The sequence below is a fragment of the Liolophura sinensis genome, chromosome 2 (assembly GCF_032854445.1).
Source record: "Liolophura sinensis isolate JHLJ2023 chromosome 2, CUHK_Ljap_v2, whole genome shotgun sequence".
NCBI classification, from domain to species: Eukaryota; Metazoa; Mollusca; class Polyplacophora; order Chitonida; family Chitonidae; genus Liolophura; species Liolophura sinensis.
The window spans coordinates 18,525,360-18,669,538 of record NC_088296.1 but is presented as its reverse complement, the minus strand read 5'-3'; the positions used below and the strand labels follow the sequence as shown (position 1 = coordinate 18,669,538).

At 39.7% G+C, this 144,179-nt stretch overlaps 4 protein-coding genes across 5 annotated transcripts; 2 read left to right on the top strand and 2 right to left on the bottom strand.

Annotated features, from left to right (window-relative positions):
* The first annotated feature begins 53,117 nt into the window (after positions 1-53,117).
* On the top strand, positions 53,118-53,750 carry LOC135462558 (zinc finger MYM-type protein 1-like). The gene has a single exon (XM_064739784.1). The coding sequence runs from the start codon at positions 53,118-53,120 to the stop codon at positions 53,748-53,750; it is 633 nt and encodes a 210-aa protein (XP_064595854.1).
* A 4,795-nt stretch (positions 53,751-58,545) lies between these two features.
* On the bottom strand, positions 58,546-77,188 carry LOC135462855 (uncharacterized). Of its 2 annotated transcripts, none has more exons than XM_064740141.1 (7): positions 77,105-77,188; positions 68,009-68,086; positions 66,081-66,449; positions 64,665-64,844; positions 63,432-63,563; positions 62,199-62,282; positions 58,546-60,796 (listed from the first exon to the last, which is right to left on the bottom strand). In XM_064740141.1, exons 2-7 carry the CDS (start codon positions 68,049-68,051, stop codon positions 60,681-60,683), a joined length of 924 nt encoding a protein of 307 aa, XP_064596211.1. In that variant the 5' UTR covers positions 68,052-68,086; positions 77,105-77,188; the 3' UTR covers positions 58,546-60,680. The 2 variants fall into 2 exon arrangements, with proteins under 2 accessions (XP_064596211.1, XP_064596212.1); XM_064740142.1 differs by lacking the exon at positions 77,105-77,188 and adding an exon at positions 69,044-69,054.
* Positions 77,189-82,590: 5,402 nt separating this feature from the next.
* LOC135462557 (serine/threonine-protein kinase Nek9-like) lies at positions 82,591-122,035 on the top strand. Its single transcript, XM_064739783.1, has 33 exons — positions 82,591-82,833; positions 83,471-84,034; positions 84,482-84,582; positions 84,878-85,054; positions 85,510-85,592; positions 86,878-86,981; positions 88,828-88,943; positions 93,707-93,810; positions 94,663-94,782; positions 98,155-98,296; positions 100,037-100,165; positions 101,140-101,265; positions 101,647-101,735; positions 104,135-104,213; positions 104,658-104,812; positions 107,267-107,407; positions 107,861-107,983; positions 108,587-108,779; positions 110,696-110,914; positions 111,649-111,901; positions 112,887-113,051; positions 113,494-113,614; positions 113,800-113,828; positions 114,172-114,265; positions 115,171-115,288; positions 116,773-116,944; positions 117,471-117,547; positions 117,916-118,034; positions 118,268-118,438; positions 119,117-119,201; positions 120,185-120,304; positions 120,528-120,632; positions 121,102-122,035. The coding sequence occupies exons 2-33, from the start codon at positions 83,695-83,697 to the stop codon at positions 121,225-121,227; spliced, it is 4,296 nt and encodes a 1,431-aa protein (XP_064595853.1). The 5' UTR covers positions 82,591-82,833; positions 83,471-83,694; the 3' UTR covers positions 121,228-122,035.
* A 14,951-nt stretch (positions 122,036-136,986) lies between these two features.
* Positions 136,987-143,927, bottom strand: LOC135463079 (uncharacterized). Its single transcript, XM_064740397.1, has 4 exons — positions 143,783-143,927; positions 140,253-141,262; positions 139,343-139,607; positions 136,987-138,266 (listed from the first exon to the last, which is right to left on the bottom strand). The coding sequence occupies exons 1-4, from the start codon at positions 143,895-143,897 to the stop codon at positions 137,773-137,775; spliced, it is 1,884 nt and encodes a 627-aa protein (XP_064596467.1). The 5' UTR covers positions 143,898-143,927; the 3' UTR covers positions 136,987-137,772.
* Positions 143,928-144,179: the final 252 nt, after the last annotated feature.

Sequence of the window (144,179 nt, the reverse complement as noted above, 5' to 3'; positions counted from 1 at the left end):
AGCACATCTTTTAGCTGAGAGACAAACTCGCACCAATAATGTTTTATAATATGTATTACATGTTCATTTAGAACATTGTTATGCAAAGAAAATATATACCAAGAAATGATCCCAAATACCCACGATATAAAATTATTTCAAAAATGGCTTTCTTTCACGAAAGAAATATAAAAGACCATATTTACAACCAATGCTTCAAATTCTTTCATATGAAATTGTAATTTTTATATTTTCTCCACCTTGAAGAATAATTTTCCAAAAATCAACTAACCTCTGCAGTACAGCAGCGATCCATTATTACCCTCCACGATTTCCTTATGTTGGCCTTCGTTTTCATTCTCGCACACACAGGTTAGGATGGGAAAACCTTTACCATCAGTGGTATTACCACATCTCGTCAAGTAACCACATGTGAAGTTTTCGCACAAGTTTCCTTTAAAGTAACAAGAAAATGAGTCCGATGTTCTATCACAATCTTCGACGCATACACTCCACGATTTACAGCAACAACGCTGTCCTCCCACACCTACCCGACCATTTCAACGCAGCTGAAAGACATCAGGATTATGAATTGCTTTCTAGACAGCATTCAGTTTTACTGGTATCTGATTTCAAACTATGTTTTTACTGACATTTCATTATATATTCTACCCGATTTCATCTCACCATAATGCTGGCCACCGTCGTATAAGTGAAATAATCTTATAAGTAAATAAATAAATTTGTTATACATGTAATCCTCCTCAGCCTCCAACAAAGTGAAGTATAAACTACTTTGTGAACCAAATTGTTGCTCTCGCGAACCTTTGATTCAACATTACGTCTACCATCACAGGTAAAGTGCAAAACAGAACCAAAATCAAGGCCTTTGAAACATTGTAGACACTGTTTTGCTGCATTCTGCAAGTTTGAAGATGAAAATAAATAATGGGATAAATAGGATATGCAAATCGTGATTCATTACACCAGATTTATTAAACTTGTGATGTTATTTTCTTTTGTTCCTCGAACAAATGAAAATCACACCACTCGTATAATAAAATTGATATAATCAGACACTTATTTTATAACCTCTATGTATCAAACGCATATTTTTCCTACACATGTGCCCGACATCAACCGTCTTCGTCACTTACGCTGGGATGAAGCTAGACTGATTCCCAAGAAGAAAGTACAGATGGCAAACAGCACAGCACGGTACGTCATCATATCCTGTAAATATACATGGTGTTGAACATTCAGACAAAGCACAAAGAGAACAAAGACAAAAAACAGCCCTGTACGGAATTTCACCATATCCTATATGCTACCGTACTCATTCCTACAGAGGACAACAACAGAAAACAGCACAGTACGGTTGTCATCATATCCTGTAAATTTGTATGGCGCTGTACATTCAGACAAAGCACAAAGAGAACAAAGAGAGAAAACAGCACTGTGTGGAATTTCAACAAACCCTATATGCTACCGTATTCATTCCTACAGAGGACAACAACAGAAAACAGCACAGCACGGTACGCCATCATATCCTGTAAATATGTATGGCGCTGTACATTCAGACAAAGCACAAAGAGAACAAGGACAGAAAACAGCACTCTACGGAATTTCACCAAATCCTGTATGTGATCGTATTCATTCCTACAGAGGACAACGACAGAAAGCAGCACAGTACGGTCGTCATCATATCCTGTAAATATACATGGTGTTGAACATTCAGACAAAGCATGCACTATACAGGGTAACTTAGTCTCACGAAGAAACTCATACATAAAACAGCACACAGTATGTCACTCTGCGCTGTAGGCTATATGTTCTCACTGAATGCAGCAACCATAGCAAATAAAACAAACAGCACACCATGTGTCGCTCTACGCTGTAGGCTATGCCTTGTCACTGACTGCCGCACACACAGCATGTAAAAACAGGACACCCGTATCTCATGCGCTGCACGTACTCTTGCAATTTTTCGGTTGATCTTACAGATCTTTTCGAACGTTGATAATCCAAATATTCGTTAGCTGAAGATAGATGACACGATCCGGTTGATTTGAGTTCCGATGCGATCTTAGGAAGACATGTAAGCGAACACGTACAACTCCTTATAGTTCAGTTTGTATCACAGTTCAAAGTCTAAACACACAGACCGTGAAGACGGAATATGCTTCTTGTTAAGGGGAAGTCTGTGTTAAGCCCTCAAACATATTTCTGTAATATTACATTATTTATGACCTAAATATTATACAATCTGTACACGCGCCTATCTATACAGGCCAGCGTCTGTACTGTAACATTTTTAACGTGAATGTTTGCTTAAAAACTTTACAAAAAGCTTCTTTGAATGCATTATACGGACTGTATTCACTTCAATAAAATATTGGCTACGTACTGGAGTTTTAGTGTCCGCCTCAACGCCTCCGATATGTAGTGACAATTTTTCCAAAAGACAACATGAATATTTATAACTTCCTGATTTAAAAGGCCTATTAATAACACTAAATTGTTCTGTTTATTCTTGTAAAAGAAGAAGCCGATAAGTAAATATGCCGTATATTAAATTTATGTTTCACATGATATTCTATTGATGAGCACGTTTTTTAGAAAAGGTGGCAGTTTAACCTGAAAATCAAATATATATTACAACTGCAGTTTCTAATATATATATATATATATATATATATATATATATATATATATATATATATATATATATATATATATATATATATATATATATATATTGAGAATTCATATTCCATGAAAATAACATGAAGTTTAAAACTGCAGTTGTAATATAACAAAATGCAGAAAGTTGAGAAGGCGTTTTATTAAATATTTTTTCTGATGTAAATTCTCTTCACCTTTCTCTTTTTCTTAATATCAGATGAAAAACCATTGAGCACTGTCTTTAAAGTTAATTTTAATGTCTATTCCCTGAATGCATCTATAGGCCTAACACTAAGTTGACACATTTGCATTCAGCACGTTGTCACTCGCACGTGCAAGTATATATAGCTGTACAAAGTTAAGAAATGATGATACAGGTATGGCAGAAATAAACCATTTCAAATGTTTACAATATTTCCACACACACATTTTTACTCGATTGGCAGGCTCAGTGCGTACGTCATATTGGTGTAAGGCAATGGTATTTCCAGTGAACTACATGTAAAACACCTGCGCTTTACAGGACATCTAAAACGCTCCGGTATACATAGCTACGACGACGTGACAGACATCCGGGCACCCCACACATCGGCCGCCATATTGGATGGGTACTCTTCGCAAGGCTTCATTTTCATGCTGTAGTGACTGCTAACTTTTTGTGGTGTTTATGATGAAAAATGTGAGCTGGTTGTCAAACGCACTTGATAAAAGCCTTTGGAGCCGCTAGGTCAACGTGTTGGCCAGTGTAACCTATAGTGAACTTTCTGATAAATTCAACAAGTGTATATTCACTGGATCAGCTGAAATGCTACAAGAGTGCCGAGGCTTACAATTAGTTCATCTGTGGTTGGGTGCGAGATGTTGCCGTATACTTTTGTTAACACACTGCCAAGGTTTGTGCAATTTACTTCATTTAGGTATAAATTTTAAGGATGACATTTAAAACTGTCCACAAGCCTCGAATGTGATTATTTTTGATAGTATTTTTTTTCTATTATAGTATAACTTCAATAACTATTATAAAATATATTTTGTTTAGCTATCATTAATTTAAATATAACTGAAAGGATTTAAATGTAAGAATGAATTTTGTCAACTGACAGTGAATTTCATGTAATTATAACCTCCTGTGTTAAGGATCACACTAAACAGGAACTTGTTGACTGCAAACTTCGGTGATATTATGAAGATGTGTGACACTATTAAACTTAAGATTATGCCGAATGAAACAGATGCTGTAGAGACTGCAACAAAAGTCCAATCTTCCTGCAGAATGTGTTACAGATTCAGAAGTGGGCGCTTTACAGCTCTATGGCAGTGATGCCAGAACTAATAGGGAAATTTTTCTCTCGTCTCTCGTCTATGCCACTTGGTGAGCGCAGCAGTGTGTCAGTGAATAACCTGGCCACTGCTGAAGTGGAATACCAAGTGTACTGTTATTGTCAAGAACCAGATGACACAGAGAACAATAAAGACATGGTAGGATGTGACCATGAGAATTGTGATTATCAATGGTTTCATCTCCACTGCTTAAAGCTGAAGAAGTGTTTACTTCCTAAAGGGAGGTGGTACTGCCCTGAGTGCTGTAAAGGCATGAACACTAAAAGAAGAAAAATCACTAACTAATCTGTTCGCTGATAATCTTGGATCCATAGTATTGTTTAGCTCCAATCTTTATCATCCACTGTAAATTTTAACACTTGAATTACATGCATATGAATGTATTTTTATAGAAGATTGTTTGTCAAGGAACGTTATTTAAACACTTTAAAAAAGAAGTGAAACTACAACCCATCTTTGGACTGTTGTTGCTCTGGTTTGTCCTCCGGATTTGTCTGTCCGAATGTACCGTTGAGTTTATATCAAGATAATGCAGTTTTTCCTGGATTCTATATAGCATGAATCGTCATCATGCCCCTCAAATATTCAATAAAAAAGGGAATTCCTGCCAGTCTTACTGAAGAGAACTAGCTGTCTTTGTCAAGTACTGGTTCTTAACAACAATCAAACTGATATCAACCTCTTTTATATAAATCAGTATTGGGAATAACCTAATACCAACCTCATTTGTAGAGGGATCAGGGTTCTGGCGAGTTCACAAAGGATAAGGGAGATAAAGTGGGGTCTGTCGCGAACAATGCGGCTAAAGTACGTGATTTTACGGTAGATGCCTACGGCGCGGTTGAGCCCACAGACCTCATTATGTAAGATGTGTATTCAAACTAGTAATTACAGTAAAACCAAACCTTTAGTTTGCGAGAGCCCTCACTTTGTCTCGCCTATACCTTTGCGAAATCGCTAGATATATAAAAAGACGATTTAAGCGTAATTTTCTAAAGCTTTCATTATTTGTTAATTAATGTATTTATCTGATTGGTGTTTACTGCCCTGCTCAAGAATGTTTTATTTAGTATATCATGGCGGTGTGGACTATGGATGGAAGAAATTGCAGTGCCAGGAGTAAAGCACCGACCTTCGAGAGATACGTGAACAGCTTCTTAAAACCGTGGAACGAAACAGTGAATTCGAGCACCCGACTTTATTAGCCAATGACCTGATAGTCACACCAAAATCTTTAACTAAAGGTGACGGAAGAAATTGCAGTGCCCGAAATAAACCGCCCTTTCAGAATGTAGCTGAGAAACTTGTTAACACAGTGGAAGGCTCAAGCTCATTGATGAATAAACTGATTGTCGCAGGAAACCAAAGTTTTGTTCATATATAAACCAGCGAATATCCCAAAAGTTCACTAGAAGATAAAGTGCACTGCAGGAACGAATACTTTGAGCCTTTCAAATAGAGTAAATGAAACAAAAACACTGAATCTGGTCAACCGGATATATATTTAAGCAATTTTCGGGGATATAGTTCATGCGAAATCTCTCTTCTTAACGTCGGGACCGGTAGATCCAGGATCAATCCTTGATCGAGTCACACCTAAGACTTTAAAAGAGGAAGTTGTAACTTCCATGTTTGGGGTTCAGCATGAAGGGGATACTGCAACGACTAGTTGACACGTATCCGTATAATGGCTCGAGCGGGGCGGCTTACTTGCCTTCGGTAAGCCGTCTCAGTGAAGCAGCACTAAATAAAAGAGGGGTGGAAATCCGTCATGCAACAAGGAGGCACATTACACGTAAATGCACCCTAAGGATTCCTTCGTCGTCATATGACTTAAAAATTGTTGAGTACGACGTTAAACCCCAAGCACTCACTCACTCACTCTTCTCAACGTGAATTTCGTTCGAAATGTCAGGAGCGACACGTGAACACGAGTCAATCCGATAATCTGCAAATCTTCCCCTAAATCGTGATTTCGCCTTACATGGAGAATACACCTTACGTTGTGACACTCGCCAAAGTGTCATCAGCAGAGAAAGTGGTGAATCTACAGACACATTATCAACATACATATGTAAAATAACAATAACTGATTACAAAATCATAACAAGGGTTGGAATCTGTAAAGCATGGTCTGTTGTAGTGTCTGGCCTAGAGTTCAAGGTTCAAACCAGAATAAATTAGATTATTGTTTAGTTTTTGAAGCCTTTGCTCCATGTAAGTGAATGCTAAAGCTGCTGGTCACTGTTTCTGTTTAGTGAGGATTCTTAGCTTTCACACAGATGGTTTCCTTTACACCTTTCTCAAAGAATCGATTCTCCTTTTCTATAATAGAGACATCTTGCTTCTTTATTTGATGTCCAATCTGACAAGTGGAGTAGTTGGTGGTGAAAACTTCAAGTCGTGTCCGTCAGCGACTGATCTGGTCAAATACGTGCCGGCAGGTGAGTTCAGTCTTGAATTCTCTAGGCTGCCAAGCTTTAGTGTCACACACACCGTCTGGATGATTCGTGTATATAGTCTTAAGCAATCATTCTAAAAATGTATAATTTGCTGCTAGTGAAACATTTACACGCACACAGAGAACAAAACCCTAAAATTGAGTTCGTATTCCAGCGGTTACGTCATCGTCATATGACTGAAAAATTGTTAAGTATGACGTTAAACCCCAAGCACTCAATCACTCACTCCACCGGTTACGTGTGACCATTTATGCCAATTATCACACCGTCGTCGCTGCTCGTGGTTTTACTGTCTATGACGTAAGTCATTTATTACATTATGTACACGTTAAGCATAAGGAAATAAAAAGATATATTAAAGTTATTCACATCATGTTGTCCGTTCTCTCAATATGTCTTAGGCTTTATGCTTAGATTCTAGTTATATCGATCTTCTTAGTTAGATCTTGTCAACCTCTCAGACCTAAAACCGGCGACTCCACAGTGAATCTTTTCCCTATTCCCTATCCTCCTATTCCCTATTCCTATTTCCCCAGTGTTTTAATGGCTGCCTTTTGTTTCTGGGGTTCTTGGTATTAATATACAATCCTCCCGACACATCATTCGCGTAAAAGCTTCCCTCTAGCGAATTCTCGGCCATACCGTTAGCAATATCTTCATTGGCCGTTAATTGTTCGTCACAATTTTGTTCCGGATTTGGTATCTTTACATTTCGCACATTTTCATAGCTCTCGTTACCGAGTGAACTGCTGTCCTGAATCATAGCCTTCATTGATACGTACAAAGCCTTAGACATATCTTCCGTATTCCTACGTAAGTCATGTGACCGACCCCGGCTGTTGACATTCTCATACTGTTCCCCAGACAAGTTCTCAATATTAATGTAGCCGGAGGAACCTCTGCCAACGGGAGGGACGATATCCACCGTACCGGAAATGATGGCTACGTCGTATTCCACTGGTGGCAAAACATTATTGTCGCTACTTCTATGGCGTGGGTCTGAAATCTCATTGCTTTGCTCTTCTAAGTCCGGTGAACTTCTGTTGGTCTTCTTTCCAGGTCGTCTCTTTTTCCTACAATATAGTTTTTCAGGTGGTAAAGTTGTCAAAATTTAAATAAAATCACAGCAACAGCCTTATATGGCTTATGTATTCTTGTCAAACTCTCGGTGTAGTTTAGTCAACAAACCAATCAGATCTTCTTTTGTGCTTTATGACGTCATTTTTCGTGTGCGCTTGACATTGTGTGAAATGAATAAAGGTAGTGTAGTGTTTGAAAATTCAGACATGTCTTATTTAAAAAGTAAAATTTCATACTATTGTTTTTCTTTTTTTACTAAATCCAATTTTTGCACCATTATTATTTTCACCGAGACAATTCAATGTCCCTGCTGAATGCATATAAGATGTCCTAGTTTTTTTTTAGGGTAGGAATTCCATTGCTCCATAACATCGTATTTTCTTGTCTTACTGACCGATTGAACATTGTTTAGACCATCCTAAATCAATACTAGTTTGGGTTCTGGATTTCCTAGAATTATAATGTCGTATACAGTAGCTGAAAAAATATTTTTGACCACGCAGTAAAACACAAATCAAATAAATCAGTAAATGTGTCTGTATTAGTTAGGCGTTACAAGTTGAACTGGTAACTTGTAACTTCAAACTACAACTTGAACTTATAACTTGTAACTTCAGACTACAATCAGTTACTTATTCTAGTGTTAAGTTACAAATTACAACTTCTAACTTTGAAATAAAGGGTCACTATGTTTCAAAATTGGTTGATTACTGATCCCTGTAGTCCACCTATACGTGAAATACTCTTGAGTGAGCCGGCAAACATCATCTAAAAAAATGAATCAAAGGAAATCAAGGATTTTTTATGAACAATTATCCCAAGGAAATAGCCCAAACTGAGGTAAACCGGATTTCACCGGTAAAGTGTTACCATTTGCCAACTATCACTGTTGAAGCGGCTCTAGTTTTAATCCTGTAATGCCGAAGAGCGTTATTTTCACTTACCAAACAACGATACTTATGACTATGACGATCACAATCAGCAGTACAGTGCTCGCTACGCCGGCTGCCACACGAAGTACTTGGGAGTCAGTAGGTCCGGGTACTGCATGTACAAAAGAGCAATACACATGTACATGTAAGTTTGCTTACTTTGTACACTACAGTAAAAAAAACATCCACTTATAAAGCTTTAATGACCCAGGAGCCTCTCACCAATGCTGTTGCTTTGAGTGCTTACGTGGGAAGGTTTGTCAGAAACCTGCGGATGGTTTTGAGATCTGCCCAGTTTCCCCACGCCGTAAATGCTGGCCGCCGTCGTGTAGGTGAAATAATCTTATGGTGTAAAACACCAATCAAATAAAACAAAACTAAATATAAGGCTCCGTTAAAAATAAAAATAATGAGAAAGAAAGCATAAGTCAAACATTTGCACTGACTTTGCTTTGACCGATGCATTGGATTGTATTAAGGCCATTTGTACTGGATAAATTCCAATTCCAAAATAGACAGGACCATGCCTGAGGGCCCAGCAAAAGTTCTACGTGCAAACCTTGTTCAAATGTAAAGCTGAGTCTTCGAATTCCATAATTCGATCGAAACCTGAGTATCAGTAATATATTGCCTGTCCTATTTTCATCTCACTTGCTGAATTTTGACGAGTCGATAGGACATGTCTCATCTTCTATGGGCTTCGTACTATGATGAAAATCATGTCAAGTATTCTTGACTACAGAATATACACCTTGCTAAAACAGCAACGACGCATGAACCCGGATTTTACCAGAAATGCCATAGCGACTAACAGCCGATGATATAATTAGGTATTAGGGGTATTGAATCATAGGCAGCTATACTCGGTCAGAATTATGGTGGACGATACCTGTACCAGTTACAGTGACTGGGCACTTTGGGTTTAACTTCGTATTTCGCAATTTTTCAGTCATAGGACGAGTGCACTAGTTAGAAAGACCTCACAGCCAGTAAGAGCAATGAAATCTATTAACTGATGCAAACTCGTCCCCACAGTTACAGGTTTAGTTCCACACCATGATCTGTGCCAAGTAGTTCAAAACTTATTCCACCAAACCACCTTACTCTGTGGTGTAAATCTTTGCGAATGGAAACAAAACACCATACTCTGTGGTGTAAATCTTTGCAAATGGAAACAAAACACCATACTCTGTGCTGTAAATTTTTGCGAATGGAAACAAAATCACCATACTCTGTGCTGTAAATCTCATCAATGAAAACGGCAGCACAGTACAGCTACTTTTTAAAAATCTCATGCTTGGAATCACGAAAGCCATTCCTTAGCTTACAAAGCCCATCTCTCGGAAGAACACTGTCATACATTCATGTTGTAAAGATTGTCAGTGATAATCATGGAGCAAAAATACCTGGCTTACCGGCAACACAACCTTGTCCGTGGTCCTCTCCTGACGTAAACCCTTCCTCACAATCACAGGTGTAGTTCCCGACTGTGTTTGTACACACCCCGTTCTGGCCACATATGCCGGGATTGCTCATGCATTCGTCAACATCTGCAATACACAACAACATATAGGAATTATTTCCATTAGAGTCTTGTCTGTACGTGTGATTTATTTCATTTGATTCGTTGTTTAACACAGTTTTTAAAAAAATCACTGGACGTTACCTTTTTTTTCACGTCAGGGATATTTTTTTTTTGTTTTTCTCCTGCTGGTAGACCCAGTCACGGTATATTGACTCAGGGCAAATTATCCCTTTGGTCAAGTTCCAGAGTCGTTTTTGACTTCGTTCAAATAAAAAAAATTTTATTGAAGCGCTTATTTTGGGGTGAATTGAGAACACCTAGCAAGTATTAAGGAAAGGTAAATATATCACAATTTAAAATTTTTACTTAAGTCAAAAATGGTGTTGAGGACTCGGAATCTCTACCAAAAGTTAAACAACAAAATAGGAGGTAACAATTTTTTCCTCTCTCGGTGACTTCAGTGATGTTAACTGACAGTTGAAACAAAGGAATATACGTATCTGTTTCCATAACTAATTGTTTACAGAAAATACACAAAATGTGTACCACAGGAACACATCAACTGTAACAGGGTAAATCTTCATTTTGTACTAAAAAAAACAATAGTAAAAAATCCTCACTAACTTATGTGTTGTCAGATCTGCCATTGGTTAGAACTTTTAGTAAACAAAAACATGTGACTCTTATCGCTCCTTATTTGTAGGAAAAATGATAACACAGTCCAGGAATTAGCACAGCATTTCATCTTATTTCTTGCAAAGCCTTTAAGCCTTAAGGGTTTAAATATAAATGATTTTTTTATTTATTTATTTGATTGGTGTTTTACGCCGTACTCAAGAATATTTCACTTATACGACGGCGGCCAGCATTATGGTGGGTGGAAACCCACGATCATCCGCAGGTTGCTGGCAGACCTTCCCACTTACGGCCGGAGAGGAAGCCAGCATGAGCTGGACTTGAACTCACAGCGACCGCATTGGTGAAAGGCTCCTGGGTCATTACGCTGCGCTAGCGCGCTAACCGACTGAGCCACAGAGGCCCCAAAATATAAATGAGGCTATGTGAATGGTGGCCATAGATAGCCTGGATGCCAGTTTTACTATAGTTGCCATATATTTCTAATGAGCCAAAATGTTTACATACCTACACACTGCCCAATATTTGACCTTTTGAAGCCTTGTTCACAGAGGCATCTGAAGACATCGGTTTTCTCAGGTATAGCTTTGCAGGTTGTGTTCTCCGTACAAGTCGAATTTTCATAAGAGCAGTGTTCTGTAGGAAAAAGCACAACTTGTCAAATTAAGTCTTGTTTTGCTGAGTTGTTAACGACAGCCACGTCAAGAGAATTGCCACGTACTCAAAGCTGCCTAGCATCACCTTTGTGCCCTAGTGGTTAGCGCGCTAGTGCAACACAGTGACACAGGATCCTCTCACCATGTGGTCGGTATGAGTTCACATCAAACTCATGCCGGCCTTATCTCCGGCCGTACATGGGAAGGTCCTGCAGCAACCTGCGAATGGTCATGAGTTTTCCCACACCATAATGCTGACCGTCATTGTACATGTATAAGTGAAATATTCTTGATACCCGAATAAAACATCAAATAAATAAATAAAAAATCTAAGGGGTCTCGATGGCTCAGATGCTCAAAGCGCTGACTTGTTGCGACTTGACTGCAGCTTTATGTCAAGAAGTTTGTGTATGATCTGCCGAAGATCAATGGTTTTATCCGAGTTTTTTGCACAAGTGAAACACTCTTGAGCACGGCGTTAAACATCAGTTAATCAATCAGTCAACCCAATTTGCTCCACTGATACTGTACACAATACAGCCTTGTTAATAAGAAATTTCTTTGAAATTTATTCAATTAATTAAGTATTCCAATCCAAACTGGCTCATGTATACAGTAAGGAAACAGGACTGTTTGGCCCGGTGTCAGGACAATGTGACTTGGTGGGTGTTATGTCTGGTGTCTTTGGCATGACACATTAGGGGTGGCAGTATTTCGCCGGTATTAATTCGCCATGTCACAAGAAGACACAGCATATGTGCACGCGCCTATAAATTGATAAGTGCAACGTAAAACCCATACACACATACATACATACATACATACATACATACATACATACATACATATATACATACATACATACATACATACATACATACATACATACATACATACATACATACATACATACATACATACATACATACATACATACATACATACATACATACATACATACATACATACTAACCTCTACAGTACAACAACGATTCGTACGACACCAGTTCCCAGGTCTGGTCTCTAGTTTCGTTCCTACACACACACATTGAGACTGTTTCATTGTTGTCATCAGTAACACTGTTGCATCTCGTTAAATATCCACATGTAAACTGGAGACAACGATTTCCTGTAACCAAAAGAAGAAACAAATCCCTAGAGTACCTCTGAGAAAACTTTCAATTTGACAGGCAATATATTTCTTCATTATGAAGTCTGCTGCCTCCAATGGCACTCAGCACTGAGTGGCTAGAGCAAGTTAAGAAGACAGATTGGCCCATTGTCAGTATAATGTGGCTGAGCAGAGTGTCCTCCCCGGTGGCTTAGACTTCGATGAAAATTCAGTAGCGGCTTAGACACGATATACGTACACACTCCTACACACTCCTATTGACTCGTCAGCGTCATGTGACTGACAAGTTGTTAAGTACAATGTAAAGCCCTATTGATGCATATATTTACATACATACAGAATGAAGTCGAGTTGTCACCACGAAAGTTCTGTGACATTTATCTGGTGACGTCTCGACTGTGAGTCCAAAGCAAGATATACTCCCTTCTTCGACATTTCGCTGTGCTACCCGACGCAGAAAGTAAATACTATAAAAGTTTATGAACAAAATTAATGCCACATGTACACCATGTATAGAACAGGAGACAACGAACAGTGCGAGATCGCCCTGACATTCGGCTTTACAAAATTTTGTTCCGACAAAGATGGCCCTCTCTCCCCACCCCTACCCCGAAAAAAATCAAAACGTCCGTCTTTCAAAAACACGCAGTTATCTCCCCTTGTCAAATAAGTCGAGATAGCAAAGTTTGTAGGGTGTCCGCTTCGGGGGCGGTAGATTTAGGGTCAATCCTGGGTCGAGTCACACCTAACACCTTAAAAGAGGAAGTTGTAACTTCTTCTCCTGGCGTTCAGCATGAAAGGGATAGTGCAACGACTGGTTGACCCGTATAAGTATAATGGCTCGGGCAGTGCGGCTTACTTGCCATCGGTAAGCCGTCTCAGTGAAGCAGGACTACATAAAAGAGCGGTGGACATCCGTTCTGCAATAAGGAGACACATTACATGCACTCTAAGGATTCCTTCATCGTTATATGACTGAAAATTTGTTAAGTACGACGTTAAACCCCAAGCACTCACTCACCTACTCAAATAAGTCGAGGTCTCCTTGAGCAAAACCAATGGATCTCAGGCCTACGTAGCGTTGGAAATAACCGATTAACGCAGTGCTTGCCGTAAATTAGCAGACAAATATGTAAATAACATGATTGTGTGGTAGCATATTTAAAGCCGTAGACAGTGCAAAAAAAGCCGTGAAAAATTGCCCCCGCAATTGCATCAGCTTTTAAAATGTAGCGCGTCTACAAATGAACAAAACTTTGCCATACCTAACGTCAGGACATCCTCGGACTAACAACTAGGATTTCACTCTGTTGTTTTTTTTTTGTTTTTTTTTTGGACTTACGTTGGGACAAGGCGACTCCCAGGAGAAAGACAACACCTACGGAAAACAGCAGAAAGTCTCTCATGGCGGACTCATGTACGTTTTTACTCCAAGGAGTTCTTACCAAGCCTGGCAAGCTCTAGTTTTACTTCCAAGAACGATATCTTAGATGGAAAGTAGCACACTATATATGTCGATCTTCTTGATAGGCTATATCACAGATGCTTGGAGCAAATTCCGAAAAAAAGCGCACCAACTAGGAATTTATGCCTGTATTCTTGGAAAATAATACACTGTCATCTTCATCTTCATCTTTGGAGCAAGTCCCAGGAAAAAGACTGATAAACCTTCTTATAAGGGAATCCTCCAACTTCTGTATTTCCATCCGACGTAAACCGACTTACATTTATACAGTGGGACTGTATATGATCAAACGAAAATTGTAAAGTTGTTCCAAAATCCCTAATGTACCAGCGCTAATTGCAGCGTATAGGCTGTAATCTGCAATCAGGGCAGACTGAAATGTTCGTAATGGTCCTGGAAATCGATGGATCAGGTTTCAACTTCTTACGGACGAGTCAAGCTAACAAAATGTCAGGGTACATGGAAGGCAGATAAGTTTTTCTTTCTGGCTTTGTTAACGTTTAGCACAAGTGGTTGAAATGTAACAACTACCGTCATCGGTAACAAACTGCACTGTAAGCATAGAGCCAATAGACACGAAGATCCTTCTGATTTTAGCTTCGATGCGATCTCATCATGGTAAATTAAGAAGGAATACCCACAACTGGGCAATCCTATATGATGACTGTAACGTTCAGATGTAATAAAACAATGAAAATCGGTATTTCAGGATGCAACCAGCAGATCATCAAGGCGATTGACTTTGTGGTGTGCTCTCAGCTTTTCTGTGATTGTTTTACCTAGAGCACCTGGCAGGATAAACCGGTAATGGAATCATAGCATCAACACATTCCGGCAAACCTGGAAATGGCTTGTTATACCCACTGCAAGATACAGAATTGTTTATCTTACTACATATAGTATATGTGCTGAAAAACCGTCCACACAGTCTTACTCTATAACCTAATATAGACCTCTCTAGAACGTCACAGTTTAAACTATCATTCACATTTATGTACAACGTTCCCACGTTTTACATAACTTTACATAACATTACGCAAGGCTAAAGAGCAACACTTGGGCGTCCTCTAGAGTGTGAAAACTGCACTGTAAAAGTTTAATAAAAGGTTTCATTCAATTTAATTCAAAGTCTTTGCGTATTCCTGAAGGTAACATTGGCTGCACACCCATGTGTATTGTGGGTCAGTTTTAAAGATTATATTATACTTTAGAAATCACAAAGGTAATTTTTATACTCTTCCTGGTTCAGGGGAGAAAAGTATATTCAGTGTTTGTGCCCTCCTTCACAAACCGTCGTGTATCCATCACTTTTTCTTAGTTAGAAACAAAGCTCTTCTTACCTTTTAATACCGGATAATGATGCAATTCAAAAGCTGAGAACAGTTCACTCACAAAGATTTGCGAAGGCGAGGTCTGACAGATGAATAAACCCGCCACAAACAAGAAAGCGTTCTTTACATTTACAGGCACGTTACACACAAAAAAAAATTGACAGTTGTATAATTTTTATAACCAGTTCAATGCTCTTTGAAATGATCTATGTCAGGAATATGTTCTAAGAGCACTAATGGGTATCAAATGTCTGAGGAATGTAGTTTAATTGCCAGAAAATGCTGTATTGCCAGAAAGCCATTTTGGCGTTCTTATGTATGTAGAGTTTGTGTATGTAGAGTTTGTGTATGTAGAGCTTATGTATGTAGAGCTTGTGTATGTAGAGCTTGTGTATGTAGAGCTTGTGTATGTGGAGCTTGAGTATGTAGAGCTTGTGTATGTAGAGTTTGTGTATGTAGAGATTGTGTATGTGGAGCTTTGCACGTTGATCCTGTGTATGTAGAGTTTGTGTATGTAGAGCTTGTGTATGTAGAGCTTGTGTATGTAGATTTTGTGTATGTTGATTTTGTGTATGTAGAACTTGTGTATGTTGAGCTTGTGTGTGTAGATCTTGTATATGTAGATCTTGTGTATGTAGAGTTAGTGTATGTGGAGCCTGTGTGTGTAGATCTTGTATATGTAGATCTTGTGTATGTAGAGTTAGTGTAGGTAGAGTTTGTGTATGTAGATGTTGTATATGTAGAGCTTGTGTATGTAGAGCTTGCGTATGTACAGTTTGTGTGTGTAGAGTTTGTGTATGTAGAGGTTGTGTATGTAGAGCATGTGTATGTAGAACGTGTGTATGTAGAGTTTGTTTATGTTGAGTTTGTGTATGTAGATCTTGTGTATGTAGATCTTGTGTATATAGAGCTTGTGTATTTATAGCTTTTGTATGATCGTTAGGAATGTTCTGAGATCTGGATCCAGTTTCATGAGACATTTTTGATCGTACATTTGTCGTGCGATATTTTGCTAACTCGGAGGTAGTAAATCAGGTCGTTGCCGTTAAAAATGTGCAAATACGACCGCAAACAGGTCCACGTACTACGCGATAAACATAAAGCATTATTCAATAAACTGCTACTGAAAATGCACCAGGGAAGTATTCACGCACGTAACAGCCTTTCGCTAAAGCTTATGTTGTTATTGTTGCTGTTTGCTCGTGAGTGCGGTATACGCTTTTTCCCATTTGCCATTTAACAATCCCAGTCCAAAATCAGGCCGTTGCTGCTTGGTACAAGATACGTCCACCGGCGAGATTTAAAACGAGCTTTGAGAAAACCGACATAGCAAAGAGTTAATCTCTCGTAAATTTCGTTCCGTCTTAAAGTAAAGGCACTTTTGAGAAACAGAGCCCAGATGTATATACGGCTTGAGGACAACCAAGCCATATCTAAGGAGAATATATGTGACGTCATCAATGCCTAATTTGCAAACCCAACTTACCGATACTCGAAACTGTCCTTCCTTCGGTTCTCAGAAACTTATTGCACTCGAGCCAAGTATGACGTCAGTTAGATTCATAGTTGCGTAGAGAATTAAACTAGAGGCAGACAGACGGACAAACAGACAGTCAGAGTGTTTACTTCACAGCTAAATGCCTACATGTGTAGCCCTACAGGGCTTGTTCTAATAAGGCTAGGTGAATTAGGCAACAAAATACATCGTGTAATCGAACTTCTCCGATAGACGACCTAGTGTTGTCATTGAAAAAAAATTGGCCATGTACATAGACGCAGACACGCTCCCGCGCACACACACGCACTCACGCGGACACGCACACACACACACACCGGGGTTAGAATCCTAAAAATATACGTTGTCTGGGGTAGATTCACTCACTCTGTTTCGCCACCAGACATTCCACCAAACCACACGTATATCGACCCACGTACACACGCGGGGACGACACAGGACCATGCCTCGTACCGGCCGCCAGCCACCTCGCCAACAGCTGCAGCGGCGGCGGGGGCGGGGGCGGAAGCGGGGTCATAGCCCAGTGACCGAGACCCTGTTGATGCCACTCTCCGTGCAATGACCTAAACCAGCGCTTTCGCGGTTCAATTTCGATCATGTACAGCGGAAATACACCGTGCAGTTACGATAGAACGTCCGTCGGTGTGAGCGTACCCGTGCACGGAAATTTGAGGCACACTGATCCCTTTCTCCATGTGGTTGAGCCGATGGGTACTCCGAGCTGGTGCGACGGCCAGTCCAGCCATTTTTCAGCCGAACAAACTTCTCCTCGTCAAGTCACCGTCAAATGTACTGACCCATCTGTAGGCATGAGTGAGGCAGGGCAGGCTGATGGAAGTGAATAAAGTGATCTTGTGAAAGTCAACTTGGCATCTGCTTGTGAGAGTAAATGGAGCCTCTCATGTGAGAGTAAATATGGCGTCTGTTTCTGAAAGTAAATATTACGTCTGCTGTAAGAGAGTAAATGTGATACATGCCCGTGGGCGTAAACGTGGCAGACCGCCGCTTGTGTCTGGGGTTTCTAGTCTATGTGGCAGTGACAGTTACGGAGCATCAAGTCAGAGACAGTAGTTACTTAATGCGTTAGCTTTCGAGAGTAAATTGAGGATTTTGAGGACGGAACTGGCCTCTTTATATCTCAGTAAATTTATATTGTGCAGGATTAATTCAGATAGATACAGAGATATCCGTCAGCTTCTTGAACGAGAATTGTGCATCCTTATCTTGAGGATGACTTTATGGTCGCCACCACAAACTTACATGTACGTGCCAAAAGAGTGCCATGACTCTCTTCGATGTTCTGATACAAAATGTAGCATGCTAGAGTAGAAAGATTAGAAAGGGATATAACCCGCTAGACGTAAAGAATGAAGTAAACGTGAAGAAGAACAATCTTCCTAGAATTCTTTTGTCCGAAGGATTGCACGTAATTGCACGCACTAGATTAAAACCAAATGCATGTATTCAAGTTTTTGCACACAAGTATAAACAGACAGTATTTGCATATTTTTTGAGGAAGCTACGCATTGCTTACTTCTAACTCGGTCATTCTGATAGACTCAGATGCACAGGCAAATAACAACAAAGTAAGCCTCTTTATGTAAGAATTTCAACGGCATTTATAAGCACTCCATGTAAAACACGAGTACATGTGCACTAAATATGTTAATTGAGTTCTTAATTGTTGACATCTACACTGTGTGCAATGTATATTAACAGTAACACAACATGTTGTATGGTTCTGCCTTATAATATGGTACCTTAAAATACAGTATCATGTAGCTACTGACATCATGTTTTCTATCCGGCATCTCGACGGCAGCCTTGATGGTGTATTCTCAGTTTGGGATTGACCACATTTGGTTTGTAGATGTGGAGAATCAGCGTTTGACAATTAGCAGCTGTGGAAAATTAGTGTTTGACAATTTGTGGCTGTGGAGAATTAGTGTTTGACAATTTGTAGATGTGGAGAATTAGTGCTTGACAATTTGTAGCTGTGGAGAATTAGTGTTTGACAATTTGTAGCCGTGGAGAATTAGTGTTTGACAATTTGCAGCTGTGGAGAATTAGTGTTTGACAATTTGTGGCTGTGGAGAATTAGTGTTTGACAATTTGTAGCTATGGAGAATTAGTGTTTGACAATTTGTAGCTATGGAGAATTAGTGTTTGACAATTTGCAGCTGTGGAGAATTAGTGTTTGACAATTTGCAGCTGTGGAGAATTAGTGTTTGACAATTTGTAGCTGTGGAGAATTAGTGTTTGACAGTTAGCATCTGTGGAGAATTAGTGTTTGACATTTTCTACCTGCGTAGTGATATCCTTAAATTGTCTGTTGCAGTATAGTCTTTTGGAGATTGAAAGCTGGGTATTCATATCAAGTGGGTTGCCACATGTACGTAGTTCATCTTCTTTTGTTCAAGATAGCAATGTCCAACATCACGTTCCTTGATATAATGAGCCATATTTACTCTTCAAAGCCTGAACCTGCCTCAGTAAATATGATTATAAATTAAAACGTTCCACTTTGCAAAGGTCAGCATGCAGGCCCCTTAGTTATTGACACTGGCACGGGTTCAAACAACTATGCGGGCTATGTGGAATAAAGTAGACGAAGTGCTTGCGAAAAAATAACTCCCTGCACGTTTGTTGAAAACGGCCTGTTGTGTAGACTGGACTTTCTGTTTCTGTTTTCTGTGAATTTTATGGCAGTAAGTATGAATTTTAATAATTAGCTTAAATATACATGTTACTTCTTCATTTTGGGCTGTCAGTGCCTCTGTGGGACCTGATTATAAGCGTCAGGGACCTCCGTGGATCAGTTGGTTCGCGCGCTAGCGCAGCGTAATGACCCAGGAGTCTCTCACCAATGCGGTCGCTTTGAGTTCAAGTCCAGCTCATGCTGGCTTCCTCTCCGGCCCGTACGTGGGCAGGTCTGTCAGCAACCTCCGGATGGTCGTGGGTTTCCCCCGGGCTTTGCCCGGTTTCCACCCACCGTAATGCTGGCCGCCGTCGTATAAGTGAAATATTCTTGAGTACGACGTAAAGCACCAATCAAATAAATAAATAAACAAACATTAGCGTCAGAATGGAGCCCCTTGTAGGAGTCACGGTGGTGTCAATTTCATGACCGTGAGAGTAATGTTTGACTATGATAATATTGGTTGTTTAACTGACTATACTGTGTGTTTACCAGAGTGATGGTGAAGTCCTCTAGCGAAAGTGACTAAGGCGTCTGCATACGATAGTGACGGTGAACTAGGCTTGCGCAAGGTGAGCAAGGTGTCTGTCTATGAGAGTTGTGGTGAAGTGCGCTAGCAAGAGGGGCTAAGGTGTCTGCTTCTGAGGGTGACGCTGAAGTGCGCTAGCGAGGGTGAGCAAGGTGTCTGCTTATGAGGGTGACGGTGAAGTGCGTAACGTGTCTGCTTACTTGAGCGCTGGTGAAGTGCGCTAACGAGAGTGAGCAAGGTGTCTGCTTATGAGGGTGACGGTGAAATGCGTAACGTGTCTGTTTATATCATTGCTGGTGAAGTGCGCTAACGAGAGTGAGCAAGGTGTCTGCTTATGAGAGTGACGGCGAAGTGAGAGTGACCATGGGTGATAATGATGTGTTGTTTTGCTAGGCATACTAAATAATGTGTACAGCTAGATGTAAAGCAAAGGGCATATCAGTTTATGCCCCAGAGATTTGAAATGTATTAATTGTGTGTAAAAGCGGCCACAATACTGCGTTCTTGTCAGAACACTTTCTTTTGTTAGAGACACTGAAGTGATGATTTGCATCATCATCACTCGTGACTCACAATCGAATTTCCCTTACAAACCGAATGAAATCATATCATTTACAGCGGAATCGTGTAGGATAGACACAAATCAAATGGCGTTGAACCCCTTTTGATTGGCGTGTCCACCTCGAAGGCTTGAGAAATAGGATCAATGCTGGACCGGGCCATACCACAGACTTTAAAACTGATACTAGTTCTTGACTTGCTTCGTGCCCAGTACTGAAAGGTTAGAGCAAGGAACTAGGACTAGCTGGTCCAATGTCAGTATTATGCGACTGGGTGGCGTGTCATTTCTGGTGTCTTAGGCGTCATGCTTTGTTGACAGCAGCGCTTTGATGGTATAGAGTCGATCTACCACAAAATAGTATATTAGACTCCTCGTCCTCAAAGCCAGTAATAGCTAGTAAAAAAAATGGTTATCTATGGGGTTGAACGACAACCAAGTAAATACAATTTCATAAGCTGGTTTGCCACATAGTTACTTTACTGCCTTTGGGTCTCTTCATGGAGAAAACTTTCGCTTCATACACCTGTGTAAAAATTGAGCAGAACTAGTGTTACGGTATTGAAAGCAGCAACAGAAAACAGACTCAGTGACTCAATATTACAATGTTAACAATGCTTTATATATAGAATGAGACGTACAGTTTAACAGACAGTTAAACCACAACAACAACAACAACATACACATCAGTATTACCGGTCTTTACAAGTTTCCAGTTCACCTTTGCATCCCAAGGAATGTATTCCAGGAAATCCAACGTAAAGACCATGGGATAAACACAAAATTCACACAAGTCACAAATTGTCCTAGACAGGTACTTCGCCAGGTTAGCGAACACGAACACAGTACACAGGTTACACAGAACTGGAACAGTCAAGCCTTTGAATGACGTCACACCCGCAGAGCACAACACAGGGTAAATACAGGCATGGAGGTATAATCCACTTTTAGAACAGTCAGCTCCCGCAGACTCTCACAAACGAGCCGTTCAGAGACGTAGAGTAATGTCACCTTGTGGCAGAACGAACGTCCTTTGCAAAACTGAAAACTTCAGTTTAGAGTCCTTGACGACCTTGTCGGTCAGGTGAGGTCAGCGTGTTAAACAAATTACACAGTCCACACTGTATAATCATAATAAAGATCCGAACACCAATAAACGTGACTTCCGCAGAAATTCACATAAACCAGACATCAGTACTACTGTGGTACACAAACGGTGCCGGCATAAAAATCTGTCCTCCCAAATGAAACTGGCATCACCAGCTCATATAAACATAATGGACTCTATACGAGAGCGTCGCACACTCTCCTGGCTCCCAGTGGATGCAGCAAAAATACCTCCCCTCTGCACAGAAAACACGGCTTATATACGCTCCAGGTGGATTCAACTATTTTTAGACACAGAATTAACAGCCAATGTACAGCCAGTTAAATAAACAGAGCATTGAACAAGGTGCTTTCGGCCAGGTCCGCGATGTACATATATAACAGGGCCTGTTATGCTTTCACAAAGGTCCGCAGACTAACAGTACATGAAAACGTTAAATAGTCATACATAACACTAGCAAGACTACTTTAGACAAAATGTAACATAGCAAGAACCTGGTAACATTCTGGAAGGGAGGCATTGCTATTGCTTTTAATTTCCTTTTTAAAATGGCCGTTGTTGTTGTCATCGCCTTTTGTCTGATCGTCACCGGTTCTGCCTGTACTATCTTTGTGTAGCAGAACACACGACTGACACAAAGTATGTAGGGCAAGTGAATATCTTGTTCTTGTTAGAGCATCTGGTTGGTTTCCTCTGTTAGTATTTGGCCCCCAAATATACCAGGGTTTGAGAATGATGAATCCTCCATCTCGTTTTACATTCTCGTATTTATGTAGGCCTACATGTATTTTGCACCTACTGAAATGCTTTCGTGAAGATTAAGTTGAGCTACAAATATATCGTACTTTCACCACTAATATGAGAACAATAACTTAATTGGTGGTTTACTCTACAGTTAAGATTATTTCTCCAATTTGGGCAGTAAGATGCTGGAGAAACCTCGCCTGATACATCACAAATCCTGGTAAAAACTGGGAGATGTAATTCATTTTTTAGAACACGTGACATTCTTGTTCAAACGTTAGTCGTCAAACCATCAGACGGCTCTTCGAGTGATGGCTCACAGTAAATAAATCAATCTGGACTAAGATGTCAGGGCCTTACTCTTTAACACAGGCGTTCTTGGAAATGTTTTGAAATCAACCGAAATATCGAAAGTTAAGAAAGCCTGCTCTCTCTTATGATATTGGCAATGTAGTCCTATGTTTACACACCTCATGTAGTTTTCGGTCCACCTGAATCCTTGCCACTTATTAATTACACACATATCATTCCGATTCCGATTATCTTCGAATTCCAAAAGCTGTAGTTTTGCTTCATTGTTTCTGCCCTGAAGTTTCTGAACCCCATGTTACCACCTTTACCGACCTTACACGTGCATACCTGAAAATAGTTTCAACACCATGAACGTCCCTTGGAGTTTATGACAAAGAAAACACTAAAATAAAGAACATATCAGATGTGTCCATCACATCCTCAACAGATGTGGAGAGCATATTAGCCTTTGATGGTCAAGGCTTGCGAGGAATTTGATCCCTTGTGGACATAGAGTCATACTGTGTATGGCGTCCGGCCTTAGGCCCAGTAGAATTACCCATTTAACAAATCGAAAAACCCGATTTGTACAGTGCTTCAACGTTTTCAAACACTGGATGAGATCTCTTCCAGACATGGAGATATCTGCAGGGAAAAACTATCACCATTCACAGGTTGCTCGAAGATCTTCCCAATTAAAAGCGGAGATTTAGCCAGCTTGGACTATAACTTAAATCACATTAGCGAAAGGGCCCTGAGTCATTGTACTTCCTTAAGTGGCTAGCTAATGGGGCAAGAAGGCAACAAACACAAATAAAAAACCCATATCGTAAGACATCGTCCAGAACACGTTGCGGTTAACGCCCGAAGACCTGTCATCCGAACAACGTAAACAGTTCAAGGGTGGCATCCCTGATCATACTGCGGGTAGTATCCGGACCACCTGGCTTGTATATCCCGGAGCAATTGCCCGGTATTGTCGGAAAAGTTCGTGAGAATTAAAAGGACCAGTCGGCGGGTATCGTCCTGAACAACATGAGAGTATTGCCCGAAACAACCACAGAATAACACGCTAAACAGCTGGAGAACATTACCGTAAACTGCTGGAGGATATTACCCTGAACAACTGGAGGATATTACCCTGAACAACTGGAGGATATTACCCTGAACAAATGGAGGATATTACCCTGAACAGCTGGAGGATATTAACCTGAACAGCTGGAGGACATTATTCTGAGCAACTGGAGGACATTATTCTGAACAGCTGGAAGACATTACCCTGTAGAGCTGGAGGACATCACCCTATACATCTGGAGGACATTATTCTGAACAGCTGGAAGACATTACCCTGTACTGCTGGAGGGCATTACCCTGAACAAGTGGTGGACAATACCCTGAACAACTGGAGGACATTATTCTGAACAGTTCGAGAACACTACCCTCTACAGCTAAAGGACATTACCCTGTACTGCTGGAGGACACCACCCTGTATAGTTAGAGGACATAATTCTGAACAGGTGGAACACATTTTCCTAAACAACCGGAGGATATTACCCCAACTGGAGGACATCTCCAGTGTGCACTGCCCAGAACAGCAGTGTGTATTGCCCTGAACAGCTGTGTGCATTACCAAGAAGAGCGTGTTTATTGCCCCGAAAAGCAGTGTTTATTTATTTATTTCATTGGTGTTTTACGCCGTACTCATAAAGTATTTCACATATACGACAGTGGTCAGCATTATGGTTGGAGGAAACCAACGACCAACCGCAGGTTGATGGCAGATCTCCCCACTTACGACCGGAGAGGACGAACAGCAGTGTGTATTGCCCCGAACAGCAGTGTGTATTGCCCCGAACAGCAGTGTGTATTGCACCGAACAGCAGTGTATATTGCCCTGAACATCAGTGTGTATTGTCCTGAACAGCAGTGTGTATTGCCCTGAATATCAGTGTGTATTGCCCCGAACAGCAGTGTGTATTGCCCTGAACAGCAGTGTGTCTTGCCCCGAAAAGCAGTGTGAATTGCCCTGAACAGCAGCGTGTATTGCCCGAACAGTAGTGTGAATTGCCCCGAACGGCAGTGTGTATTGCCCTGAACAACATTCTGTATCATTGATGTGTACTGTTTTCCACGCCAGTATAGTATAACCGTAATCCCTCCTCTGCCGGCACATATGTAACATTATGTCACACCAAAGTTTCTATATATTGCTTACTGCACATCTAGTGTTGAAGAATAAAACCAAGAAATCTGAAACACAGCATTACTCCAGGCTAAAAGAAAACGTCTATTTAAATGAGAAGTTGGCTATTTGAAGAAATCATATTGTCATTACAGGCACATTTTCTTTACGTACGCTGGTCACACATATGTTATGTATATGATTTTGTGTATTTAGCTTAACTTGTATTTAGGTGTGCAGTCATTCCGCAACTTACAGCAAACCGGGAAAGTACAATTACAGGCGGTTTCTTATTCGTACAAAAGTTAGGAATGATGCAATCGTTGATTGTTTTTTTTTTTTTTACAGTTGTGTGAATTTCAGCACCCTCCCCAACGAACAACGCCAAAGAAGCAACTATAGAACACGTAGTTATACTCATGTGTACCACAGCATGCTGAGTTCAGACCTTTCAGGTGAAGAATGCCATTGCAGTAAATTTTGATGTTACAATTATCCTCATGTGTACCGCAGCATGCCGAGTTCAGAACCCCTCAGGTGAAGAACGCCATTGCAGCAGATTTTAATCGATGGGTTGTAATAGGTTGAACAGTTGAACAGTTGAAGCTGTGGAAGAAAAGAATAGAAAACAAAATATGTAAATTTGCTATGTAAATGTAATGTGTGTAGACAGCACATAAAAACAAATGCCGTGTTTTTCCTCCTATTTGCCATAAATGTCAAAGAAAGAAATATTTTTCCGGTACAATGTCAAAATCTTTTAAACTAACACTGTACGTCGTTAGTACCCTACATCTCTTCTGTTCTAGAATGCAGGCTGATTTAACATATTAGGACATAATTTGAAATTAATCACATTTATTTATTATAATTACGGATTAAAACCCCGCAGGGTCATTTAGAAAGTATGTTAAATCAAAGAGTCCTACAAATATTTTGCAAAATAGAATTCAAAGTGAACTTATTCAATCAATGGATTTGTTTGCAATAATGCAAAAATCAAAATCAGTGCAAAGATAACTTCTACGGATACTTAAGATTAGTGTGGCAAAATCGGGAGAAATACACATGTATACTCAACAAAAATATTAACGTATATTGTTTTCTCCCAGTGTTAACTCGACAAATGTGGCAAGTATTCTTTATGAATTGTGGCTTCAATTCCCACCAGAGTTTCCCATTTTAGAGTAGTAATCCTGGATTAATGGGAACGTGAAAACAGGGTGGTCGGTTATGGAAATTTGCCTTGCCATTATTGACTTGGGACGTCCTAATTGGTTGACGGCTGGTACAGGAATATCTGTTGCGACGCATAGAATCACAGTTCAGACTCTTCGTGATACTAACGGTGGACACACTCGGTACTAAGCTCTGTGAACTTTAATTACTTACATTTAACATATCTGCATATCTCGATCTGCAGCTGGGAAGAAATCATTCTTGATAGGGCAAGTACATTCCGCCTTAAATACTCTTTTCCTTGAGAGGCTCAGTTTAATTTTACAATTTAGTAAACAAAAGATGCTTTAATTAATCCCTCAGGTTATGTATTGGCGAATGTACGTTGTTAATCGCCTCATGGCTCAGACGATGTGTAAGATTATTTAACATACACGACGCTCCAGTGGTTTTGTACGATTGTTTTGTACGATACCCTTCAAGCGTCTTCGATATCCCGCTCTCCGTAGGAAACACGGGCTCAGTGGATGCTTTGATAGCGTCCTAGGCGTGCACAGAGAAAGAGACAATTGTCTTCACCTTTCCAAATACAGCACATGACCATGGGATAAAGGACATGGCGAGTCATGCCATCACGTGATTGGGACGCTATTAAGATTAACCGAGTGTTCACGAGAACTGATGAAGCATACCTGTCTCCTCACAGGTGGTATGTATACAAGTATACAGGTCAGCATCCAGTTTGGTCAGGTCATAGAACCACAGAGATATTTTCTTTAATTATTTTTACGATTACTGTTTTAAGCAGTATTGAAGTATATTTAACTTATTCGACGGCGGTCAGCAGTATGGTGAGCTCAACCGAGTTCAAATCTATGACTGTCCCCAGAATATGCATAATTACGTGACATGCTAGAAAACAACAGTAATCGTGCGCGAGATAAAGTACGACGCGTTCTGGGCCTGGAAAACTCAACGAGCTGAGACTAATTTCCTAGTCAGTAAGTCAGTCAGTCAGTCAGAACGAGAAAGACTACGAGAATAGAATGGTAGTCGTCACAGCACTAAAAAAAAACATCAGATACCATTGAAAACATGAGCAGATTTTAAACCGAAATCACTTGCAAAGACAAAAGTACATTTAGTACATTTTGAAACCTGGGTGACAGAGGGGCGTGAAGAACGAAAACAATTCATACAATTAGAGCCGTGAATTCGAATTCATCAATTATATCTAGATCTAGCCAAGCGTATACATTTGTCCTTACATAAGTAAATTAATTCCTGGCTGTATAACAAACGGAGTTGGGAACAGTAAATAAACGTTAAACTGTTTACACTTGGAATGGAATAGATACGGGTGGTGCAGACAAAACAATTAATCCATTGCTAGAAAAAGATATTCGTATACCAGTCTTCAACCAAAGTGGCATTCCACGGTAAAAATCGCAAAACCGGTGTATAAGGTGATTTTTAACTCAAATCACTGTGGAACTAAGAAAGCAATTAAAGTAAGAAAATAGGTCTGGCCCTCGGCTTCATGACTGAGTGTAAATCTGCTTATCGTTCGGTTAGGGAATGTGTACATATTAACGGGAAGGACGTAATCGTCCGTTACTTTTGAATCACAATCTGTTCGCTTAAGGTCTATAACGCTCGTCCTTTTCGAATATAGGGCCAAAAAACCTGTGGTTTAGTTTAAATCCAACGAATGCGGATATGTATCTTTCACAGTCTTTGCTATATATGGATTGCTTAAAGTTAGAAAACTGTCAAGTCAATTAAGGACGTACAGCACAGAGAGTAAAACCAGAGAATCGACGAGATTGTGATACCTGGCAATTGGTCACAAGTAACGGGGGAAATACAGCCTCTTAATTTACCTCAGTTAGATACCCTAGTAACAGTTAGTCTAGTTATTCAGTGAAACTCATTGAGTTTTTAAGAATCCACATGCGGTTGAACGGTAAATTGCACAAAAGCGCCTTTTCCAGAATGACTGTACCTCCTTAAATTCTTGTCATTCAGAGAGTGGATATAGACTTGCCGATCGAGCTTCTTGACCGCGTGATAAAGGCAGCTTTTGGTGCTGATTTGTGCATTTTTGGATTCCACTAAATTTAGGGGATATCTGCGTGACGTTAGGGTAACGATGAGTCTTCCGTGTGAGAAAGGACGCGTGATTTCTTAACAGTTTCACCGGAGTAATGGTCGTTACAGAATACGTTGATGTTGCGGTGCTTGTTGTATTGATATTTAGCTCACCTACACGAAGTTTAGAGTGATAATTCTTCCAGACAAATATGATAGATTTTCTCGGCAGGTTATCAGATAACTTTTGCACGGTGGAGCCCTAAGTTTTTCAATTAAATGAGCACCAATATTTACATGTTGGACTGCATACACGACCTTTTCCTTTACGAGCTCAAGCCAAGTGACGAGAATTGAAAGCTATAAAATGATATTAAATGATACATATATATATATATATATATATATATATATATATATATATATCTGTTTGACTCGAGAGTGCTCGTGCTTAGGTACATGTAACACCCTTACCGAGTTAAACGGTTATTTGTGATCATTTGCCAGCTGTTACGCTGTTGTCGACGCTCTGTACCAAGTATCTGTGCTGCCCATGCTGTACTAGTTAATGTAAGACCTGGGATTGCTACTTTTTTTGTGAATCTTTTTTCCTACCTGCATCAAGAGTGGAGATGCTCATGGTGAGTATCATCAGGCCGACTGCCAGATGTGTAGCACTGACCATGATGGTAAGCTGAAGGATGGAAGCTTTATGCCTGTGCTGAGAAATTTGTGGCAAATGTGAGAGGCGTTTTGATAACGCTAGGAAATATGTGGCAACTTATAATCGGACGAAGAAGGGCCTCGATCTGAAATTAGATTCGAATTGGTCTAGAAATTACACAACAACTCCATTTTCGGATATTTTTTTTCTTTTCGCCGTCAGTTTAATTTTACAATTTGGAAAACAGAAGTTACTTTAGTACCCAGGTTACTCATCCGCGACGTTATTAGTCCTATCTTGGATAACACACACACACAGTTGTTGCTCAAATGGCTTTTTATACTCTGTAATTTACAGCACGCCCCAATAAACATAAACGGAGATCATACATGTAAGATACAATTACCTCAGGAACTTTTCCTTACAAAAAAGAGTTAAAACAGAGTTCAAACATCTTAAATACAAAGAAGGAAAACTGTTCCAATAACTTTTTTTACAAACAAAACAAATTCAAACATCTCAGATACCAACATGAATAATTGCTAACATGTTTTGACCAAGTCGTTGAAACGGGAGAACGGCAATTAAATACTGTGTCCGACTACACCAAAGGCTTTAAAAATGTTCCTTTTTGCTGCTTCGCTTTGCCCTCAGCACTGAGACGTTAGGCCAAGGAAACTACAGTAGATGGTCCGGCGTGGGTATAAGTGGTGTGTCATATTTGGTGTTGTTGACATGATACCTCAGTGACGGCAGCCAATCTGGCGTCATGGATTCGCAGTGTCTCCAGACACAACCCTAATAACTCCTGGTCATTACATGGCTGAAAAATTCTTAAGTATCTTTAATCCTGCGCACGAATGACGTTATGAATGAAACGTTTTTCAAGCTTTGTATAATACAGCTATACTGGATGCATAGCGTAAAAAAACTGTTATGTTTGAATTTTTTTTCAAAGTTCCAGTGTAATAGAGTCTTAATTGATGCAATGCATCCTATTTCTCGTATATAGATTATATCACAACACTATGGCTTCATAGTTCGGGGATGTTCGGAAATAGGGGAGTTTCGAGTTAGAACCCTTCTGTCGACGAAGGTAAAAACAGTCTTCCAGTGTCATGTAAATGGTAAAAAATGTTATGCAATCTTTGTTGAAATTGATATACTGATCGCCTGTCTCACCTGAAGGCCCTAATTCTGGACACGCTGTCCATATTCACTTACAAGCGAATTATACTCATAGTATAACTTAAGAAACAGTAGTTTTTGTGGTGATAACTTGTGACGGTGATAGAAATCGTCACATCACTCAGGATATAACAAATGCTACAAGGCCGAGATATGCACACGCCATATGCAGAACCCTTCGGTATATTGCTCCCCAAATAAGGATAATTTGCTATTTCTTAATTGAAACTGTCTTGCTTGTCATAAAGGCTGTGAGAGGGGAAACCATTTTGCTCTTTGTACAAGTATAGGTCCAGATAAGATATCCATTTGGAGAGTGTGTGATTTCCTTTAAATCCAGCGAAGGCGGTTAAATGTCTTTCACAGCCTTGGCTACATATGGATTATTTAAAACTAATAGATCATCAATATACCGTTTAGTGAATGAGAATGCTCTGGCTTGATGAGGATTACTCCTTAATATTTCAATTAAAGGGCGTGGTGGGGGGGGGGGGGGTAATTGTTCCACATGGGAATACCTATACACTTCTGATGGGCGGGGGGGGGTCCATAATTGTTCCCCATGGGAATACCTATACACTTCTGATGGGCGGGGGGTGGGGTGCATAATCGTTCCCCATGGGAATACCTATACACTTCTGATGGGCGGGGGGGGGGGGGTCCATAATTGTTCCCCATGGGAATACCTATACACTTCTGATGGGCGGGGGGGGGTACATAATTGTTCCCCCTGGGAATACCTATACACTTCTGATGGGCGGGGGGGGGGCATAATTGTTCCCCATGGGAATACCTATACACTTCTGATGGGCGGGGGGGGGGTGCATAATTGTTCCCCATGGGAATACCTATACACTTCTGATGTATGGTTTCCGCGAATTTCACATAGATGTTATTAATGAGAAATTCAAGCAACTCAATGAACATCGAAGCATCCCATGAATGGTAACCCTTGTATGTAGTTGAACTGTAGCTTTCAGACGTTAGATGGTGACCGGCTCAGAATTAACGCGAATTCCAATTCGAGACTACTATTAACGGTGATGAAGACAGGAACATTAACACGTTAACAGGTTAACTTTAGCCAGTTCAAACGTCGTTCGCCAAGCAGGTCCACATCTTAATATCCACCATTGAAGAAAAAAAAAACATTTCTTGAAGGAAGTAAAATAAATAAGTTGCTCTTGAATACGAGAGACATAGTTAGTTCTGTAGTTGTAGATACTGTGAGAAAACTTAAGCACTATGTTTATTTATTTATTTGCTTGGTGTTTTACGCCGTACTCAAGAATATTTCACTTATCCCACGGCGGCCAGCATTATGGTGGGCGGAAACTGGGCACAGCCCGGAGAAAACCCACGACCATCCGCAGGTTGCTGACAGACCTTCTCACTTACGGCCCATAAGCAATATACATGTAGCAAGAAACAGCATGGTGTAACTCTGTTCGAAGCTTTTAGTCGCCGACACGGAAGTTTATCGTGATTTAATGTCACGACTGTATGCGTCCGGTCTGACCACTGCTGTCAACCATGACGATTTCTTCTTGGATGAAAATTTTCCATATTCTTCAAATTTGTCGGTCATTGATAACTTGGTGCTGGCAACAAGTGTGATGTTGCGCCCTGTGTAGAACACTGCCGCATCGGAGTCTCCAACTGTCGCTTTTAGATTATTCTGCTGGGGTGCTGTCACTGGAACTGCGTCGAAAAAACAAGGTAGAACTGCTCAGTAACTTATTAACACATGGTGATATGGACAGGCGGCACAGGTCGAAAAGATGGCGCATACTACTGACAGGGCTGCTGAACATGAGAATTGCTCCAAACCAGATGCTAACTGCGGGATCATTAACCCATGCAATCACAAGGAAGAAGACAGGAGAGTCGTACTTGATGCTGCCGATACTGTGAACTGTGGATTCCGGAGGTTCCGCTATAAACGGTAGATACTGATGTTCTCGTTCTGGCTGTTGTCTACGCAGAAAGAATGGGTGGTCAGGAGCTTTGGGTAGCGTTTGGCACAGACACGCCTTTTCTTTATCTCTCACGAAATCACACGTGGTCAAGACAATATGGCTGCAAGGGTTTCATGATCTACATCGACTTCTCAGCACAGTCATTGCTGATAAGCATCCTCTTTTCAAACAGTTTATCGTTCTTTTGAATGATCGCACGACACAGATAACTGCCGTCAATGGTGAGAAAAGTGACCTGTTCTCAAATAAAGGTTGATTTCCTCGCGAAAATCTGCCTCCAACAAAAGCGCCTGCTTTTGAACACGCAAAACGTGTTGCTTACCAAGACAGTCAGGATTGGGGGCACCGTTTGTTAACACTGATGAAATGTATATGTTGCGACTACAACCTCACGTGCAAGACGTGTATAGTTTCCTGATCAGTAAGTCAGTCGGTCAATCAATCATTCAAAACGAAAAAAAAATGGAATCACGGAAGCAGTCGTCAAAGTACCTGTGCGAAACATTGTAGATACCAGAGACGTCATGAAAAAATTTTTCAACCAAAGTTTAGGAATTCTTGCGGTCGTACACGTACATATTTTCTATACCATTTAATTATAGTATATGCACTTTCTAACAACACGACACACTCATTGACGTATGTACAGATATGCGCCTGGCACCCAGGTTAAAGAGGCGTAAAGCCCGATGAAAGCATGTAAAAACAAAACCGATAAGGAGAATTAATAAATAACATGAGTTCTTTAAGCCAGGTCTAGCCAAGCCTTATATTTTTCCCGTGACATGCATTGGCGAATATACATTTACATAAGTAAATCCATGCCTTGATTGAATGAGGAAAGGATCTGGAAACAGTAAATGAACGTTAAACATAAGATCAGTTTAAAAAAAAAATTTTTGGCACAAACCACTAAATAACTAAGGATGTATAGAAGATAAAAAAATTAGGTACGATTCATGGAAAAGAGCTTCCAATGATGTTGAAAATAGAACAAGGAATGTTGTACGCCCATGTCTGAAAATAGTATCCATATAGTACCATATGTTAGAGTATATGTTGTGGGTAACATAAATGTAAACGCAGCTGCTCACATATCCTAGGTATCCTATACACTTTTAAAATTAAGCTGTTACATTTAACGCTATAAAGACCATGAGAAGTGACTCCTATTTTGTAAAGTTTTAATGTTTTTACACTCGTTAAAGTGTTAACATTCCAACTCTACTGGAAGTTAGGTAATCAATATCTTAAACCAACGATTTATTTATTTGACTGGTGCTTTACGCCATACTCAAGAATATTTCACTTATACGACGGCCGCCAGCAGTTTTGAGGGAAGAAACCCGGCAGAGCCCGGGGGAAACCCACGCCCATCCGCATAAACCAACTATTGAAACAGACTAAAAAATTCACACTTTTAATGGAATATGGATACCTTTGCAGAGTGTGGAATACATTAGCACTTCATAAAAACTGATAACATTCACGTCAGTACAGTCACTCTTCATGATCTTTACATTGTTGGAGGTAACACTTTAACTTTATGAGAGTGCCTGATTCAAGAGGGTACAAAGCCCCCGGGATTAAGCGAGACTTATAGCAGCAATAAATTGTGATGCCCAAAGTACAATTATCCCTCTTGTAAAGTTTTCGAGACAGGAAATCGTTTTGATCTTTGTACACATAAACGTTTGACATCACGATAAACCACCTGGAGAGTTTGTCCCGACAGCCTCACAGAGATAATAATCTAAACAAGGAAAACATATAGCAAACGTTGTGTTTACTTACCAGCTTCCAGACTGGAAAACACTTAAATTGTTTCTGTCTTGTCACGCCCAGCTTAATTTTACAGTTTACAAAACACATATAATTAAGAACCATAGGCACTCATTTGCGACGTTGTTCATGCTACTTTAGCATTAACATGTGATTCATTTGACTTCTCAGACTGCATAATCTACTCTACACTCTACTTCAATACCCTTCTTTATCATAAAACTATGAGTTTCAAAACAGTGAGGTAAAACATCTTAGTTACCCAGAAGACAAACGACTCGAAAGATGTTCTGATCGCGCCCTACATGTTCACAAAAGTGAGAGAAACTGTTGTTTATCCTGAAACCTGTTATGAGGTAATTAGAGCGCTAAGTTTAATCCCGGTGACCTGCTTTTTACGACATCCATCCGTACAAGAGCTGGAGGGGGTTATTTATCGTAATAGAGGCTGCACTTGCAATGATTTTCCAGCAACCTGCTGATGTTTGTATGATTCTTTACGTCTCTCCCCGGTTTTTACCACAATAATTCTGGCCTCGGTTACATAAGTGAAATGTTGAGTCCGGCATAAAACACCAATGAAACAAATAAGTAAATAATTAAATAAATGAAAGGCGAAGGATTGATATGTTATACGTTGGACCACCATGCACACAACGTATAGGTCCAATCCTGGTATGAATTTGTAGATTTCTGAGATTTAGGTTTTGTAAGGCCTTTAGTAGTCTTATAATACTACAGAAATTTTATGTTAATGACGTTTTATCAGTGGGGCGTACATATCTGTACGGCGCACGTGAAAAGGCTCGTGCGGAATCTAAGCAAATTAAGGTAGGTGATTTACGAATGGTGGTTGGACAGCTTACCACTTGTTTTTGAATAATTATCACGTCACTCGCTTGACCCGAGAAAAGGAAGAGTTTAACATTATGAATTAGAAAAAAGTATCGTCACTAACAGGTTCACACCATGATAAACTGATGAATATTGCACTGAACAGTACACGTTTATTGCCCTACACAGATGGCAGGTATCGCCATGAACAGCTGACGCGTATATCGCCATAAACAACTGATGGGTATCGCTATAAACAGTTGGCAGATATTGCCGCGAACAGCGAGAGTTTATTGCCCTAAACAGATGGTGAAAAACTAAAGGGTATATCGCCCCTAGCAACTGAGAGATATGGCCATAAAGAACATTACTAGTATCGGCACAAACAACTGATGGGTATGACAACTGTGGGATATTGCCTTGAACAGATGGCAGGTATCCCACTGGACAGCTAAAGGGTATTGGGCAGAACATCAAGTTGTCCTGAGCATCTAGTGGGTATCGCCATGAACAGTTGGCCGGTTTTGCCGTGAGCAGCTAGCGGGTTTTGCGCTGAACATTACGCTGTATAGTCCTGAACAGTTGTCGGGTATGGCCCTGAGGTGTTAGCGAGTATTACCCTGAACTTCAGACTGTAAACTTATTTTGCTGAACAGCTTGCTGGTATCGCCATGGAGTGTGTAACACCCTGAACAGCTAGCATTTATGGCCTTGGAATGTTAGAGGGTATCACCCGAAACTGGCGGGCATTGTCCAGAACAACTGTCAGGTAGCGCCCTGGACAGCTAGCTGGTGGAAAAAAAAGAGAAAAAAAACAGCTAGCTTGAATCAGTAAATAACTGGCGGATATCGCAGTTGATGGGAACACCTCAGGGTATTGTCCTAGACAACAGGCAGTATTGTCCTGAGCAACTGACGTGTGCTGTCCTTCAAACCTGATCAGACGGCACATATCTAACATTATGTCACACCGAATTTTCGATGTAGTTCTTAATAAACATTAAGTGTCGAAAAGAAACATATCTGAAAGATAACATTACTGCGGGCTAATGAACGGTTTATTTAATCATTGCGCCAAAACAGACATACGTACACCAGCAGTGAATTAATAAGGACTTCCGCGTCAATAATCGCAGAGCCGGTTCCCAAAACGACGTATAACACAAACCACTAAAGAAATAATAAAAAAGTAATTAGAATGCAAAAATATGACGGAATCATGTAAAGAGAAGCAGTCATCAATTTTGATGTTGGAAAAGACGCAAGGTATATTCTAAGAGACTGAGTGAAATCAGGATTCAAATTGTTCTTCATGTTAGAATATAAGATGTCGATAACAAAATATGTATCTCACTCGCGCTTTGATTGCAACTGAACATATATCCAACGTGGGGATCTATTTCAATACGATGAATATACAGGCCCTAACCTCGGGTTAAGGGGAATTAGACACAATCATGAAGCAGAGTGCAAGAGATTTTTACCCATCGGAATAACTACACATTTTCACCTGATAAGTATACATACCTATACACCTGATAAATGATTTTCACATAGATGCTATTACAGTAGGCTCTCTGTAAACCGACCGAACAAAAATGTCGGTTTAGACAAGATGTCGGGGATATTAAACATGAGGCAAGTAGCATACAACAACAACAACAATATGAGTATTGTTGTCTACGTATACGTTTAATTAAACTTGTTAAAGAACACAGTGCTGCACAGCAAGAAACTATGGACAGAAGCTGATCTGCACATTACTTTAGTACATATGTATAGACTGTTGTTTCTTCATCCGCTGACGGACTATCATCTCTTGATGGAGCCAATAATTTGAATGTGATTCAACTATCGGTGGTCTTTTCTCCAGAATAATTCTCCAGCATTCGTAAATTTACGTTTGAACGTTTCGTCAACTTGGATAGGTTGATCTTTATCACTCAAGTTCATTTCCACACGGCGACGCATCGCTGGTCTACAGGCCATGATCAGATGTTGTCAGGGAAATAGCAGCGGAAATTGTGACGTCAACTACCACAATATCAACGTATATCAACGAGAGAATTGTTGCTTGAGGCATTTTTATTCAGTCACTGAGCTACTCAATGTCAAACTCATCTTTCACTCACACACTGACTAAACTCTGATCTCCGCAAGAGGTAGCCTATGGTACAGTATCAAGACAGGAGATCACCACCTGCTGAAGCAGGCAGAGTTCACATAAGCAGATTATCTCCCTTCCCACTGATCTTCAGTCATCTGGCAAGCAGGCAGGATGAAGCCAATTCAACTCGAAATCTATCGCATGACGCTGCGTCGGATTAGACAAGACACAGTCACATTCACTCGAAATGTTTGTACTACAAACCACTGCCAGTGTTCAAAATAGAAAAGATTCGGTTTTTCGAAGACAATTAACATTATTGTCAAATGGAGCAGAAAACGGACCACGAAATGTTGTCGGTTTTGACAAGATGTCGGTTTATTAAGGTGTCGGTGTTGACAGAGTCCACTGTAATTAGAAATTCAAGCTACTTATTCAAATTATGGAAACATCCCATGAATGGTAACCCTCGTATGTAGTGGAACTGAAGAAGGCTTTATTGCCTTTGGTGTTAACATAGAGGTGGCCAGTTTTATTAAACACCGAAAAATAAGTGATGGAATTCTGTCGATTAAATCTGTATTAGGAAGAGTAGTACAGAGACGGGAGAAATCCGAAGTAGATACGTCCTTATAACGTACGTATATTTTTCAAGCATCCTCATTCAGTTGAATTTTTTTGCAATTGCACAACAGTACTTATTCCAAAATAATTGTGCTTCTTGTGGCCCATTCCTATTGTGGCTCACCTTTTGACCCCACGATAAAGCGAGCTTCGTACATGGATTTATGTGTTTTTTGAAAACCAGTAAATTTGTGGTATATCGGTGTGACGGGAAGGTACGGATAACAGTACGCTGTTTGAGAACGAACTAATTAAAATTTTAAATAGTTCTTCCAGGGTAAAGGTCTTTATGAAATACGTTGATATTGTGGTAGTTGACGATATGATATTAAGCTCCTCAACAACCTAATAGTAATAATTCTCGCAGACAGTATAATATTATTAGGAACTTTGTCCACAGGAATCATAACCTTTTTTTCTCTAAAGGTCATCTAGTACCTTTCGAACAATATAATATTATTATGGGGTTTTCCCTTGACCTTGTATTGCTTTTTTGCGCTGGTAAATGGTTTTATGTTGGTGTGTATACAATGAGATGATATAGTCGGCATTGCGCGGTTTCTTCCCAACATAAGGCTGCCGTCGTAATAGTGAAATATTCTTGAGTACGGCTTAAACACCAGTCAAAATATATAAAAAAAATAAATCTTACAAAGTGATTTATCTAAATAACAAAAACAACCAACAAACCTTATGTTGGTTGTTGTTCAAATGTCTCCTCATATTATGTCATATACGCACCAGTAAAATGAGTTAAAACTTCCAAGATAATAACAACATAAATGCTATAGTAATTTTTTGTTGACAAAAACATACGTTCAAACACAGTTCAATCAACTTAGAAGCAAAAAAGAAAAACTTTTCAAGCAACTTTTGAAAAATGCAGTGCAGGACATAACGCATTATTATTTTAAGTATCATTTACACTTAACATTTATCATTTTAAGTAATATTACATTAATGGATACCTTTGAATGTAATTGTACGAGAGCAACAGTTACTCCATGCTGTAAAAATACTTTAAGTAACATGAACACCGTGTTCTGAGAAAGACAGCCGACAAACATAAGACCTGCCTTGGCCCCTCGTAAACTTACTGATTTTTAAATGCAATTCTAGGCGATTCTAGGCGAACGATAGGTCGATAGCAGCCATGCGCAGTGTGGTTAACCGTTCATGTTACACTCCACTCACGACACCCCGTCACACGGATCTGTTAAGCTAGTTTAGAAGTCACAATGATTTCAACATCTATACAAAAACAATCTCCCCTCGGGCTAGGCTGAGATGTCAGCCCGACCTCAGACAACCCATCGCGGATCACGCAATGTTATGACAATCTGTGTGTATTATTTTATTGGTGTTTTTACGCCTAAATTAACATTTATCTTGTGCAAACGAGGCCAGCATCATTAGTTTGTGCTTTATAGTTTTGTTTATACAGCTTGGTACTTGTTCTCACTACATGGGATACTGACGTCTTCAAACAGGATCACTCTCTCCACTCACTTTACAGCGAGCCTTTTGTTTTTGATGAAAAAAAAGGTATGACGTTAGCCGAAACGTATCGCCCTGAACAACTGACGAGTATCGCCCTGAACAACTGACGAGTATCGCCCTGAACAGCTAAAGATTATCCCTAGACGAACTGACAGATACCGACATAAACAACTGACGATTATCACCCTAAACAGTAGGCAATTATCGTCCTTAATACCAGTCTGTTTCGTCCTTAACTGCAGACCTGGGTCGAGTCACACCTAAGACTTTAAAAGAGGGAGTTTGTAACTTGCTCGCTTGGCGTTCAGGATGAAGGGGATAGTGCTACGACTTGTTGACCCGTATCAGGATAGCGGTTCAGGCGGGGCGGATTAGGCCTACTTGCATTCGGTAAACCGTATCAGTCAAGCAGCACTAGATAAAAGAGCGGTGGAAATCCGTCCTACATCAAAAAGGCACATTATATACATCCTAAGGATTTCTTCGTCGTTGTATGACTGGAAAATTGTTGAGTACGACCTTTGCACTGTTCTGCACAGCGGGAGGTATTATCCCACACAGTGACCAGGTGATTGACTTACTTAATTTCCGCTGGGCTCTGCCTGTCTCCCCCCAACCAATGCTGGCCGTTATCTTATACGTGAAAAATTCGTAAGCACGGCGTAAAACACCAATCATATAAATAAATGTAATAAATATGGAGAAGAAACAATCCTGAAAGACAAAATTACTGCAGGGGAACGTTTATTGGAAGAAAAAACTTAAAGAAATTATGTAAAATATCATTAGAGGCAAGTTTTCTCTTCCTACGTCACATTCCTGTATCAGTTATATATTTAAGTGTATTTGGCTTAACATTTATCAAGGTGTACAGTCAGGAGCACAGTAGTCGTGAACTGTTTCTTATTCGGAGAAAAGTTCGGAATGACGTAATCGTTGTTCAGATTTCCAGGTGTTTGAAGCCTAACATCTCCCGAAACGAAGAACGCCATTGCAACATTTGTAAAAAAAGGGGTTATACTCGGACGTGCCACAGCAAGCCGAGTTTAGACCCCTCAGGTGAAGAACGCCTTTGCAGCAAATTTTGAGGCTTGTGTTGTACTCAGTTGTACCACAGCAGGCCGAGCTTAGACCCCTCAGCCGAAGGACACCATTGCAGCAAATTTTGAGGCTTGTGTTGTACTCAGTTGTACCACAGCAGGCGGAGCTTAGACCCTTCAAGTGACGAACACCATTGCAGCAGATATGAAACCATGGGTTGTACTGGGATGATCCACACCGAGCTGTGGAAAAAAAGGAAAGAAAACAACATAAATTTTTTGTCAATGCTACATGTGTGAACACCACAGAGAGTACAAATGACGTGTTCTCTCTACAATTTGTCTGATATTTCCTTAAAAACGAGGCTTTGTCAGTTCAGTAAAATGTTATATTTTTTTAAACAGGCACGATATATAGTTTGTTTGTGCGCTAGTCCGCCTGTACGTCCCTCAGTCTGTTCCTCGCTCCCTCAGTACCATAACTTGTCTCAACATTTACGTCCGTCCTAACGTCTGTCTGTAGTTCGGCCTGTCTGCGTCTCTCTCTTCACCGACGAGTTCTTTGCCCATGTTTTCCCACATAATCGACGCTGAGCCAAATCGCTAGTGCAGTGTTTACATTGGCGCATGTTGTACGCCAGAGTAAATGTCCATGTAAAGCCGTGACTGAGATGAACGAAAAAATGGACTAATTTTACAGATTACGCCTGATCCCTAGCGAACTATCACCCTGTCATTGCTGCTCTGAATTCACTCTGTATGTAGTAGTTCTTTATATAGGGTCTATTATTCCTTTTTGTCCACTGAAAAATCATTTTTAAATTGATTTGTATACACGTGTACCTGAGTAAAGACAAAGGTATAGCTAAAGCCGCACAGAAGACAGAGTTTAAGACAAGAGCTACAACAACATTGTCATTTCAGGAAATAGTAACAACCGGTGTCAGTTTACTCCAGTTAGGTTTCTATTCTGACAGTTCGTTTTATTTATTAGACAGTGTCAAACTACATGTCTGCTAGCACCATGGCTTGAGCAGAATTAGATAAACAGATACAGTGATTTTAACTGCCATTTATTAGACGTCACTGGTTTAGAAATGCTCAGATTATAGTCAAACAGTCTTACCAATATAGTAATCTAAACGACGAAACTAAGAGCAAGAACAATCGGCCTACCTGCATCCAGACTGGATAAACTCAGGGCGAGTAATACCAGGGAGACCCCAAGATGTTTAAGACTGACCATGGTGGTGAACTGATGCAAGAAAACGATGTGTGTACGCTGAGAAATTTGCGGCAAATGTGAGAGACCTTATGGCGAGCGCTAAGAAGTCTGTGATAGATCCTGGTCTGTCACGATCAGAAAACGGACACAACTTTTTCTGGATATTGCACAATACCTGCCGCTTTAAGTACTGTTTACTTCAGAGGTTCAACTTACAGTACAATTTAGTAAACATGAGAAGTTTAGCCTCCAAACCAAGCATGCGCGGATGTTATTATTTCATTCTTTGTTACCATCTAGACAACAGGCACACCCGGATAGCGTTCAACTGGTTTGTCAGCGTATATAATAAACATGAAAACGAAAATAAAAATTACACAAGGGTATGTGTCAACAGGCAAGAATTTTTTCTTCAAAGTTGTACAGTTCGACCAGTTTCGACACTAACAAACCTTCCCCTTTTTTAGGCGTTTACGAGAATCATAACCACTCTTTTAGCAGGGAAAACTGCATACATCCAAACAGTAGTGTTGGCGAACAATCTAAACATTTGACATATTGTACATGCGGGCCTCCCTAACCGGGGTCGTTAGCACTCCAGCGCGGCGCATTGACTTAGAAACCTCTCACCACTGCGGTCACTAACAATTCAAGACCAACTCATGCTGACTTCCTCTTGGGTCATACGTGGGAAAGTCTTCCAGAAACCTGCAGATGGTTGTGGGTTTCCCACGGGTTCTGTCCGTTTTGAGTACGCTGTAAAACACCAATCAAATAAATGAATATTAAGAGTGTTTGTTAATAAAACTAAAATATGAAAGTCCGGAAAAGGTCTCTTCCACAGCCCAACATTTCCAAAAATAAAAAATATTCATCAGACTGTTATTATGGTTATTAACCATACAGATGTTTGGACGATATGAAAGAAACACAGAAAATTACAGGGAAATTAGGACAAAAGTTGCGTGGACAAAGTTAGCCTACATGAATATCCCTTATTGCATTGAGTACAGCACCTGACGTAATTATGAAAAATATTTACTTAATTTTAATTGAACTTATCCCATAAATGTGACCCAGGGGATGAGATAAAGTGGATGGGGAAAATATCGTATCCTTTTCGTTGACAGAGCTTTATGTACTTGATTGGCTCACAGAAATTCATTCATAAAAATCAGCCAATCAAAAGCTACACACGGACCGGACTACATGTCTATTGTTGTAGCATTTGTTATATCCTGTGTTTTATGTGACGGTTGCAATCAATGTTACAAGTTATCATTGCCAAAACTTGCGTATCAACGTTATTCCATCAAATGCCTTAACTGTAGGTTTCGAAGTTCTTTAAGTTCTGCAATGAACATAACTATCGTGTCAGTAAATGTGGACAAAGCGTCCAGAATTACTGGCACTCACACCTCACAACTGTGTCTATCACCGCTTAAGGGGCCTCCGTGGCTAACTTGGTTAGCGCGCTAGCGCAGCGTAATGACCCAGGAGTCTCTCACCAATGCGGTCGTTGTGAGTTCAAGTTCTTGAGTACGGTATAAAACACCAATCAAATAAATAAATCACAGTATGTCGTTCATTAAATGGACTAATCATGTGATAAAAAGGAAACTAAGTATTCCTGTACACGTACATATGTATTGGCTAAAAAGAGCAGGCCAGGTGTCCCAGAAGATAGAAGAATTAGGGAACGGAAAGTTATTGAATGTGAAAGCCCAGAGCTTTTCAGCTGTACTTGCATTCTGTACATGCTGATCATTTTCCCTACTGAATTGTTACTCTTAAAAATAGTGTGTGCTCGGAGTAGGCCTATGATTAGTCAGATGTAGAGGTGTATCGATAACACAAACTATACAATCTAAACGGACACGGACGGAAACACCTTCTAGTACACTATAGTATCGTCATAGCTATGCAAAATAAACGCCGACAGATGATTTTTAACAATCGCTTACATCTCCCTGTTTGACTGTGCTTTCAGAGTCTAACAAAAGATGTTTACCAGTTTGCAAACCAGTTTTGTCATTTGCTGTGTGTCCTTAACCCATATGCGTTTCAATCTCCATCAGAGTGCACGCGGTAATTCTCCAACCCCAAATCACGGAATTTCTAGACTCGTCGATTGGCAGTGACGCATTGTTTGTGTCGCAAGAAGTGGCCCAGCACTGTAGTACTATATTCTATAGTCGCCTATATCCAGCTGTGTGTAAACTCTGTCATACTCGCTACCAAAATTGCATTTCTGTACTGACGCGTAACGACACAAGCTCTACATATTGATATGATGTGCGTATATCTTACTGCAAGGAAAATGCAGTTATAATACTTTTTGAAATTCTTAATGTTGAACTCCATAAGCCTGGTTTCAACACCGAGATCTCGTTGCCGTGCGTATCGTCATAACTATTCACCTGTCATGTGTAGACCTGTTTAATCACACGAAATGCAGACAGGGTTGAGTACTCATGCTTTTAAACAGACTGTCTGAGTTGCGCAAAGCATTTCATCTGTCGTAGCCCGACAGCAGTGACGCAGATCATTTTACACTATACATCCTATACCCCCTCAAGTTACAAATACTGTAGGCTGGCCCATTTTCGTACGCTTTCATGAAAACAGCTGATAGTTACTGGTTTGAACTATAGGACATAAAGCAGGATTAGTGCACGAAACCCAGACAATGTTGTGTCTAAAACAGTTCAAAGTGAAACCATGTACATGTAACATGTCTGACATAGTATCAGATTCGTCTTGATTGGTGAGTGCTGATGTGATTTCTAATGTATTTCTTTATTCCGTTATTAAATTCTGAACTTAGCGATGCACAATATATTGTCATTTAAATACAGCGACGTTCAGTTAAATGATGATGAGCGGCAACTGCAAAACATAAGTTTATCTTGAAAGTCAGCTACCCTCGGAATGAAGACGAAGTTTGCTGAATTGCAAGTGACTGCCGGAAAAATCTGGACACTGAAAATCACCACGACTTTTTGTTCAGGTTAAAACTTAGGATCAGTAATAAGCAAAAACAAAAAAAGGAAAGTACGCTTTACTTTTCTTACAAAGACTGAAACGACAAAGCCAGTAGCCGGAAACACTGATATTTTTTCTTTCACAAATCGTATGCCGAGTTTTGTTGAGTTCCAAAGCGGCATTGTCATGGTGTACTTCTCAGTGAGGATCTCGACCCAGATATCAGTCCAGTTTCTCGTAAATGACAGAGTATCCTAGTGTACGTATCTGACACTTAAGTAGCTTAAGGCTTAACTTGATAAAAACGGATGTAAAGGATAATCGTTCTTTACAAAAGACATGAACAATTGTAGAGAGTCTGTGTTTGCGGGATAAAAGTTGAAAACTCTCCGTATTATTTAGCAATATTTATATCCGTGATCTGTAGAATGTATGAGCTAAGGTTTAATTTAATTTTAATATGGTACATGCTTTTTCAGTCATACGACAATGAAGAGTCTAAGCTAGCCTGAGAAGCACTCACCAGTGTAAATTGCTATAAATTACAGTTTGTATATACCTGCATTTTCCCAAAGCGACATTTTTACTACTGACTACAAGTTCATGTATATTGTATTTATACGTAGTCTAACAAAAATAATGCACATACATTAGGCACATATATGGATTTAAGGTGTGGTCAGCAGAAATTTTAATAGTTCATGTAACAATAAGATCACGTATAAAAACAAATACCATCAACCTTACTGGTCGGTGCTATATACACGTTTAAACTGTTGATTTATTTCTTATAATATTGGATTCGTTTAAATTCTAAACAAAGAATCTGGATTCAAAAACTTGATAAAAAGGAAACACTGATGTCAAAGTTATGTACGCTCTAAGATAAATAACATGCTTGTTGGGTGCCCATATGCTTCATACACGGGGCCTCCGCGGCTGAGTTGGCTAACGCCCTAGCGCAGCCTAATGACTCAGAAGCCTCTCACCAATGTACTCTTTACACACTGTGCACACTCTTGGATAAGGAGAGAGTCAAACTACGGTGTCCCAGCTTCCAAAGGCCTGTCCTTGGTGCATGCCGTAAACTGGTGGGTATTCAGAGAGCTTTGCTAAGCCAGAGCCCTACTCGTCTGAAGGCTGTCAATTTAATGTCAATTTAACAACCATAGCCCGGATATCTATTTCGTTCACTTCACTCTGTTTCATTCCGTTTCTATTCACTGTTTTATAGTGTTTTGTTTCGCGCCGTTTCTTTCCGCTCCGTTTTTGTTTTAAGTTTTTATTGTTCCCGTTCCGGTTTCGGTTCTGAAAAACGGACCGGCCCGGAGAACATTCGATGTACCTTTCAACGAAATCCGCTTTTGCTCCAATGATTTCCACTAAACTCAAAAAGTTATTTTCTCACAACTGAAGAAAACCAGGTCACTTGGTCACCAATTTTATTGACGACCGTTTCATATATGGTGAAACCCAACAAGATTGTAGAGACAGTGTGTTTGATACAATAGAGCTGTCTGCTAAGTCCGGGCTCACTGTACAACCTGAGACGTCGGTTTTAAACTCTACACATTCGCTAGTGTATCTCGGTTTTGTGTTGGACTCCACTGATATGACGGTGAGACTAACCCTTCACAAAAGGCATATGATTTAAAAGTATATTGTCAGGATATCAGGAAGTTTGCTGAGATAATAGACAAAATGATACCTCACTTCTTAGGAGTACATTACGGCAGGCTGTACTATCGGATGTGTGACAGTTTTAAAACTCATTGCTTAGCTATTAATCGGAGAGATTTTGAGCGTGGGTTGTGGTCAGCCAAAATGTAAAAACTGGTGGAAAGTAGTCGGCAGAAAAAGGCAGTTTACACATTAATGTAAAATGGCATTTGCGATCTAAGTTCGCTATTAAAGCTCTTTAATAAAAAAAAACAAAAAAAGAAACCGATGTTCAAATTCTTCTTTTATTTGAGAATTCTACCACTGCTGCTTACATTAACAAAATCAGGAGTGGGAAAAAGCACTGCTATAATGTCACAAGGGATATTTTGATTTGGTTTTTAAGGGAACTTGGTTAATCGCAAACCACCACCCAGATGTTAACATTAGTGAAGCTGATAAAGCCAGCAGATCGTCAAATCGTCATGAACTTGAATCGTCATGTTTTCGATGCAATATGTAAAGCTTTTCCTTGCCAGAAGTGGTTCTTTTTGCATCAAGCCAAATTTTAAATCCAGCCTAATGCTTCATTACATTCAGACACTGGGGCAGAATCTGTAACCGCATTTACTACATGTTGGGAAGGGAGATTGTTCTATGCCTTTCCACCATTTAACTAACACGGTAGAGTGCTACAGAAAGTGGAATCTGAAAGAGTCTGTAGTATTGTTATAGTACCATGGTGGTCATGGTGGACCGTTGTATAAATGAAGTATTCTTGAGAACGGCGTGAAACACCAATCAAATAAATAAATAAAAACCGCAAACATGCAAGATCGCTATGCATACATGTAGGAGTAAAAGCAATTAAATGGATTAAACTGGTAAGGCGTTGGCTTATAGGTAATGTTATAGGTAATCTTTGTTTTAGATACCTGCAGTTTCTTTTGGCTAGTCATGGCATGGTCTGTCATAACCACGTCAGGTCCCGTCCAATCAACCTCCGCTCCATCTTCCACAGTCATCGCCCAGATTTCTACCCCAACAAGCACAACGTCTTTCTCAACCTCCCAGAACTACATCTTCAACCACCATATCTCCCGTTCCAACCACCACAGATTCCCTGCAAACGGCCCACGCTCCCACCTCATTCACATCCAATCCCAGCTCAATGGCTCAAATCAAACCCTGATGGAACGCTATCCGCCAGCCACCCCTCGAAATCCCCCCCCCCCCCATGTAGGAATGTTAAGGTCATATATATAATCCTGAAATGGATCAGAATGAGACGGATCGGCCGCAGACTGACACCACAAGGGACGGCAATGACAGCGGTTGGGTCGGATTCAGAAAAACAAATCCCTCTTGTAAGTAGAGGAGTTAATCCTTCCTGAAAAGGAGCCAATGGTCAACAATCAGTGAAATAAAATAATCAGAAAAAAAAGTGTTCAAATGTTGCAAATATGCAAGCATCAACTTGTAAACTAACCAATGCCTGTATTTGTTGCTGTATATCTGTATTACAACTACTTAAAATAGCAAAAAATTTTGCAAAGTGGAAAAGGTGTAGACACTGTTCACATCTTTCTATGCGGAGACATTCTCAATGAATGTTTCCGGCAACAATAATCCAAAAATTTACTAACTTTAAATAAAATATCTGATATATCTTTGCATATCCTCTCACAATTCCCTGAACACCTCTCAGGGAATAATTCGTGACAGGGATGGTGATATAATTGATCTATCTGAGGGAAAATCTGCAGAGAACTAAATTCACAAAGTGTTATCAGTGTTATACGCTTCACTATGAAGAAATCAGGTAACATCTTTAACTAAACACAATTCTTTTGACTTTCAACTCTACCTCCCTTCCGTCGTATATCTATACTGGCCCGTATAGGGTAAATGTAGATTTATATATCCCTAATACAACACGTTGTTTCAACTACCAAACATTTGGTCACGGCAAGGGTTATTGTAATAATAAACTGGTTTGTTTCAGATGCGGCACTGAAGGTTAAGATGATTTCGACTGCAGCAACACAGTTAAGTGTTGCAACTGCGGTGGATATCGCATGGCCTCCTTTAGAGACTGTCCGCTTTTCCCTAAGGAAAAACAAATCATCAACTTAAAAATTGAAAACAATATATCTTACCAGCACGCCTGGAAATTGGTCTCTGTCCTCTAATACTTCTTTACAGACTTCGTTTGCCAATGTTGTCAAGAGTAGCATCTGTTGCTACTCGGACCTTTTTGACTTCGGAAACGACAGTCCTAGTTCTATTTCTGTGCAACTTTCGACTCAACCTGCGTTGAATTCCTGCTCAACCCAGACTACTTCAACTCAACAAAAAAGTAAAACGTACAGAACCTGATAAACCTGAAATCACTAACCCCACTCCCTTAAAAATAATGAGAAAAATAAGTCTGAAAATAAACCGCAGTGTAATAATAATAAAACTAATAATCCTAGTGGCCCCACCCAGCGTTCTACTAAGGCCACTAGGGATCCGGTCCAAACGTTTAATAAGTTTAGATTGTTGGAGGACGTCGGTCCTTCGACATCGGATGTGGATGTGAAGAGAAATCCCCTATACGTCTCCCTGCATAATGTAATAATGTAACAGACAAAATTATACAATGGATGTTTTGAGGTCTTAAGGTAAATTTTATTGAAATAACACAGCTAGTCCAATCATTGAATCTTATTGCCCTTTGTCTTCAGAAAACTCACCTGAAGACATCTGACAAAGGTACAATAACTCGGAAAAATTATTCTTTATACAGCACTTATTCAAATGAAGAAGAGCAAGCTGCAAGAGCCTCTATCGTCATAAATAACAATATTATACAAAGCCCTCTTGCTCTAGATACAGAGCTTCAGGCTGTGGCAGTTCGTGATTCAGTGTAGGGAACAATCAGATGATGTTCGGTGTATATACCTCCGAACACTTCTTTGTCAGTTTCCCAGTTACATAATTTTAAAAAAAACAATTACTTAAACCTGTTATAACAATGGGAGATTCTAATTCCCGTAACCCCCTATGGAGCAGTAATAACATAAATAATAAGGGCAATATACAAGAAGACGTCTTATCTAAGGAGTAACTGTGTTATTTTAATGATGGTTCTAATACCTGTTTACATCCGGGTAATGACACTCATTCTGCTATCGATCTCACTATCACAGATCCATCACTACGCCCTGATTTTTCTTGGAGAGTGCACCTCTAATTCTTTAGAACGTGTAGCTAGGTGGAAATTCCATAAAGCAGATTGAATCACATTTGAGATATTACTCCAGAGACTCTAAATGTCGCAGATGATCCTATATTAAAATTTAATGAACTTGTTTTATGAGCTGCCGATAAAACTATCCCTAAGACCTCGATAAGTCGAAAATCCAAAAGTAAACTCCGGTATAAGGACTGTCGAGAAGCCATTAAGGACACTAAAAAAGGCCGAGCGAAGTTTTAATATATGTCCTACTGATAATAACTTAAAGCGGGTTCGTAATTTGTGAGTCAAGGCTCGTCGATTACTGAAGTCCAGGGGACGATCTTGTGAACGAAACTTTATTTGAGTCATTACGTCTAAAACACCCATGCGTAAGATCTGGAACATGATTCAGAAACTTAAGGGCAAAAATAATAAAGCGAATAAAGTCCAGCATTTGAAAGATGGAGATAATATATTAACTTCTCACCCATTTGATATAGCAAATAAACTAGCTGAAACAATTTGCAAGAAATCTTCTTCTGAGAATTATACTTCAGAATTCGAACACATTAAAAACAAGAAGGAGAAAATTAAATTGCCCTTTTCCTCTAAAAATTTAAAAGATTATAATCTATAAAACGTATATTATAAGTTTCTTTCCCACCTGAGCCAGTTTCTTAACCCTTTCCCACCTGAGCCACTTGATACTCGCTTGGACTTAATAATATTTTGATGATTTTCCACCCTCTTGGAGAGAGGCGTGTAATATCTGTCCCGAAAACCGGGTAAGGATCATGCTGATCCGTCTAATTACCGTCCCATAGCTCTTACTAGCTGTTTCTGTAGGACTGTGGAACGGACGATAAATGATAGACTTGCTTGGTTTCTTGTAACCAACAAGTTACTTTCTAGTATACACTTTGGTTTTCAACATAGTAGATATACTATGGATCATCTTGTTCGATCCGAAACCTTCATTCGTAATGGATTCTTCAATAACGGACATGTGGTGTCGATATTTTCGCACCTGAAAACGGTTTTAGATTTTCAACGTCTAAAACCGTCTGTATGCATTTTTGTAATAAACGGAAACTTCGTCATGACCCACTGCTTAATTTTTGTGGTGAACAGATTAAAATTGTTGGTGAAACAAAATTTGTAGGTGTAATATTTCATAATAAGCCATCTTTTATACTTCATATAAAAATGCTTAAAGTTAGATGTACAAAGGCTCTAGATGTTATTAAGGTCGTGTCTAGCACCGATTGGGGTGCTAACCGCTCAGTTTTACTTAGTTTATGTCGTTCTCTGGTGAGGTGTAAATTAGACTACGGGTTCATCATTTACCGTTCCGCAATATTAAAACGTTCTACCTTGTTCATCACCAAGGTATGAGGCTCAGCCTAGGTGCTTTTAGGACCTCGCCAGTAGAGAGTTTATACGTGGAGGCAAATGAGCCTTCTTTATACAACCGACGTGTTAAACTGAGCCTTCATTATGTTACAAAGCTTAAAGCTCATCCAACAAACCCTGCCTAAGACTGTGTTTTTTATCCATCATATGTAGATAAATTTAATAAAAATCCCAATAAGATCCCTTCGTTCTGTCTTCGTATACGGGACCATATTGTGGAAGCTAACATCAAGCCAGATGAAATAGCTCCGGAGACTTTTCCAGAGTCACTTCCCTGGCTTCTTCCACAACCTAAATTGATATTCGATCTACGTAAATATAATAAATCTTATAATTCAGCAAGGTTTTTGCTGAAATGAATGCTAATTATATGGTTTATAAATTTATGTACACTGACAGGTCAAAGGATGGGGACGGTCGCGACTGTGGCTGTCATAGAGCAGCGAGTCTCTTCTCTTCGTTTTCCATCTTCTTCTTCAATCTTCTCTGCCGAGGCCATAGCGATACTCCTGGCCTTATCATATGTTTCTTCTTCCAGAAGGCAATGGTAAGCAGTGACTCGCTCTCCCGCCTTTTGGCAATAAGGCATGATAGATTTAAATATCCATTGATATTTGAAATATTAGCATTACATAGAAAACTAATTAAAAGAGCTCTGGTCGTACGTGGGAAGGTCGGTCAGCAACCTGCGTATGGTCGTGGGTTTCCCCCGGGCTCTGTCCTGTTTCCTCCCACCATAATGCCGGTCGTCGTCGTATAAGTGAAATATTCTTGAGTACGGCGTAAAACACGAATCAAATAAATAAATAAATTAATTAAAAGAGGTAAAGATATTATATTCTGTTGAATACCGAGTCATATTGGTATCCATGGATACACCAGTCGTGGACAGGGAGGCAAAATCTGCCCTAAATAAATCCATATCAAAAGTTTAAATCGCATGTACTGATATTAGGTGGCACATTCTTATATATATCCGTCGCTTTTGGCAGGGTAAATGGGATTTGCAGGCCCATAATAAACTGCATGCTATTCACCCTGTCATTGGTTACACTTTTTATACTTGTTGAATGTCTCGTCAAGACCATGTAGTTTTAACGAGGTGTCGTGTCGGGCATTCTCTTCTAACACAATTTCATTCTTGATGGGGGCTCTGCCCCCAGAGTGTGTTGTATGTGATGCTCAGTACGGCATCAAACATATCCTGGTTGACCTTGTGGACTTTGTCCATGTTGGACAGAGATTCTACACAGTCAACTCTATATATGATTTGTTTGACAGCATAGCTGGCGATGTGGTCGTCAATTATTTGAGGGACATAGACCTTTATCATAAGATATAAATTTCAATTATTATTAAAACATCCATCCAGGGAGACAAAGGCATACACATAAAAAGATACATATACAGTTTTTCTAGATAAATTATTTTGAAAAATGTAATGGTTTTCCAATTTTAACGGTTTTGGTTCTTCCTATCTGATTTTAAACATGTCTAAACATTTTTGTTTCATGCTTGATGCTTGCGCTACCATATTGAAAACCTGCACCGCCTGGTGCTTTTAATTTGTTCTCGCCACGATATGGCTGAGATATTGCCGATGAGGCATTAAGCCATAATCATTCATTCATTCATTTATTCAATCATTCTGCTCAGTGTGTGAAGCAAACTGACACGGTTGCAGACTGCAGTTAACCTCAGGAATATCGGCAGCCTAGACATGATCGATCTTGTGACGTCGCCACCCAGCCGTGTTTACAACAGAATTGCTCTAAATTACCTCCCTTGTTACACGACATCGACTATGACGTAACTATGAGAAGTGGAACCTCGCCTATTAAACCATGCAATATGTAGGTTATTTCTCGACAGTCGCAAATATTTTCTAGACAACAGATTAAGTTGAATTCTCAGTACAGCATATCTATAGCAACACAGTATTTTTTCTGCCACACATGAGAGCACTAATACATAAACACTCTGCAGCAAGCACGGACTTTGGGAGGGGCTTACCGGGGCTCCAGCCAAGGGCCCCGGCGCTTTAAGGGCCTCGAATGTTGTTTTATATTTTTGTGAATGAATAGTGTGAGAATGCCTTGATTTTAACACAGAGGATTTTGACACTGAAAAATGTTCTAATTTGCTTTGACAAACCTCTATCATGAATACTTGATTCTTATTTGTCCAAGTTTGACGCATCTTACGCATTAGGAGGAGCATCAGTGAATATTTTCTCACGATGGCGGACAACAGAAAATATGACAGTGGAGCGCAGAAAAGAAAGAAAAAGAAGATCGCGGCAAAGAGGTGATAAAGAAAACGCCCAAGCTGATGGGCTTTTTTAAACCTCTTAGCGGAGATGGAACAGAACCATCGTTCCTCTCCGTTCCTGAAAACGTTAGTGTTGCTGCTAACACTAGCACTACGGTCCCGCGAGAACCTTTAACTGTGGCTGAATCGATGGCTGATCTGGCACCTACGGAATCAGGGGCGCCAGATGTAACTTCGCCAGATGTAACGTCGCCAGATGTAACTTCGCCAGATATAACGTCGCCAGATGGAACTTCAGCAGATGGAACCATGACCATTGATAATCCATACAGCACTGATCCTGCGCATTGGGGGAAAACTGACGATTCCTTGAGGGCTTACTGGTCTGAGCAAGGACCAGGGAACTGTCAAAATATGAATGCTAGCTTTCAAGCATCGGAACGGGTGTACAAACATCAGATTCGGCTCTTCTCCAGATCGCACTTTAAACGTAAGCTCGCAAATGGTGAGTACATCCAAAGACAGTGGCTGCTTTACTCTCCATCCTCCGGAGCTGTGTCGCATTTTCAGCGATGCTAATTGTCACTCATGCTTTGAAACGGGTTTCAGTGACTGGAAGCACCCATCAGAACGCATGAAAGAGCATGAAAACAGCGAACATCACCGAAAAGCAATGCTGACGTATATTGCACTTGCAACAGCCAGCGGAAGGATAGACAGAGAACTGCAGAAACAATTTGAATCGGAGTGTGCTTATTGGACTGAAGTGTTGAGAAGATTTGTGTCTGTTGTCAAGTTTTTGGCAGAGAGAGGACTCGCTCTTAGAGGCTCCAGTGACATTTTTGGCCGAACTGATAATGGGAATTATCTAGGTATTCTGGAGTTAATCAGCGAGTTTGATCCCTTTTTGAAGTCTCACATAGAAAAATATGTAAATGCAGGTGCAGGGACACCCTCATATCTTTCTTCCAAAACATGTGAGGAGTTTATTCAGCTGATGGGTGATCATGTTCTATCAGAAATAGTCAGTGAAGTAAAAATGGCGAAATACTTCTCCATCAGTGTTGACTCCACGCCAGATGTGGCACATGTTGATCAGCTAACATTTGTGTTAAGATATGTGTCACCTGAATGACACTCTCAGGAACGCTTTCTGAAGTTTCTACCTATTGAAAGTCGTACTGGGGAAGCTTTATGTGAGTCTGTACTCAAGGTTTTGGAAGAGATGGGGATTGACATTGTAAACTGCAGGGGGCAATGCTATGATAATGCTACCAACATGTCTGGTATAAAGTATATAAACGACTACAAGAACGCATAGAAGAAATTAACCCCCTAGTTGAATGGATTCCATGTGTTGCACATACCCTGAATTTGGTCGGAGTAAATAGTATTAACTGCTGTTTTGAGACAGCTGATTTTTTTCCGGTTTGTGCAAAACCTATTTAACTTCTGCTCTAAGTCTACAGCAAGGTGGAAGGTGGTGACAGATGGACTGCAGCCTAATGCAAACAAGCGCATTGAAACATTGAAGTCTCTTTCTAACACTAAATGGGCTGCACATGCAGATGCCACATAGGCATTAACTATGCAAACATTCAAAAAGAACATTGTTAATGACACAAACCAAAATGCAACAACAAGAAATGAATCAAGGTCACTTGACAAAGAAATGGACAAGCTTGAAACAGCCTTTTTGTGCACATTGTGGCATTACATTCTGCAGCGCTTTGAAAAAGCAAATGTAGCTTTGCAGTCTGTGGAACTGGACTTGTGTAAAGCTGTGGATTTGGTAGGATCCTTGCGGGACTACATTGGAAGTCTGAGAGATCAGTTTGATAGTTTTGAGTCTCAAGCAAAGGAGTTGTCTCCAACAGTTTCACAGGTTTACAGAGTTAGCACTCAAAGACCAAAAAAAAAAAGCTTTTTTTGGAGAAAGCGCCACCTCGGAGGTTGAGTTATCAGCTCGACAAAAGTTCTCCACCAGTGTTTTTGGTGGTTGTTGACAAACTACTTTCTGAAATCGATCGCAGGTATGCTGCATATGATAACCTCAACAACACTTTTGGCTTCCTGAACAATTTTTTCTGATGTTACTGTTCCAGAGCTGAGAAACAAAGCATCTCATCTCCAAAGTAAATATTCAGGTGACCTGGAGATGGACTTTGTGGAGGAGATTGTCCAGTTTAAAGATTTTATTCGTGGTAAAGGCATCACATCTGCTCCATTGCCTTTACAGTTCACTAGGGAGAACCTGTAGGACATCTTCCCAAATGTGGATATTGCATTCTGGCTTTACCTGACATTTCCTGTCACGGATGCAAGTGGTGAACGATCATTCTCCAAACTTAGAATAGTTAAGAACAGGCTCAGATCCACAATGGGACAGGAAAGACTGAACCATTTGACTCTCATGTCTATTGAGAGTGTTCTAGTGAGAAAGCTGGACTTTAGTGATCTTGTCATTGACTTTGCTGCAAAAAAAATCCAGTAGGCATCTTTTCAAGGTTCATGCCAAACTAATGCCTATAAGGCTTATCCACATTATAACCCTTTGACTCATTACTGAAAGGATTTGGTGTTATTGGTTTGGATATTCCTTTTAAACTTTAAAACCTTCAGTATTGTCTGATCTCTTTTTTCCAGGAACATTATATTTGTTTATATCCATGTTCTGTCTGACTGGCAGGGAAGCACGTTTTGGACATTTATTTCCTTTTCACCAAGTAGTTTGAAACCAAAGACTGAGTTTGAGTTTTGTATAATTTCTTACATGCCTTTGTCTTCGGGAGTTAGTGTTAAACGTTGTTGTGGAAATGGATCTTGCGATTATCGACTTAGAACGCCCTTCACGGACTACGAATGGTATAGGAATGTCGGACTTGACGCTTATATTGACACCTTTAATTCCACTTGTGAATGACTTACAATGTGTGTGTGTGTGTGTGTGTGTGTGCGTGTATGTGTGTGTGTGTGTGTGTGTGTGTGTGTGTGTGTGTGTGTGTGTAGCCATGATTAAGTAGGGTCCGCACATTGGCTCAAGCCCAGGGGCCCACATCCTCTTAAATCCGGCCCTGCTCTGCAGTTATATATCATTTTTAACAGCCCATTTAGTTAGGCGTTGGGTATACGTGTGATGTGTGTGACCTACTTAACCAATGACTGTGCTTAATAGCTGAATATCGACTTTATTCATTGACAGTCAAGAACACCCTTTTCATCTGCCGTAGTCTGGTCTCAGTAAATCAGCCATTTCAGTCCAGTACTACCGTGCCTCTACAATACACCACAGCTAGATTTAAAAGACCTGGTGATTTTTTGAACACAGCTACCTGTAACGACATTTGGGGAAAGAACAACAATGAAGATGAAGCTTTTTTTGTGGATTAAAACAAGATAGACGACTAAATATCAGTCTTCTGTTGATGGGATTTATTCAACGTGAGTTCATTGTTTATGTCGACTGTATATCATGTACGTGTACTGATGGTTTATCGGGTGGGCTTTTGCTGGCCATGCCAGCCGTGAGGAGTAGAATCTGTAATTTCAGATAACCAGTGAAACGCTCATTAAATCTGCCTTAAACACATCCGTCGACGGTTTAAGTTGTTGTGGTACCTGGAAATATTAATCTATGTGGCATTTCCTTGTCTTATCTTACATATGGATACTGCTAATATTTTCCAGCATGTCACACGTGAAATAACTTAGACTGCGATTTGAAAGTTAGCGGTTAGCTATTCAACGGGGACAAGTCATTATCTCTATAAACTACATATTAGGCTGTATCTCCAGTAACACTGCATTTGCAGACATCGAACTTGGTGTATTATAGACACTTAATGAGAGCTATCACGTGATGCCAACAATTCCCGTTTCTGACACCATGGGACGCTTCTGTGAATAGCAGTCTGGCTCATATGTCCATTAATACTGCACCTACAGACATCATACTTGGTACACTAATGACACCTAATGAGACCTATCATGTGATGCCAACAATTCCCGTTTCTGACACCTTGGGGGCGCTTGTATGAATAGCAGCCTGGCCCATATGTCCATTACTACTGCACCTACAGACATCAGACTTGGTACATTAATGACACTTAATATGAGCTAGCACGTGATGCCAACAGTTCCCGTTTCTGACACCAGGGGACGCTTCTGTGAATAGCAGCCTGGTAAATATTAATTAATTTATGTCAGACCGGTTTGTCTGCTTTCGAGTTCTGTGCGATGTTGTTCGTTCCATGTAAGTTACACGTTCAACATGTCTCCAAGTTTTACAGAAGCATAACAGCTACCGCCTATGGTTGAGCTGATCACCCGGGCGGGACCGTCTTTTATCGCTGGGGTCGCGAATGCTTTAGATTCAGAGGACTGACGTGCATGTATCACACATTGTTGACATCACCTTAAGTTATTCTCTGTGTTCTAGCTGTAGATAACCGTTGGAAGTTCAAATCCAGCTCATACTGGTTTGCTGTATCCGGCCGATCTCGGAAACGTTCGCCAGCAACCTGCACATGCTGGTGGGTTTCCCTTCGCGCTAGTGAGGCCCGCCGTAGTATGAGTGAACAAAATCTATCTACAGATGACAGTAACAAGCTAAGCCAGCTCGCCATGGGTGTGACGCTCACTAAAGACGGCAACGGCGCTCTAAACCTCTCACCATCCGGTCTCTGTACAAGTCCAGTTCATGTTGGCTTCCTCTTCGTGCGTAAATAGAAAGGACTGCAGCCACCTGCGGATAGTCGTGGGCTTCCCTCGTTCTATGCGTGGTTTCATCCTACCATAATGATGGACGCCGTCGTATAATTGAAATTTTCTTCAGTACGGCATAAAACAACAATCAAATAAATAAAATAAATATTGTCATATACATATGGAAATTGTGCTATCCTCCCCTCTCCTCTACCGATGATAGATACGGGTCCATTCGGAAATGTAGTGCTAATGTCCTGTGACGCAATAGCTCTCAATCAAACTGTAGGTAGACGAGAAAGGCTGCAGGAGAGAAAATACGAGTGACTGCGAAAAAGAAAAGGAGAAAAATGTGTGCAGTGGGAGTGGGAGAGGGATAAGTTGATACTTTGAGAAGGAAGTATTGAAAGAGAAAAGAAAAGATATGAAATACTTAAAACTGAAATTGTCTAGTAAGCCCCGAAGTTTTTCTTGAGCGCGTAAGTAAAAAAATAGTGCAGTAAATTGAACCACCATGCTGTGTCAGAGCCACTAGCTCGGTCGCGATTTCTGAGGACCGCGATCATTTTCGTCTGAGTTAAGTTGAATGCCATTATGTTAATTTCGTCACATAATTGCTTCTAACTGAACACAATTCGTAAAATTAGTAATCTCATAATCTACCGGTGGGATCTAGAACATGTTAAAGTTGAACTTTCAGCTCAGCAGATAGATCTCGTGCGCGATAGGCTTTAGGCTTCGGCCAGTACCGGAAGCTCAGTCGATCGGGAAATTCCGTTGTCAAGACGCGTCGACAGTCGGCCATGAAGGATGTAAACAACGCGCTCTGACTTGTTTACGTATTAAGAGCGGTCAAACATATCCAAATAATCGTTTCAAAACAATTCAAGGATATAATATTTTTCCCAATTTATCTGATCACCTTGTGTTCACGTTTACGCCTCGGACTGCCAGTTTGGCCGCTATTACGCCCGCCATGACTGGTTGTCTACCTGTCTGTCTTGCAGCAACTTCACATAAAAAATGTTACGCAGGGAATTAAATTGAATTTTGTTCACCAGTTTGCCCTGGGCTAAGGACAAGTCCATTAAATTTTGGTGTCAGTCGGATTTAGATCTGATATACAACTAAACGCCTTTAAAATGAGCCTCCTTTAGCGAAGGCACCTAATGCAGATGAGATTTGAAATCTAATGTATACAAAATTCCGTAACACATAAAGCACATGATTATTAAATTTTATTCCACAAAGAAAGCCTTTGGCTCAACAATATACATGTATATATTAAGATTATATCTCATATATAGTACACATTTGTCAATAATTCATAATCTTCGAGAATATGAAAAAATACACTCAGGTTTTATATTTGTAGGCCCCCCATTGTACTGACTTTCTGTTTTTTTGTGAATACCCTCAGCCTCACTTCATCATACAGATAAATTTTCTCAGTGACATATTCACATTCGGCTTCACTTCATTACAACTATATTTGCTCAGTGAAGCTTTATAGGATAGCTATCGGCTTCACTTCATTACAACTGTATTTTCTCAGTGAAGCTTCCATAGGACATCTTTCGGCTTCACTTCATTACAACTATATTTGCTCAGTGAAGCTTCCATAGGACATCTTTCGGCTTCACTTCATTACAACTATTATTTGCTCATTGAAGCTTTCATAGGATAACTATCGGCTTCACTTCATTACAACTATATTTGCTCATTGAAGCTTCCATAGGACATCTTTCGGCTTCATTTCATTACAAATGTATTTTCTCATTGAAGCTTCCATAGGACATCTTTCGGCTTCACTTCATTACAACTATATTTGCTCAGGGAATCTTTCATAGGACGACTTAGGCTTCACTTCATTACAACTATATTTGCTCAGTGAAGCTTTCTTATAACAACTCTGGCTTCACTCTATGACAACTACATGTATATCCGCTCAGCGAAGCTTTCACTGGATGGCTTTGGCTTCACTTCATTACAACCATATCTGCTCAGTGAAGCTTTCATAGGACAACTTTCGGCCTCACTTCATTACAACTGCACACTATAACCTGGAAAACTGGACAACGAAGCTTAAATGTGTTGGGAAATGTGTTGGCAACAACACGTGATTGTTGTTAAAAGCTAATGACGTATATATGTCAAAAAAAATTATAAATAAATAAATACCGATGGCCGATATCACCCAAAGCTATTCTACACGGCATAGATGTAGACAGTGGCTGGGATATTTTTAAGTGGATAGGCGGTTTCCGAAATACATCAGCAGAAGTAAATCACTACATGCCTTATGACGTCCTGCACTACTCTGTACTTTGGGGAAAAAGACCAGTTTACGAACAAACACGATTAAGGTCAGTTTCCTCTAATTTTCAACGCGATAATCACCCCATACCTGTATCTAGAATCGAGGAAATCAATATATTCAAAAATGACTGTGGACATTGGCTGTTCTTTCTTACAGGGTATGCGAAATGGTCAAAAGAGCGTGAGATAATTTCATTAAGGATATGAATCCCTGACGTAAAGTCTTTATCTGAAATATGTCACTATGGCAGCAAAATTTTGACATCCACGATGATGACACTTGAACGAATATGAAAAATCCCAAGACCAGCAATGTACGCACAGGTTACATGTATGTTTACCATTTAAAGCACAAAGGAAGAACCGATACACAGCTGTTATATTGCGTAGAGGAAATTCAGTTTTAGAAAACTTCCCGCTGCATCAGTTTCAATGATAATCAGTTCTTGATTTACGACTGACAAATGCGGGACATCCACTGACACACCTTGAACAATGGATGCATACCTTAGCAAATACCTAGTAGATGCTATCTTCTTCGGTTGTCAAGTCGTGAATGGATGATATTAAACCGATGACAACTGTTGGTAAATCGTGAACAGACGCTATTACATCGTTGACAGCTGCAGTCAATTCGCGAATAGACGCTGTCACATCGTTGACAGCTGCAGTCAATTCGCGAACAGATGCTGTTACATCGTTGACAACCGCTGTTAAATCGTGAATAGGTGCCGTCACATCACTGACAATGGTTGTAAATCGCGAATATATGATACAACGGGGACAGACTGGAGACCATAAAACTGCGACAAACCTTTGAATATCACCTGTATAGACATCGCGTTAACAGTTTTGAAAACTTGGATGCAAATCCCGAACGAGTTCATGCAAATTTTTCTCACATCAAAACAGACGGCCTCACAATGTCACCGATTCTCTTTCACTAGTCTTATCTCTCTGGACATATCCTCAGTCATGTGTTGTTCACAGATGTCCGAGACATGACCTTTGGCATACTATGATATACAGCACGTGATGAGTATCATCTGAAGGCAAGTGTCTGAACTCTTTGGTTGCGGTTACCTCCACGAGCTTTCATAGAAGTACTCCACGTATTGTCCAGGAAATTGTCGTCTTGTTTCTGTAAGGTTTTTATTTCTGTGCAATAGAAATGACAGCAATAAAACACCATCAGTTTATAAACAAAATAAAACACGTCTTTCACCAAATAATAACAAAATGAGTACAATAATAACAATATTTTCTGCATCCAGTATACCTTAACTTTAATACATGTTATTTAATTTATTTTATTATTTTAAGATTTAGCTTTTCGTTTAAAACCACTTCCAACCAAAGGTATCTAATCAAGTCGTAGCAGAAACGTTAATACACCCAGTCTAATCAGGGTTGTGTATACATTATGATTAAAGACGTATAACATGGAGAGTAGGACCAGAGCAGCGTCGACAGTATGATAGCCTGCAGAAGGTCATACGTAACCGGTAAAATACAGCGTCTGGTCAATTTGCATCAGTCAAGTCTTCATTCTAACTGTTCATGTAAATGCATGGTAGCATTTCCGGCCATTGTACTCATCTGTAATGTTACATTTTACAGGCCTTCTTCTGACTTCTCACACTGATCTTACAGGGTAGCCCATATCCGTACAGTAATTAGAACTCTAAATTATTCACATTCAGTAGTGAGCATATATAGTTCAGGTCAGGCTAGCTACCAAACTTGCCTTAAGTCAGTGACGCTTAACAACACTAGCTCTACATGGTGGTATGTTCGAAGATCATATTCTTGCTAGGAAAATGAAGTTAGAACGCCTTTTCTTATTCATAATCTTAAAGTCCATATGCGCCCTTGCAAGAGCTTGGCAAGAACCAATTGCCTCGGATGACGTCAGATTTATGAAAAGAACGTTGGCATGCTGGGTATTGGGCGGAGTTCAACATGTTTTGAAGGAGGGTGTCACTAGTTACCTGAACTGCTGTGGTCTTTACTGTAAACAGTGTTTCTGACACTGCCATATTTGAAATCGTTCACACGTTTTAATATAATATAACCGTAATAAACGAATTTTACTTTATTTCTTGTAGCATATGATCTCAGGGCAGTATTGTTTCAGATGTGAACATTAGGAAATTAAAGCGATTAGTCATTCGCAGAGATAGTAGTGTACGCAGAGTCGTTGCACGGAGCTTGTTCTAACCGCTTGTTGGTACAGTCATTGTAAAACAAGTTACTCTCAATTGTCCAGCATGCAACTTGTCCTTGAATAATTATGACATCACCCGAGGCAATAAGTTCTTGGTGTCGAAACAAGATCAGTATATCCTTTTTAAGATCAGCTAATGGGGGCCAAATTTTCTTGGTTATGTTTTTCAACTAGACTTCAGTCAGCATTAATATCCATTTATAATATGGCTGCATGAGATTTATTCTCCCAATAAGAGCTGGTGAACATCAAAATACTGTTTTTTTTTTAAAGATTGTCACTATGGCAGATTGTCACCAAGTATCAAGAAAAGAATCGGCAAGATAAACTTACTTTCATAAAATCCACGCGAATCTTCGTACAAAACCTCGTGTGTCAGTAAAACTGCCGCACCAACGGTGTTAGAGATTCCGGTTGCTGCAACGAGGGGCAAAAAGAGTAACCTTTTTTAGAAAGATGAGAAGGATCCTTCTTACGTAGAAAATATAAACAAGATAGGTGGGTGCATTTACTATATCAATATGGTTTATTTATTTTAGCTCATTTGGTTAGCCCGCTAGCGCAGCGTAATGACCCTCTCACCAATGCGGTCGCCGTGAGTTCAAGTCCAGCTCATGCTGGCTTCCTCTCCGGCCGTAAGTGGGAAGGTTTGTCAGCAACCTGCGAATGGTCGTTGGTTTTCCCCGGGCTGTGCCCGGTTTCCTCCCACCATAATGCTGGCCGCCGTCGCATAAGTGAAATATTCTTGAGTACGGCGTAAAACATCAATCAAATAAATAAATTAATTAATTTAATACTTTAGGGCGCTAACCAACTGAGCCACGGAGGCCCCGAATATGGTTTTAAAGAATTATTTATATTTTTACAAATAGGAAGATTCATTTATTATTGCCATTTTCATGTCAGCTATTTGAAATAGCTATGTCAGAGAATGTACATAATGTCAAACCTCTTCTTACGGCAACCTGTAAGCAGCGCCAATCTGCTCTAAACGTTGACTCTTTGCCGCGAGGACATTTTCAATATGGATGAGACGAGCTTGTTTTTGGGTGACACCACAAGGAATACCTTTTATGTGAAAGGGGATGACTGCGCTGGTGGAAATCGCTGTAAACAGCGGGTTACCGTGGCCTTGTGTGCTAGCATGGTGAGGGAGAAGTTGAAGTCCCTTCTGATCGGCAGGGCAAAGGTATGGTGTCGAGACTTTTTTCGGCAAATGCACAATATGCATTTTGCTATGCCACTACCACATGTTATATCACTGTGTGTCGACCTTAGTGCTTTGAGACTTTTATGTATGAAATGAAGACATATACGTGTACGTTTTTTGAAACTCATTCAGTTGTGTGTTGACTTCTTCTTTTACTCAACCTGTCGTATGTGTCCACCTGTTATATGTGGCCACTTTTTTCGTGCCCCTTAACTGCCCACATACAGCAGGTTTGACTGTATATCTTCCTCTGTCGCGGCGTGATACGAACATAAACATAATTTAGTTTTGCTAGTAATGTCTTGAAATTGTTCATGCGGAAATATGAATGAAGTGTGTCAGTGCATGTCACTTACCAATTCCCATCCACAATGTGACGTCATCATCAAGTATCCCTGACGTCGTCAAACTGAGCGCAAGGAGGAAAACAACGATGCCGATCAGCAGAGGGATGTACCGGGAATAACTGTGAGTTACCTCCCCTGTGTCTGGCGACAATGAATTAAACAGTAATGAATATATAAGAAAAAACAACTATGGGCTCTTGCCGAAAAACATAGCTCAGTGTGGTTCACTTATTTATCTCATTTTTGTTCATCGTCATACTAATGAATTTCGTACCCAAATGATGTTATTCAGTTTCATGGGCGGAGGAACCCGGAATGCATGGCTTACAGTCAAAGAACACAGTAGCCTTAAGTACTGGGAAAACAGTTTGATTTATTTTTTTAGAATAATTTTCGACCTTGTAAAATGCATTTAAAACTTTCGACTCTAATGTGGCCTTTTCTGACCATATTGGGGCCACGTCAGCCTTTAGCCACTTGACACACTTAGATTGCTATGTATATTTCATCGTTCAAAATGCATCTTCATTTTGAGCTATGAAATCAATCAACAAATGGACCTTGAATCGAATTATTTCAAGCCAAAAATATTGCTGTGACGTCACTGATACGCTCTGGCTCCCAAAAGACCACAACAGATTCACATGTTTACATTTCAGTCGTTTCGAAAATTTGAAAAAAAAATGAAACTGTTTTCCTGGACAATGTCAAATGGTTTTTCATCAGATAAATACTTTATTTTAGTACATTCGTTGCCATTAAGTTACTGACAAACTGCCCCACTTGTGACGTATACAACTGCTACACATCATATTGTATATAGCCTAAGTGCATATACAAATTTACACATCATACTGTATATAAGTCCATATACAAATGTACACACCATAATGTATATAAGTCCATATACAAATGTACACATCATAATGTATATAAGTCTATATACAAATGTACACATCATAATATATATAAGTCTATATACAAATGTACACATCATAATGTATATAAGTGCATGCATGGTCTCCCATGTTCAGCAGCGGGTATGAACCCGCATCTGGAGTGTCTAGCTATTGGAAGTTCCGAAATGAATACGGCACATCCTGACAACAGTGGAAAGGTTCTTTCCACCTGTGTTCCTGACCCCGTCATATTCATGTGCAAGTGAAAATACGTTGAGCTCGGTTTTAAATATCAATAAAATAAATAAATCAACATTACAGTTCACTACAAATGTCTGTCTACCTTCAATAATTTTTTTAGTGACTTTCCATTCCAACAGTGAGGCTCCGCATAGTCCCAGAAATGAGTACAACAAGACGAGACAACACAATGTGAAAATGGCCGCCTGTATCCGACCACGGCTGTCTTTTGTAGGCCGGATCCAGTTCTGAAGTGTCGACCCGTCCGGTTCAACACAGCCGTCTGTACCATGAATCAGAAGGTTTGAAGTCAACGGTAAAAATTGAGAACAGAAGAACATTTTCCGTTAAAAGCAACCTTTGTTGGTTGTATTTATTACCTGACGGTCATGAACAAAGAGTCACATTGTTTTTTCTTTGTCAGGACACATAACACCAAACCCCAGCTTCTATTTTCTATTCCAAGAATTACAGAGAAACTGTAATTCAAACATACTGGGCTTTCCAGGTTTATATTTATTTATTTATTTATTTATTTGATTGGTGTTTACGCCGTACTCAGGAATATTTCACTCACACGTCGGCGGCCACTATGGTGGGAGGAAACCGGGCAGAACCCGCGGGAAACTCACGACACCCGCAAGTTGCTGTCAGGCCTTCCCATGTACGGTCGGAGAGGAAGCCAGCATGAGCAGAACTGGAACTCACCGGGGCCGCATTGATGAGAGGCTCCTGGATCACTGAGCTGCGCTGGCGTGTTAACACCCTCGGCCACCGAGACCCCTCGAAACTCCAAATGACTCCAAATATTAAAACAACATTTGCAATATTTACACTGTCTTAGTGAGTTCTTTTTATCCTAATATCACTTCAGAAAATTCGTATATCAATCGTCAAACATACTGGGCTTTCCAGGTTTATATTTATTTATTTATTTATTTATTTGATTGGTGTTTTAAGCCTTACTCAACAATATTTCACTTATACGTTGGTGGCCAGCATTATGCTGGGATGAAACCGGGCAGAGCCCGGGGGAAACCCATGACCATCCGTAGGTTGCCGACAGACCTCCAGCTTTATCAGATTCAGATGTATTTTCATAACAACGCTCATTACAAATTACCAATGCCTGGTTCCACGAAGCTTCCTAAGTTTTTGTTTTCAAAAAAACAAAAGCGCTTTCCTTAGATGAATATTTCAAGGGATCTTCTGTGTAGCTCATCTTCAATTATGCAGTGATTAATTAATTCCAAATCGTGAACCATGCTGGTTTTTAAAATTGATTATCAAAGATATGTACGTCAGCTTTGGTTGTAGAGGATATTTTGGAGACTGCATCCATCTTTACTACGAAAAGAATTATACTCATTGTGAACTTCAGTAAGTGAAAGAGAAAGCTTTTGAAGGAACAGATACAGTGTACGATATAAATGGCAAACAAATTGTTACATCAACCTTGTAGCTTAGCTGATGTTGTATTCTTAGTCAGAGGTTCCATATCTGTCTCAGATTAACTTACCTGCCCAACACTTTTCTAGCTGAGCACCGTCTGTCACCACCACTGTGACCTTAGCCTTCTGCGCATGTCCGTCGTTGCCATAGTTACGAAGCTCCACCCAGTATCGCCCTGTGTCGTTAACGTTAGGCTGGGCCAGAACTAACGAACATCCAGGTCCTAAACTTGCTCTTCCTGACATTTCTCCATCAGTGTTATCTTCATTCCCAACAACCTTAACTTCAAGCCCTCTATAGCCAGAATATCGGTACCATTGTATGATGACTTGTTCGGGCCAATCATACCGATTGTACTCACAGGAGATAATCAGTTCTTCCTGTGTCACGTGTCCAAACACTAAGTCACGTGTGTGCAAGCTTTCGCTGAAAACTCCTGGAACAAAATGTACAAGACGACATTACATTGACCCACTTCGAAACTTTCCACTAAACAGAATGTTAAATTTTGACCACTGTTATACACATCAATGCATCTATACTGTAATAACTTCTAACGTTTAACATATTAAAGGTGTGTTCTTTTTTGCATAAATACATGGATTTATTTTATAAATGCAAGCAGTGTTTTATAAATACTTACATTTATTTATAAATGCATTCATGTTGTAAATTGGATTGGTTTACTACTTAAATCCTCAGTGTATATGAACAACACTATAAAGTGTCCAATTACCAGTTTTTGGATAAGCATATATAAGTATCTCAAAATTAAACATTAAACACGTTTATTATCTGATGCAAAGAGGTGTTTATCTCACGTTAACATATTAAACACCTGTTATTACATCCATTACATCTCTGTGCCCTTATCTCTTTCTTTGCCTATATTATTGTTTGCGTTTCAGAAAAAAACTAATGACCTTAAGATGATCTGATCATTTTACCAATCCAACTGACAGAATAAATTGAATGGTTGACTGACTGGCTTATTGATTGGTTATGCCCTTAGCTACTGACTTTCAAGAATATTTCACATGTACGATTGTCATCATTAGTGGAGGAAACGGAAAAGTCCTGAATAAACCACCAGCTTGTCGTATATAACTAGCGAACTTCCTCAGAATGAGACGCACTAATATCCACCCACATAGGTAGCTCAGTAATTATGTATGCACAGTCCAGGAGCCTCTCACTACTGCGGTCGCTGTGAGTTCAAGTCCAGCTCATGCTGGCTTCCTCTTCGGCCATACGTGGAAATGCCCCGCTGCAACCTGCGGTTGGTCGTGAGTTTGCCAATGGCTCTGCGCGGTTTCCTCCCACCATAATGCTGGTCGCCGTCGTATAAGTGGGCTATTCTCGAGTACGGCGTTCAACACCAATCAAATAAATAAACGTACACATAAATGATTTTTACTTGGGGCCGTGTTGTATCTCAATAACGGTACAATTTCATGATTTGTTAGGAATGCGTCTTGCACTGTGAATGAATAGACGATTATGCCTTTCTTTCATTATATATGTACTATATTGGTGGAAATCAAGTGCGTCGTAAAACACCAATCAAATATTTCCACTGACCCATATTAAGCCTAAAATACAGTTTATGCGTGAATTTAAACGAAGAAATACGTCGGCAATACATGATTTCGGAGGCTATGAACATGGTGCGAAATGCCCCTTTGCAGTGTTTTACTGTGATTGTATGTTAAATGTGATGACAACAACGCATTCTGATGATTTCTAGTGACCAGTGACCTCTAATAAATTGCAGTTAACATCACTGTATATTTATGCATTTACATGAAAAGTTAGAATAAAACCCTAACTGAGGTAAACTGACAAGAGGCCGTATTTCACCAGTTACGTGTGATTATTTGCTAGCTATCACAATGTCATCGCTGCTCTGGTTTTCCTCTCCTATGTACATCTTTAATTATACACTAATGTAGAGCAAATATATGGTTTCCTTCATTTTTAATATGACACACTTACCTGTTAAAGACAGAAGCGTGAGCACAGATGCATGCAAAGTCATATTCGTTGATTATTGTGGCATCGGAAAATTTAATTCTGAAAATACAGAAAGTCAGGAGTCAAATTATGGAGTGAAAAAATTGTAAAGCCTTTTACTTTATTACGTCGTCTTGTTAATCCCTGTAAAAAGTAGTTTACCTGGAGTACACCGCTCTCTGCCATTCCTACCCGTGCATGAAAGCCGAATGAAAAATAGATGTGTATGGCGTCAAATACAATAAAAAAAATGTAAAAAATCTTAGCAGGACTTCACGGTATAAAACAACTATCAAATTAACAAACACAAAACAGCCAATTAACGGAATCTACGTCTCACGCTAAATATAAATACTTATTTAGGCCTCAGTGGCCGAGGTGGTTAGCACGCCAGCGCGGCGCAATGACCCGGGAGCCTCTCACTAATGCGGTCCCTATGAGTTCAAGTCCAGCTCATGCTGGCTTCCTCTCCGCGCGGCCGTACATGGGAAGGCCTGCCAGCAACCTGCGGATGGTCGTGGGCATCTCCCAGGCTCTGCCCGGTTTCCCACCACAGACGCTGGCCGCCGTCGTATAAGTCAAATATCCTTCAGTACAGCGTGAAACACCAGTCAAATAAATAAGTAAACAAATAAAACATTTATGTATGGAAGAAGCTGGTTCTCGAACTTGATGTAAAAGCTCGCTAAATTATTCTTCAAACAAAATTTTATCAAAATCGGACGATATTTGGAGGGGTTATTGCAGAGAAGCCAGAATAACTGAAATTGTTAAATATGCAAATTGTATGCTCTACAAAGAAAAACCTGTGAATCAAATTCGGATAATATGTTAAGCGGCCTTATTGCACAGAAATCAGTGTGACAGAAGAATAAAGAGACGTAAGAATATACGAACAGAAACTAAATTAATTTTATCTACTGCTTGTACGTGGGCTAAAAACTAATGGTCGCTTATCCGATTGCTGGAAGATTGCAAATCTCTACTGCCGAAGGTGAGCTGGAAAAGTCGCACTACCTACTTGACTGCTGGAAGATTACAAAACGCCTGCTGCTTGAATGGGTGGGTAAATAAAAAGCGCCTTTGCCGCTAACCCGTTGCTGAATGATTACAAAATGCCTGCTGCTTGGACTTCTGCTTGGGACAAATGAAACGCGCCCTCTCTGCAACCCCCGTAGCCGGCGACTAGAAAATTCGCAAAAAAAAAAAAACGCGCCAGCCAGTCATCTAGAAATCACAAAACGCTTGTTCATCGTTTGCGTTCAGAAAAAGTAAAATGTCCGGCAAGTCGTCTGGATGACCTCAAATATTTAACCGCAATTTACTACAACCAAAGAAAGAACGATTCATACCAGGCCTATCAGGCTGGTTTGACTGTTAGAGATAATCGACACCTGTCAAACTACAAATACCCGAAGCACAACGCAAGCTCTGACACGTTTACCATGAACTGCATCAAAGATTCCTGCACGGAGTGCGATTAGCTGGCTATGCTCACAATGGGCATTGTCGTCTTTACAAAACAGCCGTGATTTTGTGTCAATGATTTATTGTCAGTTAGGAAATTCAGCATTGATTTATTAACACATATAACGGTGTACGTATACAATATAACTGTTGAACCGCTCGAGCCACCAATAGATTCAACCGCCTACATATTCAAGAGCTCCCCGCCATTTATTACAAAAGGCACTAGAGGGCGCTTTGGTTGTTGATACATCCTTCATTTACAAAGGCGCCCATATCAACCGAACACACATACACGTCCTTCTTCGCTCTCAATGGGACTACGCAGTGGGCCACATAACAATCAGTTTGACTAATCAAGTGGGCCTGAATGGGCAATTATACGCGATTTGGCGGCCTTGCGCGGATTTAATAGTTTTCCCACCTGAATAAGGCCATTGTATTACGAAATGGATTGCGTGACAAACAAGCAATGTGAATTCTGTCTGGGGAATCCCCGCAATCCATGCGTTTTCAGCGGTATACACGCATTAATTTATCTTTCAGCTGGCATCATTCTGAACATTAAATTTCCGTTTTTATAAATATCCAGTTCTTCCGATGGCTCGTGTATGACGTGCATTGCCACAATAACCTATCAATTGCTGAAATATTAAATAATGGATAATACTAGTATGTGCTGTCTCTACATTTATTATAATTAATGCAATACACGGCATCACGCTTTTTGTAGATAAAGAAAGTAATCTGATGTTAAACTCCATAAATCTTGCTTATTCTTATTCGTGCCTATAAGCCGAATCAGAATTTGTGAATTCTCGTAAGTTCACATAGACAAGAACGGAAACTCGTCAAATAACGCGGCGAACCGACAAGAAGTACATGTATGATCGCGTCCCAGCAGGCGACCTTTTGGCGCGTTTCATTTTGGCGCGCTCATGTTTTACCTCTTTGAAAACATTTGTTTGTTGAGCGTGTTTATGGTTTATTATAGTGATTCTACAGAGCCCTAGGCTTGCACGGTTTTCTGTTTATATGTCCATGACATTATCAAGCTTTTCCGGGCGTTTGCAATGGTATTTGTCCATAGTCCCCTTTACAAACTGGCATCAGACTGGAAGTAAAGGAAAGCTAACATATGAAGTTAGATCCCTGGCACAGACAACTGAAACCGATGCGTAAAAATACTTTCATTTCTTTTTTTCAGATTTTCTTAACAGTGTTGAAAGGTATTCAAACAGTTGAATACTATCGCGGGCTTTTATGGTGCCTTGCTGGCGTTAGCTAGGAACTCGGACGACACATCGCCTTTTTTTTCCTGATGTTCACAGAGGGAAGGGGTTTTGGGGAAAATTATTTCAGTAATCTTTTACTCATGCGTAAAAAGAGTTATTACAACATTCCGTGTCGTGATTAGAGTTGGAAAAGCTTTCTATAACGTAGGAATTCCAACTCCCTGATAGTCTGGCTCATAAAGCCCACCTTGAATTCGAATGTTTTAAACACCTTTAACTCTTTTCGCAAAAGTCTAAAACAAATAATGAAAGTATATTTCTTGCATAGTTTTAAGTGGTTTCTTTAGTGATGAATACTTCGATTTTTAGAGGTCTTTTCCTTCAAGTTAATCTTAGTCTTATAACGTGAAAATAGTATACTTCGCTAAAATTGTGATTCACTTTCGGAATTTTTCTTAAATTTAATTAGAATTCTCGCAGTCCTTCACAACAAAATTGAAACTTAGTGTGTTAAGTCTAAATCTAAAACTCAGGGATCATAATACCACAAGTTAAGACTTACTGTCACTTTAAGGATACATGAAAAAGTCCCATAAAACGAAAAGTAAGGTTTTAAGGAAATGCAGAAGAATATTCCAAAAAGAACTAGAAAACGTTTTCTGCCTATTTAAGACATACTTTATATTTCTCAATAACCCCTCCACTTTACGCCTATTTTTCCTCAGCGCTCAAAAATATTCTGAAATGACGTCACATATGAACCAATTGGAATTGCGGGTACCAGCTTAGCCACTGCAATTCAGGCTCTCAACCAACAAAGTTGCTTTGACAGCTCTCGTTTTTGACGTCAGCACAGTAGGTTATTTAAGGGGCTCTCACATGGAGCCGAGTTCGGTCGATTTATAGTGTCAAGTGCGTCACTAGGGCACTATAACTAATCTCTTCCTCATCTAACATGTTAGCAGTAGCCATTTTGAACAAAAATGATCACATGGTTAATGTCTAATATCGTTGAGAAGTCCTACAACTCGTGGAGCAGTCGTACAGGTCGTGCCTCTGTTCTACGACACTCTTACTTCACTCGTAGTCTGTTCGTAGAAAGGTCGGGGTTAGTCGGGAATTAATCGTGGCAGTATCTTCCCGTAGTCCTACAACAGTCCTGATTTGCTCGTACCTAGGTCCTCTTTCATTCCCGACCAGTCAAGACTAACCCCGATTAAACAGGACTGCAGTAGGGCTGTACATGACAACAACAGGTGTTATCCCGATTTTTGTCACGTCTAAGTCGGCCTCTAGTCTTGAGATAAATCGACCAGTTGGGAGAGTTACTTACTTTCAGATATTTCAGAACCGCTGAGGCGTCGGGAAAAGTGAATTTTAAAGTCATTTTTACACCCAACAAGAAAACTGCGAAACTTTTTTATACACTTATATTTTGTGTCATTTCACAATAAAATAAAAACCAAGCGTTTCGTGTATCGTGTAAGCATAACACAGCCTTCGTGATCCTGTGACCCCGTGTGGGGTGAGCTGTTTGTAGGCTACATGTAATTCCGCTGACACATTAACGCTTTCTTTACGATGTCAGTGGCTCTGCTCCGTTTCGCTGCAGTATCACCCTTACATTAAACACTGTAAGTGGTTCAACCTAGATACCGTTTACTCTTAGCTAGGCCTTTTCTATGGAATGTCAAAACATATACTGAACCATATATGTTATTCCCATATACAAACAACGCAACGGAGCGAGGCCTCAAGGATATTTAATTTAACAGCAGATTCCTTGTTTAGGCAGGATTAAAATATGAAAAACTACAGCAGAGGGTAAAATTAGAGCAGCGACGATAGAGTGAATGGTCACATCTATAACCGATGAAATCTGAACCTCTTCCGAAATGCGTAAATGTTTAAATTGTAGCAAGTTACTCCCACTCCACCCCCCCACCCTCCACCCCCCACCCAGCACCAGGACTTAAGGCAAATTAGGTACCAGAACATGCCATGATATCACAAATTATTAGAAGTCACTGGTCTAAAATTACTCAAAATAATGTGTTTAACATTAAAACGATGCACCGCTGTCGTATAAGTGAAATATTCTTGAGTGCGACGTAAAACATCTATGAAATAAAATAAAACAATGCAAGGAACCAAGCCTGGGTGATGCTAAGTGCACCAGCAGAATCCTTCTTTATGCAGGAATACAGTATGAAAGACTACTCGAACGCAAAGAGTAAAACCAGAACAGCGACGACAGCGTGAAACCAGGTAAACGTTGCAAGGATATTACAAATTATGAGACGTCACTGGTCAAAATACTGTGTGCTGTCGTCAGCTATTAATAATTAACTATTATAAGCTGTTAATAATTAAATGAACAAAAACATGCAAAAGAACAGACCTTCAGTAAGTCCTTTATATAATAAATAGCTTTCGATCGTCCGTCTTTCAGTTAATCCGTCAAATCAATCCCCACCCACCGTTCAATGAGTGGCTCCAATGTGTTTAACTCTGTAAACGTGTTGCTACATTTAATATATTCTTGAACGTCGAGTTATGACATTACATCATAAATATCCAATATTCTGCTTGTTTGAGCTTTTCGTGGGATATGTTGATTGCTAAACGCGATCCTATCAAAAACTGGCGAATTAACAGAAATAGACTTTGAATGACTTTTTCCCACGATGTGCTGTGGCCTACTTTGCCAGGACCAACGAGAAGTAATAACGTTTATTGTGCAGGGTTTTTTTTAGACTGTGTGACTCATCATCAACAATTACGCGGACGTATTCGTTGCAGCCAGATCTAACCTGTTTTACGTAGTTCAGCTACACAAAAAATTAGTGACACTCTAAAACGATTATCCTACCGCAAGATAATTTTATGATATAGAAAATGGAATTCCCCGTAATGAACTGCAAAAACGGCGTTTAAAAGCTAAACGTAACTCTAAGCGCATATTTTGTCCGGTACTTTTTACACGTTTAAATCCTTAATACGTTGTAGTTTCCAACATGTTTAGTCGTTTAGCACTTTCCTAAACACATGTCTTGGCACTCCAGGCAAAGACATGTTTGGCGCCTCAATATGTCAAAGGAAATAAATGAATCTAAGGATGACTATATGCACCAACAAAGGCACTGAGTTGGAACACAGAACACAAAACTGGTCGAGTTGGAACACTATCTCATAAAATCTATTCCAGCGTCACTCTAACAACATATAGGAATTCAGTATAACAGAATCGCTTTTAAAGTGTACATGTACACTATCACTGTAATCTCAAAGCAAAGGCGATGTACTAAAGAAAAAAATCAGTTTCAGACGCCATAAACATATAAACACATACAATGCACATCGAAAGCGTCGCCTGAGGAGTTGTGTTCACAGACTTTGTTGTTTACCTTATATGTCTGGTCAAACACATCGTAACCAGTCTCTCCGCCCAGACCAAAAAAAAACAAAAAAACAAAAAACATAAGCAATGCAGAATTGCGCAGTGAGCTCTGCGTAGAGATTGACAGATAAACTGAGAAATAATCTTGTGGATTTAGTTTTTATACGATCTGTATATTCGAAGGCCTTTCCGATCCACTTTATGACTAACCAGTAATGTTATCACGACAGCACAGTGTATATATATAGATTTATATATTTCTCTGTTATTTCAAACGGACTGTTTGGAAACCTATATCATCCGACGTAAAAAAAAATCAAACAACCGTTATAAACTGTACCTTAAGTATACATATTTTATATTTAAACATCGTTTTAATATAATTAAATGCATTTAAATGCAAATTTAGTATATACAGTATACACAGAGCTATGTTGAGAGTATATACATGTTTTAAAATCAGAGTGAAGCGTGTGGCGTCACGAAGGTTTTATAATACATACATTTACGTCTCTACGCTTTTAGTTCAGTTTGAGATACATCAAGGTAAAAATAAAAAAATGATGACATTTGAGATATACACCGTTCAGTGAGGTATTTAAGAACGCCTTCATGATATACGGCATAATCACTTAAATTACACATATTAAGTGTACCTACAATAATAGACTAGTGCCCCCCCCCCCCACCAAAAAAAAACATATTAAGCTGTTTAAAACACTAGTTCTGCACCTATTAAATACATTTAAGACCAATGGCGAGATTATAGTTAATCTGTATTCTTACATCGTCTTTAGTAAATCAGGATTCAACAAATTCTAAACGTGCAAACTGTTACTCAGTTTCTCGGGTAAAAAAGTACGAATTGCGCCCTTTTTATCTAATCTGCTGTAATAAGTACGAATTGCGCCCTTTTTACCTAATCTGCTTTAATAAGCCCAGGTGATTTTGGCCGTTTAGGTTGCTATTTATTTATGGTAAATTTATTTATTTATTAATTTGATTGGTGTTTTACGCTGTACTCAAGAACATTTCACTTATACGACGTCGGCCAGCATTATGTTGGGAGGAAACCGGGCAGAGCCCGGTGGAAACCCACGACCATCCGCAGGTTTCTGACAGACCTTCACACGTACGGTTGGAGAGGAAGCCAGCATGAGCTGGACTTGAACTCACAGCGACTTTATGGTAAATAAACGCATGGACTGATATATACCTATCTAGTTATCTGACTATTGTTCGGCACAATACTAGCACAATTTTTCACATGTAAGACGGCGGTGAATTTGTTTTATGGGTGGAGGAATCCGGAGTTCCCGTGGTGAACCACCGACACGCGGCACGTTTGAGACGATCTTTCCCATGTGTGACGTAGATATGCACACCATTATTAATGGAGCACACATGGTTTTAAATACTAAATTTCGCAAGGGAACATATACATGTACGAACGTCGTCAAGCGCTTATGGTCAAAACTCCCCGAAAAGTGACAGCTAGGAAACGTATAAATTGCCTGCACATAGCTGGTATCAAACTCACACCCCGTCTGTCTTAGCGTTTTAAACATACGCGTTGTAACCGGTCGACCATGACGCTTTCTCAGTTGCAAAAAAAAAAAAAAAAATAGGTCATACAGGTAAACAACTTCTGTGATTTACATAGGAATTGATCAACGTAAAAAAAAGTCTACGGTCTAGCAACACGCATGACTGAACTGCTGTTTATTTGTAAACATGTATACAGAAGGAACATTGTGTTTGTATCTGTGTTCTACGCATACTTCTCTCTCTCTCTCTCTCTCTCTCTGTGATTTTGAATCATTCGGTCTTAGATATGGGGTACAATAATCTGCAATAATCTGCATTCTGTTATATCGTATTTGTTGCTGCCTTGTTGACGCTCAGAGGTAAGATGTTAGAGCATGGAAACATGCCTGGCTGGCCAATATAATGTATTTGGATGGGGTGTCATGTCTGGTGTCTTCAGCATGATACATCAGTGATAGCAGCACAGTGACTTACCCTGACACAAGAAGAAACGGTAAATTTACACACACCTAATGATTCCTTTGACTGAAAAATTGTCAATGATGATGTAACAAGCAAAGCACGCATACATACATGTACAGGGAGTGCGTGTTTACGGTTTAATAAATTTCCTCCCAGCTCTAAACGCCACGAGGCAACTAAGTGTACCATTTTTATAGCCTTTGAGATGACACCACCCGGGTTTGATCCCAGGTCTCCCGCATTAAAGGCAGAAGCTCTAACTACTGTGTCACCGAAGAGGTCTGTGACCCTTTAGAGTCAGGTATCTCAAGCATGCATGCGGTTATTTGACCGGTGTTTTACGCCGTACACATGAAGATTTCACTTATACATGTATATATACGTGTACATTCCGGATCGAATCAATACCGGGTCGAGTCACACCAAAATTAAGACAAATGGTACTTGTTGCAGTCTGAATTGGCACTCAGCATTTTAAGGTTAGAGCAAAGAAACGTGACTCGTTGGCCCGTTGTCAGTATAACGTCACTGAGTGGGGTGTCATGACTGGTGTTTTCGGCATAATACTTCAGTGGCGGCATGGACATGCGGTGCAACAAGAAGACAAAAGATATATACACACACCTAATGACTCCTCGTCGTCATATGACTGAAAAATTCACTTTGCGTTCACATTGCGTTTACATCCGATCATGACAAGTTTTCAACAGTCATCATATAAACTAAGATCAAGCCGTTATCTTCAGTATACATGTATAACTATGTTCAGTAATGTTTTGGGCCTCTCAAAATGAACACAAGAAATTTCCTGATCTAAAGCCGCAGCAGACCCAGAAACAGCTGGATTCGAACTCGCGCCAAGCATGGTTGTTAAGGGCTGAGAGCCAAATAATTACCCGAACGTTCGACCAGTAAACCTTGCACAGTCATACAACAGTACGTGTATATATGTCTATATATACTCACTCTCTAGCGCGTAAGTCCTCCACAGGTTGTGTACAACACATACATGTGTTCTGTCTGGCCTCTTCAAGAGCCTCTGTATACCTCCGTATACCTGATGAGAAGCGGTAGGGGGCAACAGTAAACACACCCTTAAATAGATATCAGCAAATAAAAAATCACCTTGGTGTGTATTATGTCTCACATGAACATAAACACGTTTTGGCAAAGGCAAAGGCTGACCTCTTTAACGCTCCGGCGATGCTGTCTTCGAGATAACAATATCATGTAATTACTCCAAATGTGTTTGACACTACCCTGCGCAAATCCGCTGGATATTATGAACATATACCATACAGTCGTGCTTGAATAAGTCTCACCACTTGTTGTACAGTGTCAGTTGTTGAAGGAAAAATACGTATCTGTATGAATTCCCCTTGATGTGTATACACGTATATAAAACGCAAGGTGTTGTAATAATTTCAACATTACAACAAACATTGTGGGCCCAGCTACACTTATTCATGCTATACACGTGAACGATGCAATAAAAGGTAGGCCTATGCTGTATATTCACCTGCAAGTCAGCGAGTTATCATATGTGTGGGCTCGTGAAGTAATGCAATAATTGTTTTGTGACTAGTGACTAGGGGCGTTCATCTGTTTCATTAACTGACTGTATGTGTATGTGTCTGTCTTTATTTGTCTGTATATGTTTGCCTAAATATGTCTGTCTGTCTGTCTGTCTGTCTGTGTCCGATCCTGCATATGCACGTGTATGCCTGTGTGTGAATGTTGTAATGTTTCTGTGTGTCAGTCCGTTCGTTTTTCTGTGCCTTTGTCTGTGTGTCTGTCTGTTCTTGTCTGTCTGTGTCTGACCATTTGACTGCCTGTCTGCCTTTGTGTCTGGGTGTCTGTGTGTGTATCTGTATGTGTCTGTCTGTGTGTGCGTGTGTCTGACTATCTTTCTATTTTTCTATGTGTCTGACTATCTTTCTATTTTTCTATGTGTCAGTGTGTCTGTCTCTTTGTGATTCTGTCTGTCTATGTTTCTGTGTGTCGGTGTGTCTGTCTATGTGTGTATGTCTTTGTGTGTCTGTCTATTTTTCTGTGTGTCGGTGTGTATGTCTCTGTGTGAATGTGTCCGTCTGTGTTTCTGTGTGTCGGTGTGTTTGTTTGTTTGTGGATGTGACTGTCTATGTTTCTGTGTGTCCATGTATTGGTGTGTTTGTCTGTTTGTGGATTTTTTCTCTATGTTTCTGTGTTTCGGTATGTTTGTGTGTGGATGTGTCTGTTTTATGTTTCTGTGTGTCACACAAACACACAGGTTTGTCTGTCTGTCTGTGAATTTTTTTGTCTACTTTTCTGTGTGTCGGTGTGTCTGTCTGTGTGTACGCGCGGCGCGCGTCTGTGTGTGCCCGTCATTTGGATGAAATTTTGTGCAAGGTTTGGCCTACGCGCAGGCCTACAATCTATAACATTTTCTGGTCATCCAGATCTGGATCCCTATCCAGAATGTTTTTAAAAACAATTCTTTACTATTGTCTGATATCATACAAATGTATGTTTTCCTTTTATGTGTTAACAGTACCTAGCTGGGTATGCCCTCTTTGTTGGAACTCACATTATCGGCGAATGCGGCCGCGATCTGTAGTGCATGGTTAAATTTGTTCATGAGTATGTACATATATTAACTTTAACAGAAGCTCTGAGTGATGCTAGAATATATTCTGTTATTATAACACCGTATCGTGTTCAACAAAATATCATATTAGTCTAACAGAACCTTTATGTATAATTTTATATCACGTAGACAACAGACCATATTATGTTTTCTGAAGGACGAGCAGACTATGTATATGTATGCTTGAGGTTTAACGTCGTGCTTAGCAATTCTGAGAGCTAGCAGAGATTTATTTGATATGAGAGCTGCAAAAGCTGTTAAGTAGGGGAAAAGAAATATTCTACCTGTCTACAGCATCCATTGTCTAAAGTGCAGTCAGTGATGAGTGGGGTTGTTCGTGCTTTTTTCAGTTACTCCCAAAATTTAGATTCATTTGACCTGGTGGTGTGATACCAAAAAATTTAAAAATTCTGAGCGCTAAGAGATTAAGGCAAGGAAACATGAATGATTGTCTCGTTGTCAGTATAATGTGACTGGATAGGGTGTCATGTCTGGTGTTTTCGGCATGATAGCTGTGCCAGCACTTTGGCAGCATGGACTCGTCCTGCCACAAGAAAACATAGTATATGTACACACACCTAAGGACTGCCTGTCGTCATATGACGGAAACATTGTTATGTACGATGTAAAACCTCAAGCATACAAACATACATCAGGCAAATATTAATTAGTGTTAGTTAGGGATTTATTTAACAAAAAGGCGACCAAAGAGACGAGAACCAGATGTAAGATGCTGAACAAGGTCTAAAAGGACCACAATTGACGTCTATATACATGTACGTGAAAATACGTGGCCTATAGACCTTTGATCTTGTCTTAAGTGGCCTTCCTACCATGTAAGTTAATTGGTCTTAAGATGGTGATTGTTGATGAAGAGATCAAACCCAATATTGTCCACCAACTTTTCAGTTCCGTATAGGTTTAACACGTAGATCTACCTATATGGACGCCAATTATAAAAGTAGAATCAGAGTTCTTTGGCTCTGCTTTAGTTTAAATTGACATGCTTTTAAGCCAAAGAATATTTTGTTTTACAGGGGTGTATTTTATAAAAGACAGATTGTCTTCATTGAATATACGAGATAATATGATAAGTTGTAGGGTAGGCCTAGATGCGCTTGTATACAAATGCAACATAGGGAGACATGAATGATTGTAGTATAATGTGGCATATTGTCCCGCTGGCCGTATAATGTGACATATTGAAAACGCTGTCAGTATAGTGTGGCATATTGCCCCGATGTAAGTATAATCTGACACATAGTCCCGCTGTCAGTATAATCTGACACATAGTCCCGCTGTCAGTATAATGTGATATAAAATCACGGTGTCAGTATAATGTGACATATTGTCCCGCTGTCAGTATAATGTGACCTTTTGTCCCGCTGTCAGTATAATGTGACATATAGTCCCGCTGTCAGTATAATGTGACATATAGTCCCCCTGTCAGTATAATGTGACATATTGTCCCGCTGTCAGTATAATGTGACATATTGTCCCGCTGTCAGTATAATGTGACATATAGTCCCCCTGTCAGTATAATGTGACATATAGTCCCCCTGTCAGTATAATGTGACATATAGTCCCCCTGTCAGTATAATGTGACATATAGTCCCCCTGTCAGTATAATATGACATATTGTCCCGCTGTCAGTATAATGTGACATATAGTCCCGCTGTCAGTATAATGTGACATATAGTCCCGCTGTCAGTATAATGTGACATATAGTCCCGCTGTCAGTATAATGTGACATATAGTCCCCCTGTCAGTATAATGTGACATATAGTCCCCCTGTCAGTATAATGTGACATATTGTCCCGCTGTCAGTATAATGTGACATAAAGTCCCGCTGTCAGTATAATGTGACATATTGTCCCGCTGTCAGTATAATGTGACATGTTGTCCCGCTGTCAGCATAATGTGACATATAGTCCCCCTGTCAGTATAGTGTGGCATATTGTCCCGCTGGCAGTATAATGTGACATATTGTCCCGCTGTCAGTATAATGTGACATGTTGTCCCGCTGTCAGCATAATGTGACATATAGTCCCCCTGTCAGTATAGTGTGGCATATTGTCCTGCTGTCAGTATAATGTGACATATTGTCCCGCTGTCAGTATAATGTGACATATTGTCCCGCTGGCAGTATAATGTGACATGTTGTCCCGCTGTCAGCATAATGTGACATATAGTCCCCCTGTCAGTATAGTGTGGCATATTGTCCCGCTGTCAGTATAATGTGACATATTGTCCCGCTGGCAGTATAATGTGACATGTTGTCCCGCTGTCAGTATAATGTGACATATAGTCCCCCTGTCAGTATAGTGTGGCATATTGTCCCGCTGTCAGTATAATGTGACATATTGTCCCGCTGTCAGTAGGCCTATAATGTGACATGTTGTCCCGCTGTCAGTATAATGTGACATATTGTGCCGCTGTCAGTATAATGTGACATATTGTCCCCCTGTCAGCGTAATGTGACATATAGTCCCCCTGTCAGTATAGTGTGGCATATTGTCCCGCTGGCAGTATAATGTGACATATTGTCCCGCTGTCAGTATAATGTGACATGTTGTCCCGCTGTCAGCATAATGTGACATGTAGTCCCCCTGTCAGTATAGTGTGGCATATTGTCCCGCTGTCAGTATAATGTGACATATTGTCCCGCTGTCAGTATAATGTGACATAAAGTCTCGGTGTCAGTATAATGTGACATATAGTCCCCCTGTCAGTATAGTGTGGCATATTGTCCCGCTGTCAGTATAATGTGACATATAGTCCCGCTGTCAGTATAATGTGACATATATAGTCCCGCTGTCAGTATAATGTGACATATAGTCCCCCTGTCAGTATAATGTGACATATATTCCCGCTGTCAGCGTAATGTGACATATTGTCCCGCTGTCAGTATAAGGTGACATATTGTCCCGCTGTCAGTATAATGTGACATATTGTCCCGCAGTCAGTATAATGTAATAACGGTTGTGAGGCAACCTATCATTTAATTCTGTAGATTAAGCGCAGGATCAAATACATGAATGTGACGATCCGAGGTTACCAATTGACACGTATTCAGGTCCTTAGTTTAGGCCCAGTCGGTCACGTGCATAGGTCCTATATGGGTAAAGGCAAAACACGGTTCGGGTGACGTAAGCGGAAACAAACGTGTTCTGGGATTATAAAATACTGAAAACTTGGGGGTCGCTTTAGATTGAATGTGCTTAATTTGCTTATGTGGTTTTAAACTTCCTGTTGGATGTTGGATTATCGAAGCTTATATACATTTGATCTAGAGTTTACATTTCTGTCAATTAATGTCAATTGAACGTCCATATTCATAAAGGAATAGGCCTAGTCTACCATTTGTCCGACTCGTGCTGGAAACCTAGCTTTTCTTGAAAAAATAATTCATATAACTATATAAAGACGTAAGTTCTGACAGAGACAGTCATTGCATGAGCTCATTGTTTTCTGACAATCAGGCCTATCCAGATATTTAATTTCCAGGTAGGCCTACAGATAGACTTAACTAAGCCCCATCTATATACCTATCAATGGAATTAATAAAATTCGACCCCACATACTGTATGGTGACTGTGTCTGCCTGCCCTCTTTATTTATTTATTTTTGTTTTTTTCTGAAATATGGTGGACCTAAACCAGAATGAAATTGCTTAGCTCTCCGTGGAAGATGGGGAAGGTGTTTGGACCTATCCTGGACCCGCCATTCACCCACCCTCCAATCCGACACTGGGTCCGGATAACCTTTAAAGGGAAGATAACTCTAGCCCGTTTACAAGGAAAACAACATGGCGGACATTTTTGACAGGTGCATTTTCGTGACTTCCATTTTCCTCTACTTGTAGTTTTTCAGCTGGAACAGGTGTTGTTGCCAGGTTATGTTTGTCTCACATCTTTATCCCTCTGACTGAACACCTGACATCTGTTGACGCAGACAAATCTGTGACTGGCCATCGGTGATATTCGAGATGGGGACAAGCAGAAACAGTAGCCGTCATCATGCAGTGTCATATTTTCGTGATACCATGTTCAAGTAAACCGAAGTAACGGTAAGTTGTCTTGACACATTTCCAAGCTTGTAAGTTGTAAAGAATTTAGTGGTGCCCGTGTTTGTCGGTGCTTCGCTTCTCTGACTTTCACTGTGAAAATAGATTCAGCATTGAAGTGGCATTATTTCTATCTTCAGTAAAGCTTATTTAGTTTTCTGGTCTCTTTCCTTTACCGGTATTTGTTCTGGGTTAATGGATTTTTTTTTTTTTTTTTTTTTTTTAACCAGACGTTTTTTTATTATTATAATAATAACGAATCACAACAGCATAAACTGAGGAAGATATATACCAGTATTTATTTGTACATATGCTATACAGGCCTATAGGCCTGAAGAAACAGGGGATTGGCAATCGATTAGTTCATCAAGTCAAATGATACACTCCTATTTGTCGGCCAACATGGCATTTTTTTAATGGTGGCCTTACCGTTTTAGAGAATTGAAACATTTGCAGAATAATGAATCCCTTTATTGACCTTTTGCAGCATGGATTAAATAGACATGTATTTGATAGGTTTATGTATAGTTTAATTGAGTTTTGAGGATGATCAGCGTACTTTCCATACATGTATGCGTTACATGTACATCCATTTGTAGGATATTTAATCCAAATCATTTTTTTCTTTTTTTTTTGGCAGATGTTTATTATCAGGTGCTTGCCTGGCGGTTTAACATATTCCATTTATGGTCACCATGACGACCAGTGAGGGGTCGACAACGGTGCGAAAACATGCCAGAGTGTCCAGCCTTGACCAATTGGCACTTGACCGCATGGCACAGTCTGGTGCAAAACCCGATGCCAACGGGACAGCACAGAAAGTCAGCAAATCTATGTTTAACTTGAGAACTGCTGCCAGCTCGGATGAAGACAAAAAGACAGGGGAAATCACGAGGAGAAGTTGTGCGTAAGCGCCCACCCAGTGGACGCAAAACGGGCATCCATGACGGCAACTTGTACCTGACCCGTGACCTTGAGAGTGGGGAGGAAGAGGTTGTGGTTTGTAATCAAGGAAACAGTGGAAATGTCGGGCAGCTGGTGTCAACGCAGGTCAGGGACGGAGGCAGGAAGTCGCCATTGCCGCCACGCCTGTTACTTGTGTCGAGTAAGATTCGAAACAGTGCCATGTTGCGCAGTGCCTTACAACAGAATGTCATCTGCGTCCAGTATAGATACGACAGCTCAAGTCTGGAGGAAATACTACGTGAGTATTATGTGTTTATCAAGGCTTTCATTTTTTTATATACTTATTTATTTGATTGGTGTTTTACGCTGTACTCTTATATTATTTTCTCTTATACGACGGCGGCCAGCATTATAGTGGGTGGAAACCGAGAAGAGCCCGGGGGTAACCCACGACCACCCACAGGTTGCTGGGGACCTTCCCACGTACGGCCGGAGAGGAAGCCAGCATGAGCTGGACTTTAACACACAGCTACCGCATTGGTGAGAGACTTCTGGGTCATTACGCTGCGCTAGCGTGCTATCCAACTGAGCCACGGAGGCCATGGCTGTCATTATGATTTTTAGACTGTTTTTTTTTTTTTTGTTTCTTTACTCTTGAATCATCTACACATGCCAAAACCTATGAATTTTTGTCAAGTTTGTGCTAACTTATCGTCCTACGTGCATGCATGCATTGTGTCTCCAGGGCTTGTGGAGAAAGGCTTAGGACAGACAAGTGTGACGAGCGTTGGTTTTGTCCTCAGCTGCTCTGGATCAAGTATTCTTCTTTGTGGCAAAGATGAAAAGGTAACTCTTCCAACCAGTGGTGTTGTTAAAAAGGCTAAGCTGGCTGACATGGTGTAAGCCCTGAGCCCGAACAACTTGCATACATGTAAAACTTAAGTCATAAATTCGAAGTGCTTAAAAAGGCAAACGTCTTCTGTCACCCTTTAAAAATTAAATAAAGTTTAAAAGTTCCTTTATTTTTTAAGGAACCTGAGAATCGGGCAAATTGAGTAACTTATCGATCGATGGAATATTTGAGGTCATTTTCTGAAATTCCTGTGTGAGAAAACGTGTGTGTTCTGTCATCATTCCCCAGGCATTAACTCGCGAGAGTGTGCAGGAAAACCGTCCAATCCATGACTTTCTACAATCCCTTCTGACCAATCACATCGAGGCTGACAGTCCACTGAGACGCCTCGACTTCCTGGCTTGCCATGCTGCCCAAACAAATGAAGGACGACAGATTGCCAAGGAGATACAGAGTGTTTTTAATGTGAGTCAAATCTGCAAGTGCAGACTTTAGTCACAACACTCATATTCTAATATATGTAACATAATTTTCTACCATTTCACACGGTTGCAAGATGTTTGTACCGTAATATTCTGAGGGCAATGTTCTATTTTACCTTCTCTTTACAATGCTCTACAATGGACAAATCCAAGCAATAATGTTTTGTCTGCAATAGCATATTTAAATGGTGAATTGATCACAGTTAAACATTGAGGAATTTTGTGCTATACATAATTATTAAAGTGTTTTCTGCTGTTTTGCTGCATATTATATATTTGAACTTTCTATTAAATACTTGTATAGGAAAGGCTGTGCAGACATATATGCACTGGCATGTTCGTAAACATTTTTTCTTGAACTATATTTTTTTTTTTGTTTCTGTTCTTTCGTTTTTTTTTTTAATTTTTTTATTTGTCATCTTTCATTGCTGTCCATAGATTCCTGTTGGCATTTCAAGAGAAATTGAGGGTGGAGATATTTGTGTAGAGATATGTGATGGTGATGGGTTAAAATACACAGTGTGAGTATAACATCGTAGCAATCATTCATTAATACACATGTATGTAACTTTCTGTTTTGCCAGTTTTAGAATAGTAATTTTATTTATTTGATTGGTGTTTTATGCCATGTTTAAGACTATTTCGCCTGTACTACTGTGAAAGAAAATCGGGCAGTGCCTGGGAGTAAGCCACGACCATCTGCAGGATGCTGACAGACCTTGTCACATATCGTCAGATAGCAAGCTAGCATGAGCTGGATTTGAGCTCACAACGACCGCTTTGGTTAGCGGCTCCTGGGTCATTGTGCCATGCTGGCATGCTAACCACCTCGTCCTTGGTGGCCTGAAGTAGTAGTTTTGTAAAGGTTGTTGGGATGTGCTGTTACTTAAGATAAGCCAACTGAACATATATTTATTTGAGAATATTTCCAACTCAAGAATATTTCACTTATGTGATAGCGGCCAGCATTATGGTCACCGGGCAGAGCCTGGGAAGAAACCTACAACCATCCGCAGGTTGCTGTAAGACCTTCCCACATACTGCTGGAGAGGAAGCCAGCATGAGCTGGGCTTGAACTCACATCGACCGCATTGGTGAGAGGCTTCTGGGTCATTAGGCTGCTCCACATATATACATGTACATGTACATTTACCTGACTGAAAGCTTCATTTAACTCTAAAATCAGATAATAGTGATGTGTCTGTCATAGGTGACACAAGATGACCTAAAACTGCTCTTTTATAAAACAGGTAATGGAGCTTTCTGATCAGTACTACAAGACTCAATTGCTTGATGCATAAAAGATTAAGCAAGTCTTCCCAGGTCTGAAATTTCCATATCTGATATAAACAAGATGTGTTCACTTTATTAAAGAAAGCTAAGCTTTAATTTTTGTTTTAAACATAAAGTTATAGTGTGCGGTCGCTGTGAGTTCAAGTCCAGCCCATACTGGCTTCCTCTCCGGCCATACCTGGGAAGGTCTGACAGCAACTTGTGGATGGTCGTGGGTTTCCCCTAGGCTCTGCCCCGTTTCCACCCACCATAATGCTGGCCACCGTCGTTTAAGTGAAGTATAAGAGTATGGCGTAAAACACCAATCAAATAAATAAATAAATAAAGTTATAGTGTCATCATTTATGTACATGTAGTAGGTATGTGTACTCACATGACTGTTTCTGTTATAAACAAATATCCTGCTTCAAAATGCCAATCTAAGCAAAAGATTAGTTTTTGAAGGAGATGAACTTAAGTGTCATACAGTATACATAGACTACATGTGTAATGACTGCCTTTCGGTTTCTCTAGTCCCGCAGGTAGCCTGTATTTTCACGTGGAGAAGGTCAGAGGTTGGGGAGGTCATTACCAGCAGTCTTTGGCTGGGTTTGAGAAGATACGCACTGTAGGGAAAGGTGAGATTATTGCACACAACGGGTACACAGGGCGTAATCGACAGATTTGGGGAATGGATGACGTGACATGTTTCCAGCTTCTCCAACATGGCATGTCCCGTGGATAACCTAATTTTAAAATTTGAGACCAATATTAGTCGTGTTGAAAATAGAATATTACATTTGTTTACTAGCCTTTTGGAAAAGTAAAGATATGAGTATGTTGTTCAGTAGATCGCCTAACCATGTGAGAATACCAGAAACTCAATATTCCTGCCAGAATTACAATTATATTGGCTAAAATGAGCAGTCCAGGTGTCCCAAAATTTAGAAGACATAGGGTGATATAAATGTTTCATTCCCAAACTCTATACATTTCCGATTGCAAGACCTCTCTTCCACTTCTCAACAATGAGGGTATTAAAGGTATAATATGGGAAGAGAAGATTGTGCACAGGTTTTTTGTTCAAGTTACAGACGTAAATGACTGCTTTATGCACAGTTATCAGTAATCACAGTTTACACTCTTATACAGAGTTATCGGTAATCACAGTTCACGCTCTTATACATAGTTATCGGTAATCACAGTTCATGCTCTTATACAGAGTTATCGGTAATCACAGTTCATGCTGTCATACAGAGTTATCAGTAATCACAGTTCACGCTCTTATACAGAGTTATCGGTAATCACAGTTCACGCTCTTATACAGAGTTATCGGTAATCACAGTTCACGCTCTTATACAGAGTTATCGGTAATCACAGTTCAGGCTCTTATACAGAGTTATCGGTAATCACAGTTCAGGCTCTTATACAGAGTTATCGGTAATCACAGTTCACGCCCTTATACAGAGTTATCAGTAATCACAGTTCATGCTCTTATACAGAGTTATCGGTAATCACAGTTCACGCTGTCATACAGAGTTATCGGTAATCACAGTTCATGCTCTTATACAGAGTTATCGGTAATCACAGTTCACGCTGTCATACAGAGTTATCGGTAATCACAGTTCACACTGTCATACAGAGTTATCGGTAATCACAGTTTACACGGTCATACAGAGTTATTGGTAATCACAGTTCATGCTCTTCATGATGATAACTATGGGCACACTTGGTACTGAGTTCTGTGAACCGTGATTGCTGACAAATCTGTTTTCATGCTGCCATAGCTCCTGGATTATTGCCCTAAAATGTGAAAACCTGGTGGAATTGGGGTTAACCCTATACCCATGAAACCACTTTATGTATAGTTTTTTTAGAAGAAAAGTCAGCTAAAAATTTAACCTTGTTTAAGTTAGAAGAGAGGTTGAAACAGAACAGCCATTTTGTTCTGATCTGCTTGGTATCTCAAACTTTGTAAACAGATTTTTAATCTGGAATTCTTATGACGCCATGGGATATGCCATGTGTTTTTATTTATTTATTTATTTATTTATATGATTAGCGTTTTATGCCGTACTCAAGAATATTTTATTTATACAACGGTGGCCAGCATTATGGTGGGAGGAAACCAGGCAGAGCCTGGTAGAAACCCACGACCATCCGCAGGTTGCTGACAGACCTTCCCACGAACGGGATATGCCATGTTAGAGAAACCTGAAATACCATGTTGCGTCATATGGTCAAAAGGCAAATCAGCGTTTGGGTGAGGTCAGTGGAAACATGGTTTCTCAGCAAAGCGACATCACAAATATAGATTAGTATTCTTTTTAAACTTATGCAGGATACATTATCAGTTCATTTGGTTGAGTACTTATCTTTTCTTTAAGGTAAGGTGTTTGTGTAGCTGTCATTGGCCCACTAATCTCTTCAAAGTTAAAACGGACAGACCCACTTAAAGATGTTGAAATCGAATTTCCTTTCCAGGTGCATACGGAGCTGCTGTTTTGTACAGAAAGAAAGACGATGATTCTTTGGTGATCCTTAAAGAAATCAATATGCATGATTTGAACGCTGCGGAGAGAAACCTGGCCCTTAACGAGGTAACGTGCAAACATTACTCTGAAACGAACCTTTGTATAGATGTATGAGTTTTTCAGGTGTCTGATTTGAACGCTGCGGAGAGAAACCTGGCCCTTAACGAGGTAACGTGCAAACATTACTCTGATACGAACCTTTGTATAGATGTATGAGTTTTTCAGGTGTCTGATTTGAATGCTGCGGAGAGAAACCTGGCCCTTAACGAGGTAACGTGCAAACATTACTCTGAAACGAACCTTTGTATAGATGTATGAGTTTTTCAGGTGTCTGATTTGAACCCTGCGGAGAGAAACCTGGCCCTTAACGAGGTAACGTGCAAACATTACTCTGATACGAACCTTTGTATAGATGTATGAGTTTTTCAGGTGTCTGATTTGAATGCTGCGGAGAGAAACCTGGCCCTTAACGAGGTAACGTGCAAACATTACTCTGATACGAACCTTTGTATAGATGTATGAGTTTTTCAGGTGTCTGATTTGAACGCTGCGGAGAGAAACCTGGCTCTTAACGAGGTAACGTGCAAACATTACTCTGAAACGAACCTTTGTATAGATGTATGAGTTTTTCAGGTGTCTGATTTGAACGCTGCGGAGAGAAACCTGGCTCTTAATGAGGTAACGTGCAAACATTACTCTGAAACGAACCTTTGTATAGATGAATGAGTTTTTCAGGTGTCTGATTTGAACGCTGCGGAGAGAAACCTGGCTCTTAACGAGGTAATGTGCAAACATTACTCTGAAATGAACCTTAGTATAGATGTATGAGTTTTCCAGGTGCCTGGCTTCTTTTGAAAGCATTTCAATATTTACAATACCTATTTCATCAACCTTTATCACATATTAAAGAGCAACTTTCAGAGCAGTTTATTTACACTTTTCATTTGATTTTGGAGACTATGCTACATTAGGTCGATTGTCCAGATTCAAGGTTACAAAAAAAGTATAATTTTATCAGTCCACACAGAATAATGCCTTCAGAATATATGCTTCAGTAAAGCGAAATGGTTTTAGAATTCCAGTACTTTCATTTTTAATGAAGAGATATGTCAATGTAGATTTCTGAATACCCAATGAATGAGAAATCATCTTGAGTGGCAGCTTGTGGTGAAGGGGACTTGACTGTTCAGTGCACAATCTGGTCAGGCATCAGGCCCCGGGATCATACACTTCAGTAAAAATTTCGATCATTAAATTTGGTGTACTCCTTTTTGTTATTTTAGCTGAAATTTGTGTTACAATAACAAACCTATTGTGACGTGGGAAATGAACGAAACACACACACAACTTGTGGTGGTGAGGTCTTCATGTGTATAATTTTATTCACTGGTCCCATGAATAACCCTATGAACACAGAATGTGACATAAGTAATGTTACACAGATATGTTCATTTCTAACATATGCAATAAACAATTTGTGTAGATTAGAGAATAATGGATTCCCGTGAATAACCCTATGAACACAAACACAGAATGTGACATAAGTAATGTTACACAGATATGTTTGTTCCAAACACATGCAATAAACAATTCGTGTAGATTAGAGAATAATGCATTCCCGTGAATAACCCTACGAACACAAACACAGAATGTGACATAAGTAATGTTACACAGATATGTTCATTTCTAAGATATGCAACGAACAATTTGTGTAGATTAGAGAATAATGCATTCCCATGAATAACACTACGAACACAAACACAGAATGTGACATAAGTAATGTTACACAGATATGTTCGTTCCAAACATATGCAACGAACAATTAGTGTAGATTAGAGAATAATGCATTCCCATGAATAACACTACGAACACAAACACAGAATCTGACATAAGCAATGTTACACAGATATGTTCGTTCCAAACACATGCAATAAACAATTAGTGTAGATTAGAGAATAATGCATTCCCATGAATAACACTACGAACACAAACACAGAATGTGACATAAGTAATGTCACAAGATGATATATAAACACTAACGAACACTAACTAAAGGTCATTATTATATGGACAGAAGTAATATACGAACAGCATCAAAACATGACGTATCCCAGGCGCGTCATAGCTAACCTGTACCTGGAGCGATCAGGGACAGGGGATGTCCGTTATATGGATAACTAGTATAAAGAGAAAAAACCCAAATGACTCTGTCACCCTAGAATTTTCCTTGTCAAGCGATGTTTTTACCTTGTTCCATAGGAGTGTGCCATTTTATAGTGATTTGAAATTTTGACTTAAGTCTAGGATAGCTTCATGATGGACTTTATAGTTGTGTATCCTGAAAGTGAACATAAATTCAGCCATTAAAGCTGAATTAATTAATAAAGTAGTATTCCAAAAATATTCTAATAATATTCAAAAAATTCTACACCACTTATCAATAAAATAAATAGCAAACAGTCATCAGTACCTAGCCACTCATTTGGTGACGCCATTTTGTTATGTTATACCTGTCTAGAATTTACATCGCAAAACCTAGGAGCTCTCCCGTACCATCAGTATTAAACAACGTGGCAATGAGAAAATTATACCCAACCAAAGAGTATCAGCTGTGTTCGGTGTTCAAAGGTCCGATGTTTCTTTTAGTTTGGCGCTCAGATCAGATCGATGTGTTCGGTGTTCAAAGGTCCGATGTTTCTTTTAGTTTGGCGCTCAGATCAGATCGATGTGTTCGGTGTTCAAAGGTCCGATGTTTCTTTTAGATTGGCGCTCAGATCAGATCGATGTGTTCGGTGTTCAAAGGTCCGATGTTTCTTTTAGATTGGCGCTCGATCAGATCGATGTGTTCGGTGTTCAAAGGTCCGATGTTTCTTTTAGATTGGCGCTCAGATCAGATCGATGTGTTCGGTGTTCAAAGGTCCGATGTTTCTTTTAGTTTGGCGCTCAGATCAGATCGATGTGTTCGGTGTTCAAAGGTCCGATGTTTCTTTTAGATTGGCGCTCAGATCAGATCGATGTGTCCGGTGTTCAAAGGTCCGATGTTTCTTTTAGTTTGGCGCTCAGATCAGATCGATGTGTTCGGTGTTCAAAGGTCCGATGTTTCGTTTAGTTTGGCGCTCAGATCAGATCGATGTGTTCGGTGTTCAAAGGTCCGATGTTTCGTTTAGTTTGGCGCTCAGATCAGATCGATGTGTTCGGTGTTCAAAGGTCCGATGTTTCTTTTAGTTTGGCGCTCAGATCAGATCGATGTGTTCGGTGTTCAAAGGTCCGATGTTTCTTTTAGTTTGGCGCTCAGATCAGATCGATGTGTTCGGTGTTCAAAGGTCCGATGTTTCTTTTAGTTTGGCACTCAGATCAGATCGATGTGTTCGGTGTTCAAAGGTCCGATGTTTCTTTTAGATTGGCGCTCAGATCAGATCGATGTGTTCGGTGTTCAAAGGTCCGATGTTTCTTTTAGATTGGCGCTCAGATCAGATCGATGTGTTCGGTGTTCAAAGGTCCGATGTTTCTTTTAGTTTGGCGCTCAGATCAGATCGATGTGTTCGGTGTTCAAAGGTCCGATGTTTCTTTTAGATTGGCGCTCAGATCAGATCGATGTGTTCGGTGTTCAAAGGTCCGATGTTTCTTTTAGATTGGCGCTCAGATCAGATCGATGTGTTCGGTGTTCAAAGGTCCGATGTTTCTTTTAGTTTGGCGCTCGGTCAGATCAATGTTCATGGACACAAGTTGTTCATGGACACAAGTTGTTCATGGACAGAAGTTGTTCATGGACACAAGTTGTTCATGGACACAAGTTGTTCATGGACACAAGTGTTGTGTTTTAGCTGTCCTGCTCATCCTCGTCCAGCATGGGTGTAAGCATTAGGCCTAGCTGGCTGTATCGACTTTAGCGAATTTAGCAATTGATTGGCTTTCTGACTTATAGCAGACACTTTCATTCAGATCTTGGGAAGATATATTTGTAATAAATCTGACGTTGCGAAGGAAAAATAATGCAAAGTCACAATATTTTCCTTTAATCAGTGACTTTTCGGAGACAGGTTTCTTGCCAGCTCACCCTGACAAGTTACTGCAGTATCAGAGTTAGTACAGAACTAATGACGCTTTAGTTCAGACAAAAGCTAGTACCTTAACCGCTAAATTAATACACTATTGAATACCTGGGCCATGCATTTGACCCTGGATATGAACGGTGACTGGATTTTTGGCGTATGTGTCTTTGCATTGTGCTGTTCATGTGTGGACTTCCGAATTATGCAGGCACATTCAAAAACTGTTTAGTTTAAAATCTTAAATGCAGAGACTACTCTAAAATAAAGTATATATCAGATGAAAGACCATTAAAAACTGTCCAGGAAAGTAGTTGGATTTGTTTTTTTTTAGAATTTTGTCTAACGGAGTAAAATTGTGTTAAAAGATCAGATTCTATATGGTGGTCTGTTGTGATCCAGAAGGTGTCAATTATTTCATCTGTATACATTTTACCTGAAATAATTTGTTTCAACATCAAATCAATGAATGCATTCATGGATCCATATGTATATGCCTTTTGAATGATAAAATGTAGCAGGCTAATATATGTGTTAAGTAGCAAAAATCTTATGTGACACCACTGGTTCCTTTAGAATAAAATGCATTTGACTAGGTTAAATGCATTTGACTAGGTTAAATGCATTTGACTAGGTTAAAAAAATACTTTAAAAAAAAATGAATCCAACTATTTTCCTGTACAGTTTTGTCTTTCATTTGATACATACTTCATTTTAGTTTTTTTTTTTTTTTTTTGATTTTGTTTTGTTTATGTCATTTTGCTCTAATCTTGTTTACAGGTCCGAGTGTTGGCCATGTTGGACCATCCTAACATCATCAGTTACTACGACAGTTTTGAGGAAGACGGTGTCATCATGATTGAAATGGAGTACGCGGATGGAGGGTAGGTTTGCAAATTACCTCAAATCTGTGCCTAAGCTTTTTACGACAAAGATTTCTGACAAACAGGACAAAACACCTCCTTGGCTTAAGTATTAATTTTTTGATTTATTTACGTATTTGGTTGGTGTTTTACGTCCTACTCAAGGATATTTCAGTTTTGCAACGGCAGCCAATATTATGGTGGGAGGAAACTGGGCAGAGGCCAGGGGAAACCCATGACCCTCCACAGGTTGCTGGCAGACCTTTCTACGTACGGTATTTATTCTTAGCGCTACATATAAAACCATATCAGATTCAGCAATATTCTGTCCCCGTTGCTTATGTGATTTTGTCATGCAGTTAAAAGGATGCGTGAAAAGCTTGGTTTTTATGTCTTAACACGGAGTGTATGATGAGAACTAACCTATGAAAAAAAGTATTTTTTTTTTGTTACAAAAGGCTTCTCTGCTTTCTTCTTGGGGTGTAAAAATGGCTCAGAAATTAAGTAGCCTGCTGTCGTGATTGAGCTATAAAAATAACTTTGTTGGCGGGAGAGCCCAAATTGGGTTCACTAAGCTGGTTGCCTGTTCCTAGGAGATTCATTGAAAATGTAATTTCCCAATATTTCTGATCATTGATTGAAAATACACATAAATAGAGGAGTTATTAATAATGTATAATTTGCCTTGAAAATGAAATTTTGTTCTGGTTTGTCGAGCATATCTGTCTCCATTTCCTTAGAGCCATGCTGTTCGTTTTGTAGTACATTTTCATGTATCCTTTAAGTATGTATATGTTATAATTACACCTAGGAGTATCAGCACCGTGTTTTGATTATAAAAAGTAAGAAAACAGAATTGAACCTCCATTACAGAACCATGAGTCAGTTTTTGGCTCAGCAGGAGAGACCGCTAGAAGAGAAGGAAGTTTTGGGGATGTTTCAGCAGATTGTGGCTGCTATCAGACATGTCCATGAACACAACATCTTGCACAGGTAAGCAGTCCTGTTCTCTGCACTGTTTCAGCAGACTTTGGCTGCCATCAGACATGTCCATGAACACATCATCTTGCACAGGTAAGCAGTCCAGTTCTCTCCACTGTTTCAGCAGACTATGGCTGCTATCAGACATGTCCATTAACACAAGATCTTGCACAGGTAAGCAGTCCAGTTCTCCCCACTCTTTCAGCATATTGTGGCTGCTGTCAGACATGTCCATGAACACAAGATCATGCACAGGTAAGCAGTCCAGTTCTCTCCACTGTTTCAGCAGACTTTGGCTGCTATCAGACATGGCCATGAACACAAGATCTTGCACAGGTAAGCAGTCCAGTTCTCTCCACTGTTTCAGCAGACTTTGGCTGCTATCAAACATGCCCATTAACACAAGATCTTGCACAGGTAAGCAGTCCAGTTCTCTCCACTGTTTCAGCAGACTTTGGCTGCCATCAGACATGTCCATGAACACAAGATCTTGCACAGGTAAGCAGTCCAGTTCTCCCCACTGTTTTAGCAGATTGTGGCTGCCATCAGACATGTCCATGAACACAAGATCTTGCACAGGTAAGCAGTCCAGTTCTCTCCACTGTTTCAGCAGGCTTTGGCTGCCATCAGACATGTCCATGAACACAAGATCTTGCACAGGTAAGCAGTCCAGTTCTCCCCACTGTTTCAGCAGACTGTGGCTGCTATCAGACATGTTCATGAACACAAGATCTTGCACAGGTAAGCAGTCCAGTTCTCTCCACTGTTTCAGCAGACTTTGGCTGCCATCAGACATGTCCATGAACACAAGATCTTGCACAGGTAAGCAGTCCTGTTCTCTCCACTGTTTCAGCAGACTATGGCTGCTGTCAGACATGTCCATGAACACAAGATCATGCACAGGTAAGCAGTCCCAGTTCTCTCCACTGTTTCAGCAGACTTTGGCTGCTATCAGACATGGCCATGAACACAAGATCTTGCACAGGTAAGCAGTCCAGTTCTCTCCACTGTTTCAGCAGACTATGGCTGCTATCAGACATGTCCATTAACACAAGATCTTGCACAGGTAAGCAGTCCAGTTCTCTCCACTGTTTCAGCAGATTGTGGCTGCTATCAGACATATCCATGAACACAACATCTTGCACAGGTAAGCAGTCCAGTTCTCTCCACTGTTTCAGCAGACTTTGGCTGCTATCAAACATGCCCATTAACACAAGATCTTGCACAGGTAAGCAGTCCAGTTCTCTCCACTGTTTCAGCAGACTTTGGCTGCCATCAGACATGTCCATGAACACAAGATCTTGCACAGGTAAGCAGTCCAGTTCTCCCCACTGTTTTAGCAGATTGTGGCTGCCATCAGACATGTCCATGAACACAAGATCTTGCACAGGTAAGCAGTCCAGTTCTCTCCACTGTTTCAGCAGGCTTTGGCTGCCATCAGACATGTCCATGAACACAAGATCTTGCACAGGTAAGCAGTCCAGTTCTCCCCACTGTTTCAGCAGACTGTGGCTGCTATCAGACATGTTCATGAACACAAGATCTTGCACAGGTAAGCAGTCCAGTTCTCTCCACTGTTTCAGCAGACTTTGGCTGCCATCAGACATGTCCATGAACACAAGATCTTGCACAGGTAAGCAGTCCTGTTCTCTCCACTGTTTCAGCAGACTATGGCTGCTGTCAGACATGTCCATGAACACAAGATCATGCACAGGTAAGCAGTCCAGTTCTCTCCACTGTTTCAGCAGACTTTGGCTGCTATCAGACATGGCCATGAACACAAGATCTTGCACAGGTAAGCAGTCCAGTTCTCTCCACTGTTTCAGCAGACTATGGCTGCTATCAGACATGTCCATTAACACAAGATCTTGCACAGGTAAGCAGTCCAGTTCTCTCCACTGTTTCAGCAGATTGTGGCTGCTATCAGACATATCCATGAACACAACATCTTGCACAGGTAAGCAGTCCAGTTCTCTCCACTGTTTCAGCAGATTGTGGCTGCCATCAGACATGTCCATTAACACAAGATCTTGCACAGGTAAGCAGTCCTGTTCTCCCCACTGTTTCAGCAGACTGTGGATGCTGTCAGACATGTCCATGAACACAAGATCTTGCACAGGTAAGCAGTCCAGTTCTCCCCACTGTTTCAGCAGACTGTGGATGCTGTCAGACATGTCCATGAACACAAGATCTTGCACAGGTAAGCAGTCCAGTTCTCTCCACTGTTTTAGCAGACTATGGCTGCTATCAGACATGTCCATTAACACAAGATCTTGCACAGGTAAGCAGTCCAGTTCCCCCCACTGTTTTAGCAGATTATCAGACATGTCCATTAACACAAGATCTTGCACAGGTAAACAGTCCTGTTCTCCCCGCTGTTTCAGCAGACTGTGGCTGCTATCAGACATGTCCATGAACACAAGATCTTCCACAGGTAAGCAGTCCAGTTCTCTCCACTGTTTCAGCAGATTGTGGCTGCTATCAGACATGTCCATGAACACAAGATCTTCCACAGGTAAGCAGTCCAGTTCTTCCCACTGTTTCAGCAGATTGTGGCTGCTATCAGACATATCCATGAACACAACATCTTGCACAGGTAAGCAGTCCAGTTCTCCCCACTGTTTCAGCAGATTGTGGCTGCTGTCAGACATGTTCATAAACGCAAGATCTTGCACAGGTACATGTAAGTTGCGGATTTCAAGTCCTAGGTCCCTACCTGGCTACCTTGGGTCTAACACAGCTCCAGCTTTACTCACTGATTAGGATGATCCAAAGTGCAGTGTAGGCAGTAACCTACACTTTTTAACAAACATCTGGCATGCCAGAGAACCCAGTGATTTTTTTTGTGTTTTAAACTTATTTTCAATGGCAATTTCCAGCTGGATTCATTGACAAGTTGTTGCAACTTACATGCCTTCTTCCTACAGAGAAACTCAGGAGTCTCTCACCAATGCGGTCGCTGTGAGTTCAAGTCCAGCTCATGCTGGCTTCCTCTCCGGGCCGTACGTGGGAAGGTCTGGCAAAACCTGCGGATGGTCGTGGGTTTCCCCCGGGCTCTGCCCTGTTTCCTCCCACCATAATGTTGCATAAATGAAATATTCTTGAGTACGGCGTAAAACACCAACCTAATAAATAAATAAAACCTTACAGAGAATATACACATATTTAACTCATCATTCCTTGGATATCATACATTTTACAGGTGTGTTAGGCAAAATAATATCAATGGCAAACAGATAAACATACACAGTGGGTTGTCTTAAAGAACCTTTTCTGTATAACAAAAAAAAGGAAGCAACAATGTGACATTGAAAATGGTAAAAAAAAGTGTGATTACTAACTGCTAGACCAAAGGGATGTCATAGTTTGTGTTTGGGTTTGCAGGGATTTGAAAACAGCCAACATTTTTCTTACAAAAGAAGGTGTGGTCAAAGTGGGCGATTTTGGGATATCAAAGATGTTGTCAACATCAAACAAGGGAGCGAACACAGTCCTGGGGACACCATATTACATCAGTCCTGAAATGGTGAGTAGAATTTTAAAAGGTACCGTTACATGTATGATATAAACCTGTTGGTTTCTCCTTTCAGAAACATGTGGGTTTCTCCTTTCAGGAACATATTGGTTTCTCCTTTCAGAGACCTGTTGGTTTCTTCTTCCAGCGACCTGTTGGTTTCTCCTTTCAGAGACCTGTTGGTTTCTCCTTTCAGAAACTGGTTGCTTTTTTCTTTCAGAAACATGTTGGTTTCTCCTTTCTCTATAATCATGATAATTGGAAGTTTAAAACCATTTTGTCCTCCTCTATGATGTATGTAATTGTTGAACAGCTGTCTAGTCAAGCACAGATTTACTGACAGTTGTTCACTCATATACAGTATTTTTTACCTTGAATTAGTATTAGGCAGTATGTCAGTAGTTTATTATTTTATGCTATTTTGATTGATTTATTTATTTGTTTGGTGTTTTACGCCATAGTCAAGAATATTTCACTTTATACGACAGTGGCCAGCATTATGGTGGGAAACCCACGGCCATCCACAGGTTTATGCTATTTTTTAGAGTATTCACCAATTTCGTTTTAATATCACACGTTCTTAAAGGTGTAGAAAACATAAAAATTACTTGAAGTTCCGATCAAAGAGTGCAAAAAGTTAGTGATAAATGTGGTCTTCGATATTTTTATTGATTTTTCTGTGAAGAGAAAAAGACACTAGAATATATTTTTGGTATGGTGGGTATTTGGAACCACCTTTTAGTATGTATAATCTTTATGTAATAATGTAATAAATGAGGATGTAACACATGTTTAATAAACATATTTGCACTAGAATTTGGTCTTTTCACCTAAGAAATGTGTTCAAACCTGGATTTCGATCAGATTTATATTTTTAGTATGATCATGAGTATTATCATAATTCAGATTAAATGCACATGTTTGGATGTAAACAACAGATTTACATTCAGATAAAATTTCTTAGACATGCACCACATCCTTATTTAGAACATTATTTTGCATTCTAGATAAATACCAAAATGTGGTTCCTAATACCCACCATACAAAAATATTTTCAAATATTGTTTTCTTCTGGAAAAAAATGTTGAAGACCATATTTGCTACCATAAGTTTTGATGCCTTTTTGATCTGATTTTGGCATAATTTTAATGTTTTAAGGAGAAGAAAACTTGTCATGACACTATAGCCTGAAAAGAGCACATTTTTTTCTATCTGGTGGTGCCTGCTGCATAATTTTGACATTTTTCCTTGCCATACACGTAAAGCCTGAAAATGGCAAGCTGGCATAAATCGCCAGTCCATCGCGTCCTCCATCTTTAACACCCTGTAATTTATGCTGGAGGTGTATTGCCTCTCAGCAGAGTCTTTAAAACTGACGCCGTATTCGTGCAACTCAAAACCTACATCCAACATTCCGGTTTCCCGATCGTCAAGTGGTAAATGAACTGTACTGTTCGCTACCTTCTGGGAAGAAGAGTTCTACTGGAAATGTACGAACTGCACTTCGACAGTTTCCGATGGCAATTCTCCCCCTCACAAAAACTTTAGGACTAGTTCTTAGGCGAAATAGAGTCACCCACAGTGGATTTTGGTGCTGACTCTATTTATAATTTATCAACTTGAGGAACATATTAGAATTTTTTTTATGCATGCATTTGCGAGGAAAAGCATGCTCTTTTCAATGGTATTTGATTGATATTTATATTTTCTTCTCCTTTAACAAATGTTCACTGACTGTTTTATACGTGACAGTGTGAAGGGAAGGCCTACAATGACCGCTCGGACATCTGGGCCTTGGGATGTATCCTCTATGAGATTGCCTGTCTGCAGAAAACCTTTGAGGGTTCAAATCTACCGGCCCTAGTCAACAAAATCATGAAGGTAAAATATGGCCGTCCTTCAGCAGAACTTCACCTTTTATTCTACCCTGTAAAGATTTACTTTTCTGGAGCTTAATGTATGTGCAATTTTAACATTCTGCAGCCATCAGTGATGTCAGCAGTGATGTCAGCAGTTTTGGGGTTTGAAACAGTTTGTGTCAAGGCTAAGTCATGTAAAGCCCTATATGTATATGTATTTGGCTTGCAGTAGCCTTTCAGTTTGTGGGTGTTAAGTGACAAACACCTGATAGTCACTGGACATGATATGGTCAAAGAAGTCCATCATATAATACCAAGATTCAAACACATTTTGCTTGGTTGGAAAAAAAAACACAAAAGGAAATGTTTCATTTATTTATTTGACTGGTGTTTTACGCCATACTCAAGAATGTTTCACTTATACGATGGCGGCCAGCATTATGGTGGGAGGAAACCGGGCAGAGCCCGGTGGAAACCCACGACCATCCACAGGTTGCTGGAAGACCTTCCCACTTACGGCCAGAGAGGAAGCCAGCATGAGCTGGACTTGAACTCACAGCGACCCCATTGGTGAGAGGCTTCTGGGTCATTACGCTGCGCTAGCACACTAACCAACTGTGCCACGGAGGACCCCCAAAAGAAAATAAATTGAACTATTAATACTTCAACCTTTTTGCATGTGTGTTAAGTGTTTTTTCAAACATATTCTGAAGGCATTATTCTTTGAAGACTGATAAAATTATACATTTTGTGAAGTACTGAAATTGTCCAGTCTAACGAATGTAGTTTTGTCTACAAAATTAAATTAAAAATGCATAAATTTCACTGAAAGTTGGTCTTTCATATTCCAAAAGGTTGAGAAATTAGGGTAATTCCTGTATAGTGTCTTTTGTCTGACATGTATTTTTTCCTCATGTTTTCTTTGGCTTTAAGAGAAAAATGTTGAAGCTCTGCCCACCAGTGAAAAAATGAAATATATTTTTCCATGCCCTCCAGGGTCAGTTTGCACCAGTCAAGGGTAACTACAGTCAGGAGCTCAAACAGTTGATCGCTGACATGCTGCTTCAGAAACCAGAAGACCGACCATCAGCCAATGAGATTCTTTATCAGAGACTTCCTGAGGTCTGTCAACCAATCAGATTTTCCGTTATATATGATTTGCTAATTGCACCCATATTGACATTAGTAAGATATGGCCTAGGTTGCTTGTGTTAAATGACTTCGTTTTTGGTACATATGGTGCGTCCCATGGTGTTGTAAAAATTCTTTATTAAAAGTTGATTTATAGAGATTCCAAGCATGTCAGAGTAAAATGTCTGTAATCCTTTAGATCTGTTTTCACCCCTCTTCCAATTAAACTAACTTGTGTTGTGTTATTAGTGTATTTTTCTAATGAATATTCTTGAGAACAGCGTGAAACACCAGTCACATAAAGAAATAAATAAATATTTTTTCTGATAAAAAAAAACAAGATCTACAACTGTTTTGTTTTTCACACTGCAGATGATGTGTCGTTTTGAGGAAGCTACCTCTGACATTGAGGATGAGTTGATGTCCTCAGCCGAAAGTGTTGTGAAGAAGAAACGAGTCAGGTAAGTGGGAGAAATTATATTGGTTACCATGGTTACACATTCAAAATTGGCAAACACTTGTTTGAAGGTACTGTATGTGTTTTTGGCTGTGATTAAATTATTAACTATTTTGATTTGTTCAAAGTTATATTATTGATAAGTGGAAACTGAAATATGACGTTTGAGTATGGTGAACATTTTTTAAATATTTATGTTTTTTGCTTCTAGAGTTATGCCCCCTTAAATGAATTTTAGGTGGCAAGGGGTTCTCCTTTTTATGCAGAAATCTTTGATGCCTTATTATTGCATTCCATGATGTTTATTAACATAACCATTCCCATCATGCCTGTCTGCTTTTACTTTCACTTTCACCTTTAGCATTCATCTAATGGATAAGAGGTACTAAACCCATCAGTCATTCATCCAGATCTCCATGTACATTTGTAGAATGTTCGTATGTGTGTCAACACAATTATTGTACAGCCATGTGGTTATATTTACATATAAAATACACCCTGGTATTTGTGAATAGCCTGAAAGCTTAATATAAACTACTTGCATGCATGTGTGTTTGAATAGTTGACAGGTTGTATGTGTACCATACTGTATTCACATAAAAAAACATATATGAATATCTGGTACCAAGTTTTTAACTCGCATGTGTGTTTGAATAGTTGACAGGTTGTATGTGTACCATACTGTATTCACATAAAAAAACATATATGAATATCTGGTACCAAGTTTTTAACTCGCATGTGTGTTTGAATAGTTGACAGGTTGTATGTGTACCATACTGTGTTCACATAAAAACGCCTCTGTGAATATCTGATCGTATGCATTAACTAGCTTGCATTTCTACTGTGTATTTCACATGTAATGTGTACCATATTGTGTTCACATAAAAACATGTTTGTAAATATTTGGTAGTCAGTTTTAACTTGGGCTATAGGTGTGTTTATATAGTTTACAGATTATACCACACTGTGTTCACAAGAAAACACTTTTTATGAAAAGCAAATATTTAATATTAAATTGCATGTTTGTTTTGTGTGATTTACAAATTACGGCAAAGTGTTTTCATTTTGTATGTAGCGAGTTAGCTTGCATGTGTATTTTCATCTGGACATGTGCATGTATTTGTATTCATACCTGTATGTAATAGGAAAGTCTTAAATGTTAAGAGGGGGCCTCCGTGGCTGAGATAGCCAGCACACCAGCGCAGCGCAGCGCAGTGCAGTGCAGTGCAGTGACCCAGTAGCCTCCCACCAATGCAGGCCTTGTGAGTTAATGACCCAGGAACCTCTCACTATTGCGGTGGCTGTGAGTTCAAGTCCAGCTCATGCTGGCTTCTTCTCCAGCAGGACATGAGAAGGTGCTGCAGCAACCTGCGTATGGTCGTGGGTTTCCCCCCGGGCTCTGCCCTGTTTCCTCCTACCATAATGCTCATCACCGTTGTACAAGTGAAATATTTTTGAGTGTGACGTACTCAATCAAATAAATAAATAAATAAATGTTTAAAATGTTATGCTGGCATTGATACATGTACATACTGCTTTGAGACTTAATGTTGGTAATTCTGGTACTGTGGTACATTATTGTACCTGGCTTGGTGCTCTGCTAAAGAGGGGTAGGCCAAATACTGGTTGTCCTGGTGTCTGTATAATATAGCTTGATGTGGTGGAGTGTCTGGTGTCTTCAAGTTGGCATTCTGGTGAGGCAGCACAAACTGTGAGGATACAAGGAGATATAGTCTGGGTACAACCAAAATATTGTTGAAAATAATGTTTAAAGGAGAAGAAAATTAAAAAAAAAAATAAATGACATTTTTTTTGTATCTGATGGTGTCTTATGTGTAATTTTGCGATTTTTCCTCGCCAAACAAGTAAAGCCTGAAAACGGCAAAGCTGGCATAAATCGCTGAGTCCATCACATCCTCCATCTTTAACACCCTATAAGTTATGCTGGGGGTGTGTTGCCTCAGCCAATGGGAGTCGTTTAAAACTGCTGGCTTGTTCCTGTAAACTCGGGACCCATGTCCAAGATTCTGGTTTCCTGATCATCAAGCTGAAAACAAACTGTACTGTTCGCTACCTTCTGAAGAGTTCTACTGGAAATGTATGAATTGCACTTTCCGACGGAAATTCTCCTCCTAACACAGAAAACTTTAGGACTAGTTCTTAAGCAAAATGGAGTTGCCCACAGCATATTTTGGCGCTGACTCTATTTATAATTTATCAACTTGTGGAACATATTAGAATTTTTTATGTCATGCACCTGCGAGGAAATGCATACTCTTTTCAATGGTATTTGATTGATATTTAAATTTTCTTCTCCTTATACATTCTAGCTATATTGTCATTTTCTCTTAAAACTAAACCGTCTGATTACAAGGCACTTCCTTTTTCCTTTTTTTATTACAGATCTGTGTTGTATTACCTGGCCACATCCAACCTGAACTTGTCCCCTATAGAACTGCCCTCGCGGCTGAAAATCCGACAGGTGGGTGATCTTCAGTCATACATTTGTGGTCTTGTAGTTTGCATGTATTTTAATTAGGCACGGTAAATCACCTGTCGTTTCATACATTTTTTCACCACTTATGAAGCTACAGATTGTATACCAGTTGGTAGATGGTGGGCGCCTGTTGCATGTAACAGTCATTTAGTAGTGGTGCTACTGAAACTTGCGTTCTGTTGGAGCACTGAAATCACTGTTTCATACCACATGACGTGTACATTTTGGAGGGGAAATACATCACAATTTTACTGCATCAAAAATTAGGTCTTTTACAGAAGACAATTTGTGGCTTAGTACGAATTATTAATTTCAAATGTTTTATAAAATTATTTTCTTTTCCTTTTCCTTTTTATTCTGCCATTCTGGATTATTGAGTATTTTCGAACATGAATTATCTCCCTTGGTGACATTTGCTTTTTCTTACAGGTGGGTGTGGGTGCTGATCATGTGATTGTGGTTACCATGGAGAGGCAGGTGTACACTTGGGGTGAAGGGTCAAGAGGTCAGCTAGGTCATGGGGATGAAGAGTCCAGACACAAACCTCAGCTTGTTGACACGCTCAAGGGCAAATCAATCTGTCGGTATGTAAATTTGCTCATAAGGCATCTCCAGTTTTATTTTGTGTTTTACAGATTTCAAAGGCTCAAAAAGTGGTGTCAAGATAAAACTGTAAATCCACCTTTTATTAATGAGATTTTCCTGTTTTTCAAGGCTTTTTCCATCATATGAACACATGTACTGGCATGTCTTCAACAGGAAAATTTTCACATTTTTCAGCACAAATTAGCTGATTTTCAGTTTTTTACATGCTCCGCCATTAGGCAGAGCGTATTTTGTTATAGTGACTTTGTCTGTCTGTCGATCTCGCGATCTATCCGTATTTGTGTGCTATAACTCCAGTAGTTTTCTGTGCATAGTTTTAGTTTTTGGTGGATACATACATACACAGATGACAATGTGTCGCAACTCACATTTGTCCACTTTCGCAGTTGTCATTGTAAGCCGAGAGAGATTGTCCTTATGTATACTGTGTATATAAATATGATTTCATGTCCGAGCTCTAACTCCAACATTTTTCTGCATAGAGTATTATTTTTTGGTGGATACGTACACAGGTGACAATGTATTGCTACTCACACTTGTCCATTTCCGCAGTTGTCATGGTTACCAGATTGCCATTTGCCAAAGTATACAATATAAACTGATAGGATTTTGTTTCCTGGCTGTATAACTCCAAAAGTTTTCCACGCAGAGTTTTAATTTTTGGTGGATACCTACATGTAGATACACATAGATGATGTATCTTGACTCACACTTGTCCATTTTCGCAGTTGTCATGGTAACCAGAAAGTTATTTTCCTCATATATACTATATAGATAGATATGATTTCTTGTCCATATAAAGAAACTGTATAACTCCAACTGTTTCCTGTGTAGAGTTTTAATATTTGGTGGAAATAAACATACACAGATGACAATGTGTCGCGACTCACATTGGTTCATTTCTGCTGTTTGGCAGGGTTACCAGATCTCCAGTTCCCTATATATACTATATAAATAGATATTGGCTACAACTCCAACTATCCGGTTTTCTGCATAAAGTTTAGATTTGAGGGGGACACCTTTGTACACTTGTGCTGAAGATTCCCCAGAAGGGGTTATACTCACCACATTCCCCACAGGGGTTATACCCACCACATTCCCCACAGGGGTTACACTCACCATATTCCCCACAAGGGTTATACTCACCACATTCCCCACAGGGGTTACACTCACCACATTCCCCACAGGGGTTACAATCACCATATTCCCCACAGGGGTTATACTCACCACATTCCCCACTGGGGTTATACTCACCAAATTCCCCACAGGGGTTATACTCACCACATTCCCCACAGGGGTTATACTCACCACATTCCCCACTGGAGTTATACTCAGCACATTCCCCACAGGGGTTACACTCACCACATTCCCCACAGGGGTTACAATCACCATATTCCCCACAGGGGTTATACTCACCACATTTCCCACAGGGGTTATACTCACCACATTCCCCACAGGGTTTATACTCACCACATTCCCCACAGGGTTATACTCACCACATTCCCCACTGGAGTTATACTCAACACATTCCCCACAGGGGTTATACTCACCACATTTCCCACTGGGGTTAAACACTCACCACGGTGTTGTTGGTATTCTTTTCAAACAAATGCATTTGTTCGGGCTTTTGTTGTGTTCCCCTGAACTCTTGTTTTTTTGTTTTTATACCCTCCTCAGGCATTGAAAAAAGTTTTATTCAGCCCATAAAACAACAGTTCAAATTGGTATAGCCTAAAGAGCTACAGATGTACACCATTGTCAGACCCTTTGGTTCTTTAAAGCATAATTGAAAAATAAGGGTCAAGATAAATCAGAATTGCTTTCCTAAATATTTGCGGTGTAATAAAGCCGTTGTTGTTAGTCTGGGAACAGTGTCTTGTCCTGGTATTTGAACTTTTAGCAGGTGTGACATCACGTAAGAATGCATGGTGTTACAGATTGCTGAGGTATAGCCACAAATAATGTTAGGCTTTCAAATGCTGTTGACGTCATTCCACCACATTTGCCAGAATTGCCACCAACACTATATACGGAATGCTCTCATATAAACAGATAACAGTGAGAATTTCCATAAACCACAATCAGACAAATCAAAAAATAAATGCAGTGATGTGTGCTTATCAGATGGATGAAAGGAACTTCAAGTTAGCAAAGAAACATATATTATTTATTTGATGTATTTATTTGATAGATGTTTTACGCCGTACTCAAGGATATTTCACTTCTACAACAGTGGCCAGCATTATGGTGGGAGGACACCGGGCAAAGCCCGGGGGTAACCCACATTCATGCGCAGGCTGCTGCCAGACCTTCCCACGTACAGTCGGAGAGGAAGCCAGTATGAGCTGGACTTGAACTCACAGCGACTGCGTTGAACAGATATTAAACACATACATATATGTGAAAGCAAATATAATTGTCTTACATTTCAGAGCATGTTGTGGCGATGGGTTCAGTGTGTTTGGCAGTGATAACGGAATCGTTATGACGTGTGGGGACGGAATCAGTGGTTGCCTTGGACACGGAGACTGGTGTTGTGCATTAAGGCCTCGCCTCATTGAGCCCCTCCTTAGGTGAGAGCTTAATTGCTATTGGCGGTTAAACTTCTTCGTTTATGGTACCTTCACCTCATTGAGCCCCTCCTTAGGTGAGAGCTTAGTTGCTATTGCGGGTTAAACTTCTTTGTTTATGGTACCTTCTAAAGGTTGATTCCGCAAAGCCATTTCTTTCAGATGTTGATATGGTGTTTTAGAGGTTATTTTTGTGCATAAAAATGAAAATTTACACCACTTTATCAGTGTGATCTGATGACAGATCTGTCCATATTTCAACTTCCAACGCTGAACAGAAAGCATTGTGGCAAGGTTTTAAACTTTTACCCTGGTCAGAAATGACCTTCTTTAATTGTGCTGTCTGACTTTTGGTAAACACTGTAGAGGTGGTATAGCTGCAAAGCTCACATCAGGCATCCAGACTTTGTATCAAACAATCAATCAATCAATCTGTCTCACCCTCTGTGTTAACAGTGTGGATGTGATATCACTGGCCTGTGGACCTCACCATGTGGCTGTAGCAGGCAGTGCTGGGGAAATATTCACATGGGGACGAGGTGCAGACGGGCGCCTGGGATTGGGGACGGAAGAAAACCAGTAAGTACATGTCCACTCTACGCCATAGGTGAGACTTGCAAGACATGTAAGAGCAGGAGTACTTTCCCTTGCCCACCAGAAGGCGCCACTGGTTGATTTTTAAAATTTTGTGCATGCTTCCAAGACCTGCTCTGAAGTCTTTTGGATGCTGATGAAAGTAAACATTTTAGGGAACTCTGAACTTGGCCAACCCAATCAATGGATTTTTGTCTCCAGAATCAAATTAAAAGTTGCAAAAAGTGTGTGTTTATATGTGAAAAGGATAGCTATTAATGGTGTACGAACAGTATCCTAATGAAAAGTTTGATGAACACGTTAGCAGTTAAATTGTTTTTAATGGCATTTTGTAATTTTGAAGATGTGTACTGATTTTTTAGTGTTGTATTTTAAATTTATTGTCATGTGAGAAATTTTGTTTATTTTATAAAGCTAAAAAATTTTTTATGATTGAACACAATTCTTATGCAAGTTGTCGTTTTGTTGTCATATTTTAGACTTCATCGAAATGGTTTCATTTTCAGTTCAGCCTATTTTCAGGTGTGTTGGACTATCCATTATGATTGACAGGATGCTATTCTGTACCTTTTTCTTTTCCACCCTCAGCTGTCAACCTGTAGAAGTAATAGCCTTGGAGGACTTGACCGTATTAGTCCGCGAGGTGTACTGTGGCCTGGATGGGACTATGTTTCTGACCGATGTGGGCAGTGTGTATGCCTGCGGTAACAACGAACACAACAAACTAGGCTTGAACAACAGACAGGGATTTCTCATGGCCATGAAAAACATTTTTACCAAGGTGAGTTATCTCCCTTTAGTCCACATCTTCCTTTATTGTGATGTTATTTTAATATATGATGAGCTCATTAAGCAAAAGCAATTAATCACCATTCATGCCAAGACATTACAAAATTTAATTCATGCAATTTTCAACTTTTTTTTCTCTCAATTTTGTGATAGTTTTTACTTTTTGACATCTACCTGCAGGAAGTGTATACAAAATTTAAGTTGATTCAAAATGAAATATTGAAATGGATTAGTCTAATTCTGTGCCGGAACTCGTTATGTGTACAGGTGCTTGTACTGCATTAGAATTAGGTGTGGTATTTGACTTGTACTTCCAGAGAGGCTGAGTTCTAGACTCTGGAGATTGTGCATATCACCTATTACACGTAGATAGAAGTTACTATAATTCTTTAACCTTTTTGCACATTTGCAGCGTGTTTATTCAAGCAAATTCTGAGTTGGACTGATAACAATATACTTGCAAACATTAAACTGTTGATTCAAGCAGATTCTGAGTTGGACTGATAACGATATACTTGTAAACATTAAACTGTTGATTCAAGCAGATTCTGAGTTGGACTGATAACGATATACTTGCAAACATTAAACTGTTGATTCAAGCAAATTCTGAGTTGGACTGATAACGATATACTTGCAAACATTAAACTGTTGATTCAAGCAAATTCTGAGTTGGACTGATAACGATATACTTGTAAAGATTAAACTGTTGATTCAAGCAGATTCTGAGTTGGACTGATAACGATATACTTGCAAACATTAAACTGTTGATTCAAGCAAATTCTGAGTTGGACTGATAACGATATACTTGCAAACATTAAACTGTTGATTCAAGCAGATTCTGAGTTGGACTGATAACGATATACTTGTAAACATTAAACTGTTGATTCAAGCAAATTCTGAGTTGGACTGATAACGATATACTTGCAAACATTAAACTGTTGATTCAAGCAAATTCTGAGTTGGACTGATAACGATATACTTGCAATCATTAAACTGTTGATTCAAGCAAATTCTGAGTTGGACTGATAACGATATACTTGCAAACATTAAACTGTTGATTCAAGCAGATTCTGAGTTGGACTGATAACGATATACTTGCAAACATTAAACTGTTGATTCAAGCAGATTCTGAGTTGGACTGATAACGATATACTTGCAAACATTAAACTGTTGATTCAAGCAGATTCTGAGTTGGACTGATAACGATATACTTGCAAACATTAAACTGTTTATTCAGGCAAATTCTGAGTTGGACTGATAACAATATACTTTTTGTGAAGCCCTGAATTTGGACAATCCAGGCAATGTAGTTTTACCTAAAAATATGCTTAAATTGCGCTGAAAGTTGCTATTTCACATGCAAAAAGTTTGAGGAATTAGGGTAAGTGCTCTTTACATAGTCTTACATGAAGTTTCTCTGCCAGCTCATGGGACGGTCTGCCAGCAACCTGTGACTGGTCATGGGTCTTCCCGGTTTCCTCCCACCATAATGCTGACCATCGTCTTAGAAATCAAATATTCTTGTGTGTGGCATAAAACATCAATCATATAATAAATAAATAAACACCAATGTTGGGTACCTTTTCGTATTCAAATCTATCTGGTTAAAAGGCGTGTGAAAAGAGTATCTTTGAAGCAGTTGAGCCATTTAGACACCTTAACTCTAGTAGGTTGTCTTCCCTTAATAATTGTTTCATAAGTCAGTTTGTACATTTTTTTTTCACCTATCGGAATATTACCATGTAAGAACTATAAGGCATTTAATGAAATCCAACTGACGCTCAAAAAATGGATCCTGCTCTCATTCTTTTTTAATGAGATGTTGAAAGAAGTTTTTTAAATTTATTTTCTATTAGTTGGGTGTAAGAGAAACGGATTGTTGATAATGTAAATGCACATACCTTACAGACAGAGGTAGAGGGTAAGAAGATACCAACCCCTGTGAGAGCTTTAGGTCGACACCGTGTCATCGACGTGTCTATGGGCCCTAACCACAGTGCTGTCCTTGTTGAGCCCGGCCACGTGTACACATTCGGCAGTAACACGGAGGCCCAGCTGGGTACAGGGAACACGAAACCCTCCAACGCACCCACGGAGGTCAAGTTTCTGTCCAACTCCACCGTCAATGTAAGTATAGACTTATTTGACTGATGTTTTATGCCGTACTCAAGCATATTTCACTTATATGATGGCGACCAGTCATTACGCTGTGCTAGCGTGCTAACCATCTGAGTCATGGAGGCCCCATAAGTATAGGTGATGACATGCTGCATATTTACAGGTTTGTAGTACCTATTTGACATGAGTGTATTCACCAAACTAGATATTAGAGGTGAATGGCAAAATTAAGATTTCGGCTGATTTGTATTGAGAAAATTTCCCTGGGATTAAATTGATTTTACATGTAATTTGTTCAGTAACTATTATTTGATAAATTGTTAAAGACTCCCATGCAGTAAACCAGATTCTTTCAGTATTATGGACACCTTACATATTCCAGAAACTCAAACACTGTATTGTGTCCTTTTACATCATTAAAATCTTCCACCGAAGAAGTAGCACGGGCCAGGTCATACCAAAGACTTTGCTTGGGGCTTGGTGCTCAGCACTAAGAGGTTAGAGCAAGGAAACAGATGTAGTTGGTCTGGTATCAGTATTATGTGACTGGGTGTGGTGTCTTGTTTAGTGTCTTCAGCATGATACTTCAGTTGCGGCAGCACTGTGGCAGAATCGCCCTGACACAAGAAGACATAGTACTGCATATTTACACACATCTAAGGACTCGTACTATCATTCCACAAGCTTTTCAGTTGGACATGGAAGAAAATCAAATTCCTATAGATGTAAATATGTTTTCACAGCGTGTCCAATGTGGGGAGTTCTACACTGCAGCCAGCACAACCATTGATGAGTTATACTTGTGGGGACTTCGCTACACTACCCCACTCACAGACCCCGGGGATTCTCTTAGCAGCACAGGGGGGAACCTCACCTCCCGAGGAGGGGAGGAGGAGGTGAGAGCAGAGAGTGTTACTCCACGTAAGGGAGAACACTGCAGACACCCCAGCAACACCAGCATTGTCAGCGGAGAGTGCCCTGCTGTGGCTCCAGAAGGTGAGATATTTATTGTATTCGTTTGATTGGTATTTAATGCTAAAGTAGGAGAATCCAGAATATTCTTTGCACCTTTACTACATGTGTTCTTTGTACCTTTGGTACATATGTTCTTTGCACCTTTACTACATGTGTTCTTTGTACCTTTGGTACATATGTTCTTTGCACCTTTACTGCATGTGTTCTTTGCACCTTTACTACATGTGTTCTTTGCACCTTTACTACATGTGTTCTTCGCACCTTTACTACATGTGTTCTTTGTACCTTTACTACATGTGTTCTTTGCACCTTTACTACATGTGTTCTTTGCACCTTTACTACATGTGTTCTTTGCACCTTTACTACATGTGTTCTTTGTACCTTTGATACATATGTTCTTTGCACCTTTACTGCATGTGTTCTTTGCACCTTTACTACATGTGTTCTTTGCACCTTTACTACATATGTTCTTTGCACCTTTACTACATGTGTTATTAGCACCTTTACTACATATGTTCTTACTACATGTGTTCTTTGCACCTTTACTACGTGTGTTCTTTGCACCTTTACTACATGTGTTATTTGCACCTTTACTACATATGTTCTTACTACATGTGTTCTTTGCACCTTTACTACATGTGTTCTTTGCACCTTTACTACATATGTTCTTCGCACCTTTACTACATGTGTTCTTCACACCTTTACTACATGTGTTCTTTGCACCTTTACTACATGTGTTCTTTGCACCTTTACTACATGTGTTATTTGCACCTTTACTACATATGTTCTTACTACATGTGTTCTTTGCACCTTTACTACATGTGTTCTTTGCACCTTTACTACATATGTTCTTCGCACCTTTACTACATGTGTTCTGTGCACCTTTACTACATGTGTTCTTCACACCTTTACTACATGTGTTCTTCGCACCCTTACTACATGTGTTCTTTGCACCTTTACTACATGTGTTCTTCGCACCCTTACTACATGTGTTCTTTGAATGCAGGTCAGTCTTCAGGTGACACGCCCAAGTGTGACAAGGGGAGAGCACTCAGTCCAGACAGACAAGTCAGCCAGGACAGTGTCTTCTCACCAACAGCAGGAAATGGTGGAGAAAATGGCCTGACACAAAGTTTACCCCCTGATGCTTCAGCCGGCTTCAGACCTTTAGGTGAGACCGAAAAATAACCCTTATTATTTACATGTGGACCTTGTCTAAGGTGGGATAACTGAGTAATGAGCTACATCAGTGAGTTATCTTCCCTTAGACGACATCCAGATGGCACTATTCCCACCTTGGTCATGTGCATAACTGATTAATGTAACCTATTGCACAAAGTAAAGACTGTTTCACTTATAATTGGGATGGACATTGGCTGCTGAGTTTGGATAAAATTTTAAATATAAAATATGACTTAATACCAGTATTAGCTAATACACTTTGGAACGACTGTGACCTGATACTGAAGCACTATGGTTGGTGTTCAAATCCATGTACATATCGTTCAAAACCTCTGCACTAAGCCACTGGCTCCAGTATAAGGCCGTCGATATCGTGTAAGCTGCAGTTTTGATGTTAGCATTGTCTTATATTGGGGTTATGATCTTTTCAGGCAGCGCTCCTAAGAGGTCATTGAGTGCAGGCAGCACAGGTAAAGAGAGGGAAAAGGAGAAGGACCGGGACATGGTTCCTGAAGGAGCAGAGAGAATTCTTCATCCTACACTTATCCTCAGGTAGAACATAACACAGAGAATTCTTCATCCCCAGGTAGAATATAACACAGAGAATTCTTCATCCTACACTTATCCTCAGGTAGTACATAACACAGAGAATTCTTCATCCTACACTCACCCCCAGGTAGTACATAACACAGAGAATTCTTCATCTTACACTCATCCTCAGGTAGTACTTAACACAGAGAATTCTTCATCCTACACTCATCCTCAGGTAGTACATAACACAGAGAATTCTTCATCCTACACTCACCCCCAGGTAGTACATAACACAGAGAATTCTTCATCCTACACTCACCCCCAGGTAGTACATAACACAGAGAATTCTTCATCTTACACTCATCCTCAGGGGGTACATAATACAGAGAATTCTTTTTCATTCAGTGTGATAAATAAGTGTGTTAACCTTGTTAATGTTTAGGGTTAGAACCTCATCGGCCCTCTGAAGAGCTGCTATAACCATGCAGGATATCTGACAGGAATTTGTGTTGTACTTAATACTTCTGTTGCCATGGTTACAGGTTACTGGACACTGCTGAGGTGATGAGCCTGGCTAGTTTTTTACTGTCACGGTGAAAACATTATGGTTCAAGTGGAGACAACTGCGCCGCCTCCAGCCCGCAGGAAATCCAGAAAGAAGCGCAGTTTTAGGTGGGCAGGGCTTCTTAACTGCAACAAGCAGCTTATAAGTCGCTCTGTCTGTAGGTCAGTTGGTTTGTCAGTCGGTCGGATTTTTTATTTCCTGTTGTTTAGCTTGGATGGGTCAGTCAGATTTTGGACATTCCATCTTTTAGCGTGATGGTTGGCCTGAGTGCCATATGGTCTTGAGTTTAGATGTTTTAACAAACAAACGGAGAAACTCCTTGAAAAAGGGTAATTCTTTCTTTTGATCAGAGAAGTTTACTCTACTGATGAATATGGGGGGCCATGGACTAGCACACCAACATGGCGTAGTGACCCAAGAGCCTCCCACCAATATCATCCCTGTGAGTCGAAGTTCAGCTCATGCTGGCATCCTCTCCAACCCTACGTCTGATGGTCTGTCAGCCACCTGTGGATGGTTGTGGGTTTCCCCCGTGCTCTGCCTGGTTTCCTCCCACTATAATGGCTGGCTGCCATCGCTTAACTGAAATATTCTCGAGTATGGAGTAAAACACAAATCAGATAAATAAATACGGATGTATGTGGTTGCTTTTCTGTTGGCAAGGCACTAGATTAAGATATCAGATCTCAGAATCACCATTTTCATATTGTCTATTATGTGGGATGTCTCTACATGTATGAACACAAGTAAATGTTAAATATATATACCCAAGAGCCTCCCACCAATATGATCCCTGTGAGTTCAAGTCCAGCTCATGCTCGCTTCCTCTCCAGCCGTAAGTGGGAAGGTCTGTCAGCAACCTGCGGATGGTCGTGGGTTTCCCCAGGGCTCTGCCCGGTTTCCACCCACCATAATACTGGCTGCTGTCGTATAAGTGAAATATTCTTGAGTACGGCGTAAAACACCAGTCAAATAAATAAATAAATATATGTAGTTAACTCATTATAAACAGGAAGCGTTTCAGTCGAAACCTGATGGTGCCTGCAGATACTGTCCAGCATTCAGCCTCCAGCAGGGAAGGGGGTGATGAATATTCATCAGAGGCCTCAGAGATGGATTCTCAAGGACCGGTGAGTTTTGAAGGGGGGTGGAGCTGGGGGGTGGCAAATTTTTCGTTATTTATATTCATAAGCTGGGACATACAGTATTCATCAGAAGCAATGGATGTTCTCAGGGATTGGTGAGTGGGAAGGGATGTGGGCTTTATTTTCATCATTAATATTTTATTTTTTTATTTATTTGATTGATGTTTTACACCGTACTCAAGAATATTACACTTATACGACGGCGGCCAGCATTATGGTGGGAGGAAACCGGGCAGGTCCCGGGGGAAACCCAAGACCATCCGCAGGTTGCTGGAGGACCTTCCCACGTACAACCGGAGAGGAAGTCAGCATGAGCTGGACTTGAACTCACAGTGACTGCATTGGTGAGAGACTCCTGGGTCATTACGCTGCGCTAGCGCGCTAACCAACTGAGCCACGGAGGCCCCTAATGATTTATATTCATAAGCTGTGACATACAGTATTCATTAAAAGCAGCAGATATTCTCAGGGATTGATGAGTGGGAAGGGATGTGGGCTTTATTTTCATCATTAACATTAATCAGTGAAGCGAGACCCTCTCACCAATGCAGTTGGTTTAGTTCAAATCCAACTAAAACTTGCTTCTTCTCCAGTCATAGTGTGGGAAGGTCTCACAGCAACCTTTGAAATGGTGTGGGTTTAGCCCAGGCTCTGCCTGTTTAATTTATTTTATTTATAGTATGGGTGTTTTACGCTGTACTCAAGAATATTTCACTCATACAATGGTGACCAGCATTATGGTGGGAGGAAACCAAACAAAGCCCTGGGGAACCCATGACCATCCGTAGGTTGCTGGCAGACTTTCTCATGTACGGCCGGAGAGGAAGCCAGCATGATCTGAACTTGAACTCACAGTGACCGCTGGGTGGGTCTGCCTGGTTTCATCAAACCCTATAATGCTGGTTGTCGTAGTATAAGTGAAATATTCCTGAATACTGTGTAAAACACCCGTCAAAGAAATAAATAAATTAGTATTCTATAATGCATGAAAACAGAATTTATTACTTTGATCATGTAAAAGTTAGCTAGTCATACAATGGCTTAGCAGTATGTAATGAACTTTGATGTCTGGGGGTCCCCTGTGGCTCAGTCGGTTAGCGCGCTAGCACAGCGTAATGACCCAGGAGCCTCTCACCGACGCGGTCAATGTGAGTTCAAGTCCAGCTCATGCTGGCTTCCTCTCCGGCCGTACGGAATGACCCAGAAGCCTCTCCCCAATGCGGTTGCTGTGAGTTCAAGTCCGGCTCATGCTGGCTTCCTCTCCAGCCGTAAGTGGGAAGGTCTTCCAGCAACCTGCGGATGGCCGTGGGTTTCCCCGGGGCTCAGCCCGGTTTCCTCCCACCACAATCTGGCCACCGTCGTATAAGTGAAATATTCTTGAGTATGGCGTAACCAATCAAAATAAATAAAATAAATAAACTTTGATGTCTGATACAGTTGGATGTTTATACATACGTGTGTACATTTAGTTACCTCTATGGCTGAAAGAAGAACTTGCCAATGTAGATGATTATGATGATGTTAACGATGGGAACGAGGCCGATGATACGAGCGATGTGTCCGGTGATGAACTACCTGTACGCCAGTGTCTGGTTGACTCATCCGTGTCCAGTATCCATGTCAACAGAGAGCTTAAAACAGGTAGTTGTCATGGTAACATGTAAATTGTTTGTCTGTTTTGATCGTTGATTGGTCCTTAATAAAGGATATTTAAAGTTTACAAGTGAAGACCATGAGGCCAACCCTGGAGATACGTTAATTACCAGGTACCTTTACCTCCTTCTGACCCAGATGAGTGATGCTCTTGTCAGTTGAGTCATGTACAGTGGGTATATGGCACTGGATAAGGCACAAACCGTAATTTCGTGTGTACTGTGTATACCATGACGCCAAATTAGAGCTGGATGTGAATGTAAAGGTAGATCTAAAGTGTCCAGGAAACTCATGATATACTTAACATCATTTATTGGATTTGACAGTGTCTGGCTGTAACCTTTCACTGCTACGTTGCATGCACATTGTAGTGGTCCAGTTTTGAGTTCGAACTCTTTTATCACTAAAGGTAAAAAATAGTCCTACTGTATCATGTGACCTGTCAAAAATGTATATCGCTACAGGTTAAGTCCGTGTTCTGTAGTTGTATAATCCTGACGTGTCTATTATACAGGACAAGTAAAACACAACAAGAAGGTCAGCCCGAGGAAGGAAAGGTCAAAAATCGTTTCCATAACAACTGCTGCTAAGGTAATGGTGTATTAGTATTATTAATGCAATAACATAAATCAGCATACTGAATCAATACGTGAGTTTGGAGGTGCGACAAGCTACAGCGACAGGGTGCTTCCTTTTGTGCCTTCGATTGACAGCATGGTAGTGTCAGTCTGACAGTTTTAAAATGTTACCTAAAACATACGAAACTATTTCAACAGGATTCTATGAATATTCTGAAATGTGTCCTCTCCGTTTTGTTGTTTTTCTTAGAATCTGTTTTGAAAAATACAGTAGGCAACCTGTGTGACAAGCTACATTTTAAATCGTGCAGCAATGTTGCATGTATGTGCATGCGAAAAAAAATTGTCTTCATAAATGCTGTGTTTTGTTGTGGACTGCAGGCCAACACCGAAACCTCTTCAGGCAGGGGGAGATCACTCTCGATGAATAGTGGCGGGAGTGCAGACCAGGAGATGCTGTCTAGTAGCAGTAGTAGTGAGGTGCTTGTTTCAGGGATTAGGTAAGTCATGTTTCCCTTTGCATAGTTTTGTTTCCTTGAACACCCTTTCTAACCATAACAGTTGCAGTCCTGTGAATTAAACGTGAGAAAATTCATCAGTATCTTGCAAAAGGTATGTGTTTTTTTTTTACTTCGTGCAATCCAGTTTTTCCACCCTTGAATCTGCCTTCCTTCACATTTTCTATCTATTTTTTTTTTTTTTTATGCACATGTATGAATTTCTTTCTTTCCAGAGCTGGATCAAATCCACAAAAGGCCTCTGGGATACCTGTGAGGAAAGTAACAACAACAACGCCTCGTAAAATAACTGCTGAGTCACAGTTCAAAAAGGTCAGCAGTGGGAATAGCCAGAAACCATTGTCTAGGATACGTGCCATGGGCAGGGGAAGAGGAAGAGTTTCTGTGTGAGTTGAGAATAAAGTTAATAAAAGTTAAAAGTTAATAAAGTAAATTGGCCAATGATAACTCCTGCTTGCCTGTATCAAGACGGGCCAGTACCATAATCTCATTTGTTCTTTCCTGTGTTACGACACAATTATCGGTGCATGTGTGCTCCTAAAACATATATGAAGTGCACACGCACTGCAACGTCATAGAAGAAAACGATCCGTTCTGCTGTCATTTGGACCTTCTGTGTAACTCATCCTGAAGTCTCCCATTACGACCTGTAATCTCTTTTCGGACAATTTGTAAACTTCTCACAAAAGTTATGTCTTGAAACACTGAAAATCGCACAATTTTTACCCGAGAGTTTTTGTCAGGGCTTGATTTTAAACTGTCTTATTGAGTTCTGTGCTTGACGTATGATGTAGAATCATTTCTACACATACTCTGAAACATTCCCACTATGAACAACCGGTACATGCAGTTTGGTTTCCTCCCCCAGCATTGTACCAGCCGCCGTTGAGCATGAGAGGATTTCAAGATTTTAAGCTTTGTACGTAACAGACAGGACCACACATCCTTGCTGGTCTGCAGGTCTGCCGGATTTACTCTGGTCAACCTGGTTTCCTTCGCCCGCATTGTACTAACTCACATTGATTAAATGAATGATTTCAAGATTTTGGCTTTGTATGTTACAGGCCAGACCAGCCCCTGAAGGAGCAGCTGACAGCACGTGGGTTTGTCTCTGATGTGACAGTCCGCAGGCGAGAGGAGACTCTGCAGGTAACATGTGACCCCAGGAGCTGCTAAGAGGCTAGGTGCACGTCTCATAAAGAGCATAACGCTAAGTCAAAAGTAACTATCATGGACTTTGATGATCAATCCAAAGACTTTGTTGTCATGAAAGTTGCATTTGGCGTAAGTTCAATTACACCCTCTTTGTAAAAGGGGCCAATGGTCGTGTGGTTTCCCCTGGACTCTGCCCGGTTTCCTCCCACCATAATGCTAGTCGCCGTCGTTTAGGTGAAATATTCTTGAGTACGTCATAAAACACCAATCAGATAAGTAAATAATAAATGAAGTAGGCCACTGAAAACGTCTTTTACTGGGACTGGCAGAGCTTGGGCACACAGCCTTAGCCAGGCTCTTCTATGAATTCTCCTGTCTCCACAACATGCACATATAGCTCTTGGCCATTTGCAGGGTTGCGTTTTTTTTAAAACAAATCTAACAAACATCTTTGTCCCGTTAAACTTCCTTTCAGTTGTCTGTCTACTGTACCATATTACTTCGGGTGTATGGCTGCCACTATTTCAGTTTATCACGTCAGATTTACAATTGATGTGTAAATCTCATCCACAATGGTTAAAATCATGTTGATCATGGAAGAAAATACCATAAAATCACATGTCACTTACATTTACCTCCCTTTGAGGCAAGTCTTTGTTTGTTAATGATTATTAATGCAGATGTGTTTACTAAAGTATGAAAACAAAAAACAAAAACAAAAAAGACAGTAAATTTCTCTTCCTTTTTCTCTTTTAATCATTTTGATGGATAAGGAAAAAAATAACTTCTGTCAGTAGTTTACCTTAAAGTAATTATCTTTGATGTTAATAGAGTGGCCGTCCTGTATGACAGTTATATATTTCTTAAGTGTAACTGCCTTTATTGTGTCCTACTTTTACGGACTGTTGATTTGCTTTCTAAAAACGTCTTTCAAAGCTTACAGTATACTGGCTTACCTTTTGGTGTCTTCATTCCAGAACGAACTCGAGAAAATCAAACAAGAAAAATCAAAATCTGAGGAAAAAATCAAAGAAATGGAAAGGCTGCACCAAAAAGAGCAGGAACACTTCCGACAAGTGGCCTTACAACAAGCTCAGGTATCAAGGGAGACAATTTGTTTGTCCTCCTGTCTAGGATAATTTGACATGCACAAAGACCTATGCTGACCTCTACACGTGTATAAGAGGTGTAATGAAAATTATATTTACATAATGTGTACATATTAGTGTTTATTTGAAGTTTTCTCTGGATAAAAACGTGCACGGAAATGTTCCTTTTAATCAAGCTGTCACTGATAACTGTTGCCATTTTATCTCTCAGGAGCGAGAAGAACGGTTGAATTTAGAAATCGAAAAGTTAAGAAGAGAATTACAAAATCAGAGTCATCAATTACAGAATAACCAAAAAGTCGTTGCTGGACTCCAGGTAAGGGGGAATAACTCTGTACTAAACGTATTATCGGTTACAGAATAACCCCCCCCCCAAAAAAAACCCCAATGTTTTAGTCAGTTACACATTATGCAGAAAGTTGTCCGGGCTTCAGGTATATATAAGGAGGATAAGTCTGTACCAAACTTATCATCAGTTACAGAGTAATCAGACAGTTTTCTCTGGAAAGACACTTCCTGTCTGTTATATGATAAGCAGAGTTATATTCATATATCAAACAGATATCAGACACCTAAGTACATATGTTAGAGGTTTATGTTGCAAGAAGATTTGAGGTTATAAGTGAAAACATTATTTTTGATACCTAATGAAACAGAAAACATGAGGAAATCTAAAATCCCTGAGATTAATAATAAGTTCATTTGAGAATTTTAATTGACCTTTTTATCAAAATCAAGTAAGTTTAAGCAACCTAGAAACAATGTTTTGCTTTGTCTTTTAACAGGAACAGTTGTCTCGGTTCGAGCTAGAACAACAACGACAAGTCAATTCTCAGAAGAATCTCCATAGCAACATGTCCTCTCCTAGACAATCAGTCACGAGGGATAGTAAAGTCTGTGTCATACAGTGATATGGAAACTGACTGCTGTTTAAACTGCTGAAGAGCTGTGATCAATAAGCATTGTGATAAGAGCATAAACAATGTTGAACCTTTAACAGAATGCTACCTGTTAAGTACAAAATCAGAGAGGAAAATGACAAAGTCAATCTTCAGGAGATGCAGTATTTTACGTGCTGTGAATTTGAATTCGTTGTGAATTCTTTTTGAATTTGTTTACCTTTTCATATGGATATTTTTAGTCATTTTGGCGAATTGGGTGCAAATTTGAAGTTGGAAAAATAAGAGGCTTGAACTAATGACTTATAAAAGTTTATTTATGTTCTGTACAGGTAGTCTACAAATGTTATGTGACATTTTTTTAAAATTAACTCCTCATGGGATAGCCTCTCATGTAGGGTTCTGTTAAATCTGGTGCGGAGTCTCTGTGGCTCGGTTAGCGCGCCAGCGCAGCGAAATGACCCAGGAGCCTCTCACCAGTGCTGTCGCTGTGAGTTCAAGACCATCTCATGCTGGCTTACTCTCTGGTTGTACGAGGGAAGATCTGCCAGCAACCTGTGGATGGTCATGAGCTTCCCCGGGGCTCTGCCTGGTTTCCCCCCACCATAATGCTGGCCACCGTCGTATAAGTGAAATATTCTTGAGTACGGCGTAAAACATTAATCAAATAAATAAATAAATCTGGTGTGAATTGATATTTAAAAATATAAATATCATCATATCAATATATATGACATTATTTGACAGTTGTGTGCCTCTAGTATCTTACAACCTCTTCTACATGTACTCATTATAAGAAAACGAGGTATGAAAAGAGACTATTATTAGTTACAATTTTTGGTGCAAACCTCTTGCCTGAAAAAAGGGTTATTTCTTCAGACTTCAAGAAATCAAATGTGTTCATACGTGTCATGTGCTATCAAAACTAATTGACTGCTGATTGGTTCAGTACGTGTGATGTTTCGCGTTCCCTCTACATCACATATGAATGCGTGTTAGTGTTTGCAATTATCCATCAACACTGGAGTTTGAGCCTCTAGAAAGATAAACGGCATTTCACAATAGAGTGAATAGAATAAACTGTATCTGGTAGTAATAAGGTTCTGACAACATTTTCATGCTCATGTCCTGAGTTGTGAGTTCAATTCTGACATGAGCCAATTTTTTTACCCTTGGTCCTGTTGTCAGTGATGGGTCATAATTGCAAGGTCAAATGTACATGCGATTTAATTTTTACTGTGTAGAAAGTTTGATATTGATATTACCATGTCAAAAGTTGACAGAACTTGATATTATTGCCTCAGCGTTCATCCGTCCGTCTCATTTTTATGATGAAATGGCTTTAAACCTGTTATCCTTTTTAAAAACTTTGCATATGTGTTCGTTTTACAGCAATATGAGTTGCATAGGTTTTGCAAACTTAGTACACATCTGCGAGAGACATATCTCTATTAGCAAGTTCACTGACAGCAATTCTTACTCGAGTATTTTGTTTAAGATTATTTTTTTCTTTTTTACTCATAATATACATACACATGTATGAGAGATAGTGCTATGAGGAATCAACTCCGTGACATTTGATGCGATATTTCTCATTTACGTACAAGACCTCTGTGAAAGCTCTCTAATTATAATGTTTACGTTTGTATTTGACTGCTCCCCATGTGATTCACTGCTTGTAACATTGGCAACATTTATACCTTGTTTACATCATCATTTGAATGTCACCCTCACCTCCATCTCCACATCCTTAGCACTGTTTGTGTGCTTGTCTTGTCAGTTTATTTATTTAATTGGCTTTTTCAAAGCTGCATGTACTTAAGAATTCCTCAGTTGTAGGTGAGAGGTCATATAATTCATGTAGATGGAATGCCTGGAAAAGCAAAGAAAACATTCAAATGAAGTACCCTACATGACCATCATAAATTTCGTCCATGATTAACTTGCCCACTTTTAACATGCCTTACAAAGTAAGTAGAGGTATTGTGAGAGGAGGAGGAAGATGTTGTCGGCGTCGGTGTCGGTGTCAGGTTTGGTTAAAGTTTTTGGCCAATCATAGGGTTGCAGTGGTCACTCATGGTACACAGATAGCCAATAGTCTGTAGCGATTTGCATATCAAAGACCTCATACCTCAACATTTTGCTCAGCCATTTACAGGGTAGCAATTTCCTCCCATAGTGCATAGATTGTCAAATGCAGTTTGCGATTTGCATATTAACATCTCTTTGAAATGCAAAGTCACAGCTCTGCAATCCTTACGCATACAGTAAACATAGTTGTGACTGTATGATAATTTTGGTCTTTCTTGTTGATTTAATGGCAAGATTTTGGCACTATATAATCAGAGGATAATATCTGTGTATTACTGTCAATCATTCTACTTTTTTTAAGTTTAGATGTCAATGTTTGAATGTATCACATGACTTTAAACATTATGCAGTTTCACAAACTGTCCAGTCAGGCAAGCTGCCGGTATCCTCTGAATGCCTTATTGATTATATTGATTTTACAAAGGTTTCTTGGGGATATGGGTTGATATTCTACCAGAAAATTGTGAATATCAGCTCCATTTATTTGCCTCCAAAAATGCACTTTTTGTGGATGAAATGTTAGGTCATTTAGGGCATATATATGTATAACCGATGAGAGACCCTAATAAACACTCTCCAACAGGGTAGTTTGATTAATCAGGTGTATAAATTGCGCTAAAATTCAAACTTTCACGGGCAAAAAGGTTGAGGAATTAGGGTATGCGCTCATGACGCCACACGTTTGACCAGTCAGTGTTTACCTCACAGGAGGGACTGCATAATCCTTACATCATACTAACTGCTCTCTCTCTGCTCACTTTACACCACTCAGCCATCACTAGACAAACCTGACCTTTGGAGCCTGTGCAATGCATGTAGGCTCATCTCCGGTGTCCTTGCATTAATAAAATTCTTTCAGGTTTCGGATAGAGACATGTTGTAAACACATTTATAGATGAAGATAATGCATCTGTATATTAGTATCATTTGGAAACAGAGGACGAGAAAGAGTTTTTGTGTTTCTTGACCTCAATGTTCAAGATTCTGTACAAAGTTTGCTGGTAATAGCAGTGATGTAAAGCGAGCGTAGAGCGTGGTTGTTGCACTGTAAGGAGTACACGGAGGGATTTGATCAGATATGCTGGTTGGTCGCCAGTAGCTAGCAGAGACTAATATCCCAGTTACCCTATACCAACAACACTAGATGACACAAAATCGGGAAGTTTGAGTTTAGGGTACACAGTTTACTCCAGGCATCCCAGGTTTCTTGTCACCTAAAACTGGACTTCAGTTATATATATTGTGTTTGTCAAAACAATAATACTGTTGTGATTCTGATGCTACAAGTTTATCCGATACCGTCCAGAGTTATTCCCCTTTATATTTACAAAGATGCCAGTCTGTATAAAATTAAAGGTACATCCAGGTGAATTTAGAGGTAACTTGAAGTATGAATGAAGTATGGAGTTATCATGGTTTATTATGCGTTTCTGCGATGCCGTCCAGGGTTATTTATTAATGTTTGCCGGTTACTAATTTTTTTTTTCTCACTTTTTTTTTTTTTTTTCACAGTGTCCCAATAAAACGTTATATAAGTTATTATGGGTGAAATTTTGGATAGCATATTATATACAGTTTAATAGCTGTAGAATTATTTCCGAGATAATCTGTCCAAAGATCTTAAGGATTACAGGTATAATTCATGATAATTGAAAGCAGGGCCCAGTTGTTCAAAAGTGTATAACACCTTAATCCCGGTGTTAACTTTAGTCCAGACTAAAGAGTCATTGGCTTTGTATTAGATTGAGACAGGTATTAAGATTTAACCCTGGTTTAACTTGAATACACTTTTGAGCAGCTGGCCTGAACTGATGTACACAATTTCTATCGTTGCTTGTTTCTTTATGTGCACGTGTAAGTTAAACATGTCTGTTTTTCTAGAGTCACTAATGTAATTGTTGTCCACATAATGTATATGCAGAATCAGGGGTCGATTCCACAAAGCACTTTCTGACTCGAGACAAAATTTAAAACCTCTGTACAATGCATAGTGTTTGGTACTGGAAGTTGAAATTTGGACACATCTGTCCTAAGGTAACATTGATGAGAGGTGCAAAATTACGGTATCTAAAAGTCAAAATAAGCTTTGAGATTGTATTTACAAATTTTGACTTAAGTCCGAACAGTTTTGTGAAATCGGTTCCACGACCTTAATGGGAGACAGACGTCTCAGTGGTTAGACCAAATATATCACAGCTGAAACTGCAGCACCCAACACGTTTCGCGTCGGACAACAAAAGACTTGTGAAAAAAGCAAATCCTATGTCACACTAATGCCGTGTTTCTGTGAGACGAAAATCTGCCAGTACCCCAGTGACCTTCTGAATGCCTAAGACGGGTTTAAAACTACTGTAAAACTTCAACCACAAAAGCACTTTTCTCAGTGGAAATTATGCATACAATTATTATAAAAATGATGCTAAAAAAGATTTCTTTGTGTCGTTAAAAATGCAAACTTCATATTACTGTGCAAATTATTTCTCTACATCCCATAATTCTACCAGAATGTTTCAAAATATTGGTTGCGGTCAGGCGGTTAAAAAAAGTTGAAGAATTAGAGTATATATAAAAGCTGTCCAAACATGCCAAAGATAAAAAGGCTCCATATAGGCTAGTTTTATTACCAGTATTTGTTATGGCTGTGCAGTTTTATACAAGCTGTCGATGTTACAGTTTTCATAGTTACCCACAATTTATAGTTATTATTTAATTAACGTCTTAATGTTTACAAAAAGAACAGTTATAATTAATCAGTCTTTCTACGTGACTATATAAGCCCACAATTGCACAGCTTTTATTGTGTCTTAACACAGCTGCATGGATGTGTGGAATAAATTCAGTCAATCAATCAATCAGACTCAAGTTATGTTGTTGTTTACATGCGCCATTCCATCAGCACACGATTGTAAGATCTTGTGGCCATGAACGTGTCATTATGCGTAATACTAAAAAGTCATGAAATGACCGAAATAATATATTTATGAAACTGTGTTATAAACAACTAATCAGTCAGTCATTGATAATGACATTAAACTGTTATTGGTTAGTCTCATGATCTGGGTTTTCAGTAATAATGTTAATATAGAAGTGACCCTAAGAGCTATTTATCAATGAGGGCTATGTTTTCAAAGCTTTTTATTTTCAACAGAATTTTGTTTTACAATTGTTGTTTTACCTTAATTTACCTTAATACATTTGCGTGTTTGTTTGTTGGCTTCAGTTTGAACTCTAAAATGTTTCATATATTTTAAAGGGGTTTTAATAATTTATTAAAATGAAAGCCTTTTTGGATGCTTCTGACTCTATAACAACTAAAGATACTCCATCCCACAGCAGCAGAGTGTTGATATTTATTCAAATGTTTAATTTTGTCAGTTGGAAAACTGAAGTGCTGAATAAACAGGAATATTTTGCAAAAACTGTGGATTTTTTTTCCTTTGTCATTAAGAAAACATGAATTCAGATGTAAGAAATCCATTTCAGTTCTTCATTTTAATGAAACTGAATTTTGTATGTACATGTACCACCTGTTACAAAGGCTTACTATCACCAAGTAAGGAGAGCAAATGCAGTTTTTTCAAAAAATTAAAAAATTCCATGAATTAAATTTTTTTAATGTCTACATGATTGAATGGCGTTTTCCTGCCTCTTTGTCTGAACTTGATCTTCATATATATATATATATACTTGTATAATGTATAACTTCAACAAACGTCTTTATACCAGTACATGTACACATTTTCAGAAGGCAGTACAGATATCGCTGTCATCTGTTTAATCTTGGAGTTTGAGAACATGTCCTGCACTCTTGTCCACAGACTCAAGCTCAGATGCTTGTTCATTAAGTGGTGTGTTTACAGCCTTAATTATAGGTTGCTTTCAGCATAATCTTTCCAAAGTATTTGTTTGTAGTAGATGATGGCTGGAGGCTTTAATGTGACTACCAGTAAATATTTCTATAGTGCTGCCCAACTGATTCACCACTCTGAAGGAATTAAGGCTCCAGGAGAACATATTACACTGCATGAGAATAGGCTAACATGTGTGCTGTCATGACTAATTGGAACTGCTCTACAGTCATGAGTTTGAAAGGCAAAAACACCGCAAACATGAAGTATATGACCAATGAAATACCACTAAACACTGTCCATGACAATAGCTTGATTCATTTAATTAAATTCTTCCAGGTAAGATGAATTTGAAAGTTTGGATTCTTGGTGACCAAATTTGGGCCTTTGACAATTCACTACATCACTTTTACCCCATTCACAAGGGCAAAGTTAATCTGGTTTAACCTACGAAAGTGGCTTTGAGCCAGTTTGACGTCGCACGTATAAACGCAAAGTGGGGGGCATTTAATCCAGTTTATTTGCCCCTGAGCTAGTGACATGGCTTTAAGCCAATTTCCAGGCTTAAATGTGGTCGTGTAAATCTCTGGACTGGCTTAACACCGGCTAGGCTGTCAGTAGTGTGAATGCACACATTTTTACAACTGGCTTCAATTTAAACCAGTTCAGATTTGATCCAGTTTAAATTTTGGCAATTTGAACGGGGTTCAATTTGAAGATGCATTCTACCAAGCTGGTTTTAAGCCAGTTCATGGAATTGCCCGTTTGCCCGGTTACATTTAAGCCAGTTTAGTAATTACGATGTCATCCTGACTCCCATGTACTCGGGGTATTTAATCCAGTTACCGTTCACGTGGTACAGATAAACCCGCTCAAGCCCTGAAATTGGCTTAAAGCCACGTCGCTAGCTGGGGCAAATTAACCGGATTAAATCCCCCCACTTTGCCTTCACACACGGGATGTCACACTGGCCCAAAGTCACTTCCGCAAGTTAAACCAGCTTTACTTTGCCCGAGGGCAAATACAGACAGGGTAATACAGACCTATGATTACTGTATTTGCCCAATGGACCTTGACATCCTTGAAACAAACTTTTTCCAAGCAAGAACTATGGGTGTGACATCACTGATACCCTCTGGATCCTACAGACTACTTCAGCATCTGATGTTTTAAAATCAAATATCTGCTCGGAAAAATTCTAAAAAATAAATCGAAATATTTTTCTGGACAGTGTCTTAATGGTCCTTTCATCTGATGTAAGCTTCGTTTTCATGTCGCCATGATGTGACTGAAATGTTGCTGACTGATATTAAATATTGCTAATCGTTCATTTATTCATTTTAGTGCTTGCCTTTAATACAAGGTACATTTTACAATAACTGTACTGTTTCTTTCAAGTTCTAGTTTTATAATCATATATTCAAATTTTTGCATCAGTAGATCAGTTCTACATGTAGTAAATTTTTTTTTGATTTGATTGGTGTTTTACAGCATGCTCAAAAATATTTCACTCATACACAATGGTGGTCAGTATTATGATGGAAGGAAACTGGGCAGAGCCCTGGGGAAACTCATGACCATCTGCAGGTTGCTGACAGACCTTCCAGTGTATGGCCGGAGAGGAAACCATCACGAGCCGGACCTCAAGCATTTGCAATAACTGTTAGCTTAAAAACAATATCGTAACAGGAATGTAACATCCATGCGTATGTCCAGTCCACACCTTCATGCACATAGTACATGTACTTTATTATCTCGAAATAACATGAGAATGGCAAACAACAGGCATAATATCCAAGGGTATTATTATAATATCCAACTCCAGTATTTTCATTATATATGAGAATAATTCTACGTACATAATTATACACATTTAAACATAATGACACAGTACTGACTGAAAATCAAGCATCTCCGGTTTTTCCCTTCCCCCTCCCCCCGACCCCCCGCTGAAAAAACTGAATTTTGCTGCCACTTTACACCCAATTTTACATATGAACTTTAATCTTAGCTAAAATATTGTTAATTTTATTTCCCTGCACATAATCAAAACAAAATTACTCCAGGGATTCTCCATTATATCAAGTGTCTCAAATTATACAAAAGCTACGGTAGGTCAATGTCACTCATGTATACACATAACCTATTTATTTACAACAACGACAACAAAAAAAATCACAGCTGAGTGCACCGTGTACATGGACTCGCGTGCTATACTCTCAGTGCTGCATCTCTGCACTTGCATTGATCGGAGACAGATAACTGCATATTAAATGTACTGATTATCCAACTTATTTTTTCCCTTGTAGCCTTAGTAGTCAGGTTAATTAATAATCAGTGGCAAAACACTACATGTTTATATACGTACATGTCTGCACACTGAGAAATAAGTTTGTCAACATTGCTGCATGTTCCGCTCGGACTTAGATCTCACAGGTTTACCAGTTTACAAACCTTAAGAACACGTTACATGTACATCTTATATTTAAGACAAAAAGTTGAGAACATAATTTCTTTAACAACATAATTTTCTTACGAAGGGCCTGATGTAGTATGAAAAATGCATGACAAAAAGTTTAAGCAAATGACCGCACATACTGACCTTACCATAAATTATGCATGATTTGACTGTCATATACTGACTATTTCTCAGTCCACTCAGGTTTGCATTTCACAATTTCTGGATTCTTTCACATTTCTTGAAATCAACACTTTCAGACTTTAAACTTCTTACTGTACTTTCACATCAATGTACATATCAAGTCACACACACAATGAGTATTAATGCTGGGTTGGAGCTTGTCACTTGAGGTCTGAACAATGCATATTTTAAAGAAAAGAAACTCAAAGCTACTGTACTTTTTTGTGCACAAAATGGGCATGTGGAAAAAAAAATACAGTATAAAGTTTATCTATATGCACAAAAGCGGGCATGTAGAATAAATGACAGAACAGAGTTTATCTACGCATTTTTACCAAACTGAAACCAATGGACACATACATGTAAGCTGTATCCTGACAATTCACAATGCATTCACATACTTTTTTGAATCAATCTGAATGGTAAAGAAAAATTTTCAGCAGAAATCACAATACATAAAATCACAATGTTTAATACAAATCAATTTTGAAAACAGGTCTGGATTCAATTTATTGTGCATTATTGTTTTAAAATGTCATTCAAAAAACTCCCACATGTGGCAGCACAATTTCTGACAAAACCCAACACAGAATAGTTTCTGACAAAACCCATTGTACATCAATTTGGACAAAATTCATTAAAAGTCAACACGAATTCTGGAAAAACCCAATGTGGGTCAGCACAATTTCTGGAAAAAAATATTAGGTCAGCACAATTTCAAACACAACCCATTATGGGTCAATTATCTCGCATACATGTAATTTTCTACAAAATCCATTAAACTCTAGTTCAGCACAATTTCAGACTAAACCCATTTATTTAGGTCAACACAATTTCTGACAACATTTTCAGGAAAACAGAATGTTGGTACGCTTATTTATTATTTCCAATTTTAGTCAACACAATCATAATGCAACAAAAAGCCAACCAAATCTTATGACACCAGTTACATGTACAAATTACACAGCAAAGGCCACCACAATTTCACAAATTTTCCAATCCTCACAAAATCAAACTGATGTAAGACAAAAACCTTCATAAATGTTGACGTTTTCAGTATTACCTTGATAATTCTCCCCAAACTGCGAAATTCATAAATTTTCACATATATCAATTATAATGAATGACCTAGTTTTAAAAACACTGCTGCTTTTTCAAGTAATTTTCAAGTATGCTTACACAAATTATAGAAATTCAAATTAATGGATTGATATATATAAAAATATTAATTATTTTTTACCACTAAAGAGATATTAAGAAAATGGATTGAAGTCTGCAAAACAAAACTCAAAAATATAAAACCATATAATATAAATTCCACCAAATTACCTTATATGTATATAGCATACATGTTTTTCTAAAGGTGTTAATCCTGCACGTAATTGATTTCAAAAGTTACCTGTACCATGGTTACAGAAGAATATTGATTAATATGTATATAAACTCAACTACGTGTAATTTATACCACCCGAATACACTGAATTTAATATAACATAGACTTTTATACTTTCTTCACACACATGAATATATGTGTATGTATACTCAGTGTATAGGCCTACAAACACTAAATGTAACAATCAGAGGCTTAGTTATAATCATATATGGGATATAATAACTGAGTAAATTCACAATTTTCATTTCAAATCCGACTATGGTGATAACTAGTTATGTCTGGCAAAGGGATGTAACTCTGAAAATTACAATCAATACCCATATATCCAGAGAGCATTCAGATCAGCTCATTACAATTGCACCTGTCCATGTACATCCATCAGTAAAGATGAATACGGACAGAGATTCAACAATATACCCATTCACCTTTTACTTGAAGAACCAAAAGTAGCATTTCAATTACATTTTATTTATTGATCTATTTGACTGATGGTTAACACCATACTCATTCTTCGTGTCTGGCATAAACCACTGACTTTGGGCAAGTCACTTAGAAACTTCCTCATGCTGGTGGAAGATAAGTGTCTTCAAAGAAACTTCAAGCTGTGCAAACGGCCACACAAGCGCCACTGACTGCTTACCGTCACCAGGGCCCCACAAACAGCGAGACAAGGTGAATATACAAATACCCTCTCCAAAGCTGGGTTTGAACACACACCTCATGTGTCTGTCCAGGTACCAATAGACCACAGCACATTCCTTATTTCAATTACATGCACCCAAATCTTATCTTTGGTCAATTAATCTCACACTGCAGGTGGAATAGTGCCAATTTAACGTGGCTCAATGCTGTAGTCATCCAAGATTAAACTCATTCAAACATGTACAGTATGTTTATAAGCACTATATATATATGTTTAGATGTTTTGCATGTTTAGATATATGTTTAGATATTTGTTAATGTAATTTTGGTGCAGGGATACAATAATGGTGTCTTTTAAATTGTCACAGTAATTTCTATAACTATGGTAACAAGCAAATATCCAATCCTGTAAATATCTAGATCAATTCATGAGATTAAGTAAAATCTGTCCATTCCATGAATTATTAGCATACACAGAGTTTGTAAATATATCTCCATACTGCTGTTGAACACACCCATGAAGTACATGTAGGTAAACATAAGCCACCGGGTTGCAAAAAAAAAATAATAATAATAATAACATTAACACAACACATCAGATCTTTACCACACAGGCTAGAGTAAAAAACTCTCTGATGATTTTTCAAGAAGATTCCTCACCAAAGCATTCACTTGTTGGTGAACATACATGTACATTGCATACCTCACTCTAAACAAGAAAATATCACTTTCACAGGTGTACATATGTACATGTATTATAGACAGCTGCTAAAATGTAGGAGTTCATTTGAGGGGTGGGGTAGGTTTTCAGGTGGGGGTCATCCTCCATTTAAAAGCTGTACAGGAACAACATTTTACTCTATTACTATGTGACGGTTTAATACCAAACCCCTAGGGCCACTTTCAAAAAGCGGCGTACGACATTTTGTTATCGTACATTTGTCGTACGATATTTTGTACGTCGCTATCAACGTACCACTGTCCTCTGTGTGTGTGATACGGTACAAGTACTACATCTTTGTGAAAGTGGCCTCAGGGCTCTATACTTATATGGTGGCATTCAGTCATGTCAGTGGCGTATCCAGCCAGGATAAACCACCAACATTTGGCAAGTTACCGACAAACATTCCTACTCGTCACGTACAGATATATTTGCGCAACTTAATCGATGTTGATGGAATACAGAAAAAGTCTTCAAGCAGCGAGGAAATAATGGAGAGACACACTTATTATACCAAGTCAAAAACAAAACATGGGTGGAAAAATGTTAGTATAAACAACCTTGCATTCATTCGGTATCTTTATACCCTGAGGTGCGATAATCCTATATGTCACTATGGTAACCATGGTGTTAAATGGTCAATACCAACAAAAATATGCAGGGAGGTAAATGTACTGAAAACACAGTATTTATGTTCATAAAAGTGGCGAGATCAAAAGACATGCTAAATCTGCGGGATAGCATAGGTCTTGGACTTTGTCAACTGTGGCATAACATTGATGTTACAAAACATCAATGGCTCCGTTCTTATAAACTGAACTTACAGTTTAAAGCATACATGTAACAAGTATGTTGACTTATGATAGGAAATAAACAACTATAAATCTAACAGGTTTTCTTTGGTCATAAAAAAAAAAAATGACAAGAAATCATCATATTAAACTGTGAAGATTTTTTGGTCACTCATACATGCATTGTAGGCAATGTCAGTACAACAAATTTTACACCCTGTTTTTATAAGTATTTAATTCATTTTACAATCCTGTGATATAAATCTATACATCCTACAACATGTCAAAGTGGAGTGTAGGAGTATCTCTGGTGGATTTTTGGATGTGGTATGGTTTGGGAGTAAGGTCAATTGTGTGTACAAAAGGGTTTAGAATTCTGGCATATACAACTCCACCATCGTTTAGAGTGTATGTAAAACGTAGCATGGTTTTTGGGAATTGCAGACATTATTTGTGTATACTACAGTTTATACGATTCAGCCATTACTTGTGTACATGAGGGAATAATATTGTAGGATTCAGCCATGTGATAATATCTGTGTACAAGCATTGTGGGAAGGCTAAATGGTTCAGCCATTACTTGTGTACATGAGGGAATAATATTGTAGGATTCAGCCATGTGATAATATCTGTGTGCAAGCATTGTGGGAAGGCTAAATGATTCAGCCATTACTTGTGTACATGAGGGAATAATATTGTAGGATCCAGCCATGTGATAATATCTGTGTACAAGCATTGTGGGATGGCTAAATGATTCAGCCATTACTTGTGTACATGAGGGAATAATATTGTAGGATTCAGCCATGTGATAATATCTGTGTACAAGCATTGTGGGACGGCTAAATGATTCAGCCATTACTTGTGTACATGAGGGAATAATATTGTAGGATTCAGCTATGTGATAATATCTGTGTACAAACATTGTGGGAAGGCTAAATGGTTCCGCCATTATTTGTGTACGTGATGGTAACACTGTAAGGTTCCGCCATAATAGTAGTGTAACCGGCTTCTGGGATGGTTGAATGATTCAGTTTTATATTAAGTCATTATTTGTGAATAAACAATGCGGACTGGCTGAATGAGTGAGCCACTATTTGTGTTTGGTCTGTGTGTCTACGATTATTTCATTGGTGTTTTATGCCGTACTCAAGAATATTTCACTTACAGAACGGCAGCCAGCATTATGGTGGGTGGAAACCAGGCAGAGCCCAAGGGAAACCTATAACCATCCACAGGTTGCTGGCAGCCCTTCCCACGTACAGCTGGAGAGAAAGAGAGCACGAGCTGGACTTGAACTCACAGCGACCGCATTGGTGAGAGACTCCTGAGTCATTACGCTGCGCTAGGGCACTAACAAACTGAGCCGCAGAGGCCCCCGAGTATTGCCGAGATGGCTGATGATTGACGGGTCAGACAGATAATTCTGGCTATTATTGATAAGATATATGGATATAAGAGATAATATCATAGATATACAGGTGAAGCAAAAATCTGCACCCATAGGCAATTGTGGTTTATGATAACAAACCAAGAACATTACAGGCACTAAAAGATAACATCACACAAGAAATTGCAACCGTAAGAGGGTTATATGCCTCAAAATGTGCAAAGATCATGTGTCTCCTGAGTAAGAAAGTGTTTGGAGGAAGGTGAAGGTCAATTCGAACGCTTAATGTGATCTCTAAATTGTTACATACAGTAGTAAATTGCCAATGGTTCCAGACTTTTGCTCCATCCTATATACAAGCATTTATTTCAAGTATTACATTTAAACTTGCCCTATATGTATACAGTTAGTGTACCGTAATGCATTAATCCACCACCTTTATAAGACTTTAGAATCATAAATTGTAAGTGCTTGAGAAGTCAAACTCTGAACATGAAAAGAGCTCGAATTATGGTTGGTCCCTTGCTAGACAGTAAGGGATCTGAACACAAATTTTAAACCCCCTACAACGAAATATTTTAATTGTATCCGTGGTCGAATTTTTGACTTACATTTAGGCCTTGATAAACATGGGCCCATCAGTGAGTTTATACCCTCACTGTACAGAGGCTGCAAAATAGTCACAATAGTGATGATCATACTGTACTGCATGGCTCGAAAACCACACAGTGCTGTATGACTCCCAACCATACCGTACTGTACGGCTCCCAAACACACTGTGCTATATGGCTTCCAACCACACAGTGCTGTGCAGGCTCCCAACCATACTGTACTGTACGGCTCCCAAACACACTGTGCTATATGGCTTCCAACCACACAGTGCTGTGCAGGCTCCCAACCATACTGTGCTATATGGCTCCCAACCACACTGTACTGTGCAGGCTCCCAACCACACAGTGCTATATGGCTCCCAACCACACTGTACTGTGCAGGCTCCCAAACACACAGTGCTATATGGCTCCCAACCATGCAGTACTGTGCAGGCTCCCAACCACACAGTGCTATATGGCTCCCAACCATACAGAGCTGTGCAGGCTCTCAACCAGGCAGTGCTGTGCAGGCTCCCAACCACACAGTACAACACAGTTGTCTGGTACTTAGCACAAGGCTCTATACTCAGGTTAACTCAAGCAATAAAGTCAATAAACGTTGTAGTAAGTAACAACCATGAAACTATACATGTAAGTACGCCATATAGGCTATACACATATAAATATTACACCCTGACCAAACAAGTTTATAATCCTGCATTTTAATTCAATTTCAACTTTAACTTTAATTTCAACAGGAATCCAACTCTTGTCAGCTCGTCAGACAAACACTACGTGAAAACTACAGGTACAATAGAATTATATACATCGTTTCATAGGTATATACAGCCCCCAAAATATGTTCACTTTTAATATGTATTAAAATCTTCACTTTGACCAACTGCTTTGAGGTACTGGATTAGAAAAAAACGTACATCTAATCCATGGGAATTCATTTACACTCTCCTAAAAAAAAACAAAAAAATGAAGACATTAGTCCTATTAATCATGTTGTTGTTGTATTGGAAGCTGGTTTATCTTCTTGTCCCTGGATATCAACATCTTAGCTCCTGTATGTCTCAGTATATATTGGAGTTACACACACAATCTTGACAGTCAAGAGCAAACATGGATTGATATACGAAGTGTATATGTAAACCATTTCGGATGCACCAAAATCCATACTGCTGAGAACCAAAAAAACACACAGCCAATTAACACAAGCTGCATGTATTTCAAAAAATATGAAAATAAACGGAAAACAGGGAAGATACTTTTTACAGAGCACAATGTAAAAGTGCATTACTAGCTACCACACAGTTGTAATGTTGGCAATGCTGGCTGCCAAGGTACACATAGTTTTGTTCAGTTGTATTCTGTCTTCAGTTGTCCAAACGCACGTGTGTGGCGTTTCACCCCTATCCAGTACCCACTAATACATACACCTGTACACTTAGTATATTGCAGGTATATTCCATTCAAATGTTTCTGTATACTAACTGAGTGCACCATAATTAGGACCTGGGGTCAAATTCACAAAACTTTGTAACTATTCTCATTAGTGATGTCACCTTACCCAATACAGCTATAACCTAGGCAAGGTCTTTTACGAAGAGAACAGAAATAAAATAAAAACAAAAATGACGAGAAATAGGACTTACAAAGTTTTGTAAAAGTCCGCCCTGGTAACGTAATTGGTTATATAACGTAACTAGTACTCATGCTCTACAAGGGTACAGTCACTATTAGTGGGCAGTTCAATATAGACTTGAGTCATGTGAGACGCCCGTACATGAGAAAAGGTACAATGTACATCGCCATGTGTTGTTTTGTACAAGACAAAAGGTCAAAACAAGCCTTGCACATGTTGTGTATTTACCTGTATATCCACTAGTAAAATATTACACCTTTTTAAAGATGTTTCCTTCGTACAATCATGAATACAGAGCACAAGTTCATACAGCAAGCTATATGCTCCCTTCCACGGGGTCATATACATACAAAATTCAGGGCCATATCTAGAAAAACATTAAAAGTTCTGATCCCGTAATTTAATGGTGACTTTTTTTGACTGTGCACAAAAAGAAATTTTGAAACTTCAACTTAAAATGATGCTTTCTAAAAGCTTTTAAGTGAATGTGAATGAAAGATATTTATATGAAAACTTTTTACTTTTTATTGGCAAACCATCGTACTTCCTGTTTTTAATACAACTGTTTTAGTTTGGGCACCAACAGTTTGGGAGCCAAAATGTTTTCCAGAACCAAAGTCACTCTAGATATGGCCCTGAAATTAGTGCTATGTATCTGGACTCTTTTGAAGTTTTCTGAACTTCTCATGCAAGATTGATGAAATGTGAAAATCCTGTTAAACTGATCTCAGAAAGGGCTGTTTGGACTCCCTCTAACCACTGCATTTGTGGACAGCCCCCCGAACACGAGCTGAGGATGCTGTCACGTTCTACCAGCTCCACGATCCCTCGACCACAAACCTATCCAGAGTTTATACACAGTCGCTAAGGCTACCACTGAGAGAATCACGCGATTGGCTGCCACTGCGTCTGTGGGTGTGGCGATGAGGGTTGGACTGACCATGACCGCCAGATCGGCAGCGCCTGTAGCACAGCGCACTGCAGTGACAGCCAGCCACTGAAGAAGCAGGAACAGAAAGAACAGGCTTTTGCAACATATGAGGATTAGCAAAAGAAACACGCCCAACAGCAAAGCAACCGCTCCCGTGTACACGAAAAAAGTCATTATGAAGTGGTCTCGACAGATCTCACGTAACCTTCGACCCCGAAGCCTGTTTTGCATAACCACGCCTAGTTTGTGCCGTAGGTCAGCCTTGAGTTTGGGGAGGGGATGGAGTTTTCCGTGTTGTTTTTTCAACGCCTTTCGTCGTCGGTTGTAGTGATTGGGGTAATTGGTCTTCAGTAGAAAAGATAGGCCTACAAACAAAACAGAAAAAAATAAATAAACAAACATAACAAATCTTTTAGTCACTTAGTTGGGATATTACGCCAATATCAAAAATGTTTCTGTATGACAACCTTAACAGTCAAGGGTCAGCTGAAATGAAACCAATGCTTAATACAAATAAGCCTGAAACAGCCAACAAGAAAGGCAGCAGATTGTCATTTTGCAATACATGTATTCTGAGAAATCTATTTTACCCAGATGTGATATATACATGTATTATGATGATCAGTAATGGGAGACTCAAAGCAAGCTAATCTAAAGGGTCAGAACATATCGTTTTGTTCTGCGACGTTGGCAGTGCTTGTGTACTACCTAGCTGTTTTACGAGAAAACACACAGGTAATTGTGATGTCATGAAGAAGAGGACATAGAAGTTCATCGCTTTGTTACAGGTGAGAAGAAATTTTACGAGCTCTCAATTCTAACAGCATCGAGCGTATTATGCAAAATATCACTGTCCTTAAATAATATTCTGTCTTCGTCTTTTATGTTTAAACAATAGATTTGAACTGGTTATACACTTTGTGGATTCGGGTGTAGGAACTCTCAGGGTTCTACCCACGGTGGGCGGAGATGAGACAGCGCACCTGGCACTAGCATTGGGTGCTCAGTGTCAAACACAATATCTTGATGCACCCGCCACTCCAAACTCAAGACAGATTTATTCCTAATTTGTGGCAGGAACGGTAGATTTCGCAATTAACCGTACCGTTTGGCTATTCCACATGACTAAAATCTCTGGAAATTGATCACATGCTGCATATGATTGTAACCATTGTAAACAATGCTGAAAAGTGCTGAAAAGTCATCAACACATTTCTTGGTAAGCAGAGATTCCTGTGGATCCCCAAGAAGTGGCGACGAAACAACCACAGGCAAATGAAACCATGAAATGACACTTATACTTGTTTTTTTTTTATAGCAGCAAAGTGATACAGAGGCAACAACAGAGGCAAGCCCTACGTCAGTTAAGAAAAATATAAAAGCAGTTGTCAGGTATAGCTATATTATCTGGGCAGTATTCTGCGCCCTGTTAAACACTTACTATGCTGTGGCTGACACTGTACAATCACTTGACGACACATAGGGCAGGCGGTTTTTTCGGGTTGACTACGGGCTAGCTGACGAAGACAAGACTCGCAGAAAGAGTGGCGGCAGGGGAGACAACTGTGGGGATAGCAGAACAGATCCAGACAAACAGGACACACATATTCCTCTGGCACAGGTGGATCTGCAGTCTCCATAGCAACAGGCCTGTCCATATGATGCTTACGATTGTCTGGTCCACTTTGGGGTGATCGCGAAAAACCCTGAAAATAAGATGCATCTAATTTTTTTATTTATTTATCCTTTTGATTGGTGTTGAACACTGTGCTCCAGAATATTTAACTTATACAATGGTGGCCAGCATTATAGTGGGGATGGGGGGGGGGGAAACTGGGCAGAGCTTCTTTAAGAAACTGATGCTCATGTTTTACATGATTTACATGTTTTCTTGAAAGTCCAGGTTATGAATAGTCACGATCCTGTATACAACAATGCACAGTCTTCTGTGAAGATCTTCAATATTAGACTTCCATAAAATCTTCCATAAAAACATCATCCATAAAATCTCAGTGCCTTTGATGAAAGTTTCCAAACCTCAACATACCCCAATCTTGGCAGAGTAAATCAACAGACTTTCAATTTCGTTTGTATCATTAAAAAAAAACCAAGTGTATGACAAAAATTTGACAAAAACTTAAACTTAAAGGTCAAGAAATTTGATATGTCTACATGCATATAAATCGGTTATAGTTGTATGGAGTGGCGACAGTCACACTCTCTGACAACGCCATACCAATGTACCACCCATCACGATAGGCATATACATGTACATATGTAAACATTCTTGCTTATGGCAGTAAATCATTAAATAAAATTTCACGACGCTATAGGCCAAAACCTAACTGTACCTGAGACTCAACATCCTCCTGCAGGAATTCAAACCTGTTACTGGTGACGGTCATTGACTGGGCTCTCCTATGGCCGTATCGCTTCCCCAGTAGGCTTGTCGAAATCGGGACACTGCGGTTACCATGTTGACGAGACTGACCATCCTCCGCCCCTACAGAGATAGAGTTGAGATTGTCACAGCTATTGGTACTGCGAGGCAGATTGTTGGGCGGAGGTGTGGTGGTTGTCGTTGCAAAGTCTAAACACTGTTTATCACGCAGCCAGCTGCAGTCACTTGCGACGCGTTTGTGTCGAGGCCTGCGCTTGGATGAGAACCTCTGCGAATGCGCTTCCTTGCCTACACCCGTCGACGGACTGTGCATCCACAACTGGTCCACCTGATCCACGGCTTTCTCTTGAGATTTCGCTAAATTACATGCTGATTGGTCACAATTTGTGTCCGGTTGAGTATTATGACTGGGGTTTTCCCGTAAATTAGGCCAATGTGTACAGTTTCTACTTTCGTTGCCACCCGATATACTAACGTCTCTACCAACACTGTTCACGTCTGGCCTTTCGTTACATTTGCTACTGCACAGCTTTCTCACTGTTCCTCCATCACAATGCTGCGTACGTTCTGTGCTTTGAGCTCTGTCTGCTGCAACATAAGCGCAAGGTTCATAAGGGGAGACAACTCTAACTGCAGCCATCCTTGCTTCTCCACTGCCGCATCTGTTCGTCATTTCCACTTCAGTATTCTCCGCTTCCCAGTCAGTTATTTTCATTCCCACATCCAGTTTCTCGGAGAAACAGTCGACCCTGTTTTTGTTGATGTGTATTGGAGGGCATATTTCTGCACCGCAGTGACACCTCTGAGAGGAAGTGAAGTCGAATGATCCTAGTCTGCCACGGCACTTTGGACACAGTAGCTTCCCTTTACACCACTCTCCTTTGTTCAAGCACCTGGTCACCCAGTCTGGACAGGAGTCTTCGGTGGATACATACCAGACCGTGGATTTTCTGTCACAGTCTGCACAATCAGAAAACACAAAACACTGATTACTTCCTGCTTATAAATACAAAGTCCCAGAACTTACAGATCAAAAAGTAAAACAGAAAATCACATGCACATCAAGAAACATCTTCAATCACATATTTTCATTTTTTTTCTTCAAACAATTAAATGCAATCAGAGAGTTTTACACTTTTTCTAGTCTTTAACAGTTCGATATCATTTCAAGTAAAATTGCAAATTTTGTATCATCCGTTCTCTGACTTTATATGGAGACAAATACTGCATTTTACGGTAAGTCTGGTTTGTAAAATTGCTCTCTTAGAAGCATAAAAAAGTTTTAAAACGATTCTTTTAATGCCAAAACATAAGTGTATCTGATAAGAAATTAATCAAATGGCACAAATAGCTATAAGGTGGGTGAAATAATCAGAATAAAGAAAACTGCATCACTTGGTAACTTACTGAAAAGGTGAAATACATGTGCGTGTACGATGAAAGCACATGCTTTTATTTATTTGACTGGTGTTTCACGCCCTACTCAAGAATATTTCACTTATATGACGGCGGCCAGCATTATGGTGGGAGGAAACCGGGGAGAGCCCGGGGGGAAACCCATGACCATCCAGAGGTTGATGACAGACCTTCCCACATACAGAACATATGCTGTACCTGTATTGAAAAAAAAAGCTGTGAGTTCACTTCACAGCACTCAATCCCCTTATCATCCTCAGTATAATAAACTGGTTAAATGCAGTACCAGATAAGACACTAGACATAAAAGATATGATTTACATCTGATGATAACCTAGAGTTATGTGGATAAACTACATGTACATAGACTCTACAGAAGTTGACGGCTTTAATTCCAGGTCATTTTATGACAAATCATATGTTTTAAGTGCAGTCAGTGCTTATAAAAGTCATGCAAGTTCAGTATTCCACTTTGTAATATCATTTGTCATTAGTTTATTCCAGTTTGTAATGTCATTTGTCATTGGTTTATTCCAGTTTGTAAGATCATTTGTTATTGGTTTATTCCAGTTTGTAAGATCATTTGTTATTGGTTTATTCCAGTTTGTAATATCATTTGTTATTGGTTTATTCCAGTTTGTAAAATCATTTGTCATTGGTTTATTCCAGTTTGTAATATCATTTGTCATTGGTTTATTCCAGCTGTAATATCATTTGATTTATTTATTTATTTATTTGGTTGGTGTTTTTACGCCGTACTCAAGAATATTTCACTTAAACCACGACAGCCAGCATTTTGGTGGCATGAAACCAGGCAGAGACAAACCAGACACAACCATCCGCAGGTTGCTGGCAGACCTTCCCACATACGGCCGGAGAGGAAACCAGCATGAGCTGGACTTAAACTCACAGCGACGGCATTGGTGAGAGGCTCCTGGGTCATTACGCTGTGCTAGTGCGCTAACCGAGCCACGGAGGCCCCCTAATATCATTTGTCATTGGTTTAAATTGTGAAGTGAAGCGTTCCTCTGGTGATACCTATAAGACTACTTGGACACGTTTTCCTGTTAGCACAATAATATAGCCCCTCAGAGCAATAACCCTAATTCTCCAATCTTTTCACACACGAAAGAGCAACTTTCAATGCAATTTATGCATATTTTAATGTGATTTTGGAGACAAAACTTGGTCAATAGCAGGGCTTCACACAAAGCATAATTTTATCAGTCAACAAAGCATAATGCCTTCACAATATGCCTGAATAAACACCTTGCAAAGTTGGAAAAAAGGTTGGACAATTACAATGAGACTATGCCCAGTTCATTCAGTTGTACTGCAAAAACTATACACGTACATATAGGTATAAAAGTAAGATTTTTCTTAAATGGAGAAATGATAAAATAAAACAACAAGTTAGCCTTCTCAACTTTCTACATCTTTGTATTCACACTGCAGTTTCAAGGAATGAAGTGTAACAGTTTGACAGGCTTTATAAATTGGCATGTTTCCAGGATGTAAAAGGTCACTGGGACAACAAATTTTCAAGTACGGACATGTGAAAGTGTTCTGAACAGCTATACACAAAGAGATATCAAAAATTATAATAATAGTTATCTTTATAAATTGGTGTAAAACCAAACAATATAATACAGTTCATTATGCACATTAAACAGTTCATTATGCACATCAAACATTATATTCTTAAACAATGTACAACAATGCATGGTTAATTAATACACCAGTGTGGTCAAATGCTCAAGACCTTTGGCCAATGGCTTCCATTCAGACCAGGTTAATACAGTTTATTAATAAACAGAGTTTCTTTAACATCTAACAAAGCTTGGTTTTGACTAACAGGAAGAAAACAGTGTTTTTCACTGAAAATCTGTTGTCTGTGTACAGTTAGCTGGGATCTTAACTCTGTTATCTGACAAATGTATTGTCCCAAAAGTCCGTTAGGGTTTGAAGATTTGCAATACATGTTCCTTTTAATAAAACAGTAAGGTTCTGTTATCACTCCCCGCTGATATAGTTTCTTACCCCGTCAAACTGGTATGGACTTACCTGTCAATGCAGACTCTCCTGCCCCAGTCAACGGCTCCTCATGGGAGGTAAGCAGGGACCGATCTGTTAACAGGGCACAGCGACACCGTCTACACTTGTACACCCAGGACGTCATGTCTGACCTTAAAACTCAGTTGACCTCTCCGTCTCATCACCACTGTACATGTAATCTAGTGATTCACTTCAGGAATATTTTATCACAATGACTCGGAGAGGGGAGTGGTGGGGGGGGGGGGACAGACTGGTGGATTTGCTGACCTGAAAATAAACAAGAACAGTTTATGTAGCATTACATGTACATGTAGAAGCCAAACACTGACCTACTGTGGGATAGTACCCGCTGTATTTCACCTACATACATGTATTTAAGTTTGCAGGGGTTCAAAGAAATCACTTT

Coding starts and splice junctions, on each gene's coding strand:
- LOC135462558 (XM_064739784.1), top strand. CDS start 53,118: ATGGTGAGTACATCCAAAGACAGTGGCTGCTTTACTCTCCATCCTCCG.
- LOC135463079 (XM_064740397.1), bottom strand. CDS start 143,897: ATGACGTCCTGGGTGTACAAGTGTAGACGGTGTCGCTGTGCCCTGTTA. Junction 141,263..143,782: donor AGGAGAGTCTGCATTGACAG/GTAAGTCCATAC, acceptor CTGATTGTGCAG/ACTGTGACAGAAAATCCACG. Junction 139,608..140,252: donor AGGAGGATGTTGAGTCTCAG/GTACAGTTAGGT, acceptor TCTTATTTTCAG/GGTTTTTCGCGATCACCCCA.
- LOC135462557 (XM_064739783.1), top strand. CDS start 83,695: ATGAAGACAAAAAGACAGGGGAAATCACGAGGAGAAGTTGTGCGTAAG. Junction 84,583..84,877: donor TTTGTGGCAAAGATGAAAAG/GTAACTCTTCCA, acceptor ATCATTCCCCAG/GCATTAACTCGCGAGAGTGT. Junction 113,829..114,171: donor CATCCTACACTCATCCTCAG/GTAGTACATAAC, acceptor GAGCCTGGCTAG/TTTTTTACTGTCACGGTGAA.
- LOC135462855 (XM_064740141.1), bottom strand. CDS start 68,051: ATGACTTTGCATGCATCTGTGCTCACGCTTCTGTCTTTAACAG. Junction 66,450..68,008: donor CACGCTTCTGTCTTTAACAG/GTAAGTGTGTCA, acceptor ATTTTGTTCCAG/GAGTTTTCAGCGAAAGCTTG. Junction 60,797..62,198: donor TTCGCGTGGATTTTATGAAA/GTAAGTTTATCT, acceptor TCTATTGCACAG/AAATAAAAACCTTACAGAAA.